Source organism: Lissotriton vulgaris, chromosome 12 (genome assembly GCF_964263255.1).
Source record: "Lissotriton vulgaris chromosome 12, aLisVul1.2, whole genome shotgun sequence".
Classification (NCBI taxonomy): domain Eukaryota; kingdom Metazoa; phylum Chordata; class Amphibia; order Caudata; family Salamandridae; genus Lissotriton; species Lissotriton vulgaris.
In genome coordinates this window covers 70,597,882-70,742,060 of record NC_141700.1, presented here as the reverse complement: position 1 = coordinate 70,742,060, position 144,179 = coordinate 70,597,882, and the positions used below count along the sequence as shown (strand labels likewise).

Genomic DNA, 144,179 nt, shown 5'->3' with positions numbered 1-144,179 from the left:
CTCTTCGTACTTAGGACATCTACACAAAAACAACAAGGTAATGGAAGGAATGCTGAATTAATCTCAGCCACTGGCAATTGCTTGGGCCGCGCCAGTAAATCGTGTTTCATTCACTGAGCCATTCTAGACAGAGAACCTCCTTATGCAAATCAGGCTTGGTCCTGCTGCAGTGGGAAGTCTCCAGACTGACCTGCCATGCTAGGTCCCCTCTATTTTGGAACGCGAGCAATTTTAGGATTGTTTTGACTTACGTAGTTCTCATCGGTGAGGTATAACTTAAGTCCTATGTCACAGTGAGCATGGGGCCCAGATCTGGGTGTACCCTTCAAACTTACTGCGTCTACTGCAAAAAAACAAGGTGATGGAAGTAATGCTGAATTAATCTCAGTCACTGGCAATCTTTCAGACCGCATTCAAGTCCATCATTTTTACCCACTATGCCATTCTAGATAGAGACCCGCCTTATGTAAATCTGTATTGGTTCTGCCCAATAGTAACAACCAGTCTGAGCTGCCAGGCACTCTTCAGGTGGTAACACAAGCAACTCCAGGCCTTTTTAAACTGGCTTTCGACCAAAGTTGCTGACAGGACTCTCAGAGAGCCTGTCAGTGTAGGTCTGCCTCTGTGTTCCTTTGTAGAGCAGTGAGCAAAGATGCTAGCGGGGAAAACTCAGAGGTGGTGGAGGTGGGTGCTTGGCATGAGGCCAGATTTTTTTTTATCTGCGACAGGCAAGAGAGGCTATGTGATGTGTGCCCCAACACATCACATGTCCACACACAATACTCTTCTGCCTCTGCGTAGCAATGAATCTGAGGACATAACATCAAATTATAGATGTGTGACATTGAATGGCAGGCATGTTATTCACCTCAGAGTTCTAAGAGACATCATGGACTCTTTCACTCTTCTTGTCTATTTGGTGGCCGTCAGAACACCTTGGTGAAAAACACCCCTGCTCACTGTTATCCATTTAGTATTGTGTATATTAAGACTGCTAAACCGCTGGTCTCTCATGATTCAGAAACAAAAAATGTTTTAATGTTAAATGCACAGTATTAAATGAGTCTAACTTATGGACTCCTGTGAAAACTTTAATGATTGTTCTAAGTGTAACAGAGTATCAACAAACGTCACTGTCCTTCCCACCACTCTGTGATCTTCCTTGTTTGAGGAGCATATTGCCCCCTCATTACACGTACAATATGAATCTTCTATTTTGTCCAAGTTCTTCCATTGCCAAAAATGGGCCAGAGGCGCATGTTTCAAGGCAAAGTTTCAAAATGGTACGAACAATGGCAGCATTTTCCTAAGCTATTGTGAAAGCTTTCCATCTTTTCCAAAAATCACCTCTGGACAATAACAGAAATCGGAGCATTGTAAATTAACACCTGGGTAAGCGATCTAAAGGTACACAAATGTGTGTCTGTGTAGCGTTGCGCTGAAAGTCAATAACATAAGCAGAACATTTTCTGGAAGCTAATTCAAAATAATTGTGTTAATTGGATCTCAGCTTCTGTTATGAATATACCACCTCCTTAAAGGTGGGACAGTGCTTAATTTGAGCCTTTAGTTTCTGGTGCTCAGCACCGGCACTTAATTGTCAACACCAGCACTTATGACAGTCTGCCACATGGTGGTGCTATTTGTCTACTTTCAAGTTAACACAACAATTGTAAGTCATTCAATAGACATTAAAAGTGACTGATACCTGCTACCCAAACCATTCTTATAGCTTTGGGGCCTGGAATTATCTCAATTATCACAGTTGTAGGACTGTGATGGTTAGTAGTTCTGTTGGTACTGTCATTAGTAGCTCTGTCAGAGACAATGGATTGTGTAAGTTGCAGTAAGGACCCTGGCACTTATTTTTTCTGAACAAATGAAGCACTGAGGTGGGGTAGGAAAAAGCCTGTCCTATACACTAGGCAGTTCCAGATTTCCCATGGACGCTATCAGCATAAAAGAATACTCCCTCTGAGTTTTCATGGACCACTGTGATCCTTGTGTGCTAAAAAATACTTGCACTTTTCCTAACATCCTTTGAGGTGATCTTACGCTTCGCCATCTTCGAAGACACCATGCTTCTTAAAAAGAAGCTTTGGTGTTTGCGGTGAATCGTTTAATTCCATGGGTAGCACTACGGTACATGGGGTAGCTGTTGGTATTGAAAGTATTAAATGTATAACTGATGATCATCCCTTTGCCTGTTGTGACGCCTCTGCTACTGACGATGAGGGACACTGCTTCTGCTGTCGGGTTGTTATTTTTGTTCAGCTGCAGGTGCTGCCAGGAGGAAAGCCAATGATGTTACACCAGTGGAGCAGTTGCTGGCAGTAAGGCGACGGCAGTGATATAAATGACAATAAACTATATGGTATAAGGGCGTTTGACAAGGCTCGGCTTTGCGTACGTGCAGCTTCTTGTGACGCGTTACATATAACTGAAGAGGTCACCATCCGCAGAGAACGAGCCTGCAGCGCTGCTATTCTTGTCGCTAGCTGAAATACATCAGTGAAGACGCAGCCAGCAGTGACATCCTTTCTGCTGTGATCACCGATTCTTAAAGCTGCAAAGGTACCACCAATAATGAGCAAACAGCCTACTTTTGAGAGGGTGTGAATGGCAGCTTGCCAGTTACAGCCGAAAGGCAGGCAGAATCAATTTTTTTTAATGTTTAACAGGAAATTCTGGCACAATAGGTTATGTAACTTTTGTCCATCATGTTGGTATGTTTTCTTGGTCCTGCTCGTGTCTGAGTTTTCGAAGGCTACACAAGTGCAATTTTTAAGTATGAGGCTAAGCTAGTGACTGAGCCTTAGTGGGTCCTTTGGCAACAGAAAAAGTTGCTAGGAAAGACTTCTGATTTGGTGGGTTCAGCTCCACCTTTTTTTTCCTCCTATCTGGAGCAGGACAAGAGGGAGTGTTTTATTTTTATTTATTTATTTTGAAAGTTTTATATAGCGCGAACAAGATCTTTGCAGATATCAGAGCGCTTTACAAAGCCGGGAATACCAACAATAGAGTGAAATTAAACATAATAAGTGGGAAGGGTAGGTACGTGAGGGAGCAAAGTAGTACAGCAAATCAATAAATAAATATTACAGTTAAATGTGTGCATAGATAGTCAGTAGCGTCAATAATACAGGTGAAATACATAGTCATAGAGTTAGAACAGAATAATACAGATAGGTGTAGAGTCTTTCCAGATCCACGCTAATAGGTCAAGTGTATTTGGCCATAAAAATAGCTTTTACTTCTTTCTTAAAAAGTGGGATGGAGGAGATGAGCCTGGTTTCAGGAGGGAGTAAGTTCCAGATCCTGGGTGCCATTCCTGAGAAAGAGCGTTTATAAGTTTTTTTCTTCCGGAATCTTCGAGGTTTTAGCAGAAGATTGTTTGTGCCTCTAGTGTTTCTAGAGCCGCCAGAGATTAACAGCTTCTGAGTGAGGTATCCAGGAGATCTCAGGTGTAGAGCCTTGTGTGTCATGCATGCGATTTTCAAATGTATTCTGGCTTCAAAAGGCAGCCAGTCTAGTGATTTCAAGTCAGGGGAGATATGCGAGTGTTTTTTTGATCCAGTGATGAGTCTCGCTGCAGCGTTTAGAGAGGCTCTTAGGGGTGCAGTAGTGGTTAACGGGAGACCGCAGAGGGCAGTGCTGCCGTATTCAATTCGCGGGATTACTAGTGCTTGTACTGCAGTTTGGAAGTCTTTGGCTGGTAGGAAGGGTTTAAGTTTCCTCAGGGTATTGATTTGGAAGTTCGCTCCCTTAGTAGCCTTGCTGATATGATGCTGCATGTTGAGATTGGAGTCGAGAGTTATGCCTAGGGATTTCCCTGAATCCACTATGGTGGGTTGGACATTGAGTGCAGTTAACTGTTTAAGCCAGGTTTGAGTGGTAGAGATCTTCGCGAGGGGTGAGATCAGCAGGAATTCTGTTTTCAGAGCATTGAGTTTGAGATGATTATCAGCAAGCCAGGATTGGGTGCTTCTGATCGTTGAGTTCAGGAGTAAGATGTCATTGGGGGATTGTAATTTGAGATCTGAAAGAAACACGTTAGTGTTAGATTCCTTACCTTAGAATATCCCCAGGCGTCAGTCTGGATCCGGAAACTTTTGCGTAGCAGTACCCCTGCGCGTCGGTAGGCGTCGTCTGCAGGCGTCCCCTGCGGCTCCGCGTCCGTCGTTGGCGTCGTGCGCCGTGATGACGTCGCTGGAGTATATAGACGCCGCCTCCGCGCGCTGACGTCAGTTCTTCTTTTTTCCGCGCCAGTGGACGCAGATCTGAAGAGCAGTACTCCGGTCTTTGACCAAGTTTTTTCGAATTGTTATCACTTTGTGCCTGTTAGGATGCCTGGGTTCAAGCACTGTGATGACTGTGAGCGCACGATGTCGGTCACTGACCATCACCGCCTCTGTCTCCGGTGTCTGGGCCCCGACCACGATGTGGACTCCTGCGTTGACCGCCGGGCCCTTACCAACAAGGCTAGACGGGAGCGGTCCCGCAAGCTACTGGAGCTCCGGGTGTCGGCCCCACGTCGGGACCGGGAGCGGTCCCGGTCCGGCCGGAGGTCGAGAGAGCGTTAGAGGGAGCGGTCGAGGAGCCGCGCCGAGCGTTCCGGAAGTCGACACCACTCGTCATCCTCGTCAGGTAAGAAGCACAAGAAGTCGGGGCGTCGTCATCGCACCCCCGACTCCCCCTGACGCTCGCGCGTGGCGGCCGGGGGTTCGGGTGACCCCAACCCCGCGGCTCCGCGAGAGTCGCCGGCGCGGCCTGCCCCATACCCTCCGGTCCCTGGGCACGGTGCGACGCCTGAGGAGATAGAGGCGTTCCTCATGGCCATGAGGGCCCTATCTCCTCCGGCGGGTTCCACGGCGCCTACGGGCCCAGTGAACCCGTCCGGGGGCCCTAGCGGTTCAGCTGACCCTACCTCGACGCCGTCGGATGCTCCGACTCCGGCGCCGCCGGCGGCGCCGATCCCGGTGCCGCTAGGGCCTTCGGGGTCGACGCCGGATGGACGTCCATCCAACCCGGCGCCAAACCCATCGGGGTTGCCCCCGGCGCCGCCTCCGCGCGACGCCGGTTCCTCGGTGCCGGCTTCGGGCGGCACTGGGGCCCCGGCGCCGGCTCCGGGCGGCGCCGTCCCCTTACCTTTACCGACGCCGGACGCGGGGCCGGATGGGCGTCGCTCGACGCCGGTCCCGGCGCCGATGGGGCCCATGAACCCCGAGGAGCCGGTCTACATCGTTGACTCCGAATACGGAGAAGATGAAGAGTTCAGTGAAGGTTGGGAGGGGTCCGAGGACCCTCTGTCACGCGAGTGCCAGTATGACCCAGACTGGACAGGTGACTTGGGGGATGCCAGTGGTTTGGACGACTCTCCTAACCCTGGTTTGATCTCTCCTCCAACCGTGGCATCGGTGGAGGGAGCTGCATATTCAGTGGTGCTGATGAGGGCTGCCAAGGCCTTACACCTTGAGCTCCCCGTCGCGGCCGTGAGGCCTAACATCCTCACTGAGGTCTTCGAACCGCAGTCATGCCCACAGGAGCCACTGCTGCCGTTTAATGAAGCCTTGTCAGACGTTCTGTTGGGCACGTGGTCCAGGCCCGCTTCAGGTGCGCCTGTTGATCGGAACGTGGCCAGGCGCCACCGTCCTTGTCCGGACGACCCCAAGTTCCTGTCTACCCACCCCACTCCTGAGAGTCTGGTGATCCAGGCCTCGACCTCCCAGTCCGCATTCCCGTCGGCCCCGCCCGACCGGGAATCGAAGAGGTATGACCAGTTTGGCAAGAAGGTCTTCTCGTCCATTAGTTTGGGCCTGCGGTCTTGCAACACCGCTTGCCTCTTGGGCCGCTACACCCACTCTGTGTGGGATACGGTCGCGGAACTGCTGCCAGAATGCCCCATGGAGGTGCGGGCTAAACTCGGTCAGGCTGTGGCTGAGGGCCGAGATGCAGCGAAATATTCGATACGGTGTGGTCTTGATACGACCGACTCGCTGGGCAGAGCTATGTCAACGACAGTGGCGATTCGTCGCCACGCCTGGCTGAGATCCGCCAACTTCTCGGCTGATGTCCAGAATACACTGATGGACATGCCGTTTGATGGCTGTCACCTGTTCGGTGATAAGGCGGACCACGCGCTGGAACGCTTCAAGGACTCCAGGGTCACGGCCAAGTCCTTGGGTCTCTCGACCCAGCGTCAGCAAACGGGTTCGTTTCGTCCCTTTCGTGGCCAAGGAAGGGGCGCCCCCACACGTGCTGCCAGCCACGCGCCGCAACAATCCTTTCAACGCGGTGGCGGCCGTGGAAACCGCCGTGGCGGCGGTCGGGGACAACGGCGGGGTCAGACCACACCTCCCCCCGCAGCATCTGCCTCAAAATCCTCCTAGTCCGTGCTTTCGGCCCCATGTGTCGCCAGTGGGTGGCAGGGTTCGCCATCACCACGCTCACTGGCGCACGATCACTTCGGACAGGTGGGTGCTGCAAATTGTCCGAAGGGGCTACTCCCTCCCCTTCGAGACCTCTCCTCCAGCCATGCCACCGCAGAACCACCGTGTGTCGGGGGACCACTTGACACTTCTGCAGGAGGAAGTTGCGGCCCTCTTGGCCAAGGGGGCCATCGAGCGCGTTCCTGGGCCAGAAGTAGGGCGTGGTTGTTATTCCCACTACTTTCTGGTGCCCAAGAAGGACAAGGGGGGCCTACGTCCTATCTTGGATCTAAGGAACGTCAACGGCTTCCTCCGGAAGGAGAAGTTCAAGATGTTGACGTTAGCTCAGGTCTTGGCTGCTCTAGACCCACAAGACTGGATGGTAGCGTTGGACTTGCAGGACGCCTATTTTCACATCCCCGTCCTGCCGGCCCACCGGCGTTACCTGCGGTTCACGGTAGGCCTGGAGCACTTTCAGTTTATCGTGCTTCCCTTCGGCCTTACCAGCGCCCCACGGGTGTTCACAAAGGTGATGGCGGTGGTCGCAGCCCATCTGTGCAGGTTAGGGGTTTCAGTCTTCCCCTACCTAGACGACTGGTTGTTGAAGGCGGGCTCGCCCCAGACAGTCGTCCACCACCTTCAGATGACGGCAGACCTCTTGCACGACCTGGGGTTCTCCATCAATGTGCCGAAATCACACCTGTGTCCCTCTCAAAAGCTCCTTTTCATCGGAGCGGTTCTGGACTCGGCGCAGTTTCGGGTTTATCCTCCGGAACGGCGGGTTCGGGATATTCAGGCTTTGATTCCCATCTTTCAGCCGTTATCCCGGGTTTCGGTCAGGTTGACGCTGCGGCTGCTGGGGCTGATGGCTTCCTGCATCCTTCTGGTGCATCACGCCCGGTGGCGGATGCGGGCTCTGCAGTGGGACCTGAAGTTTCAGTGGGCCCAGCATCAGGGCAACTTGTCCGACCACGTCTTGATCTCGGAGGGCACTGCGAGACAACTGCAGTGGTGGCTTACAGACCGCGATTGGGTCAGGGGCAAGTCCCTCTCCCTTCCCCAACCGGAGCGCGTTGTCGTGACGGACGCGTCCCTCCAGGGCTGGGGTGGCCACTTGGGAGAGGCAGAGATCAGAGGCATCTGGTCTCCGGCGGAGTCCCGGCTCCATATCAACCTGTTGGAGCTGCGGGCGATTCGTCTGGCACTGAAGGCATTCCTCCCCTTTGTCAACGGGAGTGTAGTGCAGGTGTTCACCGACAACACCACCGCCATGTGGTACTGCAACAAACAGGGCGGAGTGGGGTCGTGGACCCTTTGCCAGGAGGCTCTGCGCCTCTGGCAATGGCTGGAACGTCAGGGCGTGACTCTGACGGTTCAACACCTGGCAGGTTCTCTGAACGCCAGGGTGGACGAACTCAGCCGTCGGTGCTCGATGGATCACGAATGGCGTCTGAACTCGGACGTGGCGCAAGGCATCTTTCTGCAATGGGGAGAGCCTTGGTTAGATCTATTCGCCACAGAAGAGAACGCGCAATGTCATCAGTTCTGCGCGTTGGAGTTTCCAAGACGGCACTCGCACGGCGACGCCTTTCGGCGCGAGTGGAGTTGCGGTCTGTTATACGCCTTTCCGCCTATACCACTTCTGCCCAGAGTGCTGAAGAAGATCAGGCGCGACCGGGCCCAAGTTATCCTTGTGGCTCCGGACTGGGCTCGAAGATACTGGTATCCCGAGCTACTCAGCATGTCAGTCGGTCCCCCGATCCGCCTGCCCCTTCAGGAGGACCTTCTGTCGCAGCGGCAGGGGACGGTCCTCCACCCGAACCTGTCCAGTCTCCACCTCCATGCTTGGAGATTGAGCGGCGGCAGTTGAGGCCATTTGACTTGCCTCCTGAAGTCTGTGATGTTATTCTGGCAGCCAGGCGTCCCTCCACTAAGTCGGTATACGCCTGTCGGTGGAACAGATTTGTGGCATGGTGCACAGCAAAGGCTGTGGATCCTCTCTCTGCCCCTCTTTCGGAGGTTCTTCTGTTTCTTCTTTCTCTTGCCCAGCAGGGCTGTGCTCTGGGCACTATCAAGGGCTACCTTTCTGCCCTTTCAGCCTTTTTGAGGCTTCCTGATCAGCCTTCTTTGTTCAAATCCCCGATTGTAACTCGGTTCTTAAAAGGCGTCACTCACATGTTTCCACCTGTTCCGTTTGTGATGCCTCAGTGGGATTTGAACCTGGTTCTGACCTTCCTGATGTGTGCTCCCTTTGAGCCCCTTCATTCTTGTCCTCTCCGTCTCCTGACTTTAAAGACGGCTTTCCTGGTTGCCATCACCTCTGCCAGGAGAGTGAGTGAGCTCCAGGCTCTTTCTGTCCATCCTCCTTTTCTGTCCATTCATCCTGATAAGGTGGTTCTGAGGACTAGACCTTCTTTCCTGCCCAAGGTTGTTTCGGCCTTTCACATCGGGCAGTCCATCACCCTCCCTTCCTTCTTCCCGCCTCCGCATCCTTCAAAGGATGAAGAGCGGCTCCACCGTCTGGACCCAAAACGTGCGCTTTCATTCTACATGGATCGCACACGCCAGTTCCGGGTGGATGACCAACTGTTTGTTGGCTACGTGGGTGCGAAGAAGGGACGGGCGGTTTGTAAACGAACCATCTCTCGATGGGTCGTCCTCTGCATCAAAGCGTGCTACTCTTTGGCTCGGAAGGAGCCTCCTGTTGGGCTGAGGGCCCATTCCACTCGGGCCACGGCGGCTACTACTGCCCTGGGCCGGGGAGTCCCCTTGCAGGACATTTGCCAAGCGGCTACGTGGGCCTCGCTGCACACATTTGCGAGGCACTACTGCCTGGACAGTCAAGTCCGGAGGGATGGCTTCTTTGGCCGTTCTGTCCTCCAGGACTTTCTGGTGTAGTATTGTATTGGTTCGCAGACCCACCACCGGGGTTGGTATTGCTGGGGTATGTATTCTAAGGTAAGGAATCTAACACTAACGTGTTTCTTTCAGATGAACAAGTTACTTACCTTCGGTAACGATATATCTGTAAGAAACATTAGTTAGTGTTCGATTCCTTACCGAACCCACCCATCCTCCCCGTTCTGCGAACTGATACCTAGGGTTAAGGTCATCCCTTTCAGGGCCCTAGTTTTACATGGCACCAGTGTTGGTTCTCTCATGGCTCTGCGTCTCCTGGCGCGGAAATGCTGTGTGCAAAGAACTGACGTCAGCGCGCGGAGGCGGCGTCTATATACTCCAGCGACGTCATCACGGCGCACGACGCCAACGACGGACGCGGAGCCGCAGGGGACGCCTGCAGACGACGCCTACCGACGCGCAGGGGTACTGCTACGCAAAAGTTTCCGGATCCAGACTGACGCCTGGGGATATTCTAAGGTAAGGAATCGAACACTAACTAATGTTTCTTACAGATATATCGTTACCGAAGGTAAGTAACTTGTTCATATAGTTGGGTGTCATCTGCGTACATGTGAAAAAGTACATTGGATGCTTGAAGCAAGGTGGTGAGAGGTTCCATAACTAGGTTGAACAAAGTTGGTGATAGGGAGGATCCTTGGGGGACGCCTAACGAAATAGGTATTGGAGAGGACATAACATAAGATAGCAATCTGAGAAATTGATCACTTCCCTTGCTGTGGTGATCTGCAACTTAAAGTACACAACATATTGTTTACCGGTTGGTGTAGTTTTGCAGATTGAAGAATTTTCTTGATTCACATGCTGTGCATTATTCGACTATCTAGTTGTTGGGTCTGGAATTCCCCCCAACATTTTAGTCCTAAAATCTTTGCTTTTTGTTGCTGGTGGACGTCAAAGGACATCCAATTGCTGTGCCCTTGCGACATCTTCATGCTTCCTCCGGAAGCTTCCACCTTCGTTCCCCAACAGATGTTTATTTTATTTTTGACATGTTGTTCCCTCTTTTCATCTTCTTGGCGGAGGTGGATGGGGTCACTTGTGAATCCAGAAAATTCTTCAAGCTACAAAACTTCACAGAGAGGTAAGAAAGGAAAATGCTCCTTACCCGGAATGTATCTGTTCTTGGCATGTAGAGCTGTAGAGTCACATACTATGCATAGATCGCCATTTGGTGTTGGGCCCGGACATTTGCACTTAGTTTTTGTTCAAAGATCCTTTCGGTGATAGTGCGCATAGGCATCAACTCAATTGTTAGATTGTTTTCCCGCAGAGGGTGAGAATGGAGTACGTAAGAGTAGAATAGAGATGTTCATGTGTAATTATCCAAGTAAGATAGTACTGCAACAGATACAGGTAACCGGGGCAGTGGGTGGGCGCATGTCACTCTACAGCTCATTGTACCTGAAGCCACTCCTGGAATGGTCTCATGTGTAGTTGTGTGTTTGTTATTAAGTGGATGCAGGAAGCCATCATCCCTTGCAGCTTCCCCACTGTCCTCACTATCAAGAGCTTGTCCCTTCTGGTATAGCTGGGTTTCCTTCAGCAGTGCTGCTGTTCTCTTCTTGGTGAGGACAATGTTCCTGTTGAATGAATCTATTTTGGCCCCTAAGAACATTTTCTCCTGTTCTAGTTCCGAGGACTTCTCCCAGTGGATGGAGAATCCCCGCTGGTGTAATGTCCCTAGACCTGTTGCACATGCTTTTTACAGATTTTGTTTGAGTTTGCCCTTATTAGCCAGCCATATAGGTAAGGGTACACATGTACGTCTTGTCTTCTTAGGTATGCATCAATTAACAACAAGAGAGAAAGGGAATCTTAGGAGCACTCTTAGTCCCCTGGCTCATATAATCATAACAAAAGAGTGGGAAACATCCTTTACCACGCAACTTTTACCACGCAGTGCCTTTACAACGCAGGTTTTACAACAAAAACCATTACAACGCATTGCACCGGGGGGCGCTCTCGGACAGGGAATAGTTTCAATCTACTATGCTATCTTTGGTATCGCTTTATCAAAACATGTCAAGTAAGGTGTCATACGAATTGGAATACTAACCCCTCGCCAATTCTGGCGACGGGGTTAGCATTCCACCCTTCTAGAGGGACACGACATGTATGTAACTGTGAACCCCGGTTAAAGTTAACTCAAGCCTCAGCATCACAAAATGGATGCTGCCACCACAGACACAAGTCTGACCCCCTGCAGCTGGGAGTCCTTCCAGCGAGGGGAGCTTGGACAAAGGGTTTCCTGTCAGGGGCGGTGCTAGCACCATCCCAGACAGGGTTTTGTGTATCCTGGGTAGGCAGGGCTTTAGAGGAAGGTGACTGCAAGTGGCACCCCGGTGCTCACTATGCATAGGCCGGCTAGATCCAGTTCCAGGGGCACACCAGCCCCTGGCCTGGGGAAAGTCCGGCATGGGAGAGGGGTGTAACCACCCCCCTTCCTGGTCCCACCCAAGGGCAGGACCTAGTCGCGTGCCAGCCCCTTTTCCTAGTATAAAGATAGGAGCGGGCCCCCTTCCAAATTAGATCATCTTTGAATCAAGAAACTACTTTCTACGAAAGGAACTCTCGACTTCTTCTCAAGATTTCTCCCTTGTGACTAAGAAGTAGTCACCCTGCATCCGCAGGCACCATCTAAGAACACTGCGGTTTGCTGCACGTCCTTCCTCTGGAATCCGACTGACCAGCACGAGGAGAACCGGCTTCCCTGGCACCTCTGACCTCTACCTACCTCTACAGCTAAGCTGAGAACCGTAGGTGCGACGAGACCTCGAGGGACCGGCCATCATCAGAACTGTACGACTTCTATCCAGCACGACCGCTGAGGGATCCTCTGGTGAGTGCTTTGGGGTCCGAGAAGCCCCGACCCTGAGCAGCCCCAGCACCAAAGTCCAGCCCCCCCGCATCCACGAGATCTGCGTGGGGCCCTTTTGCTTTTTGCTGCTCACCGCGTTGTCTGGCTACTAGCCCGCTGGCTTGTGGCCTTCCCGACGACGACCGACGACCACAACACTGCTGGTCTGGTTGCTCCAGACTGGTCCATGCTCCCTTCCAAAAGAGGAGCACCCCGGACCCTCCTGGTCCACTCCAGACGCCATTTTAGGTCCACCGCGTGGGCTTGAATTTGCCAATACTTGTTGCCCCAATCCTGGGTCCAGCGACATCGACAGCAGCAACCATCGTGGGACAGCTCGCACCTCCATCCTGGTCGCCGACAACGCCTCCTGGTCCGTGAGACTGCAGAGCCCAGCGTCGCCCACTCACCTGGTCGAGGTGACTCCATCCGGTGCCATCCTGGTGCCCATCTGATCACTGGCTAGTGATTCAGGACTTGGTCCCCTCTGCTTACAGGTGTCTTCCATCTTCGATCCAGGCTTGGATCCACCGAACAATCTTCACTGGTCGCCTGCCAGCAACTTCTTCTTTCAGGCTCCTGGTTCGTCAACGAGGGTTTCCGACGACACTTGAACCCTATGCAGCCGCAGCCCCTGGGCTAGGTAAACCGAGTACTCCGGTGCTCCAGCGTAGAACAACTCTCTAAGTGCCTAGATCCACTTTCGTTTTTGACCTACCTAGTTGGGTTCGCCCGAGAACACTAACTTTGCTTTTACTAGCCTCCATAGACTTTGTCCCGCATCCCGCGTGAGAGTGCACACCCTGCACCCGAGTCCCCTAGGCCTCCTGCTAGCAATCTGAAGGTTCAGTAGGCCAGTCCTAGCGATTCCAAACCCTATGAGATTAGTACTTACCTGCTAGTAATTTTGCATTCCACTTTTGTAGTATATAGTTTTTCGTGCCCCTCGGGCATTTGTGTAAATTGTGCAACTTAAAGTATTTTCGTAAGAGTTTTGTTGTGTGCTTAGTACCCTGTCCTCATAAAGAGTACAGGGCTGTTGTGATCTAAATAAATACACTGTTTATTTTCATAACAACTTGTGTGGTGTCCTTTCACTGGTGTTCAAGGGGTATATGTGATGGTATAACAGCTGGCTTAACACGCCCTCTAGAGTCTAGCCTAAAGACTGCTCTTGTCCATGCTACTAGGATAGCTGGTCTATCGGTTGACTTACAACCAATCATCAATAAGGGTTGTTTGGACTGATACATAGTGATCACTAGAATAGTGAGCACTGCATATCAGGCCAACTTCTCACATTGGTGGAAGCGGTGGGATTTGAGCTTGCTGTTGTTTTACCACACGTATCCTAAGAATATCATTGTGAAAGATCACATAAGTATTTAAGGTAAATATAACTTAGCTTAGAATACTCTGAGTTCTACTGAACCAGCTGTTGTAGTTCAACAGGGCCTAGCACACCCTGACTACAACTCTTAGCAAGGGATCAGTAGGCAAATAGTGTAGGCAGGTGCATCACTTACACCACACTAGAAGCATGTCTAACCACGGAGAGTCTTCAGAGACCCCTCTTGTGGTTGTGGACCCTCCACCGGTCCCTTCCAGATATGCTGCTCTTAGCTTCCAGGAGATGAGACAAATCTGTACATCCAGGAAGCTAAAACAGGGTTCAAACCCTACCATTCCTTTTCTGATTGGTCTCTTAGAGACTTATGATGCCAGGAGGTCTGCCAACACAGATCCTTCTCATCCAGATGGGAATCTGCCCCCCTTAGAGGGACCCTTTAGTAACCCTGACCCCCACCTCCAGGCAGCAGATGATGCAGAGGAGGAGGAGGAAGAGGAGTTATCAGAGGATGAGGCAGACAAGGGACAGGTAGAAGTCAGGAGACTCACCAGGTCCAACTTAAGTAGGCATGAGAATGGATTTGGGGGATCTCCAGGGCCACTCTCAGGCAGACTTAACATTGGGAGTGGACGAGTTAGGTCTCTATCCAGAGGCTCTAACAGATCCATTCGAACCAATGGCTCTCAGACCTCTTCTCATAGAGGGAAGTCATCCCCTAAGAGGAGAGAGCATGAAGCTAAGATGAGGAAAGCCAATCTGAGGATTGAAATGGAAGAACTTGCCCTGCCCAAAGAGAGGCTTGCCTATGCTAGAGAGCAGAAATTGTGTGGGGCAGACCCCACTGGTGGCAGCATTCTCCCAAGAGAAAAAGACAGGAGTTTAGACACTAGACACCTGAGTAAGATAGTGTCCCCCTTTAAACAAGGGGATGATATCCAAAAATGGATAACTGCTTTGGAGAGGGCTTGCACTGTACAGTGTGTCCCCCAGAGTCAGTGGGCAGCTATCCTGTGGCTCTCCTTTGAAGGCAAGGGTAGAGATAAGCTTGTCACTACTAGAGTTGAGGATGCTAACAATTACCAAGTCCTGAAGAATACACTGGTTGATGGGTTTGGTTTAACCACTGAACAGTACAGGTTGATGTTCAGAGACACCCAGAAAACTCAGTCTCAGGATTGGGCTGACTTTGTTGATTGTGCCACTAAGGCTTTTGAAGGCTGGCTACTGGGAAGTAAGGTTACTGATTTCAAAGGATTGTACACTCTAATTATGAGAGAGCAAATCTTAAGTAATTGTCAGAACCAGTTATTACACCAGCACCTGGTAGACTCTGATCTAACCTCTCCACAAGAATTGGGTAAGAGGGCAGACACATGGGTCAGAACCAGGGTCAGGCCTAAGAACCAGAGTGGTGACCAAAAGAAGGAATCAACCAAGCCTCAAGAGAAGGGTGGGAATAAATCTTCTGATCAAACCACAGGGCCCCAAAATTCCTCTGAAAAGGGTGGGTCCCAAACGTCTCCCAAAACCCAAAAGAAACCTTATTCTCATACCTGCAAACAGGTAGGCCATTATAAAAGTGACAGCAGTTGCCCAAAGGCCAACAACAATAAGGAGAACATACCCCCAGGTAATACTCCCAGACCTCCTGTTACCACTAGTGGTAATCCCCAGGTGGTGGGAGTGCCCCCAAGAATGTGGTGGGCATCACTTTGGGAAACCAGGTGGATTATGGCCTAGCCAGATCCCCTGACACAACTCTTGTCTGTGAGACTGGCATGGGGTTTGCCAACTTCACTACTGGTACCCACATTTTGGGAAAGTATAGACAAGAGCCCTTTATCAATGGTCAGAAAGGCATACAGAGACCCCTCTGCTCAACTGACCCCTGGTTTCATTTATCAGGTGACAGACGTTCATGAAGTGAAAAGAAGGCATGGCAGTAGTCGAGCTCAGTTGGGGTAATGTCACAGGGCCCATGAGAGTGGCAGTGGCAGACACCCTATCTGTAGATTGCTTACTGGGGAATGACCTGGAACTCTCAGCATGGGCTGAGGTGGAGCAAGAAAACCACTCCAGGATGATAGGCCTACACAGAAAGGTTAGTGGGGCAGTAATAGCTACAGCCCCAGTCCAAGCACCATTCCTCCCTGAAAAGGTTGGAAGAGCAGTGGTAGCCACTGCCCAGGCTCAGACAGACTTTCCGGAACAGTATAGGAGGGCTGTGACAGTCTCAGCCTACACACAGACTGAGTGCCCTCCTGAAAAGGTTGGCAAGGTTGAAATGGTCTCAGCCTCTACTCAGACAGATAGTGGGGTTGTGAAGCCTGAAACAATGGATCACTCCACCCAAACAGAGAGCATTGAGGAGGAAGAAAAGTCTTCCCCCTCCCAGACACTAGGTGAGAGCCAGCCTCCTCAGGGAACTGACTCTACCCCTAGTGAAGGAACTGCCCCAGAGGTAGTCAGGCCTAGCCTGGCAGAGCCCCCGATGACAGTGGAACCTTCCCAGGTGGGACCCAGACTGGAGCAGGTAACCTGCACCTCTCTACCCTGCCTCAATCAGCCCAGGGCTGTAAAGGTAAGGGAGGCCAGTGGTGGACCCCAAAGGGCCCCCTGTCCAAAAGAACTCCCCAATCAACAGATTAGGATCACTGAAGCTAGTAGACCTAGCCAAGTGAAAATAAAACAGACTCCTGAGGGATCCCCCTTAGAAGTAGTTAGGGACCTCCCACAGCTGGACACTGTTGGGCACAGCCAAACATGGGGCCTAAAAACCCCTAACCCGACCTGTCCCTCCAGTAAGCCAAACAGAGGGACTCAGCTTCCAGCTTTAGGTAGCCAGAGGTTGACCCTGAGAGCTCATAGCAACTCAGACATGGAAAGAAAGGCAGATTTGGTGAGTAGTGATTGGAGGAAGTTGAGCCCAAAAGTAGTGGAGCCTCACTTCAGTACTCCATCCCAGCACCAGCCTTTTTCTTTGCCAAAACACCCCACAGGTAGTGATTCCCTATGGTGGAGACCCTCAGATACCCTTAGGGTGAGGGATTGCTTAGTGGACCATGATAAAGGGGGTAACCATGCCAGTGCATGTACCACCTCATATGGCCACTCAGGTATGTTTCCTCCTGAAGCAGGGCCTCTTCCAAGCATATATTCCTCTCCTTAAAGTTTTTTTTCTTCAAAACGCGATACGTGTCTCTGGTCTTTGAGTAATGAGTAGGATGGAGGTCAAATAGTTGGCATAAAATGCGCGATGTGTTCTTGTCCTTCATGTCGATCTTCCGCTTGCCATGGCGGGGTAGAGCTTAGACTCCATCAGGGCCTGAATACCATCTCCTGTTCTCCCTAAAAATACACGCAACCAAGGCGTGTGGACCCACATCTCGTATCCTAAAGAGGATATGAAACACACAATGGATTTTATGGGCACGGGATCCGTACACAAGCAGGAAACCTACTTTGTGTAAGAGTTTCCGGCTCATTTTGTGTTCGCTGTGTGGCCCTTCACTGGGTAATCATGTGACGAGTGCCAACACCATGTGACACCCAGTGGCACAGAGTGAGGTGGCATGCCTATACCTCATACTAGACTCACCCACACCAATGGCGCGCCTCCTTTCACCCAAGGAGGCAGTGATCAAGCTTCCAGGCACGCTAGCTCCGGCACTCAACAAGGGCTTGCAGGAACATCAGATGCCACATCCACGAACATACGTGAGAACCGTCTGTAGTCAGACTCTAATTCATCTCTTTGGGAAAGAGGTATGTGCACTATCTTCCCAAACCAGGAGATCCAACTGAGGCCTGTTTGGGCGCGCAGGCTTCCTTGATAGTTTTACTGGAGAAACAAGTTCCTTTGTAGCGAACATGCACCACTGCGGTGTTGGGACACATTATCTGGAGCTTATCAGAAGTACAATACAGTAGGAATAGCAAAGAGGAGCAGAGTTGAGATGATGCATGGTGATGCTGCAGCAATGAAAGCCAACAAAGGAACTGAGTGAACAGTTGGTAGCAAAGGTTCTATGTGAGGGGAGAAAAGAGGGTCGGTTTTACTCCAGGTGGGGGTGGTACAGATGCAATTTGAGCAGAATGGGTTTAGATTTTATCTCAAGGGGAACAGGCCTGAACGTTGGGGTCACCACTGCAAATGAGGCGTTTCCGTGGCCGTGAAGCTCGCATGAAAGGATCTTCCAGCGTTAGGTAGTTTTGACCAGGGCTCGAGTCAGGGTACCACGCAGGTGGACGGCGTCCCACCACTTATTTTACCAGGGGGGGGGGGGGGCCTCTGTCCCCCCTGTAAAACAGCTGGACTTCACTCTTTGGCCTCTCTGGCACGAGGAGCTCGGCACCTTTCGTGACGTCACTTCCTGTCGTGACGTCACTTCCGGTGACAGAGTCCCTCCACTTATTTTTTTACGACTTGTGCCCTAGTTAGGTCGAGTTTACTCGAACCTATTGTTGTCAACCCAAAAAATTCCTTTCCTAACAGGCGGATTCGGCAGATTTTGGACAGTGCACGAGAGAGTCACGTAACTCCTCGTGGACGAGTATGCACGAGCCTTCCCCCTGCCAGCAGCCTTTCTTCCTTCACAGCCACCTGTTCCTCTCTCCCCGCCCCCCGCCTTCACTTATTCACGGCCGCAGGCCGTCCTAATTGGGTTTTTTTATTCCAGCCTGGCTACTTCAAAGGGTTCGGGTTCGGCTGCCCCACCCCCTGCAATGCCAAGAGCTTGTTCACTTTCCTTCTCTCGCTCGTTTACTTCCCACCAATGGGTTTGATTCTACGCGTCTTGTCGACTCCAACCTCAATTTCCGCAAGCTGCTGTAATTATGCAGAACGTTGCCAAATGGACAATAGGCGATAACAGGTTTCTTGTAGCCATTCGGCACTGCTAGACATACAATGTGTAGCAATTCTGTCAAACGTCTCTCGTGCTGTGCCAAAGCACATAACAAAAGCTAGCGGGCAATGAGTTGTCGACGATGGCGGCAGGATTAGTATGTGGCTTGGGTTCCTCGCCTTAATCGTCACCCCCAGCCTTCTGGCAATTCAGTGGCTAATCACACAATCGTCCAGTTTAAGAGCAACCCGCGTTTCCTGCTCCTCCCAGCCGACAGCGTTGCAAACAATGCCAAGTTCCTCTTTCCATTTCCGTTTGCAGCATTGCCCAAGGGTGGAGAGAGAGGAGGTGGGAAGAATGGAAGGCACAGGAGGAAAGCAGCGCACGAGGCGGCGGGGTGAGGGGCGTAAGCGGCAAGAGAAGCATAAATATTACTACCATGTTGCGCCTCGGGCACGTAGCTAAGAACACAGTGACGGAATATTCAAGCCCCACACATGAACGATACACGAACACCAAGATACCGGTTAATTAACAGGAGGGTAATGTTATTAGATGAACGAGCTGAGCGCGCCCGATCGGCTCTTTAAGCACAGCACATATTCAAGAATGCCATATATGACAGTAGGCTACAACGTCTGAAATGAGGGGCTTGTAGGACGGAAAGAAAATAAATGTAACCGACTAGATCATAAAAAAAATCTGCAAACCTCTCATCAAAGCGCTTAGGGGAGAGAAGCGGTTATCAAACTCCGAAATGAATACTTCTCTGTTAGGAAGCGCTATATAAAAGTGACAATCCAAAACTGATGGGGGGGAGGGGTGGTTTCTGAGCAGATAGTTCTAAAGTAAACCGACACGTTGCAGTGACACGAGTCACAAGTGAAAACAATACTCTTAAGTGACACCCTGCTGGACAGACACCCATCCACCCGTCGCTCTCCCTCCCCCCACCCCAAACACACACTTAACTACACAATTAACTACACACTAACAGATTACGCTAATTAAATTATCAATGAATAGAACGCAATTTACATTGAAAAAAATTAAAGCAACAATACGTTTGAATACCAACGGGGAAAAAAACATTTTGCAAGCATTGGCCTGCCACCTCACTACAAGGATCCCTGACGTACAGAGAGAGCCGTCATACTCCGTACGCTTCTATCCAATTGAAACGGATGCAGAAAAGACAGTGTCTCCCATCTTATATGTAGTTTACATTCAAGCCGAGAGCATAAAGGAGAATAGGAAAGCATGAAAAAATATCAAATGTTCGATGGATGAGAAAGCACAAGACGTGAATGGAATGGGCTGTCGATGCTACCCCACTGCAGGATGTACATTCAAGTTCATTTCCGACAAGCCCCTGAAAGTCAAATGACGGCTGGTGTTACGAATAAATAAGGCTCTGTTATAGGAAAGTTCATATACCTACTGAATTCTGCACTGTCCTTTGTGGAGACAGAATATCCCCAGAAGCAGGGACACAAAAATCACAATTCTAGGGATGACAAATGTATTCAGAAGCATATGCCTAAAAGAGAAAGAATATTCATAGATGCCAAAGAGCATTATGAGGAGGCAGCATCGTTGTTACCAAAGATGACAGATTTGTGCGGGTCACTAAATCTGCAACAAAACAGATTTCCGACGACACTCCAATAAAAGTTAGCAGTAACCACATTCTTTTGAAAACACACACATCCCTCTGTCACATATAGCTCGGCGTGGATGGCACAATGCTAATCCTTTGTTTAGAAACTTTTCTAGAAATACTGACATTTGAGGTGAGCAGTTTTAAATTGTCGTAGACTGTTTCATATAAAAGAGCTGCTCTCCATCTAAAAACTGGCAAATATCCCGGGTTCCCTGCTTCCTTTTTTGTATAATGTATGCCCCCCTCACACCCATCTCACCCTCACACCCCCTCACCCTTACACCCCCTCACCCTTACACCCCCTCACCTGCACACACCCTCACCCTCACACCCCTCACCCTCCCAACCCTCTCACCCTCACCCACCATCACACCCTCACTCACCCACCCACCCACCTTCACTCACCCTCACCAGCATAGCATAACAAAACATAGCATAGCATAACAAAAAAAGCATAGGAAAACATAGCATAACAAAGCATAACATAACAAAACACAACAAAACATACCATAGCATAACAAAACATTGCATAACAAAACAAAGCATAGCAAAACAAAACATAGAATAGTATAACAAAGCATAGCATAGCACAACAAAACATAGCAAAACACAACAAAGCATAGCATAACAAAACATAGCAAAACAAAACATAGCAAAACAAAACAAACCATAGCATATATAACAAAGCATAGCATAGCATAACAAAACAGAACAAAGCATAGCATAGCATAACCAAACACAATATAGCATAGCAAAACAGCTTAGCATAGCATAACAAAACATAGCATAACTAAACAAAGCATAGCATAATTAAACACAACAAAACATAGCGTAACAAAATATAGCATAGCATAACAAAGCATAGCAGAGCAAAACATAGCATAGCATAACAAAGCATAGCATAGCAAAACATAGCATAGCATAACAAAACATCGCATAACAAAGCATAGTCTAGCAAAACACAACAAAACATAGCATACCATAACAAAACACAACAAAACATAGTATAGCATAACAAAAAAAGCATAGCATAACAAAACAAAGCATAGGATAGCATAACAAAACAAAGCATAGCAAAACAAAACATAGCATAGTATAACAAAGCAAAGCATAACAAAACATAGCATAACAAAACATAGCATAACACAACAAACCATAGCATAACAAACCATAGCATAACAAAACACAACAAAACATAGCATAGCATAACAAAACATAGCATAGCATAACAAAACAACAAAACATAGCATAGCATAGCATAACAAAACAAAGCATAGGATAGCAAAACAAAACATAGCATAGCATAACAAAACATAGCATAACAAAACACAACAAAACAGCATAGCTTAACAAAACAAAACATAGCATGGCTGAACAAAACATAATAGCATAGCAAAACACAGCATAGCATACCAACACAACAAAACATAGCATAGCATAACAAAGCATAGCATAGCAAAACAAAGCATAGCATAATAAAACACAACACAACATAGCATAGCATAACATAGCAAAACATAGCATAACAAAGCATAGCATAACAAAACATAGCATAGCATAACATAGCATAGCATAACAAACATAGCATAGCATAACAAAACAGCATAGCATAACAAAACAAAACATAGGATATCAAAACATAGCATAGCATACAGCATCACTCAGCACCACCCACCACAGCATCACTCAGTGGCACCACAACATCACTGAGCTCCACCACAGCATCAATCTGTGCAACCATTCAACAACAACTGGTTCAAATATGTTATCTCAATGTTTCAAGCTTTATTACAAATGTAACAAAAAGATGTTAATATTTGACATATGTTCTTGGATTTTGTCACAATAAAATGGGGTAGCTTGTTTCTTGGTAGCAGCTGCCAGACAAAATAAATTAAGAACTGCTGTTACTATGAATTACCAAACTTGATACTTGCACAACTTCGTTGGAAACCATTTAAATATGCTGAAACGGATACTTACCATATCTACCAATTGTTTTTAAATTTGTATTTTTTAACAAAAAGCTTTTTCTGTGTTCTTATGAAGGAGTAGCAATCTCTTTTTTTCATATATGTTTAACCGTATCCTAATTAGGTATTATGTACTATGTATTGCTTTTATGGTTTTAATTAACCGAATAAAGTTTTTTGACTGACTGACTGACTGTCACAATAAAATACACTGAACATAATCTTCACAAATGTTATTAACAAAAGTTTAAGCTATTGCCATTATAAATTACAATAACTTTTATGTAAGTATTAATTATTAAAAAAATAAAAAACTATTGTTATTTGTAATATCAATACATGTAAGTCACGTAAATACAACACATATTGCATTACAAATGCTATAGGTGTCACATTTGCGAAAGTTATAACTATTGGCATGGTAAATGACAAAGCTATTAATTTCACTATTTTCAAAAACAAAACCTAAATAAAAAAAATAGTCATTTACAAGACCAATAGCTCAAACTTTCCTAATACGAGACCTATTTCATTGCAAATGCTTGTTTTGACTCTTAGGGCCTCTTTACCCACCCAAGATGGTGCGGGTCGGCTATCAAATCTGGATTGCTTGCGATGTTCAACTTCATCCGTGATCAGGCACGTGTTGAGCTCATCTGGTGGCGCAGGGGAAGGTTTGCAACAGTGCACCCGCTGTACCAAAGTACATGGGTTTATCTGTGGCCTCGTGCTTGTCAGCTAATACGCGTAGTTTGTAGCGCCTCCATTTGGTGTCCGGTTCTTGCCTCAGCCCAGCTAGCCACGCTTTCAGTAGCCAGATGCCCCGCCCCTTCCCTCTTGTAGTACACGCCTACAGCCCCGCACTCCCCTCTCTTTTGCAGCGAACTGTATTTTTATCCCCCACTTCCAGAACTACTTGCCTTGAGCTCACCGGTGCCAGCTGCTAATGCAAATCAGATTGTTTTATTCAGCGCACAAGAAAGTAAAACTGAACAGTTAATCCGCGGGCACAGTAATTTCTTGTGAATATGTCCACATAGAAAGGAGCTCGTTAACTGGACAGTATGGCTAACAACCCCCTCCTGTTCAATGCCAGTCTCTGCCTCCGAGGCCAGCACCCATCCATGCTGCACTCGGCTGCCGTGCCCTCCAGCTGCCCGGTCCGTGTCTCCCTCTGCCACTCCCCCCTGCAGGGCACAGCTGTCTGCCCTCCCGCAGTCCTCGCCAGCGCCTGGCACGTAAACTCTGCCCCCAGCTGCGCGCTCTGTTGTGGGGTTCGCGGGTGTAAAAACAAACGGTCAAAGTGGCCGCTATGTGCACTCCGGGCGTCCAGCTGCCAGAGTCCCTCCAAATGTGCCGGTGTGCCCCTCGTTTTTGCCCTGCCCACCATTCCCGCCCCCTGGAGCTTTCGGACCCGTCTCCAGCGTGACTGAGATATTGTCGTGTGCTCCCCAGTGCCACGCCCACACCCTGGTGTGCCTAGCTGTGCTTTCTACGTGCGTGTGAACACCTGCCCTCCCCTGTACTTCAGTGCCCAGATTCCCAGTGCCTCTAACTACCCTTCAAGCCTCGGTGCCAGGCTGCCCTCCACCGCCCGCGTGGCGGATCCCCTTCCCCGGGGTGCCTCGCTGTACCAGCCCTCCCTCGTGCGCCCCTTCCTTGGGTGCCCAGCCGCCCCTCCCCCTGCAGTTCCTGCCTCGCCTGCCCCTGAGTCACCGCCCTCCCTCCCCCCGGCGGGCAGGAGGCGGGGATCGGGGGCGTGGATGGCAGGGGAGGTCGGGGCGGGGGAAGCTGTGCGCACCAACCGGCTTTTATAGACACAAAAGAGTCTGTTCGGCCTCTGGAGTCCCGGGCAGAGCAGGGGGTGTGGTGGTGGGGCTTGGGTTTCAGAGTGCCACCGGCTGCCACCCACAAGGAGGTCAGCACCGAACCAGGCAGAGCACCCACCAGGGTCACCCTGCGCCCCACCCACCCCCGTGCCACTCCGAGTCACCCTGTGCCAGGCGCCCCACCCACTCCCGTGCCAGGCGGAACTCCCACGGGGTGACTGGACCCCACCCATCCCGCGTGCCCAGAGCAGCAGCACGCGAGGCACCTGCACAAAGAGAGCCTGCGCCCCACCCATCCCCGTGTGCCCCCACAGCATCCCGGGCACCGCAGGCACCTGCCCGGGGAGAGCGCCCATCCCCGCGCCATGTCGGCTTTCGCCTGCCTGGATTACTTCGCCGCCGAGTGCCTGGTGTCCATGTCCAGCGGGGCCGGGCTGCACCGCACACGGGTGCTGGGGGAGCAGGAGTCACGCATCCCGCGGGACCCTCCGGGCCACCACGCGGACCTCCGCGCCCTGGGCCAGCCCCCACAGAGCCAGCCGCCCTGCTCCATGCTGCAGCCCCTGGACCTGCGCGCCCCCGGGCACCCAACGGACCACCACAACCGCGCCCCGGGCCACCGCTCCCCCGAGCCGGGCTCGACGCGTGAGGACCGCGAGGTGCGTGACACGCTGCTGCGCGGGAGCGTGGGGGGCAGCCTGCGGGCGGTGGCCGCCCTGCTACCGGGGGTGCGGCCGGGCTCCGGGATGTCGGAGAGCAGCAGCGCATCCTCCTCGGCCGGCGACCTGGAGAGCGGCTACACCACCCTGTCCGAGGGGCCACCGACGCCAGCTTCCGGAACACCCCTCCCCGGCACCCCGCTACCGGGCACTCCCGCCAAGCGCCACCACTGCCACTTCCAGGGCTGCGACAAGGTGTACGGCAAGTCTTCGCACCTCAAGGCGCACATGCGGACGCACACAGGTGAGAGGGGTGGGGCTGGGCCAGGGCAGCTAAACTAGCCAGGGACTAGTATGGGTACCAGCAGGGCGCTGTCCAGATGACTAGCCAGGGTACTGATAGGCACGATTGTGGCTGGGCAGAGATATCTGGGGCTAAGGTCTGCGCGGGGGGCTGCTCTTGCGCTGTTGATGATGTGTATTTAAGGGGTCCTGCTCAGACTCATGGACCACCTGACCAATTCTCCAGTATCTAACCAGAGCACTGGCGCAGGTCACCAGGACACAGATGCTCAGTGACTGGCTTGGGAGTGCTGTACCGATGCCTAGGTTACTAATCGGGGCACTGCCCCTCAGACATGTGCCATGGGCACGGGTCAACACGTGTGACCGCCGGCAGACCTGCTACTTGGACCGGGGACAGTGCAGTGCGCCTCTGCCGCTGAGCAGGATGCTGAGCCCCCACCCTATAAGGACCAGGTACTGAGGCCCATCCCTCTGGCCAGGGCATGTCACTGACCCTAGTTGAACATGACGCTGATGCCACGTGCAGGGTACTGGTTCTCGGGTTACAGTTCTAGCTGCTGACTCAAATTACTGCGCAGGGGACTGCACAGCCCATTATGCAAATTTCTAGTGTATTTCAAATTCTCATTTAATAGGTGTTGATAATGTGAGTTCTGGAGGGATGAGGACCGAGGAGGCCAGTGAGGGAGCATCAGAGTGAGTTAGCCAGTGAGAGTAAAGGTGGCGAGCTGGGGCCTTGTGAGCAGACAGCTAAGACTGGCCTCTGATGACTACGGCAGACATGATTAAAGACAACTAGCAAGACGACAAGGCAGCTAACGGGGGATTGATGGCCAGACTGCTAGCAAGGGACTAGTGCAGGGCCCGACAGATGCCTAGTGAACTGATGAGACTGCTAGCAAGGGACTAGTGGACTGAAATATGTCTAGTGAACTGATGAGACTGCTAGCAAGGGACTAGTGGACTGAAATATGTCTAGTGAACTGATGAGACTGCTAGCAAGGGACTAGTGGACTGAAATATGTCTAGTGAACTGATGAAACTGCTAGCAAGGGACTAGTGGACTGAAATATGTCTAGTGAACTGATGAGACTGCTAGCAAGGGGCTAGTGGACTAACATGTCTAGTGAACTGATCTGGCTGCTAGCAAGGGACTAGTGGACTAACATGTCTAGTGAACTGATCTGGCTGCTAGCAAGGGACTAGTGGACTAACATGTCTAGTGAACTGATCTGGCTGCTAGCAAGGGACTAGTGGACTAACATATCCAGTGAACTGATCTGGCTGCTAGCAAGGGACTAGTGGACTAACATGTCTAGTGAACTGATCTGGCTGCTAGCAAAGGACTAGTGGACTAACATGTCTAGTGAACTGATGAGACTGCTAGCAAGGGACTAGTGGACTAACATATCTAGTGAACTGATCTGGCTGCTAGCAAGGGACTAGTGGACTAACATATCCAGTGAACTGATCTGGCTGCTAGCAAAGGACTAGTGGACTAACATGTCAAGTGAACTGATCTGGCTGCTAGCAAGGGACTATTGGTAGGGCAAGCCGTCTAGTGAACTGATGCTGAGGCAACTGACAAGATAACAGATCGCCAGGTTACTAAAAAGGGATCCTGTGGCAAATAGCTAACTCAGGGTCTGATTACCAGTCAGCTAGCCTGGAGGTTAAAATCTCTATAACTGTTTCCCGGGCTGCAAACAGGGTTACTAGTCTGCTAACCAGGGAATCTGGCGCCAACATCAAGTCAGGTTAAGAATGACAGGAGACTGATTACCAGGGGAATTAGGATGAGCAGTCTAGTAAGAAAACTGACCGTCACACAATTAGCAAGGTATCAGATTATCAGAAATGTAACCAGGGAAGTGATGGTTAAGTACGAGGACTGATCTCCCTCGAGTTTGAGGAGCCTCCTCTGCTCCTGGTGTGGTTTACAATGTGCTCCAAGAAGGCTTGGCATGGAGCCGCTGGCTGGGTCTACAGACTGGTGAAGACAGGGCAGCAAGCCAATAAAGAGACAGGTAACCAGGGCTCCGGTGATAACACCAGTAACCAGTATTCCAGTAAACGGGCAATAATCCAGGGCTCTGGTGACAACACAACTAACCAGTAAAGAGGCAAACAGTGACAACACAACTAACCAGTGAACTAATAAAGAGGCAAGTAACTATGGCCTCTGTGACAACACAACTAACCAGTAAAGAGGCAAATTGTGACAACACGACTAACCTGTAAACTAATAAAGAGGCAGGTAAACTGGGTTCCGGTGACAACACAGCTAACCAGTAAACCAATAATGAGACAAGTAACCAGGGCTCCAGTGACAACTAACCAGTAATCCAGTAAAGAGGTAAGTAACCAGGGCTCCGGTGACATCACAACTAACCAGTAAAGAGGCAACAGTGATAACACAACTAACCATAACTAATAAAGAGGCAAGTAATCAGGGCTCCGGTGACAACACAACTAACCATAACTAATAAAGAGGCAAGTAACCGGGTCTCCGGTGACAGCACAACTAACCAATAAAGAGGCAAGTAACCAGGGTTCCGGTGACAACACAACTGACCAGTAAATAGACAAGTAACCAAGTCCCGGTGACAACACAACTAACCATAACTAATAAAGAGGCAAGTAACCAGGGCTCCGGTGACAACACAGCTAACCAGTAAACCAATAAAAAGGCAAGTAACCAGGGCTCTGGTGACAACACAACTAACCAGTAAAGAGGCAACAGTGATAACACAACTAACCATAACTAATAAAGAGGCAAGTAACCAGGGCTCTGGTGACAACACAAATAACTAGTAAAGAGGCAACAGTGATAACACAACTAACCATAACTAATAAAGAGGCAAGTAATCAGGGCTCCGGTGACAACACAACTAGCCATAACTAATAAAGAGGCAAGTAACGGGGGCTCCGGTAACAGTGCAACTAACCAGTAAAGAGGCAAGTAACCAGGGTTCCGGTGACAACACAACTGACCAGTAAATAGACAAGTAACCAGGTCCCGGTGACAACACAACTAACCATAACTAATAAATAGGCAAGTGACCAGGGCTCCGGTGACAACACAACTAACCAGTAAACCAGTGAAGAGGCAAGTAACCAGGGCTCTGGTGACAACACAACTAACCAGTAAATAGGCAAGTAACCAGGGCCCCGGTGACAACACAACTAACCTGTAAACCAATAAAAAGGCAAGGAACCGAGGCTCCGGTGACAACACAACTAACCCGTAAACCAGTAAAGAGGCAAGTAACCAGGGCTCTGGTGACAACCCAACTGACCAGTAAATAGACAAGTAACCATAGCCCCGGTGACAACACAACTAACCAGTGAAGAGGCAAGTAACCGGGGCTCTGGTGACAGCACAACTAACCAGTAAAGAGGCAAGTAACCAGGGCTCCGGTGACAACACAACTAACCCGTAAACCAGTAAAGAGGCAAGTAACCAGGGCCCCGGTGACAACACAGCTAACCAGTAAACCAATAAAAAGGCAAGTAACCGGGGCTCCGGTGACAACACAACCAACCCGTAAACCAGTAAAGAGGCAAGTAACCAGGGCTCTGGTGACAACCCAACTGACCAGTAAACCAGTAAATAGACAAGTAATCATAGCCCCAGTGACAACACGACTAACCAGTAAACCAGTGAAGAGGCAAGTAACCAGGGCTCCGGTGACAACACAACTAACCAGTAAATAGGCAAGTAACCAGGGCCCCGGTGACAGCACAACTAACCAGTAAACTAATAAAGAGGCAAGTAACCAGGGCTCCGATGACAACACAACTAACCAGTAAATCAATAAAAAGGCAAGTAACCGGGGCTCTGGTGACAACCTAACTGACCAGTAAATAGACAAGTAACCATAGCCCCAGTGACAACACAACTAGCCAGTAAACCAGTGAAGAGGCAAGTAACCAGGGCTCCGGTGACAACACAACTAGCCAGTAAACCAGTGAAGAGGCAAGTAACCAGGGCTCAGGTGACAACACAACTAACCAGTAAACCAATAAGAGGCAAGTAACCGAGGCTCCGGTGACAACACAACTGACTAGTAAACCAGTAAATAGACAAGTAACCATAGCCCCGGTGACAACACAACTAACCAGTAAACCAGTGAAGAGGCAAGTAACCGGGGCTCCAGTGAGAACACAACTGACCAGTAAACCAGTAAATAGACAAGTAACCATAGCCCCGGTGACAACACAACTAACCAGTAAACCAGTGAATAGGCAAGTAACCAGGGCCCCGGTGACAACACAACTACAAGTAAACCAGTAAAGAGGCAAGTAACCGGGGCTCCAGTGAGAACACAACTAACCAGTAAAGAGGCAAGTAACCGGGGCTCCAGTGAGGACAGAACTAACCAGGGGAAGGAAGCAGCTAGTTAGTGACACAGTTACACGGCAGGTAAGCCACAGGCCAGTAAAGAGGTGAATAACCAGTGGTGAGACAACCAGGGAATTGGAAGGGTGGGAAGCAGGTTCCTATTGCTGGTGACAGATGGCCTGAGAGCGCTCCAGGGCATTTTACCGGCCCAGCAGACAGGTTAATGGCGAGGACCATATAGCGCATTAACTTACTCACAGGAGCCTCATGGCGCCCAGTCCAGACCCTGCCTCCAGGGTTACCAGCCCGCTAGGGGGTTACTTTCCAAGTCGCTTTCTTAGCCCCAGGAGGCGAGTCAAGTAACCAGGTGGTTGTGGCCTTTCACAAAGTGTCCCCGGGGCCCGCCCCCTGGGAGCTGCAGTGTAACTCTCCCCCATGTCGCCCCTCCCCCACAGCCTCGTGGGAAGCCTGACCCGAGCTCGGCAGCATTGTGACTGCCGATCCCACGCCCAGCTCTCTGCAGTTACAGGGGCTCCGCCCCCAACCACTTCCCCCTTCGAGCCAGGCATGTGCAACCCCCCCACTGTTTAAGGCTGTTTTATCGCCTGAACACGTTTCCACGCTCCTAATTTTATTTATATATATATATATATAATTTTTTTTCCGCGCGAGTGCACCGGCGTGCGGCGTCAAGGCGTGCTCTCTTCCTGCACTCCGTGCCCCCCTCTATCCTGCACCCCTCCTGCCAAGTGCGTTTATGGACACTGCGACCTGTTCTCGGAAGAGGCTGGGAAGGGCTTTGTTGTGTCTGCCAGGGCGGGTGTTACTGTAGGCTGAAGGGGGAAAAAAGGCAAAGCCAACAGTGTGAACAAAGACACTCTCTGCCCGTGCTTTTCTTTGAAAAGTCCAGCGGGCCTGGAGGGCGGGGTCCTGGCGATACCTGGAACAGCACGCAGCCAGCAGCGGCGGGGGCGGGGCTCCTTTTCGGGCCAGATGCATGCCTGCACCTCTTGCTTTCGTGGGTTTTTTCCTGGCCGAGAGTCGACAGTTTAGAGCGCCTGGTTGGGGTGAAGGGCGCTATGCAAATCAAGCTGGAAACTGCAATTGTTTGGTGACCTGCTTTGCACTCTTACTGCGGGGCCTCGTCGCCAGGGGAGGGGGGTGTGTGGGTGGGTGTGCCCCTCCAGCGAGGAGAAGCGGCCGAGAGAAGACACAGCGGCCGAGGAAAGCTTTGGCAATCTAGGAAGCCTGATCAGTTAAGGAGCTTTTGACTTGAATTCTGATTTCTTTATTTTATTTCCATCTCTTTCTGTTATTAAGAAATGCACACCATCGATTACAGTCCCCCAGCCTTTAAAAATTCTGAACTGAAAAACACCTTGCTTCTTGTGTTGTGTTCATGTCAAAGATCTCTATTGTTTCTGGCTTCTCGCTGTTTTAGAAAAGTCGCCCTTCCCGCCCGTTATTGTTTTCATGTTTTTGTTTCATTTTCGGAAGGGCTCGAGGTCTGTTCTAGGGATAAACAACAGTTGCTACCTTGTAGCAGGAATTTTTTTGGAGGGCCATTTGGGATGAAGATAAGCTTTTTGAAATTAATCAATCAATCAATCAATCACAGCATTTGTAAAGCGCGCTACTCACCCGGGAGGGTCTCAAGGCGCTGGGGGAGAGGGGTACGTACGTTACTGCTTAAACGGCCAGGTCTTGAGCTGCTTCCTGAAGGAGAAAAGGTCTTGGGTTCGCCGAAGGTGGGTGGGGAGGGAGTTCCAAGTCTTAGCTGCCAGGTAGGAGAAGGATCTTTTTCCGGCGGTGGCTCTGCGGATGCGTGGTACGGTGGCGAGGGCGTGGCTGGTCGATCGTAGCTGGCGGGTGGGCGTGTAGAAGGTCATGCTGTCGTTGAGGTACTTGGGGCCCAGGTCGTGGAGAGCCTTGTGTGCGTAGGTGAGGAGTCTGAACGTGATTCTCTTGCTGACGGGGAGCCAGTGCAGGTCTCTCATGTGTCCGGTGATGTGGCTTTGTCGGGGGATGTCCAGGAGGCGTTCTGGATGCGTTGGAGTCTTTTTTGAAGTTTGGCTGTGGTTCCGGCGTAGAGGGTGTTCCCGTAATCCAGTCGGCTGGTGACGTGTGCCTGGGTAACGGTCTTCCTGGTTTCTGTGGGGATCCATCTGAAGATCTTGCGGAGCATGCGCAGGGTGTTGAAGCATGATGAGGAAACAGCGTTGACTTGTCTAGTCATCGAGAGGGAGGAGTCCAGGATGCGTGCGTGGTCCGTTGGCTTGGGAGCGGTGCCCAGGGCAGGGGGCCACCAGGAGTCGTCCCAGGCAGAGGGTGATGATCCCAGAATGAGGACTTCCGTCTTGTCTGAGTTCAGTTTCAGGCGGCTGTTCTTCATCCAGTCAGCGACGTCTTTCATCCCTTCGTGTAGGCTGGCTCTGGCGGTGGCGGGGTCGTTGGTGAGGGAGAGGATCAGTTGGGTGTCGTCGGCGTAGGAGATGATGTTGAGGTTGTGTTGGCGTGCGATGGCTGCGAGGGGGCTCATGTAGACGTTGAAGAGGGTTGGGCTGAGGAAAGATCCTTGTGGTACGCTGCAGATGGCTTCGGTGGCCTCGGATCTGAACGGGGAGAGGCGGACTCTCTGGGTTCTTCCGGCGAGGAACAAGATGATCCACTCCAGTGCTTTCTCTTGGATTCTGATGTTGCTGAGGCGCTGCACTAGGGTGCGGTGGCAGACAGTGTCGAACGCAGCAGAGAGGTCCAGGAGGATGAGGGCCGCTGTTTCCCCGTGACGATCAGGGCTCTGATGTCGTCGGTGGCTGCGATCAGGGCGGTCTCGGTGCTGTGGTTGGCCCGAAACCGGACTGCGAGGAGTCGAGGGATCTGTTCGTCTCGAGGAAGGTGGCGAGCTGTCTGTTGACGGTCTTCTCGATGACTTTGGCAGGAAAAGGAAGGAGCGAGATGGGACGGTAGTTCTTGAGGTCGGTGGGGTCCGCCGTTGGTTTCTTCAGGAGGGCGCTAAGCTCGGCGTGCTTCCACCTCTCCGGGAAGGTGGCGGTGTGGAAGGAGGTGTTGATAATGTCCCTGAGATGGGGTGCGATGATGGCGTCGGCCTTGTTGAAGACGTGGTGTGGGCAGGGGTCGGTTGGTGAACCGGAGTGGATGGAGTTCATCGTGCGGGTGGTGTCTTCGGTGCTGATCGGGGTCCAGTTGCAGAGGGTGGTAGTGGCGGGCGTTGGTTCGGTGGTAGGGTGCGTGGTCTGTGCGTCGAAGCTGTTGTGTATGTCGGCGATCTTGCAGTGGAAGAACGAGGTGAGTGAGTTGCAGAGGTCTTGCGAGGGAGTGATGTCGTTTTCGGCGCTGGGGTTGGAGAACTCTTTGACGATGCTGAAGAGTTCCTTGCTGTCGTGGGCGTTGTTGTCCAGTCGTTCTTTGAGTGCCGTCTTCTTGGATGGAATAGACGCAAACAATTTACGAATGACATGCAATAAGTCCAATTTCTTTTCATTGGAAGTTGTATAAACATAAAACAAGAGCAATATATGAAATGCAAATAATTTTAGCCATAAAGCAGACAATAACATAAAAAAAGATGAGCGCATAAATACATCGCCTTACCTCCCTTTGCTACTGAAGCAGAGTAATGGTGCTCCTCATTGTTAAATACCCAATAAAGATTCCCTTAAACCAATGAGATATTCCAGCCTAAACAGCGCAGCCCCAATGACCTTCCTGTCAGGTCCCTGTGTGTTTTTGATCCGGATTTACCCTTTTTGGTAAATTGCAGGCAATGGTATGTGAGGATAGCTTGGATCTGTTCCGTGTGTCATATTGCAATATTCTTTCCATTTGGCATGGACACATTATAACAGTTGGTGCCTGAGCAGACAACAGAGCACGTGGAGCATGTGCTGGGCTCTAACCTTGCTCCCTTATAGCACTAGTTAGTGCATGGGTTTAAATAATCCAGGTGTTCTTATGATCCGGTTTGTATATAGTTTAAAATGCTGTTCCACTCCAGGCAGAGTAGAGTAGATGGCCGGGATCCTGTTGGGGCGGCTCAGCCAGTTAATGCTCCTTAAATACAACTGCTAGGATGTCCCGGGTCCAGGCCATGCAAACCCATCTCGTCCTGTTTTCCGCTCTGTAAATCCAGTACCATTAAATGGGGTAATCGTAACATCTGTTACAAATTCAAGGTACTAAGTCCAATTAGTCTTAGTTTGAACATAAGGGTTTTAGCGATGAGAATTCGATAATGTCATGCCAGATCATGCTATCAAACACATCAATTGCTATAGCTCACAAAAAAGCGAAACCGCGATTGGCTAAGCCAATATGTTTGGTTTTGGCAATGCCTGTTTGTATACTGGGAGCTAGCAGACAAAAAGAAACGCTTGCTTCTCTGTAGTATCCATTTTCCATTTGTCAGTGCTTACTTCCCATTGTTGTGACACTGCTTGCTGTTTGTTTATAAACATGACAGCCATCTTGGAACTGTAAAACAATATTAGAACATTGGAATGTTGAGCGCTCCATTGAAGACAATGGAGTACTCTGGGCTTCTAATAGCTGGTAGAAGCCCAGGGCATCAACATTCCAATGTTTGTTCACACCAACAGCTGTGAACAAAGGCCTCGCAGAGCCCGAGGGGATTTCAACTCCCTCGGAAACATTCTGCCCTCTAGGGACGGAGTGTTCTAATAGCCTTAGACCACTCCGTGGCGGGTTCTACTGGCTATTAAAGGCCTGCTCTCTTGTCGAAGACCTGAGCCAAACGCTGGAGCAAGCCTTTAATTACCGGGAAAAGCCCACTACAGTGTGCTCTAAGGCTATAATAATAGAGTATGCAGAACCCCATTCCAGGGTGGCCGCCAAGTTGATAATCAGTTAGCTGAATCAAAATGGGTGTGACATTGTCATAAGCCAGTAGCTGAAGGAGGCTGACTAAAGTTGTTTAAAGTTAATAGTCACAGAATGCAATGTTAGCTATGAATGGGTAGAGGATGTGGCCTAAAGGCTATAGTGGTTGACCTCAAAGCTGGAGAACAGGGTTCGACTCTCAACAGAGACTCTCAACATCCTGTGATTCTGGACAAATCACTTAATCTTCCCATACCTAAAATGAATTTATCTATCTCTAATGCAACTGGTGCTCATGTAAAGCACTCCGATACCTTTGGGTCAAGTTTGTGCTATATAAAATAAAATAAAAAATGATGCAACCACTATACAAGTAACACCTAAACAAAAAAAGAGGAGTACTGATATTTCCAGAGCTCCATTTCTCTGAAGCACAGATGCTGCAATAGTTTCCCCAAACTTATCACAAGCACAAAAGAAGGTGTATAATGCATAAAAGCTAGCATGTCTTAGGGCTCTCCAATACTCCGTTTTTTTCATGATTCGTACTGCCTAGTCAATAAGTTAGTTTGGGAACTGCTCCTGTGGTGTCACGTTCTCTGTCATCATAAAAAACAAGTTACTTACCTTGAGCAATGCCTATCTGCTTGGGAGACTATCTAGCTGCAGATTCTTCACCATAGAACAATCCCCATGCGTCAGATTAGATCCAGACATTTTTCGAAAGCAGTACCTCTGCACACCAGTAAGTGACGTCATTCTGCTCCGCGTGGCATCATCTATGTCGACCACATTGAAAGTGTTGTGTACAGTGCTTATCTAGGTGCCACCCCAGCACGCTGACGTCCGTTCCCTTTTGTGAATTTCTGTACCAGGAGCATGGGGGCTGTGAAAAACACTGACCACTGGTGTGGAAAACTAGGGCCCTGAGAGGGGAAAGCCCTGTCCTTGGAAATCCATTTGCAGAGCGTGGACGATTGGTGGGTTGGTGAGTAATCAGCAGTCCTGCAGAACCGAATTGGTAATGTGCTCATACCAACAGACCCGACTCAAGGTAGGGGGGTTCTTCTTGGCCAATGCGTAGCAGATTTTAATTCAGCGCATGATCCATCGGGAGATGGTGCGCTTCTGCGCGGTCTTTCCATTCTTCACTCCAACATACCCCACGTGGAGTTGGCTGTCCACCTGTAACTCTCTTGAGGGTCAAGGTAGAATGACAATGCTCTTGTTGGGTCCGGTCGGTGAAGTCGCTCCTCTTTAGAGGGATGTGATGGAGTATAAAAAGTAGGCAGGGTAATGGACTGGCCCACACGAGAGGGAGTGATGACGTTTTGGCAGAAAGGAATCTCTAGTTCTTAAAACCAACTTGTCTGGGTAGATGTTCAAGTACAGAGGCTTGGATGACAAAACCTGAAGCTCACTGACCCTCTGGGCAAATGTTATTGCCACCAGGAAGGCCGTGTTGATAGTAAGAAGCACAAGAGGACAGATGTGCAAAAGCTCAAAGGCAGCGCACATTATGAACATCAGGACTAGATTATGGTATGATGTACAAAAGGGGATTTGAAGAGGGGTGGCTTATCAGGCAACCACAGAAAGGTTGATATAGCAGAAAGGTAGCCCTTTAAAATGCCTAAACGAGAGCCCTGCTGAGTAAGGGAAAGGATAAAGAGAAGGGCCTAAGAGAGGGTACAGAAAGAGGACCAACCTGTTTCTCAGCACACCATGCCACAAACTTGCCCCAATGACCGGCGCATACTTTTTTGGTGGATGGACGCCTGGCTGCCAAGATAACATTGCAGACATTGGGTGGAAGGTCGAAAGCAGTCATCTGTTGCCACTCACTCTCCAAGCAAGAAGGCGGAACATTGACAGGTTCAGGATCAGAACCCACCCACCCCCGCGCTGCTGTGACCGAAGATCCTTCCGAGAAGGTTGCCTGATCCAGAGGACCAATTGCCATGCTCAATATATTGGGATACCAAACTCTCCAAACCAAGTCCGGAGCCACAAGGATGACTTGGGTACGGTCGTTCCTGATCTTCTGGAGAACTCTTCGCAGGAGTGGTATGGGTGGAAAGGCATACAGTGGTCCGGAGCTCCACTCGAGACGAAAAGTGTCTCAGAGAGAGAGTCGCCTTGGAAACTACAAGCGTGCAGAACTGCTGACATTGTAAGTTTTTGATGGTTGCGAACAGATCTAACCAAGGCTCTCCCCACTGCTGAAAGAGACCTTACACCACCTCCGAATTTAGATGCCAATTGTGATCCTTCTAGGCATCTTCAACTGAGTTTGTCTGCCCTGTCGTTTAAAGAGCCTGTCAGGTTATAGGAATATGCCCTGATGTCCCAGCCATGTCCAGAGATGCAGGGCCTCTGGACAAAGGGTCCACAATCCCACCCCGCCCGGTTTGTTGCAGTACCACATGGTTGTGGGGTTGTCCATGAACACCTGCACTAGCCTTCACTTGATGGAGGGTAGAAAGGCTTTTAATGCAAGCTGGATTGCCCAGAACTCCAGAGGGTTGATGTGGAGTCCGGGTTCCACTGGAGATCAGATGCCTCTGATCGTCACCTCTCCCATATAGCTGCCCCATCCCAGGATTGATGTATCTGCCATCACTGTCTTACCTGATTGGGGAAGGGAAAGGGGTCTGCAGCTGACCCACTTGTGGTTTGTTAACCACAACTGCAGATCTGTTGTGGTTCTCTTCTGAGATCTAGGCCATTGCTGCATGTGGAGCCATAGGCATTTGACATCCTCGTTGACGTAGGAGAGCAGCAGAAAAGTTTCAGTGGAATGCTGGTGCATTGCATACCTGCCAGCTTACACGGTACCACTGTGTGACGCACAATATCGGCTCCCATCACACGGTCTCCCAGTGAGGAGCAGATATCACACTCAGGCAGTAAAAACGAGCTGAAAACCACTGTAAATAGTGAGTTTTCAGCACTATTTCTGAGGCTTTGAACTTAAGCGTCCAGTAAGGGGTGTGAAAAAACCCCAGTACATTGGCACCAGCTTCAGCAAAGTTTTTCTTTTAGGAGCGGGAAGGAGCTTGGGGGCGGGGCGGGTGGGGGTCAGAAGTGCCTCCTGTGTACTTCTCAGCAGGAGGCCACGCCCCCTCCTCACATGGTGAGATTGTTCTTCGAGTTGGCAGATATTGCATTGGGATATTCAAAAGGTTAGGAATCCGCAGGTAGTTGTATCCATCAAAAACATCAGCATCATAGCCTTAATATCCTAGACTCACCATTTGGGAGTATAGGCCCGAAACTACGCTGTGTCCAGAATAGCTCAGATGAGAGGGATTGTCGGGGAGGGAGTCAGGTGTGACTTTGGCACCTTGAAAGTGAACCCTAGCAACTGTAGGAGATCCGCGGGAAGTCTGGAGATGGAAGACTACAGCTTGGGGCTAGCCTGCTTTCAAGAGCTAGTTGTCGAAATGGGGGATTATTGGCACCCCTGATCTCTGCAGATGAGCTGCAATCACCACTGTCACCTTGGTGAACACCCAAGGGGCGCTGGTAAGGCCAAAAATTAGAACGGCGAACTGGTAATCGTGGCCCATCTTGATGTGGCACGAAGGACAGGAATGTGTAAAAATGCGCCCTGCACGTCCAACGCTACTATCCAGTCTCCCTGGTTCAGTGCACAGAGGACATGAGCGAGCAGGGCTTGTGAATCGGATACAAGATCTGCACAATCAAGCTTTCAGCCTGTTTCTGAACTCAAAAATGGTCACAGCTGCCTGAAATAAGCTCTCTGCTGGCACCATGTCCTTTATCAAATTAAAGATTTTCTGCACTGCTTGTGATGCTTGCAGGAGCAAAATCTGTGATACAAGCACAAGATTGCTTCTTGCTGCTATCCAGAAAGACATCTCGAGTTGCCCAATTTTCAACGGATCACTCTTAAAAACAGCTAAAACTTGGAGGCAGATTTCTCGTCCAAGGATTTTGGAACTCATTGGATGTAAATCAGAGATAAGAACTTGATCATTGGTAGTTCAGAAAATTCCTGAAAAGGGAGGTGTTCAGACTGACCTTTGAATGAAGGTGGGCTTACTGAACTCAACATTTTAAGGGGATTTAGATGGCTGCTAAGATACGTGCCTGCTTCTGCCGTTTGTAGGTCTTGCAGTCCACAGTTTGGAATCTGAGGTATTTCAGCTTTTCAAATTTCTCAGGCCAACAAGTGGAGTATCAATAATTCTGGTTGAGTTGCACCTGTTATGTTCAGTACTGCAAAACATATGAACAATTTTAATATCAATATTACAGATGTGCTAATAGGGAACATTTGAAAGACTAGGAGCTGTATGGTCTTTCAGGTCTTGGAATGCTCTCACTCCATCCTCAATTTTAGAAGCTTATGACAGCCAATCATCAGTCAGCTGCATCAAGCTGGTGTCAGCTGGGATCATAGCAAAGATGCTCCAACAAAGACTCCTCTGTGGTTCATCTTTCTCTCTTACTTTCTTATACCTTTATATGAAACCTCTGATTTCCACTCTCAGATGTTGTAACATCTTGTACAACTTTTATCTTGATGGCACGGAGCTCCTTCTGAGAGTATCCACTCATAAAGATATTGAATTTCAGACCAATGTTCCTGAGGGCATTTCATTGGTAGTGTCGCTTCCGGACCTAAAGTAGACATCAATCTGTTATTAAATCCCTAATTGACCAAACTGTTTCAATTATGCTTTATCTCGCCTAAAGACCTGAACTATAAATCTTCAGTTGTGGAGAGCGCCAAAGCCTTAGTTTTAACCTTCAATCGCACATCAACGCATTTTATCGGGGTTCAGAATTTCAAGTATTTTTCATTGAAGCAAACCTTTTATCTTGGATCCAGATTGCAAGATGATAATCCAGTTCATTGCACTGTTGAGATTGAACTGAGGTAAATCCCTTCTCCTGGGGATTCTCAAACAGCATCGACCTCCCTTCAATCCGTGGTCCACACGAATGCCATACTGCCCACAGCTCGCCTAATTTTGTATCTCTAAAGAGATTCCTCTAAGGAGCATTTTTAGACTAGCGTGCTTCATGTATAAAGCCTTCTTTGTGCACCCGGCGTAGGTATCTTGTCCATAAACAAGTCTTCTTGGGCACTGGTCCTTTGGAGCACTGATAACCTGCTGAAAATCCAGCAACAAACCAAGAAGACTAGATCCCTGAAGCAACCCTTCTCAGAGTGTGGAACTTAACAAACATAAATTTCACTCCAATATGTGTTTCAGTGCACACAGCTGTTGTCCCCTTTCAAGGCATATTCACATAGTTGAAGGACTTTTATGTTCGGACAGTTTCACAGTTGTTTGCCTTTTGTGGTTTCTTACCACAGGGACACACTGCACTTGTATGATTTGTTTCCTTTATATATATACTAGCAGCCCGTCCCGACGTCCGGGTATGAATTGCTGCCGGCCAGTAGTATATTGTTTTGTAGGATTTTGTTTTGATAGCATTTCTTATCTGTGACAGGCCTGTGAAACGCTCCGATTCACAGTGCACTGCTGATGCACTTAAGAGTGCGCATTCAGTAGTGTGTGAACTCAAGTTTCCCTACTTTATTTTTCCTTGCAATATTATATAGCGCAAACACGTATGTCAGTGCTGGCCATCAATGAGAGAGACCTGTGCATTTTTCAAATGGGTGGTGAAAAAATATGAGTATGTTGCTGGAGATGTGGGCCGCCGTGCCACCAATGTACTTACCGGGGGAGGGTAAACACCCATTATTCCGCAACTTTCTTTCCGCATACCATCACTCCCCATACTTTCATTACGAAAGTACCATGACTCCGCAATGCTATTATAACACATGGCATTACATTTTATATGCTTTTACCATGCATACATTTACAACGAAATTCGTTGTAAATGCATGAATGGTAAAAGCATGTTTTTTTTAATGCTTGGATAAGGTAAGTATGGGTATAGGGGTATATGTTTTGGGGTACTGAGGTATATGTTTTGGGGTGTTTAGGTATTTTAAGGGTTCAGATATAGTTTTGGGTTATGGGGTACAGGGGTCGTTTTAGGGTTTAGGGATAGGTATGTGTTTTGGGGTATATGGGTATTTTTAGGGTTATGGGGTAGGTTTGGGTTTTGGGGAATAGTGGTATTTTAAGGGTTCATGGCTAGGTTTGGGTTTTGGGGTACAGGGGTATTTTTAGGGTTCAGGGCTAGGTTTGGGTTTTGGGGTACAGGGGTATTTTAGGGTTCAGGGGTAGGTTTGGGTTTTGGGGTACAGGGGTATTTTAGGGTTCGGGGTAGGTTTGGTTTTTGGGGTACAGTGGTATTTTTAGGGTTCAGGGCTAGGTTTGGGTTTTGGGGTACAGGGATATTTTTAGGGTTCAGGGGTAGGTTTGGGTTTTAAGGTACAGGGGTATTTATAGGGTTTAGGGATAGGTTTGGGTTTTGGGGTTCAGGGTATATTTGTAGGGTTAAGATGGGTTAGTGTTTAAGGGTATTGGGGTATTTTTAGGGTTTAGGGATAGGTTTGGGTTTTGGGGTACAGGGTATATTTGTAGGGTTAAGATTGGTTAGTGTTTAAGGGTATTGGGGTATTTTAAGGAGTAAGGGTGGGTTATGATTATGGGGTGCAGGGGTATTTAATGGGAGCAGGGTGGGATTAGCACACAATATGAGACATGGTATGAAGGGCGGAACGTAACACACGCCCCCAGCATTTGTCACGCCCCCAGCACACGCCCACAGCACAATGCAGACACGCCCACAAGGGACTACTTTGCTGGCACGGTTCTTTTACCTTTTAAATGTATATGGTGGGCATCTGCATAGCCTATGTCCTTCTGCTGCAACTGCCCTTTCCAACGCTGTATTGGGTGTTGTGATTGGTGCTGTGGTTCCTGAGATTACCAGCCTCAAAGGTTTGGGCTCTCTCTTTATTATATTAGTATGGATAAGAACAAATGCTGTACTTCTTGGTACTTGAGGTTAATTCCTTCTTGTTTCGAGCAGGTGTTTAGGGTAAATTAGACAACATCAAAAGGCCGGATCACAATTCTTGTTTCTTGTGTTAATTGCTTGCATGATTTGTTTCTGAAAAAAGTGACATTTGATCAAATTAGTTCCAGGAAAACCACTGTGTTGTGTATTGTTTGCAGATATCCAGTCCACCAGGAGAAATGCGTGATTAGATCGATGTACAATCAAGAAAAAAAACAGACTGAGGAAGAAGTACCCTTAAAAATATAAAACAAAACTTGAGTTTGCTTTAAGGAAGAGTGGCTTCGATTATTGTAACATTGCATTTCATGCAATACCTTTAGTAAATACAGTGGGAAATTATAATATTTTTAAATTGGTTCAATTTATTGACCCCATATTTGTAAGCACGTGCCCATGTCACGCCCAGTGTTACTGGGATGAAAGGTCATGTGTTGTCACTTCCTGTAATGTCATGGCAATGAGACCACTGAGATGTTGCTCCAAGCTGCTCTGAAAAAGTTGAGCTTGCAAATATGTTCCTTTGCTCGCTGCCCTACCTTGGTTTGTTGACTTCTAGGGATTATATATAAAAAGTAGCCCGGGGTAACAGCTACTACCCCTGGCTCACCCTAGCATCCGCCCTTGCTACTCCTGGCCTTGGGATCTAGGCTTGCTTTGTTTTGATAGTTTACACTCCTCGGCCTTAACCCCCAGCAGCACACAGGAGGCAGTTCAGAGGCAATGGTGGGGCAAGGAGTCAAGCCGTGATGTCATCGGTAATCAAACTGCATGTGATGCCACTTCCGCTACCCCTTGCATGTTGGTGAATTGACGCCCTGTGATTAGGGCTTTACCAGCATGTTTTTAAAGAGCACATCTAACTTGAATTAAGACCACGTGCGTTAAGATGGATGCTACCCGCAGCTTAGGCCGTGTCGTCGTAAGTATTTTTGGGGTCCTGGGTAAGGCAGGTTTTGTGGGCCCTTGGTGGGAAAAACTTTGAATGTTAGTACCCATTTTTCGCCAACTCAAGCCCGCGTGACGCCAAATGAACTTTCAGAAATGGGGGTAGAAATACACCTTGCCAGGGGGCCCAAAATCCTTTAGATTCCATGGGGCCTGGGGGTAGAGGTAGCAGAGAGGCGAGAAGGTGACATACAGAAGCAGAGAGAGAAAGTTCATTTTTTCCAAGGGGTCCTTAGAAGGAGGGGGCCTGTGAAATGCCCTCTTTACTCATGCCTTTAAACACCTCTGGACTTGGGGGAGACCTCGCCCTCTGCAGATGAAGCAAGGTTACACAGCTGCACGTGAATCAGCCCGGCCGAAAGAAAACACACTGGGGCGAATTTCCCGTTTCGGAGAATCCCGAGGCTGTTCATTTTTCCTGGAAAGCGTACATGGCTGTTTGGCGCAGTGGGGGAGGGGCGGCGAGGCCGCCAGTGGGTGTGTGCGGGGAGGGGGGGGGGGCTCACAGCTTGGTGTAGGTCAGAGTCCTGGAGAAAGCGCCAGTGTCTGTGCCTGGCTTCCTATTTCTATAGCCGTGTGGGGGGCGGGGGCGCTGCTGCCCTGCTGGCACGGGGGGGGGGGTCGCCTCTCCTCCTTGGGAGCTGGGGGGGGCAGAGTGCGAGGGGCGGGCCCTCCATCTTGCTCAAGCCTTCCAGTTTGGTTTATGATTACCTTTAAGTGAGGGGGTGGTGGTCTGAGGCAGCAGCTGGGACTCGGCGGCATGGTATAGGAGGTGCCCAGAGGTGCCCTGCTCCTACCCCTGGGCACAGTGCGCCCGCAGAGGCTAAACGGAGAGTCAGGGTACCCAAGGCCTACTTCACAAAACACACGCAGAGCGCGGGTACTGAAAGCGCCCCCCCCTGCCGGGCACCAGGTGCGCGCGCAGTGTGGCTGGCACTGCCAGGGGGTGTATATATGGCACGGTGGCTCCTTTCCGAACTTGTGTAACTTGTTCCGATGTTGGCTGTCCTCGTGGTGCCCAGGGACTGGAAATACCTTTCACGTGGCGTGCAGGGGAGGGCATGGGCGGCTCGGGGTTCAGTCTTCATACTCTGCGATTTTGAACAAGGATTCTGACTCTGTTGAACAAGCCTTGGCATAGCCAATAGGTCTCGTCTTTAGGACCTAATGAGGGTTTAGCCATGCAGCACATAATCCTGGGTATTTAAATTGTAGCTTAATTCCTGAATATGTGTATCCATACTAATATAATAAAGAGAGAGCCCAAACCTTTGAGGCTGGTAATCTCAGGAACCACAGCACCAATCACAACACCCAATACAGCGTTGGAAAGGGCAGTTGCAGCAGAAGGACATAGGCTATGCAAGATGCCCACCATATACATTTAAAAGGTAAAAGAACCGTGCCAGCAAAGTAGTCCCTTGTGGGCGTGTCTGCATTGTGCTGTGGGCGTGTGCTGGGGGCGTGACAAATGCTGGGGGCGTGTGTTACGTTCCGCCCTTCATACCATGTCTCATATCGTGTGCTAATCCCACCCTGCTCCCATTAAATACCCCTGCACCCCATAATCATAACCCACCCTTACTCTTTAAAATACCCCAATACCCTTAAACACTAACCCATCTTAACCCTACAAATATACCCTGTACCCCAAAACCCAAACCTATCCCTAAACCCTAACAATACCCCTGTACCCCAAAACCCAAACCTAGCCCTGAACCCTATAAATACCCCTGTACCTCAAAACCCAAACCTATCCCTGTACCCCAAAACCCAAACCTAGCCCTGAACCCTAAAAATACCACTGTTCCCCCAAAACCCAAACCTACCCCTGAACCCTAAAATACCCTGTACCCCAAAACCCAAACCTAGCCCTGAACCCTTAAAATACCCTTGTACCCCAAAACCTAAACCTACCCCTGAACTCTAAAAATACCCATGTACCCCAAAACTAGCCCTGAACCCTAAAATTAACCCTGTATCCCAAAACCCAAACCTACCCTGAACCCTAAAATACCCCTGTACCCCAAAACCCAAACCTAGCCATGAACCCTAAAAATACCCCTGTATCCCAAAACCTAGCCATGAACCCCTAAAATACCACTGTGCCCCAAAACCCAAACCTACCCCTGAACCCTAAAAATACCCATATACCCCCAAACAGCCCTGAACCCTAAAAATACCCTTGTACCCCAAAACACATACCTATCCTAAACCCTAAAACGACCCCTGTACCCCATAACCCAAAACTATATCTGAACCCTTAAAATACCCAAACACCCCAAAACATATTTATTTATTTATTTATTTATGCATTTTTATATAGCGCGGACTTTACCCGAGGGCGTCAGAGCGCTTCACATTAGGAACAGAAATGAAACATAATGAGAAACATTACAAAAGAGCAGATTACAAAAGCATACGTTGCGTTACATAAGGTAATAGTGACAATTGTGAGCAAACAAAAACATGAGGTAGTAAAAATTGTGAGCAACCAAAAATACATGAGGTAGTAAGGGTAATAATGACAATCGTGAGCAAACAAAATACTTGAGGTAATAAAAATTGTGAGCAACCAAAAATACATGAGGTAGTAAAGGTAATAGTGACAATTGTGAGCAAACAAAATACTTGAGGTAGTAAAAATTGTGAACAACAAAAAAATACATGAGGTAGTCAAAAGTGCACAAGAGGAAAAGTGACAAGTGTGCAGTTAAAAGAGAAAACAGAGTATAATTTGAGGTATAATACTGCAATAAGTGCTAAGCACAAGAACAGGCGTTACGTAGGCAAGGTGGCATTTGTGCAAGTATCAAAGGTAAAAACATGTGAGAGGTAGCAACCGTGTGTTATAAGGGCAAAGTGTTATGTGCACGTTACAAAAGGGCACCGAACACAAGTACATGGAGAATACTGCAAAAAGGCAGACACTCCCACCACAGGAAAACACTGGGAAGGCACTCCCATGGTCATGGAAAGTAGAAAATATCAGTAGTGGGAAGTCTTCCTCCGAATAGCAAGAGGACGTGCATTACACCTCAGTACTCCAAAACATATACCCCTATACCCATACTTACCTTATCCAAGCATTAAAAAAAACATGCTTTTACCATTCATGCATTAACAACGAATTTCGTTGTAAATGTATGCATAGTAAAAGCATATAAAATGTAATGCCATGCGTTATAATGGCATTGCGGAGTCATGGTACTTTCGTAATGAAAGTATGCGGAGTGATGGTATGCGGAAAGAAAGTTGCGGAATAATGGGTGTTTACCCTCCCCCGGTAAGTACATTGGTGGCACGGCGGCCCACATCTCCAGCAACATACTCATATTTTTTCACCACCCATTTGAAAAATGCACAGGTCTCTCTCATTGATGGCCAGCACCGACATACACTTTTAGACACACCTCCCGCCACAAGTTCTAGAATAGCAAACTTTAGAGCTGGAGAGCTACGTTCGAATCTCTGAATCAGCTCAACATCCTGTGATTCCAGGCAAATCGCTTTGTCTCCCCATGCCTACCACAAATAAATGTGTTCTTCTGTAATGTAAATTGTGCTCATGCCATGTTGTCGAGTTTGCGCTATATAATATTGCAAGGAAAAATAAAGTAGGGAAACTTGAGTTCACACACTACTGAACGCGCACTCTTAAGTGCATCAGCAGTGCACTGTGAATCGGAGCGTTTCACAGGCCTGTCACAGATAAGAAATGCTATCAAAACGAAATCCTACAAAACAATATACTACTGGCCGGCAGCAATTCATACCCGGACAACGTCGGGACAGGCTGCTAGTGATTATCTGATTGTGTGGAAGCATTGGGAGCATTGTCGGCTACCTTTTAGTGGTGTAAGGGCAGCCGATGAAGGCTTGCAGTGAGGATCGTGTGGAAGTTCGTGGCATTGGGACCAATGGCGGGTACCTTTTAGTGGTGTAGAGTCAGCCGTGGGAAGCTTGCAGAAGTGAGGACCGCGTGGAAGCTCGCGGCATTGTGAGCAGTGTCGGGTACTTTTTTAGTAATGTGGGACAGCCAAGGGTAGCTTGCAGAAATGAAGAATGCGTGGAAGCTTGCGGCATTGGGAGCAGTATCAGGTAGCTTGCAGTGGTGTAGGGACAGCTGAGGGAAGCTTGCAGAAGTGAAGAATGCGTTGAAGTTTGCGGCATTGGGAGCAGTATCAGGTAGCTTGCAGTGGTGTAGGGACAGCTTAGGGAAGCTTGCAGAAGTGAGTAACTTGTGGAAGCTCGCGGCATTGGGAGCAGTGTCGGGTACCTTTTAGTGGTGATGGGGCAGCCAGGGGAAGCTTGCGGAAGTGGGCAACATGTGGAAGCTTGTCGCATTGGGAGCAGTGTCCGGTTGCTTAAAGAGGTGTGGGGACAGCCGAGGAAAGCTTGCAGACACAGAAGTTGAAGCCTCCATCATGGGCCAAGAGTTAAAGTCGCGTCTAAATAGGATAATAGATGGGAAAGCAAGGAAGGGCTTCCATTACATGGCTCATCTACCTAAAAAAGGAACTTTGAAGAAGGGCTGAAGTTCTCATCATGTCCTAGCCAAGGACTATCAGGAAAGGTTGAGGGTTCCCTTTTATGTGTGCATGCAAAGGACAGATTATCCATTCAACCAGAAGGGGGTGGCTTAATCAAAATGCGGGTTCATCCTCAACCCAAAGCACACATCACAAACTAAACTTTCATTAACAAGTTGATCTGATAAATATTTTGTGCCGATATGACCTGGAGGGGCAAACCCCATGAAAAACATATGAAATAGCTGTGTCCTATCTAGTAACGCCCTTCCATCTTCAGCCTTACACTGTCAGAGCGCTCAGTCCTGTGCCATCCACAGCCGAGAAATAGAGTTGAGAGACCTGTGTTAAATTCAGGAGTTTCTGTAAAGCAGAGTCTCTTCTCAAAGCACACGAGCTGGCGCTTCACAAAGTCAGCGAATTTCAAGCTAAGTAGATTCACTGTAAACCAAGCAGATCTTTGAATCTTCTAATTAGTTTGGTTTGAAGTTCTAAATATCTCATTCTGTGTGGTACAAAATAGACCTGTGTTCTTAGCAACATTGTCATCCATTGTTTGGATGATACTGGCTATGTAAAGGCATGTTTTTGATCTTTTATAGAATTTCAGATTGTCCAGAAATTCGCTTTAGATCTGGGGTTTGATAGCAAAGGTATCAAACGGATCTATTCATGGCAGCATAGATAGAAGGGCTTTGATCCAACCCTTTCACTCATTGGCTGGAGACTTTGGGCCTGATTAAGAGTATGGCGGACAGGGTTACTCCGGCAACACATGACAGATAGCCCGTCCGCCATATTACAAGTTCCGTAGGCTATAATGGAATTGTAATTTGGCGGACGGGATATCCGTCATCTTTGTGACAGCGTATTCTTGCCCGCTAAACTCCTCATCTGGCCCATTGTCATTCATGTCTTGGTTCAGTCCAATAGAGTATTTATCTTTCACCTAATGCTACTGGCTGTATTCTTCCACCTCCCTGAACTGCGTGAGGGACTACTTTACAACTATTACCCCAACTAGCCATGTCCTGTCTGTTGACACCCTCCAGTGTGCCTTACTCTAATGTACTAATGCTTCAAACTCATACCTGTTGGCTTTACAAATGCTTGCTTGTGAATGCTATCAACTTTTAGCCTTTCTGTCAATGCATGTCACAGATACACCATTCTTGGCACATGTTTTGTAGCACTTCCTAGGATGAGGTGGGGTTCAGGAAATGTAATATGGGTTCCTCATAGTGGGAATAGTCTTTTGAGTCTGAAAACGGGTCACTTTTTCTCTCAGGGTCACTGTTTGGGCTGAGGATTGTATTAGTAGAAGGGCGGGCACCTGTGTTCTGCCATCTCAAATCAGTCTAGAACAGGTATGTGCAGTTATGTACATATCCTAATAAATGGTTGTCCTTCAGAATGTGACTTACTGATGGGTCTTGTATTGCAGATTTCTAAAATACCATCCCAACTTCTTGCTCGTGCATCCTGTCCTTTCATTTCTCCCGCCCTCACCACTATCCCAGTGTGCCAGCAGGTACACCATTATCCTAACTGTTCTCTAAGAAAAATGATCAGAGCAAACCATGTGGGATCATATGAATAAACAAAGTGGAATCCACTCAGAGTGATAGTGATCCCTAGAGTGATGGGGAACACACAGTGTTGTTTAAATACCCCTCACACACCAACAGGCCCCTTGGTGTCATGCTTCATCATCGGGGCCTTCGCACCCCTCTACGGGATGCGGTGTGCTACGACTCGCGGATACGCAGGAGCACTTGAAGTGAACTATGTGTGGGGGTGTGTGTTTATTACAAAAGTGTGAGTGAGGTGAGGTGAAAAAAGTGAATAGTTAAAAAATACCTGGCACGTGGGAGAAAAATACTTTATTAAATCCCCGGCTGGTATTATTAAAACAAAAGTGCAGGGCGTGGTTTGAATAGATACGTATTAGGGTATCCAGACCACTGTATCAAGATGTCAACATGTTTCGGAGGTCACAGCCCCCTTCTTCAGGACAAGGGTTAATGCACTTACCCTCCCCTTACTCACATGTAAAATGTAAAAGTGTCAATAAAAATTACCACAATGTGTAATGTTCCTAACAATGTTTTATGTTAGTGAGTGTCGTTGCGCCCAATTGGCGTTAGAACCTGTGGAGACAAAATCATAGATAAACATACAAATCTATAATTCACAAGCTACTGGAGAAGAAACAAGCTTCTCTGAAAAAACATCAGGTTGAACCAAAAATAATGGGACCCTGGAAAAGAAAAAACACAAGGACACTACATACAAACATACACACACAACACCAAAATTACTCTCTGCTCAGATGGAAGGAGAGCAAACATGAAGAAAGAAAGGTCTTACTTAAAGTTCCCAACTACAGGACTTCATGAGCCTAAGCGTATATTGGGGGATCCTTCCTTTCTAATCAGAAAACCTATAAAACATCAATGTCAGGGGTTCAGTTGGAAAACTCGGTACTCAATGCACCAATAGTACAGAGAACAACTGCTTCTCTCAGTGGTCTATAACTCACGGTTACTGCAATAGCTAATCGCCTGCCTTCCCTTTTAATATCACCGTCCAAATGTAATGGTGAACAGCTAGGAATTGTGGTCAATCTCAGGGATCATCCTTCAAGACCACAATTTGCAGCGCACCACTGCACAGTTCGGCAACTCTTCACAGTCTGAGGTGATTCAACGGAGGTCTTCTAGTCTCTCATCTAGGCCAACCGCAGAGCAGGCCGAGGTCTGGTCAGTACACTTCTAGATTTCCTTCGTCATCCTGGGGTAAATGGTTGAGACCCAAGAGAAGGAGGGGGCAGAGTCTGCCAGACCTACTTCCTTCAACCTCACCTCGCTCACTCCAGGGGGGAAACAACCTTTACAACGCAACTTTTACACCGCACTACCATTACAACAAAACTTTTACAACGCAACATCCATTACACCGCATGCATTTACAACGCAACCATTACAACGCATGACACTACAACGCACACCACTATAACACATGCCATTACAACGCAGTCATTACAACGCATACCATTACAACGCATAGCATTACAACACATAGTACCCTTACACTATCCAATACTTACCCTACTGTTGCACCCCTGGAGTTGGAATAGTAATTTTTACCCCTACACTATCCAACACTTACCCTACTGTTGCACCCCCTGGAGTTAGAATAGTAATTTTTACCCCTACACTATCCAATACTTACCTTACATGCAATGTAATGTTATGCGTTGTAATGGTATGCGTTGTAAATGTAGTATGCGTTGTAGGGGAATGCGTTGTAAAGGTAGTTTCAAAGAATTCATTGTAATCGCATGCGTTGTAATGGTATGCGTTGTAATGGATGTTGCGGTGTAAAAATTGCGTTGTAAAGGTAGGCGTTGTAAAAGTATGCGTTGTAACGTCATACATCCACTCCAGGGTCGGACTGGGACAGGAAATGGGCCCGGACACCAAATAATAAGTGGGCCCCATTGATATTTGAAAAAGTTGCCCATGTTTGCAGATTGAGGCAGTTTGAATTTGTAAAGACAAGCTGTATGAAGGTTTGGAAAGTACAGAAGCCTGCATGAATTTGAGCTTGCTGTAGGCAATGTTTGTCTTAATACCAAGGAAATCAACAGTAAAAACTGCCCCATCGGTCCATAAAACATGTCCACAAACATAAAAAAAACAGGCACACGTTGACCTGTCAGGCCAGCCCATCGGGCACTGCCTGTTTGCCCAAGAGGCTAGTCCAACCCTGGCTCAGTCTGCCATTCAGTGCTGCCCCTGAGCCAGACCAAGCGCCCTCACAGGGCTCGGCTTCGCACCTTTAGACCTGCTGCTTCGGGTTGTCTCCATACGTTGCTGGCTCCAGGGCGTGCAGTCCTCACTGGTCAGGAATCTGTGTCCATTGAAGCCCCCTAAGGCCTCCATGGCTTTGGATGAACTCATGCGTTCTACATCACAGACAAGTCTGCTGTTCGTGTGATGCCTGAAGCAAAATAGCTTTGAGGCACTTAGAGCTAAGTTAAGTTGAAAGTCAAGTTACATTTGCAAACATTTGATCTAACATACATTGTTAGGAAAGATGAATAGGCGAGAGAGTGAAGAAGGAAATTAGACTCACATGATGACCAGTAGCACAACAGAAGGGGGAGGACAGTATAGGTCAGGTATCAGTTGAAGAGGTAAGACTTAAGATAGTTCCTGAACAAGAGTGGAGTGGTGTTTTCCTAGTCTTCTTACAGTAGCCCGCATACTAAGCAAGTTTGGCACTAAAGTGTTTCTGTGCCTGAAAGCTTTAGAAACAAGGAACATCAGGTAAAGGGTGTGTCAGCTCTTGGACATCCCAATTGTGAGTTAGAGATCACATTTTTTACCATGTTTGGTGGAGACAAGTCAAAGTTTTGTGTGGATATAGTCTTAAGAAATTATCAGCCATGCATGTTTGGAGAATGTATATGCGTGTAGAGTTTTATTAGGATCTGAAAGGTAGTGAAGTACAGCTGCATGCCGTAAGTGTGTAGGTTTACGGAGACACCAGTATCTTGAATGAGCAAATTCAGTGGGCAAATATGTAGGTTTCTCAGATGAACGACCCCTGCCAGCTTCTCCAAAGGGTGTTATTTAGTGAGGAAACCGTTTTAGGACTAAGTCTGGGCAGTGAACTCCGCTCCACCCGCAAGGAAAATCCACCTCCCGTCGAGAATTTTCCTGGTTCGCGATCATCAACATCAAGTTGGCCAGTGTGGAAAATCAACCACCCGGTGAGATTTCTCAACGCAAGCGGTCAGATTTCTCATTGCAAGTGGTTGCTTAAGCTCGCGAGCGCTCGCGTTGAGAAACTGTCCGTTCACGTTGCGAAAGCTGCCACTTGAGTAAAAATCTACTCGAGTGGCAGAAAGGAAGCAACGCTCGCTTGCGCTGTGCACAGTGTAGACAAACACCTGGCACTGAAAATCACAGCTAACAGCATTTATCCAATGCACTCCACCGCTTGCAGAGCTCTGAGTGGCGCAGCAGAGGTTCGCATAGCAAAACCCCGCGAACTCCGCCCAGGCTTCCTTAGGACAAGCCCAGGCAATGTTACCAGATGTGGAATAGAGTACTTCTATGGTCTACCATATCAAAAGCCACCAACAGCTCAAGATGAGTATAGAGAATACATATCTGATGGATGTCGTCCCAGATGTTCAGTGTGTCTACATTGATGTTACATCTTGTGCAAAAACCCAATTGGTATTCAGTGGCCAGCTGTTCCCTGGCTGTGATGAAATTCCGTTTAAAAGCCACACGTCTTTACATCACTTTCTCAAGCCAGGGAAGGTTATAAACTTCATGGGACATAGTTGAAAAGTTTTCCTCGGATCAGATTGCCATTTTTGAGAGTACGTGTGCACTATACAGTTTGTAATATGTCTGGGTGGATTCCTTAGGTAATGGAATCTCATACACAGTGCACTGGTTTGCATTTCAGATTTTTGGATGTATGATGCATGGGTGTCGTACATGCGGGACGTGCAGCTCTGAATTTTATTGATCCACTAGGATCCCTATGAAGCCGAACCCGCATCTGCAACTCCTCCGCTTTACTGTTCCTGACAGGACCTCATGGCGAAATAATAGCAATGTTTCCAACATTTTCCACCTTTGACTTCTTTTCCCAGGTTTTCTATCCCATTGTTTTTCACAGCTTTCATATTTAGTTGGCATTAATATTCTGCACACCAGTGTGTTGTTGGTGTGACTGCCATCATTTATACTTCGCCTCTGGTTGTTCGCCCACTGGGCTTAGAGGTGTTTCTTTTTTTCATTGTTGAATGGAGCAGGGCTTGTTAGCACTGAGCCATAGGCCTCTGGGGCGGTTCAAGGGAGGCTTCTTACAGAAACATGCCCCGACATGTTCAGTCCTAAGTTTGGACAGAAAAGACCCTGAACCTCACGATTAGGATCATTCAAAGAGTGCACTTTCATAAGTCAGAGGAATAGTGCTGTTGTCCTGGAGTCATATATTTCCTAAAAGCCCCTGTACTCGGGGGCGTCTTAACAGCTTTATAGGCCCCCGGGCAAAGCAGTGCACTGGGCCCTGCCTACACTACCACTCAAAGGAATACAAATATTTAACGGAAAATTTGTGTTAGTTTGGTCTACATGGGACCCCTAGGCTCGTGGGGCCCCCGGGAAACTGCCCAGCGTACCCATGCGTTAAGACGGCAAAGCCTGTACGCTGCATTGTGGTTTGAGGGGAGTGCCCAAGAGAGGTTGGCGTGAGAAAGTATAATCTAGGTGCCTTAATCAGTTTTGAAATAAGTAGAAATACATTATTTCTGTACATTTCATGGTTTCTATGACAAAATATGGGTCACTTAAAATAATTTTTTCCTTCAGGGAAAGGGTCCAATTAAAATTAGCACTTCACAGTTTTTAGAGAGAGTTTGCGGAAAACAGGGATGCACCTTTGTATAGGTTTCAAAGCAGGACTAGCTAGCAGCTCTGTTGTAAACAATTTATGTATGACCCTGAGCCCTGCTGGTATGGGGGATTTATAACACCCCACTATAGCTTCAAAAAAAAGAAAAAGGTACATGTAATGCTACCTGCGCCCAAGCAGGGGATTTAACCTGTATACACCAAGGTTAAAATATTTAATTTGGATATGAATTTATTCTTGTGTGAATGGCTTCAGGACATTCGGAGCTGTGCATGGGGGCTGAACTGATGAGTTTTTGCAGGGAAGTATGCTTCCAAACATTTTTGCTAAATTGACACACACACTGAGAAATGTATACATTTTAAAAACTACACTTTCGTGTGAAAATTCCTAAAAAGGTTTTTCTGGAAAATTTCCAAAATATTTTTTCCAGACATTTGGCACTAAACTTACGTTTTTCTGGGATTTTCTTGCGGATTTTTTGGGGCAGTTTTTTGTTGCAAAGTTGAGGAAAGGTAGAAATGGTGCTTTACTATTTGATGTATTACATTGGAAAATTAATATTAACCCTTTAAGAAAATGTGAATTTTACTACTCTATAATGCAGAGCAGGGTCAGTTATTTTGCTGTACTGGAAGGATCTGTAAACATAGGTGTGCCTTTTAATGTCTTGAGTTTGACCTTGGGGCTGTCAACCAGACCTGGCGCTTACAGTGTACATAGTGGTTTTTGAGCCTGCCCCTTCCACACTAGCTTTCTTTTGGGACCAGCCACTTTCAGCCACTTGCTTGAGATTTTGTCAATATCATCTTACCTCCATCCTTTGGTGCATTTCTTTCACACCTCCTGTTATTGGCTATAGGGTTTATCTTCTCCCTCACTGAAGATGCCACCTTTTATTGACTCTAAATCATTAGTTTCCCCCTTCCACTTTTCCATCATGCATCCAGTGCTCATTCCTCCTGCCCTCCACTCTTCCCTTTGTCCTTCCCACCAGTACCTTTTATCCCAGTCTGTCCTTCCTTTTGGCTCTTCGTTTCTCCCAGAAGGTTATCCTTGATACTTACTTTTTTCGCACCATTTAGCCCCTTGGGTGGGTCACACCTTTCTCCTGTTCATTCCTCTCCATTTCCCCCCAGTGTGCTCATTATTTATTTATTTATTTAGCTGAGTTCTATAGAGCATGGTCACCCACGATATTGATGTGATTTACAAGTTAACAATAAATGCGACACGCGGCTTTGCATAGTACTAATAAGTGCGCCAATGATTGACAAATGTTCTGGATAAAAGAGTAAGGGCGTGAGAAAAGTTGAGGGGGTGGTGTTAGCGGAATAGATGGGAGTACAGGTAGTTGGTCTAAGGTGAGAAGTGGCGTTTAGCAGGGGCACAGAGGAGGGTGACACTGAGATGTAGAGCAAGAATTATATGAACGTCATATCCGACAGTTCTGACAGTGAGGTGGTGATAATGTTGCCTCAGGCTACAGAGAACTAGGAGAGGTTTGCCTTAATGATAGCAAGTAGGGTTGAGGGCATTGAGGTTAAACAGTATTCAGGAAGCCATTTTATGAAATAGTTCTAAAAGCATTACAGATGCTCAATGTTTTGACTGTGATTGTTGTTCGAGAGACCTAGGAGGATGCCGTTGAGCGCAGCGAAGAGATATTGTTTGAGAAAATGTCCAAGAAAGTTTTGTTCGGTTTTAATGTGCTAATGCTGTGTTTTCATATGTTTGCGTCTTTGGGCCCGTCCAGCTTGGCAGTGCCAGCTACATGGGGTTTAGCGGGAAATGTTGTTAGTTTACAGTGGGCCAGGGACACTGCAATTAATGAGGCTGGGGAGGGCAAAATTATGTGGCTAGGCTGACTAAAATATGCTGCAAGGAAAGACCAATTATGCAGCCTAATACGGCCCATTTTGTGATTGTATTATTTCATTATTTTCACATTGTTCTACTTCTACTTGTTAACACCTCATAGGCAGCACCTCATTAGTTCCAGTTTTACACATAAATATAGCAATAAGCAACAGGAAGGCGACCAGCCAACCTTTGCAATGGGCCTTACACTGCACAGCAACACGTGCGCTGCATTGTGCTAGAAACTGTTTTTTTGTTATAGCCTGCAGATTATGCAGCAGATGATGGATTACGTGGTAAACCTATAATTATGTGAAAAATGCAGCAACCGCACAATCGTAAAATTCCAGTGGTCCTGCAGTGGGCTTAGAGTCCACCCATTGCTTACCATTGGTTGGCTTGATTGTCACTCTCATTTGCTTGCTTCTTATTTATTAGTGGGCATTCCTCCTTCTTCTTGTGTTTGGCCCGCCACTGGATCACAGATGCATTATTATGTCCTTACACTGCTCCTTTTTTGGGGCACTAAGTGTTTTTTGTATGTTGAAGAACTCCACAAGAGTGCATGTGTTTTCCAGCTGTCTCGCTTGTATTCTGCTCTTTCCATTTCTGCACTGTTCCCTCTCGCCCCCAGTGATGCGCTCGGATTTGTGTTCTCACCCATCCCTTGTTCCTTTCTCTGGTGTGTGCATCTCCCTCTCACTCTTCCGAATGGGGTTAGACCGCCGAGGGGATCTACTTCTACTGCTGCTTCGGTGGCGGACCTTCTCCTTCTTTCGGAACCCTTCAGGACTTCGAGGGGGCGGTTCTTCCTCTTCCGAGTCCGTAGCTGCGAGTGGAGTGTTTTCTCACCAAGAAGGCAAAGGGAGAACAAGGGAATGGTGAGATTTCTATCCAATATCTCGTTTTCAGGGTAAGGGAGTGAGGGAAGTCACTGGTGCTCTACTATACAATGGTGCACTATCGTGAGGGTGTGGGGAGGGTGCACAGGGTAAAGGGTACCGGGCTTTTAGGCTTCCCGTGGTTTTGTACCTAATGTACCTCTAAGATCTACCCAGCCCCGCAATCGGTCACGCACCTGTGCAAGCCACACACCTCCCCTGGGTGAGTGGCTGGGCGGCTCACGGGAACGGTGGACTCCTGGCTTCTCTCCGTCCGTAGCAGACGCTGACTCTGCTTCCTGTAGGTGACTCTCCGTCTCTTCTCCCCCGGCCTCTGATGTTCCACGCCGCTCTCTTCCGCCTCCCGTACTCTCCGCTCCTTCCTCCGATCTCCTGCTTCTCCCGCCGTCTTCTCCTGCTGACTCCGTCTTCTCCTTGAACTCTGTACTCCCAACACTTTCCTCCTCCGACCTCCGGGTGATCAAGCACACCTGTGTCTCGGGGGCAACTCCTTTTGACGGGAACGCGTAGTAGGCTGGCTCCTCCCACTCCGCCTCCTTCCATGAGTTAAAGGGCCAGTCCTCGTCCGCCCTATCAGCAATACACGACTCAACGTCCTGTGGGGAGGGAAGAGAGACAGGGGAGTAGGGTAAAAGTACATTGCGGTCCATGTCCCCGGACTCCCTCCTGGCCTGATGCATTCTGGTAGTTGGAGGCGGAGGTGACGATCCGAATTCTGGGGACCTCCTGTACACCCCGTTACACACCTCCCCCCTAGGATGCTCCCGATCGGGGAGCGGATGTCAAGAGAGGTAGTCCGCGCTCACGTTCTCAGTTCCTTTTCTATGTCTAACAGTGAAGGTGTAGGGCTGTAGGGCCAGGAACCACCGCATCACTCGTGCATTATTTGATTTATTACGTGCCATCCATAAAAGGGGAGCATGGTCAGTGTACAGATCGAACGGGTGTCCCTCCAGATAGTAAGATAGCTTCTCAACTGCCCATCTGACCGCCAAACACTCCTTCTCAATAGTGGCGTATTTCAACTCCCTCGGGAAAAGCTTACGGCTCACGTATACCACTGGGTGCTCTAGTCCATCCTCCCCTTTTTGTGACAATACCGCCCCTATTCCATAATCCGAGGCATCAGTATGTAGAATGAATGGGACCGAGAAATCGGGGGATGTCAATACTGGGGTGGATGTGATAATGCGTTTTAGATGTTGGAAGGCATTGAACATGGAGTCGTTTGGGCGGATGGGGGCACTTGATTTACCTGGATTACGCAGGGCGTCGGTAAGGGGGGCTGCAATGTCGGCAAACAAAGGGATGAACCTACGGTAATAGCCCACTAATCCTAAAAACGCCCTCATCTCTTTTCGTGTGGTCGGAAATGGGGTATCAGCAATGGCCCTCACCTTCTCAATTTGGGGCTCTATCACCCCGTGTCCCAGCATGTACCCAAGGTATTTCACTTTTTGAAAAGCGATCTTCGATTTTTTTTGCGTAGACTCGAAGACCGGCGTTCTCCAATGCTAAAAAGACGCGGTGAATATGCTGCAGGTGTTCTTCCCAGGTTCTACTATGTATCACAATGTCGTCCAGATAGGCTGCTGCTATAGAGGAGACCGGGGCCAGTACGGTGTTCATGAGTCTCTGGAAAGTGGCAGGTGCCCCATGTAACCCAAAAGGGAGGACAGTAAACTCATAGTGTCCTTCGTCGGTACTAAAGGCGGTTTTCTTTTTATCTTCCTCCCTCAAGGGCACCTGCCAATATCCCTTGGTTAGATCCAGGGTCGTGATGTAGCGTGCCTCCCCAAGTTTTTCTATCATTTCGTCGACTCTGGGAATTGGGTATGCATCAAACTCAGAGATGTCATTAAGCGCTCGAAAATCCATACAGAAGCGCCGGCTGCCGTCAGGTTTGGGTATCATTACGATAGGACTTGACCATTGACTCGTAGAAGGTCTGATCACCCCTAGGTCTAGCATGTCTCTCACTTCTTTCCTGATGGCTGCTCTCCGGGCTTCTGGTACCCGGTACGGTTTCATCTGTATGGTTTTTCCGGGAATGGTATTAATGCAATGTTCCGCCATCGTGGTTCTACCTGGTTGATCCGAGAACAGACCTTCATGCGTTTGTAGTAGCTGTAGTAGGTCGTCGCTTTGGGCTTGGGTTAAGTCCTCATTGATGATCAGTTGCTCCCTCGTTGTACGGGTCTCTCTGGAAATAGTTGTTGCCACCTGTACATCTGTTGGGGGCGATCCTAGCCATTTCTTAAGCATATTGATATGGTAGGTTTGTGTCTTCTTAGTGCCGATTTGTAAGGTGTAGGTGGTTTTCCCTATCGTCCCCACCACTTTATAGGGTCCTACCCAGGTGGCCTTAAACTTCTGGGTGGACGAGGGCAGGAGTACTAGAGCCCAATCCCCTTCCTTCATTTGTCTCCACTTTTTACCTTTGTCGTAGGCTTTTTTCTGTCTTCGTTGACTGTCCTCCAGGTGGGTGTAGGCTAAGTCTCTCAACTTTCCCAATTTGGACTTGAGACTATGGGCATATTCCAAGGTGGAAGAGGTTTCTTCTGGAATCTCGTTTTCCCAGGCGTCCTTTGTCATTACCATCAATGATCTGGGCTGTCTTCCATACAAAAGCTCAAAAGAAGATACTCCCATGCTACTTTGCCGTTGCCCCCGTATAACATATAGAGACAGAGGAAGTATTTGATCCCACTCGGTTCCGTTGACTTCCATCATCTTTCTCAAGGTGGTCTTCAGGGTGCGGTTATATCTCTCCACTAACCCGTCCGTTTGGGGGTGGTATACGGAGGTTCTGATTTGATGGACGTCTAGACATTTACATACTTCTTTCATCAGTCGGTATACAAAGGGGGTTCCCTGGTCCGTCAGTATTTCTTTGGGGAACCCCACTCTGCTGAATAATTCAATCATCTTGTCGGCGACTTGCCTGGTAGTAGTGGCTGTTAACGGAAAGGCCTCAGGAAACTTCGTGGCGTAATCCACTATCACCAACACGTACTGGAATCCTTTCTTTGTTTTGGGTAAAGGGCCTATAATGTCCATTCCAACCCTTTCAAAGGGTTTGCCTATGATGGGAAGGGGCTGTAAAGGCACTGCTGGTGGGCGAGTCATATTCTTCATCTGGCACAAGCTGCACTCCTGGCAATATCTGCTAGCGTCTTTGTAGATACCGGGCCAATAGAAATATCGCAATATATTTTGCGTAGTCTTCTCTGCTCCAATGTGCCCGGCCACGAGATGGCTATGTGCAAAGAATAGTATCTGTTCCCTGAAGAAGAGGGGGACCAAGAGTTGCTCTTCTTCTTCCTCTTTCCCCTGTTGGTATAGCAGGTCATTGTGGATTAGAAAACGGGGATACCTTGGTTGGGGATTGTCGACATCCTGGTGAGCCTGTTCCCATGCGTTGAATAGGGATGTGTCGTTGATTTGGGCAAACTTAAAACTTCGGTCCAGTACCCAGGGCTCGGGAGACAAAAGAGCTGGTTTGGGGGACATAGTGTGTACCTCACATTTCTTTAAGCTGTGTCTAAACCACTGTAGGAACCGGGGGTTGTCAGTCCCTATGATTAAATCTTCGGGAAGGGTTGTAAGTACTCCTACCCTTATTGTCTGCTGGGGGCCCTTCGGGGGATGTATGGGGATCTGAGCCAGGGGATAGGTTTTGACATCCCCGTGTACACATCGGATGGCTACCGATTGACGGGGTAAGTATTGAGAAACCGCTACATGCTTGGTTTGTATAACGGACTGCCTACAGCCTGAATCTAGCAGTGCCTGGATGGAGGACCCGTTCACCTGTACACTTACTCTGTAAGTGCTCCCCATCTCCGCGGAGTAGAGAACAGCAGGAGGCAGGTACCCAACTTCCATGGGCTTGTCCGGAGGTCTTTTGGTGGGGCAAAACCTGGCGATATGCCCCCAGTTGCCACATTCAAAACATTGTGGACCTGAAGATGTGGGGGTCTCCGGTTTCCAGACTCTGGGCTTCGGAGGATCCAAAAGGCGGGGTGGAGGGGGACGCCTCTCTGTCTTTACCGGTGGTTTATGGACACGGTCCGGCTCCCACCCTGAGGAGCGGGGTTGGGCCCTTGTGAAGTTGGTGGCCATGTCGACAGCTTCGGTAGTGGTCAAATGGTGGTGCTGTCTGAGCCACCTCTGTGTAGCGAAAGGCAGGGCCTCCAGATATTGTTCCAGATATATTCTATCCATGATTTCTGCCTTAGTGCTCGTGGCAGGGGTTAACCACTTGTCAGCGGCCATTTTGAGTCTCACAAATAGCGTCTTGGGGTTCTCCCCTGGAGCACCACGTTCTTTCCTAAACCTGAGTCTATAGGCTTCGTGGTCCAAACCTAAATGGTCTAAGATAATCTTTTTACTTCAGGATATGGGGTATCCCCATTTGGGTTGGCAACCTGGTATGCTGCTTGGGCTTCGCCAGACAGGAGCGGAGCCAAAAAGAAAGGCCATTTGCTCATGGGCCAACGACAGGCCCGGGCGGCCCTCTCAAAATTGAGCATGAAGGAATCAGGGTCGTCCCCCTGATGGTATTTCTGTAGGGATACCGCTGAGGAGCCATGAGGAATGGGTTGCGCGTCTCTTCCCGCCCCTTGGGTCCCTGGATCCACCCATAACTGGGGGGTTTCTTCTCTCGTGGCTAATGCCTTCTTCAGTATCTCGCGGTCTGCCTTTGCTGAGGTTAACTGTTGCTCTGCCACCCATCCAAGCTTCTCCTGTCCTTTTATTAGCTGCTGTATGAGGGTATCCATCTCTATATCGAGGGTTATGTTGCCCGCATTCTCCACCACTGTTACGCAGGGCGCCGGTAGAGGAGTAGATATGGGCAACAGGCGAGCTCGTGTTAAGGAGGGTTTTATTGCAGCTAACAAGGGATCAGTACAACTCTTCCGAATGGGGTTAGACCGCCGAGGGGATCTACTTCTACTGCTTCTTCGGTGGCGGACCTTCTCCTTCTTTCGGAACCCTTCAGGACTTCGAGGGGGCGGTTCTTCCTCTTCTGAGTCCGTAGCTGCGAGTGGAGTGTTTTCTCACCAAGAAGGCAAAGAGAGAACAAGGGAATGGTGAGATTTCTATCCAATATCTCGTTTTCAGGGTAAGGGAGTGAGGGAAGTCACCGGTGCTCTACTATACAATGGTGCACTATCGTGAGGGTGTGGGGAGGGTGCACAGGGTAAAGGGTACTGGGCTTTTAGGCTTCCCGTGGTTTTGTACCTAATGTACCTCTAAGATCTACCCAGCCCCGCAATCGGTCACGCACCTGTGCAAGTCACGCACCTCACCTGGGGGAGTGGCTGGGCGGCTCACGGGAACGGTGGCCTCCTGGCTTCTCTCCGTCCGTAGCAGACGCCGACTCTGCTTCCTGTAGGTGACTCTCCGTCTCTTCTCCCCCGGCCTCTGATGTTCCACGCCGCTCTCTTCCGCCTCCCGTACTCGCCGCTCCTTCCTCCGATCTCCTGCTTCTCCCGCCGTCTTCTCCTGCCGACTCCGTCTTCTCCTTGAACTCTGTACTCCCAACACTTTCCTCCTCCGACCTCCGGGTGATCAAGCACACCTGTGTCTCGGGGGCAACTCCTTTTGACGGGAACGCGTAGTAGGCTGGCTCCTCCCACTCCGCCTCCTTCCATGAGTTAAAGGGCCAGTCCTCTTCCGCCCTATCAGCAATACACGACTCAACGTCCTGTGGGGAGGGAAGAGAGACAGGGGAGTAGGGTAAAAGTACATTGCGGTCCATGTCCCCGGACTCCCTCCTGGCCTGATGCATTCTGGTAGTTGGAGGCGGAGGTGACGATCCGAATTCTGGGGACCTCCTGTACACCCTGTTACACCCCCATAACACCTCGCTGCCACACCCCTAGTATGGGCCTAAAGGTAGAGAGGTCCTGCACCCAACCCACAGAGTAGCCAATCCCTTCTGTGCTGGGGCTTCGCCTGGGTGCAGCGCAAGTTAGCGGTAGGGCTGGGCTGGGCTGTGGTTAAGGCCATGCTGGCAACCAGCGTGATGCGTTCATACCCCAGGTGTGGCCCTTTGTCCCAGTGTTGCCATAGTGTAATGAACCATGTTGTTTCCATTTTTATGTGATGATACGTGAACTTGAGGCCCCTGCAGTATTTTATATTTTTTGATTGCCGTGGGGGTCCTTTGGGGTCCTGGTCATTGGCCTGAGGGTCCGTATTAAATCACCTTTCCACCATATGCCTTTTCCCCCAATATGATGCTTCGAGCCTGTGCAGGATAGTGGCTGCCAAAACAGAAATGTTTAGGTCTCGCGCCTGCGATTGCAAGGCAAAGCCTTGCTGTCGCAAAGCGAGTCTATTGTGATCGTTTCAGGCGTTTCAGCTTTCAAGGACTACCAATAGGAGACAAGAGACTGGCACGCGCACGCAGCCTGCCGGAATCGGATCAGGTCGCGCACACACAATGGATATGGACGCGCACACACAAACAGACAGGTACACACAGACACACGCACACACACACGCAGACACACGCGCGCGCGCACACACACACACGCAGACATATGCTGACACTCGCGCACACACACAAACATGCACCCCACCACTCACCGGGCTCTTTCTTGTACAGGCTTCGAAAATGCGGGGCTCCCTCAGCTCACGGGAGCCCCGGACACTGCTACAGGCTCCAAAAACGCACGTCTCCCTCAGCTCACAGGAGCCGGACACTGCCACGCGCTCCGAGGCAAAGTTGGGAGCACGCATGCGCAAGGACTGCATGTGTGCGCTTTCGCTTCGGCTAAACCCGTGCTGGGCGTCCACACTGACAAACCGGGTGCTTCTGGTAAGACACTTTTTAGGGCATTATTTTAAATGACTATGTGGACTGTAAAGTACAACCTAGATACAACGCAATGGACACTGTACTAAGGGGGGTGGTTGCACCGCATTGGAGGTGGGAGATGGGAGGGGGACTGAAACTCAGTTCAGCGGGGTGTTAATGCATAGGGGGAGGGAGCACACCTGAATGTTCAAGAAGCAAAGGATTTAAAAACATGGCATAAGCGGGCTAGTGAGGTGCATCAGTGGATCAAAGGGCCATTCCAGTCTTGCTGCTTAAGGGTTACACAACAGTGAGCAATTGCCTTAAGAGAAAGGATGTGTTTAAAAATGCTGCACAGTAATGGCCGTGATGTATGGGCCTTTCTGGAAGTATGTTTTCGTTTTTTTACTGATATACTCCGGATTAACTGCCATCTGCGTGTAGTCGGTGAAGTTTGTATTTATGATGCTTTGTAAAATTGTATCTGGGGGTGGTTCAATTAGCTTTGATATATTTTGTATAATGAGTCTTGTTTTTATGCATCCGTTTTTATTGCATGACTATCTTGTTTTATATCTTTTATGGGTAATTATTTAACCGAATAAAGAAATGTATCTATTTAATGGCCAACGTTCACTTTATTAACAGTATGAGGTGTTGCACGTCTTTTGAACATCAACAACAAGTGTCACAGCTTGGCTGACTGGTATAAAAGAAAAAATAATCTGCATAATCAGATATCTAGTGAACAGAAATAAAACAATCTCTCAAAGCAGTACAATTGCTTTGACTTGCTGCAAGGAGATACTTCACAGACGTATATATTTTGAGAACGGGGCATGCTAAAGTGCTGTCGCACTTGTCCCTGTTAATTCGTGGAAATAGACATATTTCTTCATGCAAAAAAATTCCTCATTCGTGACCAATTATTATGTCCACTTGTTTACTTTTCGAATCGCTGCGAGATGGAACAATTACTCTTTGCTTCCATAAAAGTAATTTTCAGTGATGCTGACTCCATTGAGTCGGTATAGCTCAGGATCTAGCCTTAAAGCATAACAGCTCATAGCTGGGTGTGGGGCAACATGGAGAAACATTCAAAGTTTTTTTTTTTCTAATTCCTGCTGAGACTGAAAATAAAGTGAACTGCCCTGGTGAAGACCCGCAAACAAACAGTTCTTCAAAAATGTTTTAATGAGGTTTACACTTTCCCTTGAATTCCTCCAAAATGCTCCTTCAGAATATCTTATCTCAAGCCATTTCCTTAACTAATTGTGGTTGTGAAGTGTTTTAAAACTATTTTATGATTTTACATTGATAAATGCTTCACTTTTAAGGTTACAATGTTCCTCCTGGAGGCCCTGCGATTATTCAGTCTAGTCTTCTGATGGTACTAGCAATACGATTACTAGCAATCTTTCATTTATACAGCTTCACTGCCAACTTTGCTTAGCGTAAGCAACAGCTAACCATTCACAAACAATGTTTATATACGAATTGCAAATAACATTTTTTTAATGCAAAGCATTGTCATTTACAATGCCAGTAACTCAAACTTTAATGCTGCGAGACCTATTGCATTGTAAATGCTTGTTTTACAATGGCTAGCCAATCAGAGTGCGGCCTATTTGTGAATCCGCACCAGATTATCAAATCCACAATGGACGGGATCAAAAGTTCCATAATCTGAAGGAGTGTTTTTATTTTAGTCACCAGGAGCTGCGTATTAATGCTCCAGCTAGCTGTTCATGCCTAGATAGGAAAGCCTTATAAACATTGTCTTGAAAACTACTAAATGGATTTACATCAAACCAAACAAAGTCACTTCCTTGTGTAAAGTTCTATTTACATGCCCCAATCACCATAATTCCAATCAGCCATTTTTCATGTTTTTTTGTTGTTGTCAGTTGTTGAGTCTGCAGGAAACTATACAAAAATAGTTAATTTGATGTAGGTTTGGAATGGCACATTTCCTGCAGATCCATTGGGGCCTTGGGGTTACTAAGGGGTCAAAAGGGGTCATTCCCTTTTAACTCCCATAGGAATCTTTGTCCTTCTCTACAGAAAACACAGAGCTTGAAATGAATGTAGAACATGACTCAAAGAAGAGCCTGTGATTGGTTTGATGTAAGATGTGGGAGGATTTGGTAGTCGCTGGCAGGGGATGCCACATCTTTTTGGGGAACAGTGACCCATGGCAAGCGAAATGCCACTACCAGTACTTACTATAACCTCCAACCACAGACATGGGAGGTCCACTAAAAATAAAATCTATGCAGCTTAGCTCCATTTTGAGAACACACAGAGGGTAATGATGTATCTCCCCTCTTAGATGAAGGTGTCCCCCTCTATCCTGCCAGCACAAAGATATATGGGGTGGCACTTTCAGCGCTCCCGGCACACAAAGCGCCTTGTCGCGGATCTGGCCCAGCTATTTCCAGCTGCTGTTTTATTGTATCCTAGTTTGGGCCTGGGTCCCTGCCTCTTGTTAGACCTCCCAGATTGTCCCAATTCACAAAAAATGGTCCAAAGAGGATCCGAGAAACTATAAGCTCATCAGCCTTATTGACACGTCCCAGAAACTTTTCTGTCATTTCATTCTGGGACATCTCCTTGACTGGGCCATGGACAAGTCTGCTCTTTCAGAAATACAGGCAGGATTTTGGAACGGGGTCAGCACAGTGGCTCAAATCCTCCGTTTCGTGCCCTGTACTGAAAAACGGTAATGTTAGACAAGGACCACTTGTAGATGGTCTTTGCTGATTGGAAGACAGCCTTTGACTCCATCTCTAGGGCTAAGTTGTGGGAAGTTTTGGAAAAGATGGGTGTCCCCACCAATATTTTGTCTGTTCTTATTAGATTGCATGAACACAATACAGCTGCAGTAAGGTATGGCAACACCGGCGAGCTCACAGACCCCTTTAACATCGAAACCCCAATACTGTACACCCGTTATATTAATGATTTAGTGCACACACTTGACTTCCCTGTAAATGACGCCCCCAAACTTGGCCCCCGTAAAATTGTGACTCTCCTTTTTGCAGATGACACGCTTTTAATTTCCGAAACCCTACGAGGTTTGCAGGCTACTTGATCGTTTTTTATTAATATTTTGCAGTGACCGCAGCCTTGAACTTAATATTAACAGAACAAAATTCATGGCTTTTAACACTTACAAATCTGTTAGTGCAAATATTTTGGTGCAGGGTGTCGTTCTAGTAAAAGTGCAGGAGTTTGTGTATCCGTGGCTTTGTTTAAATAATAAAATGAGATGGTCCACGCAAATTGGGAAATGTATTCTAAAACTCATACAAGAAACTGGTGTTGTAGCCAAATTGCGTAAGCGGGCACATGCTTGCTCACTTCAACCAGTGGCGGAGATATATAATATTAAAGCAAAGAGTGCAGCCATGTATGGTGTAGAATTGTGGGGTCATGCCAAGTGTGATGATCTTGGCAAAACAGTAAATAGGTTTGTGAGAAGCATCCTCAACCTTCCGCAGAGTGCAACACACCTCCTTCAACTCCTGAACTTGGGTATTGTCCCAATAAACCAACTTATTATGTTTCGTCCCATTATGTACTGGCATAGACTTAGGTCTATATACGAACCAGAATCCTATAGAGCTACGATCATAGTACTCTTAAAATCCCTGGGCTGTGAGAAGATTGCTTTTTTTGCTTATATTAAGGCCATGGTGTATGATGTAGGCCTACCTTATTTGTGGAATATCCCAGATATTGTATTGTAATTACATTTATATAGCTCTTACTACCCCATACGAGGCGTCTTAAGTGCTTTTTCGGCAAGTAGCACGCTACTCCGGAACCCGTTAAGGATTAGTGGCGAATTAGTATAGTGAAATATGAAAGTAATTTGAGTGGTGAACATGTTAGTCAGTTATTTGGACTGAGAAGGATAGTGGAGAGATAATAAAGAGAAAAAGGTTTGCATTCATATAGGACTTACTACCCCTGATGGGGTATTGAATCGCTTTTTTCGGCGAGTAGCACGCAACTCCATAACCCATAAAGTATTCGTGTTGAATTAGTATAGTGAAATACGAAAGTAATTTGAGTGGTGGATTTGTTAGTCCATTATGTGGATTGAAAATGGTAGCGGAGGGATAGAAGAGGGAAAAAGGTTTGCATTTATATAGAGCTTGCTACCCCTGATGAGGTGTTTAAGTGCTTTTTCAGCGTACAGCAGTCTACTCTGGACCCCATAAAGGATTAGTGGTAAATTAGTATAGTGAAATATAAAATTAATTTGGGTGGTGGGATGTTAGTCTGTTATTTGGATTGAAAAGGATAGAAGAGGGAAGGATTTAGCAAAACGAGTCCCTCACTCCCTGGTTAAAGAATAACTAAAGGAGCATTTATTGTTGAGGAAATGTAAATATTTTAAAGCGGGAATTCTAACTGATTACTTTTCAGACATTAAGCTCACTCCTGCTTATGACTTATTCCTTGATATCCTTCCAGGTCCCATCCCATTGTAACATTTTTAGGTCTCGCCTATTAATCCCGCAAGGGATAGTAGACGAAAGTATAGTGGGCAAACCAAGGTCTGAAACCATTGCGGATTTCGGGCAGTTCATGTGGTGCACTCGTGCGGAAAGCGCGTCCACATCAAAGCCATCAGCCTCCCTCCCACAGGCATCTGTTGCTTCCCCAGCGTGCACAGTGCGCGCTCGACCTCACTTCTCCTCCCCCCTAATTACATCCCGCTTTCACTTTCACGGCCTCGAGGCCGTGAGCTTCACTTCAAAGGGACCGCCAATGCTTGTTGTGATTCTTATCGTAACAGAACAGGCATCTGGTATTTTTAAACATACAAGATGTGGACTCTTTCTGATTCTTTCGTTACCAGAACGGGCTTGTTACACTACATGTTCTTTCTCCCCTTCATTATTAAATCGCCCACAACACGGTCTAATTGAGTTGTCAGTATCCTACAAACATCACTTTTATTCATTCCAAAAAGTATGTTAACTTTCTATAAGCGGCACACGGATGTGCATGTATTCCCGTGTCCTGAGTTTAACCAGTAACTCGCCAGTATCATCTACACTAACTTTTGACCTTCCCGGTTTTTAATGCCAGAGATAACAGTATTTAGCTGCTGTCACAGGCCACGCACACCTTCGGCGTGCTGGCCGTGACGTAACTCAACTCAAGTATTTCACCAGCTGGTTGACAGTTCTATTCAACACTGAAGCCGAGCACTGGTGACCCGATAGCTCCAATACAGGTAAGCAAATTCTCTCACGTTTGCATACTTTACATGCGCAGAGGGTTTACATCCCTGTGTGCATTTTCTAATATTATCCACTCTAAAAGACGGATTAGGAAGCGAGCTCCCATGGCAGCGGCGAATCTCCCTTTTTTAAAACTCAATGCTTCCGTCTCCATAGTTTAAAAGCACGAAGGGTTCTTTTCCCTTGTGCAAGTGCCGGCATTTCCAATTCACCAAGACGGACTAGAAAGCAAGTTCTCAGGCACTAGCCAATCTCTTTGCACACACTCAGTGCTTTTATCCCCATGTGCTCTGGCCATTGCCATTCTACAAGCAGAGTAACCGTGATGCGCATTCTCATAGAGTGGTTTGTAACCCCTTTGCGATTTCCAACTGGACTGGCGCCTACTCTTACAAGCACAGAATGCCTCTACCCTAACGTGCTTGTTTTGCCTATTTATAATCTACAAGCGCTTTCCCATAGATCCATTTCTCAGCATAGATTTTTGAGAGTTTTGCTTTATTTACATCAACAGTTTTTCAGCACCACCACAGCATCACTCAGCACCACTCAGCGCCATCCCAGCATCACTCAGCGCCACCCCAGCATCACTCAGTGCCACCCCAGCATCACTCAGCGCCACCCCAGCCGCCACCCCAGCATCACTCAGCGCCACCACAGCATCACTCAGCGCCACCACAGCATCACTCAGCGCCACCACAGCATCACTCAGCGCCACCACAGCATCACTCAGCGCCACCACAGCATCACTCAGCGCTACCCCAGCATCACTTAGCACCACCACATTATCACTCAGCACCACCACAGCACCACTCAGCACCACCACCGCATCACTCAGCACCACCACCGCATCACTCAGCCCCACCACAGCACCACTCACCACCACCACAGCACCACTCACCACCACCACATTATCACTCAGCACCACCACATTACCACTCAGCACCACCATAGCACCACTCAGCACCACCACAGCACCACTCAGCACCACCACAGCATCACTCAGCACCACTCAGCATCACTCAGCACAACCACAGCATCACTCAGCACAACCACAGCACCACTCAGTACCACCACAGCACCACTCAGCACCACCACAGCCTCACAAAGCACCACTCAGCACCACCACAGCAGCACCCCAGCATCACTCAGCGCAACCCCAGCATCACTCAGCACCACCACAGCATCACTCAGCCCCACCACAGCATCACTCACCACCGCCACAGCACCACTCACCACCACCACATTATCACTCAGCACCACCACATTATCACTCAGCACCACCATAGCACCACTCAGCACCACCACAGCACCACTCAGCACCACCACAGCACCACTCAGCACCACCCAGCATCACTCAGCACAACCACAGCATCACTCAGCACAACCACAGCACCACTCAGCACCACCACAGCACCACTCAGCACCACCACAGCATCACAAAGCACCACTCAGCACCACCACAGCAGCACCCCAGCATCACTCAGCGCAACCCCAGCATCACTCAGCACCACCACAGCATCACTCAGCGCCACCACAACATCACTCCGCGCCATCACAGCATCAATCTGTGCAACCATTCAACAACAAGTGGTTCAAATATTTCCTCTCAATGTTTCAAGCTTTATTACAAATGTCACAAAAAGATGTTAATATTTCACTTCTGTTCTTGGATTTTCATCACAATAAAATACACTGAACATAATCTTCGCAAAAATTATTTACAAAAGTTTAAGCTATTGCCATTATAAATTACAATCACTTTTATTTAAGTATTAATTATTTACAAAAATTAAAAGCCATTATTTGTAATATCAATACATCTAAGTCACGTAAATACAAAACATGTTGCATTACAAATGCTATAGGTGTCACATTTGCGAAAGTTATAACTATTGGCATTGTAAATGACAAAGCTATTAATTTAGCTATTTTCAAAACCAACACATAAATAAAAAAATTGTCATTTACAAGACCAATAGCTCAAACTTTCATAATGCGAGACCTATTTCATTGCAAATGCTTGTTTTAAATGGATGTACGGAGTTCTGCCGTTAAATGGCTTCTGTATAAAAGGGGATGTGCAATACCGTAGCTCTAACAAGTGTCCTTCGTGTACCTCCACGGAGGAAACTCCCCATCATTCTGCCTATTTCTGCCCTGCGTATAATTGACCATGCAAACTATGGATTAGGCCAGTATGTAAACTTTTGGGTTTCCGTCACTATGAGCACTACTCACTTTAAGTTCAGATACGAGAGAGGTAATCGTTGGGATGATGACATTTTGCATGCCGCTTGGTTCATCCATATGCGCAATGTAAAAGCGCTGAAGCACTGATGCCTCAAAAGCACACTTTTCTTTTCTGTATCCACACTGAAAGTTGCTACAATCTTGGTGGGGGTTCTCTTTTAATTTTTATGTATTTTATTTGAAATATTTCAAGAAGAAATTTCTAATTCACATATCAAATGTAAAAAAATTTGGATTGCATGACATTGATCAATTGAAGCTTGCAAAGTTGCAGTAATGGCATGTGAAAAGAGGGCCTTTATTTTAAAAAATGGAAAAGAAAGCCACCTACTTTCAGAAAAAATAGTTATCTCGTGTTGAAAAAGGTGGAGTGAGGTGAAGAAGAAACACACATTAGCAAAGCCAATAGGTACCGCATTTGGGAACCAGTAGCTCTTAACACTGGCCATTTACTGTGGCATACCCCTACTCCCTACTATACACGCCCTCAGGCCTGGTGCATTGGGGTCTGATTGCCCATTGTTGGTTGGATGTAGGGAACTGTTGCATGTGGTTTATGATCCCAAAAATAACTTACTGAAAAAGCAAAGGCTACACTGATCTTATGGGTAACTTTTTTTATTTCTCTTATTTTCTCATGTGTAAGTAGCTACCAACAAAAAAAGCATTGGCAAAGCAAGAGCTCTTGCCTTTGGGGTCTAGTGGTTCTGCCAATTATTTTAGGCATGCTCCAAGTAAAGTACTAACCCAGATTTGGACTGCAGCAGCATGGACAGGGAACTCGAACAGCTCAATGTCATCAAATCGTCAAATCCAGGGAGAAAAGTTCCCTGCTCTAATTTCATTGCTGCTCACTGATGGGATAGATTACTGTGCAGACGCTCTGCCAGTCAGGAACTTAGCACACTGCAGCAACCCCTGCATTAGGCACTGTGCTTCCCATGATAACTACTTGATCTATATTCACATTATCGGCATCAACATATTGTGGTTAAGCTGCTCTGTGATGAACAGTTTGAGGGGCTCGGCAAATTCACGGGCAAAGAATGCTTCAGCTGAGCAGCCAATCTAATTTTTAACCTACACAAATATTATGCCTAAAAGCTATTTCCCAAATGAAAGGGTGCAAACAAAGACATCTGCAGCCGATGGCACAGACTCACTAGGTGTGACAACGGGTGGAACCATGGGTTCCTGCTTGTTCCAGTGGGTGTGATGAGGCTGCTCCTGTGTCCTCGAGTTTTAAAGGAAGGGTGGTGTCGGAAGGGGGTTTGTGCTGGTGCTGTAGCCCGTCCAGCTTTTGCCCTTTGCCTGAATTCCGTGTGATTTGCGTGCTCTGCTTCTTGAAAGTGTGAGTAGCCAGCTATCTGTTGCTGCAAGACAGCATTACAGCCGACAACCTATGCTGCCACTGTCAGTAATACTATACCTTCTGGGCGGAGCCTTGTGCTATGCGCGGCCATGACAGAGTTAGGCGAACTAAGCAGACTTCCGAACAGACATCTGTTTTAAAAAATCTGTATTCCCACTGCCAGTAACACCAGTCTTACAGCCTGGTTCAGTAGGAACGGAAGTCAGTCACAATTAGTTGTACGGCATTAACATAAACAAGGCAGAGGTTTGGGTGGTGCAGAGGCAACACCGGGAGGTTGGGGGGATGAATGTGAGAGCAATATGGGGTTGGGTGGGGGAATGGATACGAAAGCAACGTGGAGAGGTCCGGAGGGACGTGAAAGCAACATGAAGAGCGCGGGAGCAGGGTAGGCAGTTGGGGAAGCGCACAATTCAACGCAACAGGAAAGAGGCAGGTAAAAGAGAGCAGCGCAGGTGGCGAGATGTGCATGAGGAACACAGCGCAAAAACAAATGAACTCTCCTTCAGTTCTCCATAGGGAGGTAGTGGCGAAACATCCAAAGCTACCGAACTGGAACTGGGTTCCAGTTGCTGCATTGGCTCTCCCGTGCCTACCATAAACAAAGCTTGTACACACACTTCACAAAGCGTTTGAAAAAATAATAGATTTACCTTAAGTGTGATAACAAGCATGTGTTGGCAAAGCATCTTAATTTACAAAATCGGGTCAACGATGGTGCTGCACTGGGGCAGGAACGAAATAGCAGAGCGAGTGAAAGAAAAAAAGAGTTCCAGTAAAACAACACATAAAGATGACAGAGTAAACATATGGGAAGTTTGGCACTGCTCCTTGTGAGGGTGTAAATGACACTGCCACTGGATTCAAGCCATCCTGGCTGATGAGGGGTGAAACCCCGAAACAGGTCCTGGGATGCTTGTTTCCGGTCCAGGGAGGGCCTGGCTTGGCAGTTTGGGCTGGACTGTTCCCATGAGGCACAGGGTCAAGACTGATTTGCATATTGCCAGGTCTAAACTAGGGAGGCATGGTGGGCAAAAGAATGATGGATTTAACCAGATCTCTTGACTGGAAGTGAATGTTTTGATTTGTTCTGCATTCCGTCCATCAATTGTGTGTCTTTTGCAAATGACAACAGGGCGGGACAAAGAAAAAGGATTAACCTGTAGTGAGCAATCTTTTTTGAAGGACAATCCAATTATCAATAAAAATCCAATGGAAGTGCTGTAAGCGCACACACTAAATACATCATGTCTCTAAGAGACAGCGCATGCGCGTTGCTTAGGCTCAAACTGAAAAGGAAGGCAATAAACACGTAAAGGCACAGGTCTTACTTATCAATATCATGCAGACTGCATGCATCACTGCAGCCAGTTATAGAAGCATGCATCGTACATATTTTGTCTCCACACCACACCCACCCACGACCACCAAACACAATGAATGCATCACTGGGCTCATTGCATAGTCACTCACCTTTCCGTCTAGCGAGTGATGCTCTATACCAAGTCCCAGTGCACAAAGATCTTATGGTTAGCTTGGTTATAAAAAAAGTCTCTAAAAAAACTCAGTTCAAGTGGAGCTTGTTGCAAATTGAAACTGAAAAACTACGTAAATTTGATTAGGACCATAATCCATGTTGCACAGCAGACATGCAATCCATAACTTGCACACCAGATGCAGTGCTTTTGAAATCATAATATTTATCCCAAGAAGTTACTGCACCTAAAATGATAATTTAGTTAAGTAAAAAGTACCCAAAATAAAAATAACACTACATTCGTAGTTGTCTCTTTCCTAGGATAATATATGTAACTTGATCTGTAAGATTATTCACAACATTTGTATATGTATCGGTCACATCCAGAGCATTGCGTGTTATGCTTTGCATAGCTGTTGTGTGATTTGTGGGTTGCAGCCCTAACCATAATGTGGAATTTCAACGGCTTGTCGGTTTTCAGTAGGTACCATGACTCCACTTTATTTGTGTTTTTTCCAGTGAATATAAATATATGCTGTGTGCATTTAAAGATGGGATTTCTTCTTCTTCCATTTGCATTTGTAACATAACCCGTCTATCCATCTGAACATAAACAGTTGTTACTAAAAATGGCTCATTAGATTTTCACTACGCTGTCATGTTCTGGGTTGTAAGTCTAAAGCAAGAGTACCCTTTGGTTTGTTTTATCAAATTTTAAAATGTAGAGGCTTTTCTAACCACAAAGAGAAATTCAAGTTTGAAGCCAGAGAGAAGTGGGATCTTACCAGACATCAAACAGGCTCCTGGCTAGATGCTACTTTTTTTTTTTTTTACATTTACCTATGTCTTATCCATATTTATTTGTTGGTCATATTATTCGTGTTCATGCACTTTTAATTTGTTTTTCATGAATAAATGATGCTGTACCTAGTGCAGGTTCACATTTATTTGAGGAATAATTGTGTACTTGTAGTTTGATGCCCTTCTACTTTTAGCACTATATGCAGCCACATATAATGTAAAAACACCCATGAGAATATGAGCATTATAGCACAAACAAGTGCATATATGAAGTTATAGTTTTCATCAATTTCTTCCACTTTCCATGCTGTCACCGCAGACGTATTGGCCTGGAACGCTTGAGTGGCAGAATTTGGAGCTTTGGAAAAGAAGTCCAATTTTCTGTATTTTTTCTGTTCTTAAAAATAACTCCATACAGAAAAATAGTGTTTTCTGTCTTTAGTAATCTGTAAAAATCATTCAAAACTGAAAATGGGGAATCTTAATTATTATAAAAGTATCCGGCACATAAAGGACTACTGCTATTTACAGCTCCGGTGGTAAATTGGAAGCTGCCTTGTGTGTTTAATACATTTACTACACTTGGCCGACTGGTTGCTATCTTAAATGCCTGGTGTGGTGCATATAAGAACATGGTCCTCACCCGACAAAGATCGTTCTTTCCATGGAGGATATTCTCAGTGGAATAACTAACGTGGATGAAACTAATGCGAATGCCAAAATGTTTAAAATCTCTTCGTCCACCAAAGTATTTTTTCTTGCAGAGTTTTATATAGTGCGAACTTGACCCGAATAGGGTATCAGAGCACTTTATATAGCACCAGTTGCATTACATGAGGGCACATTCATGTTTGTTAGGCACGTGGAGATTACGTGATTTGCCCAGAATCACAGGATGTTCAGCGTCATTGCCGAGACTCGAACCCAGTTCCCCAGATTTGAGGTCAGTCACCGTAGCCATTAGGCCAATTCCTCTCCCCAGATCTGAGCTGTCTGGTTTTAAGAAATTGAACTATCCCATGCAAATTCTGTATAGTTAGAAGGATTTATGTAAAAAAAAGAATGTTAAACCTGACATGGAATAAAATATTACCTCAAAATTCAGAAATGGTACTACCTTTTTAGGTCTCGCCTGTCGATGCGCATGCGCATCGAGCTTGCGAGACTATGGGGGCTTATCCACTCTTTATCCAACTTTCAAGGAATCGTGGCGATTCCTTGCAGTGCACGAGACATTTTAGACTAATGCGCATGCGCAAACAGCTTAAAAGCGCGTGCACAAGCCTGCATTGCCTTCTCTCTCTCTGACAGCCTCCCCCAGCTCCGCCTCTTCACTTTTTGATTGCACGGATGTTAGGCCGTGCCTCCCCTACTCTACTCCCCCCTCCTTCTCCACTCCCCCTCACGACGCACCTCCGGATCCGCCCCCTCCCCATTTTGTCTACCACCGTGAAACTGTTTGGCACACGAAAGTCTTACCATTACCACGACATATTTCCTTTCAGCTCTAACTTCGGCTAATGTATTTTAGTGGACAATGAAACATACTTATTTGTTACGAAACATTTGTACAGCCTTCCACATGTCTTCCACAACCCACTAACGCCCGAACCACCCCCCTCTGTCCCCGTACACAACCATGCTCGCATTTCAACTCCCCCTCACGACGCACCTCCGGATCCGCCCCCTCCCCATTTTGTCTACCACCGTGAAACTGTTTGGCACACGAAAGTCTTACCATTACCACGACATATTTCCTTTCAGCTCTAACTTCGGCTAATGTATTTTAGTGGACAATGAAACATACTTATTTGTTACGAAACATTTGTACAGCCTTCCACATGTCTTCCACAACCCACTAACGCCCGAACCACCCCCCTCTGTCCCCGTACACAACCATGCTCGCATTTCAACTCCCCCTCACGACGCACCTCCGGATCCGCCCCCTCCCCATTTTGTCTACCACCGTGAAACTGTTTGGCACACGAAAGTCTTACCATTACCACGACATATTTCCTTTCAGCTCTAACTTCGGCTAATGTATTTTAGTGGACAATGAAACATACTTATTTGTTACGAAACATTTGTACAGCCTTCCACATGTCTTCCACAACCCACTAACGCCCGAACCACCCCCCTCTGTCCCCGTACACAACCATGCTCGCATTTCAACTCCCCCTCACGACGCACCTCCGGATCCGCCCCCTCCCCATTTTGTGTACCCCCGTCAAACTGTTTGGCACACGAAAGTATTACCATTATCACGACTTTTTTATTCCTTTCAGAAAACATTTCACTCTTCAACTCTAACTTCGGCAAATGTATTTTAGTGGACAATGAAACATACTTATTTGTTACCAAACATTTGTACATCCTTCCACATGTCTTCCACAACCCACTAACGCCCGAACCCCCCCCCTCTGTCCCCGTACACAGCCATGCTCGCATTTCAACTCCCCCTCTCCAGACGCACCTCCGGATCGTACCCCCGTCAAACTGTTTGGCACACGAAAGTATTACCATTATCACGACTTTTTTATTCCTTTCAGAAAACATTTCCCTCTTCAACTCTAACTTCGGCAAATGTATTTTAGTGGACAATGAAACATACTTATTTGTTACCAAACATTTGTACATCCTTCCACATGTCTTCCACAACCCACTAACGCCCGAACCCCCCCCCTCTGTCCCCGTACACAGCCATGCTCGCATTTCAACTCCCCCTCTCCAGACGCACCTCCGGATCGTACCCCCGTCAAACTGTTTGGCACACGAAAGTATTACCATTATCACGACTTTTTTATTCCTTTCAGAAAACATTTCCCTCTTCAACTCTAACTTCGGCAAATGTATTTTAGTGGACAATGAAACATACTTATTTGTTACCAAACATTTGTACATCCTTCCACATGTCTTCCACAACCCACTAACGCCCGAACCCCCCCCCTCTGTCCCCGTACACAGCCATGCTCGCATTTCAACTCCCCCTCTCCAGACGCACCTCCGGATCCGCCCCCTCCCCATTTTGTCTCCCCACGTGAAACTGTTTGGCACACGAAAGTATATACTTTAAACAGAAATCGTCTACACCACGAGATAATGACATACGCTTTAAAAGTTACATCGGCTTGTACATTGACAAATCTGCAGTACTACCACTGAAATCGTCTACACCACGAAATAAAGCGTGCTACGTTAAAAATACCGATTGTATCTCTAGCATTGCACCTAAAATAAAACATTTTAGTCCCATTTACATGAACACAAAGTCAGGCCACAGACTGCAAGGCTTTCGTCACGAAAACTACAGGATGCTAGACTACTTTAAGCGCCGTCGCCAAGATTGTAATCACTTGTGAAGTTCCTTTGGGGATGTGCTAATTTAGAACAGCAGGATGCGACGCGGGTGTTAGCTCGATAACAACACCAACCCCCCCCCCCCCCCCCACCCCCCCAAAAAAAAAACGACTGAAAGGAAATACTTACACTACAAACGTAAAACTTTTTTGCGAAACGTAAGCAATGTCACTGTACGCAAATATTAACACTAGAAACGTGTAGTTATTTTAACAATACTTATTTACTTTACATAACCATGATTATTTTTGGACAAGTTTCCTCGACTGCGTGGTATGTAAATTCGTCTTATTCTACGTTTACGCTTTTACAGACTAAATTTTTTTATGTTTCCTCACTGAAACATTTCCGATTTTGCCTTCTTTTGTATAATCACCACTGTATTTTAACGTTCCCACACACACATTAATGTTGGCATGATATAACAAAAAACAAGACAACTTTGATGGCAAATACATCAGCTCTAAACATTTCGCCACACTTGTCTCTAGATTTATTTATTGCCATAAACAATATGTACCATCTTCTAAATTCCCCACTCTATTTTAACGTTCCCACACACACATCAACCACTCACCCTCAACCACTCACCCTCAACCACTCACCCTCAACCACTCACCCTCAACCACTCACCCTCAACCACTCACCCTCAACCACTCACCCTCAACCACTCACCCTCAACCACTCACCCTCAACCAATCACCCTCACCCTCAACCCTCACCTACCCTCACCCTCACCCTCAACACTCACCTACCCTCACCCACCCGCAACCCCTCACCCTCACTCAACACCTCAGCCTCGCCCTCATTCGCCCTAACCCTCAACGTCTCATGCTATTTTTAAGGGTAACTTGGCGCTGACAGTTCCAGTCGAATGACAGTAAGGTAGAAAAATTCTATAGTCACTCACCCTGAACGCCTCACCCAACATCTCACCTTGACTCACCATCAACATCTCACCCTCACTCACCCTGAAAACATCAGCCTCAATTCCTCACCTCAACCCCTCACCCTCAAGCATTCACCCTCACTCACCCTCCCTCACCCTCACTCACCCTCCCTCACCCACGTTCCAGTCGAATGACAGTAAGGTAGAAAAATTCTATAGTCACTCACCCTCAACGCCTCACCCAACATCTCACCTTGACTCACCATCAACATCTCACCCTCACTCACCCTGAAAACATCAGCCTCAATTCCTCACCTCAACCCCTCACCCTCAAGCATTCACCCTCACTCACCCTCCCTCACCCTCACTCACCCTCCCTCACCCACAACCCCTCACCCACCCTCAACCCCTCACCCTCACTCAACACCTCAGCCTTGCCCTCACTCGCCCTCACCCTCAACCCCTCACCCTCAATCACTCACCCTCAACCACTCACCCTCAACCACTCACCCTCAACCACTCACCCTCAACCACTCACCCTCAACCACTCACCCTCAACCACTCACCCTCAAACAGTCACCCTCAAACATTCACCCTCAACAACTCACCCTCAACAACTCACCCTCAGCAACTCACCCTCACCCACTCACCCGCACCCAGTCGCCCTCACCATCAACCCCTCATGCTATTTTTAAGGGTAACTTACAGACTAAAGATTTTCTATGTTGCCTCACTGAAACATTTGCGATTTTGCATTTTTGGGATAATCACCACTGTATTTTAACGTTCCCACACACACATTAATGTAGGCATGCTATAACAAAAAAAAAACCCCAACTTTAATGGCAAGTACATCAGCTCAAAACATTTCGCCACACCTGTCTCTAGATTTATTTATTGGCATAAGAAAAATATGTACCATCTTCTAAATCCCCCACTCTATTTTAACGGTACCACACACACATCAACCACTCACCCTCAACCATTCACCCTCAACCATTCACCCTCAACCACTCACCCTCAACCACTCACCCTCAACCACTCACCCTCAACCACTCACCCTCAAACAGTCACCCTCAAACACTCCCCCTCAAACACTCACCCTCAACCACTCACCCTCAACCACTCACCCTCAACAACTCACCCTCAACCACTGTCCCTCAACATCTCACCCTCACTCACCCTCAACACCTCACCCTCAACCCCTCACCCCCAACCCTCACCCGCAACCCCTCACCTTGCACCCCTCCCCCACACCTCACCCTCAACCCCTCACCCCCAACCCTCACCCGCAACCCCTCACCTTGCACCCCTCCCCCTCACTCACCCTCCATCACCCTCAACCCCTCACCTACATCAACACTTCACCCTCAACACCTCACTCACCCTCAACCCCTCCCACTCACCCTCACTCACCCTCACCCTCACTCACCCTCAACACCTCACCATCACTGACATTCAACCCCTCACCCTCACTAACTCTCAATGACTCAATCACCCTTACCCTCACTCGCATTCAATATCTCACCCACACTAACACTGAACGCCTCACTCACCCTCACTTTTACCCTCACTCACACTCAACAGTTCAACCTCACCCTCACTCACATTCACCCTCTCCCTCAACTCCTTATGCCATTTGTAAAGCGTAACTTGGATCAGACAGTTACAGTCAAATTACATTAAGGTTGAAATTGGCGTCTGTAAACTTTATTGATTTTTATCAAAACTCCTCCACTCACCCTCAACCACTCACCCTCAACCACTCACCCTCAACAACTCACCCTCAACCACTCACCCTCAACCAATCACCCTCACCCTCAACCCTCACCTACCCTCACCCTCAACACTCACCTACCCTCACCCACCCTCAACCCCTCACCCTCACTCAACACCTCAGCATCGCCCTCACTCCCCCTCACCCTCAACGTCTCATGCTATTTTTAAGGGTAACTTGGCGCTGACAGTTCAAGTCGAATGACAGTAAGGTAGAAAAATTCTATAGTCACTCACCCTCAACGCCTCACCCAACATCTCACCTTGAATCACCATCAACATCTCACCCTCACTCACCCTCAAAACATCAGCCTCAATTCCTCACCTCAACCCCTCACCCTCAACCACTCACCCTCAACCACTCACCCTCAACCACTCACCCTCAAACAGTCACCCTCAAACAGTCACCCTCAAACACTCACCCTCAATCACTCACCCTCAAACAGTCACCCTCAAACACTCACCCTCAACCACTCACCCTCAACCTCACCCTCACTCACCCTCAACCTCACTCACCCTCACTCACCCTCAACCCCTCACCCTCAACCCCTCACCCTCAACCCCTCACCCTCAACCCCTCACCCTCAACCCCTCACCCTCAACCCCTCACCCTCAACCCCTCACCCTCGACCCCTCACCCTCAACCCCTCACCCTCAACCCCTCACCCTCACTCACCCTCACTCACCCTCACTCACCCTCACTCACCCTCACTCACCCTCACCCCCTCACCCTCGACCACTCACCCTCAACCACTCACCCTCACCCACTCACCGTCAACCACTCACCGTCAACCACTCACCGTCAACCACTCACCGTCAACCACTCACCCTCACCCACTCACCCTCACCCACTCACCCTCACCCACTCACCCTCACCCTCACCCACTCACCCTCACCCACTCACCCTCACCCACTCACCCTCACCCACTTACTCTCAACCACTTGCCCTCAACAACTCTCCCTCAAACACTCGCCCTCAACCACTCGCCCTCAACCACTCACCCTCAACCACTCACCCTCAACCACTCACCCTCAACCACTCACCCTCAACCACTCATCCTCAACCGCTCACCCTCAACCGCTCACCCTCAACCGCTCACCCTCAACTGCTCACCCTCAACCACTCACCCTCAACAACTCACCCTCAACCACTCACCCTCAACAACTCAACCAACACATCACTCTCACTCACCATCAACATCTCACTCTCAAACATCTCACCCTCAACACCTCACCCTCAACGACTCACCCTCAAGCACTCACCCTCATCACCTCACCCTCACTCACCCTCACCCTCACTCAGACTCAACTATTCACCATGACTCACCCACAACACATCACCCTCACTCAACATCAACACCTAACCCTCAACAACTCAATCACCCTCACTCACTACAAATCCTCACTCACCCTCAAACACCCTCACTCTACATCATGAATTCAACCACACCATCACATGCCCCAACATCACAAACCACCCACCCTTACACACGCACACTCACACACTCACACATCCACATACACCCACACACATTCTGAATAAGACTCACACCCTCACCCTAACACACAATCACTCACCCTCACCCTCACACAATCATCCACTCACCCTCAATCACCCTCAACGTCATTCACCATCAATCACCCGCACTCACCCACAAAACATCACCCTCAAATTCACTCACCCTCACACTCATTCACCCTCAACACCTCACCCTCATTCAGCCTCAGCCCATCACCCTCAACACCTCACCCTTACTCACCCACAGCCTCAAAAAGTCAACCACAATCAGACTCCCTCACTCACCCTCAGGCCCTCACCCTCATCACCTCACCCTCACTCACCCTCATCCTCACTGACCCTCAACTACTCACCCTGACTCAACCACAACAGATCACCCTCACTCAACATCAACACATCACCCTCATCAACTCAATCACCCTCGCTCACTAACGCTCACCCACCCTCACCCTTAGTGAGCCTCAACACCTCACCCTCACTCACCCTCAACGCTTTACCCTCAATTACACTCAGGCATCCTCAACGAGCCCCACCTTCACACACCTTCACATCCTCAACATCACACATACTCACTCACCCTCACACACTCACACACCCTCAATCAACTTCATAACCTCTACCACACACTCACATGCCCACACGCTCACACAACCCCACCCTCACACACATCCACACTCACACACTCACACAATCTAACACATCCTCGCACACCCACTCACATTCTCAATAAGACTCAGAGCCTCACCCTCGCCAACAATCACTCACCCTCACCCTCACACAGTCACCATCACACCATCATCCCCTCACACTCAACACCTCACCCACACTCACCATCAACACACTATCACACTACAACGACACAAAAACTTACCACCACAGCACCACTAATCACCACCACAGCATGACTCAGCAGACAAAGGTCATACAATAAAAACTTGAACGCTTTTAACAGTCACACACAACAACAGCTATCAATGGGAACTTTCACCAGGCATACACACATAACAGTCATCAGTACTGCTGTAGTAGGTATAAATGACACTGTTGTTGTGTAAACAACACATGTGGTAGTGCAGGGTGATGCGGAGTTGTTGCTCAATGGTACTGTGGGGGTGCAGAAAGATAAAGTGGTATTGCTGCGCGTTGCATTCGTGGACATCAGTGATGGCGTTGTTGGGAGAAGTGCAACTGTTGTGGTGCTGAGATATGCTGTGCTGGTAATTATTAAACACCAACACAGCACCAATCATCACTAGCACAGAAAAACACTTCACAACAACAGCATTACTAAGCACCACACTAACATCACTCAGCAACACACCAACATCACTCTGCCCCACCACAACAGCATCATTCAACAACAACACACTATCACACTACAACTACACACAAACACAATTACCACAACAGCACCACTCATCACCACTACAGCATTACTCAGCAGACAAACTTCATAATAAACAAAAATAGATTCTTTGAAGAAGCACACACACACACACATCAATGGACTCTATCACAAGGTGTATATACACAAGTCATCATTACAGCTGTAGTATGTATGAATGGCACTGTTCGAGAGCTAAATGGGGCTGTGGTGGGGCAGAGTGATGCTGTATTGTTGCTCAATGGTACTGTGGGGGTGCAGAATGATAAAGTGGAATTGCTAGGTGTTGCATTTGTGGACATCAGTGATGCCATTGTTGGGAGAAGTGCAACTGTTGTGGTGCTGAGATATGCTGTGCTGGTAATTATTAAACACCAACACAGCACCACTCATCACTAGCACAGAACAACACATCACAACAACAGCATTACTAAGCACCACACTAACATCACTCAGCAACACACCAACATCACTCTAGACCAACAAAACAGTATCATTCAACAAAAAAACACTATCACACTACAACCACACACAAACATTTAACACCAAAGCACCACTCATTACCACTACAGCATTACTCAACAGGCAAATGTCATACAATAAAAACATGTGCTCTTTTAACAGGCACATACACCAATAGATAGCAATGCCCACTTTCACCAGGCGTACACACACATCAGTCAGCAGTGCATCCTTTCAACATGCATACATGCACACAAACATGCATCAGTCCACGCTTTCAACAGTCACACACACCACCAGCCAGAAGTGCACGCTTTAGTACATTTTTTTTTACCTTCAACACACAATTACAGCAAAAAAAGCATGCTTTGCAGATGTACGGTACTGCAGTACTATATCTAAATGAGACTAGGGGTGTACTAAATACGGCTGTAGTGGGCAAAAGTGATAATGTGATGTTGCGCAATGGTACTGTGGGGGTGCCAAATGTTAATAATGTGCTATTGCTCGGTGCTGCAGAAATGGACTTCAGGGATACCTTGGACGAGACAAATACTAAATACAAGCTAAGAGCGAACAAAAAACACGTACGGCAAAACCTAACTCAATCCATGGCAACAAATACACCGAAATGGCAGACATTATGAAAATGCACAAAAACACTCTAATGCAAGAACAAAGTCAGAAAGTTAATGCGAGCACAAAAACATAAAACTATAATTACATTAGATTTACAATAAGAAAATGCATAAAAACAAGTATCAAAGTCACAAAGACACTCTTTCATAATTTGCAAATTTAATTGTCATTACCTGTCAATCGGAGAAGCTCATTGCCTGAAATAAAGAAAATATAAAAAAAGAAAAAACACAAATAGAACATAAAATTTGCATACATAAGAAATTTCACTACAACAAGACACACACACAATAAAATGCATCACGGTGAAAAAATTCACATACGGTTTAAAAAACACACAACTAAGCAAAGTCAGACGAATATAAAACATCATAGTGCTAACTCACTACATCACCCTCACTCACCCTCAAAACCTCACCCTCATTGACCCTCATACCCTCACCCTCAACAAATCACCCTCACTAACTTCACCCTCAACACCTCACCCACAAATCCACACCCTCACTCACCCTCACCATCACTCACCCTCACTCAACATCAAGCCCTCACCCTCAGTCACACACACTCACCCTCGCAATCTTACCCGCAATCACGCACCACTTCAATCAACGTCAACAACTCACCCTCAATAACACTCAACACCTCACCCTCACTAACCCACAACACCTTACCCTCACCCTCACTCACCATCAACACTTCACACACATCTACACTCACTAACACCCTCAAATTCAATCACGCTCACTCACCCTTAACACCACACCCTCTTTCACACTCACCCACACTCACCTGAATGACCACTAAAAAAAACCTGCACATGCTCCAACACTCACACAACACCACCCTCACACACACACGGCCTCACAAAGAATTACACTTCCGCACACACCCACACACATTCTCTAAAAGTCTCACTAACTCACACTCGCACACCATCATTCACCCTCACCATCACACCATCATCCCGTAACACTAACTCACCCTTAACATCAACACCTCATCCACAACTACTCATTCAACACTCATCCTCAATCACCCTCAACTCCTCACCCATCTGCATCATTCACCCACTCTGCAGCATTCACCCACTCTGCTGCATTCACCCACGCAGAAATTTTACGAATGTTACCCCTTTTTCTTATACATAACAAAATTTCAGAACGGAAAACAATGGGGTCGAACGAGTACTGCTGCAGATACGTTAGACACAAACAAAAAAACACATAATTGACCTAAAAGGATGCAAGGATGTTAATGAGTCTTCGGGCCAACAATTATATCTAATTCGTACGATATTACAACTATAATACACAAAGGAAACAATTATAAATATGTGTCAGTAAGGGAGGACGAGGATGTACAAAGACACCAGTGAAACAGGCAACTTTTTCGCCGGACAATAAACAATCACTATTCATCCGGAGAATGGGACGGATTATAGACATTAGTCAACATTTACACCAACAAAAACCGGACGCATACAACAATAGCACTTCTTCACACGGAATTCCATGAAAGAAAAATAAAATATGACGACAAAAAAACACATTCCGAAACTGTCAAATTTTTTGCAGGGAAACAAACTAGAAAGAAAAATCCGGAAAATGGGACACATTCAATACAATAGTCTACAGTTACACAAAAATAGATACGCATATCACAAAAGCATTTATCCTGACAGAATTTGGTCGAATAGAAGAAACATATTACGAACTTAGAACTATTTAGTCGCAAAAACCTAACGAATAACACATTGCTTCACTGTACATGTCGTTCATACATTGCTAAAAATACGACAGTCAGCAAATACACAAACTTTCAATTCATACTTCAACTACGTCACTAACAAATTATCCGGCTACTTCAGCATCACATACATAGATAATGCAAAAACCACTTACATCAATATATTAAAACACATTTAGCACTTTCAATTAAACAAACACCTTTTGAACGTCAAATTACCAAATAAGGCAAAAAAATACATTCCATTACTGTTTAACAAAACATATCAAATAAATAATGCAAACACAACTTACATCAATATATTATCAAACACATTTAGCACGTGAAAATTAAACAAACACCTTTTGTACGTCTAATTACCGCAAAAAAAACATTAATACTTTACATTACAGTTTAACAATACATATGCTTTACATATCGCAAATACAAAACAGAAGTTTACGTTACATTACAAACATTTCCAAATATTACGAGCGAAATAAATACATTTCGAAAGTAATTAACTTTAACATACTATATAGACTACTGTACATTACATTTAAAAAAACTTAGAATTACATTCTTACCTGTCAAACGACGCAGCAACACCACAGGAACAAGAACACGCCTTCCGCGCACCAACATTCTCGATCTATGGGGAATTCCACAGTTAACGTATGCAAATCGGAACGCTACGTCAAAAACGTCGCGCTCCGATTGGCTAAAAAAAAACGTAAACACAAAACACACACAAGTCAAAAAAAAACTAGACCGCTAAACAGAGCAGACGTCGACGTGACGCAATACGTCGGCCATTTTAACATAAAAATAAAAAAGGGACTCCACATACACGTTAACACAAAATAACACACTTACTACAATACATACACACGTACATTACATACTACTATACACATTAGACAGAAGTCATACAAAGGGGACATGTGACACATTTTATTACTAAACAGCACATTACTTTGTTACGATTTACATAGACACACACTCATAACATCACCTTCACACAAAAAAAAAATCACACTCTTTCACACCCCCGCAATAACGCTAACACAACATCTCCCTCATACACCCTCACACACCTTCACCCTCACACACACTTACTCACACTCACACTCACACACTCACACCTCCTCACCCTCACACACCCACTCAATCCCAATTACTGAAATTCACACTCACACAACCTCACCCTCACACACCGTCAAACACCTTCAGACACACTCTAAAAAACAACTCCACACACACCCTCAATAACGCTCACACACACACACCCCCTCAGCCTCAAAAATTTTACCCTCACACAAACACGCTCCCCTAAAAAAAAGCACAACACTATCACACTCACAACACTTGAAACACTATCACGCAAACAACTTCACTCATCCACACCCCCTCACACCCCTTAACACTCACCCCCTCACACTCATCCCCTCTACATCAGCACTCACACACTAAAACTCACTCCCTCAACACCCCACCCTCACCCCCCACACACCCCCTCATTCACCCTCATTCACCCTAACACACACTCACATTCTCACACACACTCTCACACACACCTCACACACCCCATCACTCACGCTCTCACACAACACCTCACACACTCCCTCACTTACACTCTCAAACACTCCCTCACTCACCCGCTCACCCCCGCTCAGTCTCACCCTCACTCTCCCTTACACTCCCTTACCCCCTCAACATCACTCACTATGCCTACCCTCCCATCACACTCACACTCACCCCCTCACCCTCAAATCCCTCATACTAACAGCCCTCATACACAACAACCTTAACACTCACACCACTCACACACACACTCTCACACACCCCCCTCACCCACCCGAAACATCTCACCCTCACTAAGACTCAAACACTCACCATCACTCACCCTCAAACTCTCACCCTCATCCTCACCCTCACTCATCCTCACACTTATCTCCCTACCACTCACCCTCACCCTCACTCACCCTCAACACATCACCCTCACTCACCCTCACCCTCACTCACCCTCTACGCCTCGCCCTCAACACCTCACCTTCAACACCTCACCCTCAACACCTCACTCACAATCACTCTCGAACATCCACACTCAACAACTATCAACAACACTCACCCTCAACAGCTCACCCTCAACACCTCACCATCAACACCTCACCCTCAACACCTCACTCACACTCACTCTCAATAATCCGCACTCAACAACTAGCAGCAACACTCATCCTCAACAGCTCAACCTCAACACCTCACCCTCAACACCTCACAGTCAACACACCACCCTCACTCACTCACGCTCAATGCCTCACACTCAAAAAATCAACCTCATTCACCCACCCTCAACACCTCAACATCACTCACTCACCCTCAACACCTTACCCTCACTCACTCACCCTCACTCACCTTCAACGCCTCCCCTTCAACTGCACACCCTCACTCACACTCAGTCACCCTCAACCCCTCACTCACACTCAACACCTCACCCTCAACACCTCAGCCACCCTCACCCTGAATTACCCTCAACACCTCACCCGCAACTACTCACTCACCCTCACTCTCACTCATCCTCACTCAACAACACACAACTTCACTCACCCTCAACGCCTCAACAAACACCTCAAATTCAATGACCATCAACATCTCACCCTCCCTCACTCACCCACAAAACATCAGCCTCAACACCTCACCCTCAATCACTCACCCTCAAACATTCACCCACAATCACCCTCCCTCACCCTCAATTCCTCACCCACACCCTCAACACTTCACCCTAAACACCTCACTCATCCTCAACGCCTCACAGTCCCCCTCACTCACCCTCACCCTCACTCACCCTCAACACCTCACCATCTATAACACTCAACACATCACCCTCACTAACTCTCAATACCACAATCACCCTTCCCCTCACTCACCCTCAACACCTCACACCCTCACCCTCAAATCCTCACCCTCAACACCTCTAACTCACTCACTCTCAACACCTCACCGTCACTCACTCACCCTCAACACCTCACCCTCACTCACTCACACTCAATAACACGCAAGACCTCACCCTCAACACCTCATCCTCAACACCTCACCATCAACACCTCACCCTCAACACCTCACCCACAACACCTCACCCTCACTCACTATGACTCACCCTCACCCTCACTCATCCTCACTCACAATAACTCACACTCACTCACCCTCAATCACCCTCACTCACCCTCGACCCTACACTCACCCTCACTCATCCTCACTCATCCTCAACACCTCACCCTCACCCTCATCCACACTCAACACCTCACCCTAAATGACAATAACACTCTCTCATCCTCACCCACACTCACTCTCACTCACACTCACCCTCAACAACTCACTCACCCTCAACACCTCACTCACACTCAACTCCTCACTCACCCCCACCCTCACTCACCCTCAACCACTCACCCTCACACAGTGCTATAGGTCTCGCAGGATTTTTAGTTAAAGCTTTTACATTTGCTTATTGATTTTTGGATTTGTAATTCTTTTGCATTGCCTAAAAAAAAAAAAAAAAAAAAAATTTACAACAAAAAAACTATTAACAATTCTAAAAGCACTAACTCTAATGCTGCGAGACCTATTGCATTTCTAATGCTTGTTTTATTGAATGTACAATATGTAGTCCTCTTTATTCCAAAACAAATGCCTGACCTGAAATAGAAATATATCATTTTTTCATTAGGTTTCGCCTATTATCATTCGCTTGCGAATGTAATAGGCGAAAATTCAAGGGCTCGATCGACTGGTCAAACCACTGCGGTTTCTTCGCAGTGCATGTGAGTCACGTGACCACAAAAGCGGGTCACGTGACCACACAAGCACGCGCATCTCCCTAATCCGCCTGCCACACTTCTCCTCCCCTCGCTCGCATTCCCGCCCCCCCACCAGGCTCTCCAGTCCCCATCCGGCTTCCCTCCGCGCATCTGCCTGCCACACTTCTCCTCCCCTCGCTCGCATTGCCGCCCCCCCACCAGGCTCTCCCGCCCCCATCCGGCTTCCCTTGTACCCTCTTAAGCCTTACATCACAGACAAAACCCTCTGTTCTAAATGGACGGCAGGATCACAACACAAACGTCTGAAGTGCTTCAGTTCGGAGTTAAGTTCTGTATTTCATGTTAGGCTTCTAGATGCAGCCACAGCCTGACCGATCCTGTTAGAGCTCTATTCTCCCAGCACATTGACACCAACATTTCATGCTTCTGCACATTCTCACAAGCATCAATACTCCCCAGCAAGCCCTTGCGCACACAATCACTACATCATCCCGTTTCCTTACAGACAGCCACCACCACCAAATCCATTATATAAAGTTACCCCATAGATCTATGCCAGTCCAGAAGGTAGAATGACACCATCAATTGTACAGCTACGACCCTTTCACCACGAGGCATTCAAATCTTGTTTTTTTTCCAGTGCCATTGTTTTCGAAAATAAGCAAACCCTTTGTCAAAGGGCGGCTCCGGTGAATGCCTTAGCTCCACTTCTGCTGCCGGCTCTTGTCTGGAGCACTTGTCTCCTTTATGTTTTCACTGTTTCCCCCTTGTTATTTATAGTGATGATTTCCGTGTTTTTCTAAGCAATCCTATCGCTGTTGCAATTTGCACATTCCATCATGGCGCCTACACTTGAGTCCTTTGTCTATGCTGACTGCACCATAACCGGATATAGTTTTCCGGGACAGCCTACCACTGCCAGTACGCCGATTATGGTGACCTGGATGAGAGCGTTTGATATCGAGCATTTTTTGCCAAAAGTAAGCGAAAGATTCATCATTGCACCATCCTATGTACTAACTTTACTTGCATGATATTTTTAAAATAATGGGAGCACTTTTCAGTCTACTATTTTGAATAGCGGTACCTCTCTGTGAGGTATTAAACACAGCGCGCCTCCTGAACTACTGCTGAACACGATTTTCGTAACGTTTTTTATGTCTCATTTGGAGTCAGTGTGGACACTGGGCTTTACTATTTACATTTACTTTACAATTAATACACCTTCTCATTCGGTCTTTCTCACCCGCCTCTCATTTTATATACCCGACACTAAGTCGGTCACATTTTCATCCGTGATTCGAGCTTTTGCATGTATTTATTTAACTACTTTCGTTAAGTAGTCTTCAGGTATCGACTATAGCCATATATTTTTGTATCGTTTCACAGAATACCCCTGATGAAGAACCTAGTGTCCGAAATGCATTGGGGGACTCGTTATCTTGAATAGAGAAGTGATGCACCGTTTGAACATGTTTTGAAACACTCTTTATGGATTGACAAGGATTTATATTATGACTTCATGTGGAGCAACATGAAATAAAAGAACCACATTGTTAACATCATTTTCTTTGGATTCAACTTACTCAACTTTTTGATACAACGCCTGAAGTAGCGTTCCTCTTGGTTGTGCCCAGGGAGTTGGCACCTAACCTAGGTACCGCTGCCCGAGTTCATATTTCCACACCTCTATCCCAGGAGCACACCACAACAGATCTACCTCGAATACCTGCGGAGTATGAACCCTTTACTTTATTTGTTATTCAAAGAGTGGAAAGATATAGAACAGACAAGCACTGGCGTTGCCAATAGGTTTCGCATTTGGAAAGTTGGAGCTATTAGTTTTGTAAATGACATTTTATATATCGTTATTGGCATTGTCAATAACAATATATAAATATAAAATGTCATTTACAAAACCAGTAGCTCCAACTTTCCAAATGCGAACCCTATTGGCAACGCCAGTGCTTGTTTTGTGTGCAGCGACCCTACACAAAATTTTGAAGATCCCCTTTCAACGTCAGAGCTTCTTCCTGTAGCCTCACCCCTTTATGTACAATTTTTTTTTAGATGAGTGTTTGTTAATTACACACACACACACACATATGTGTGTATTATTTTAAAAAATTATATTACTCAACATACTTAATCCTAGTTTTTATCAATGGCTACCATCATCGAGTCGCGGGGCCTCCAAGGTGACGCCATATGCTGACGACACACAGCTTTTACTTTTACTTCCGGCAATTTTACAGAGACATCGCAAATTTGTTTACAGGATGCGTTGGCTAACTGGATGAATGCCAGTTGTCTAAAACTTAATTTTGACAAGACTGAGGTGCTGTTTTCTGGAGCAGAGGATTGTATCGATCCCCACAGTTGTGGGCCTGCGGAACTAGGTCACGCTGACCCCCACAGTGAGAAATCTAGGTGTCCAATCTTACCTTCCACCCACAAATTTCTTTGTTCTCATCAACTTGCTTTTTCCTGCTCAAATCCTAAAAAAAAAAGAGCCTTCCTTTGGTACCAGACGCTCTCTGAAGACTATCCGGCATGCCTCAGTAGCCTCCAGACGGAACTATGCCAACACTCTTATCCTGGGCCCTTGTCGCAGATAGCAGATATTTCAGAACTCTGCAACTAGGCTGATTCTGAAGATTCTGGCTCGACATGTAATTTCACCGTACTTGATGGAACGAAATTAGCAACCTATGACTAAAGAGATACATTTCAAGCCTTTGGTTGTTGCCCAAAGAGTCTTCTATCAGGCAGGCCTTGTATTCACGAGAGAGAGAGGATGAGGCAATATCTCAACAGAACTCTGCGTTCAGCCAACCTGCTTCTACTGCATGTTCCAAAAGTCTACAAAGTCAGAAGAGGCGGCTGTTCCTTTTCTGTGCTAGCAGCCAGACTTTGAAACACCCTTCCACTTACAGAAGGCCTTTTTAAACAATGATGAACACCCATCGCTTCAACCCTTAACATGGCACTCTTATCATGGTACTGGGATACCTCTTCGAAGGCAGCTGTAGTACATTATAAATTTATTTCAGTTATTTATCTTAAAAAATCCTATTACTGTTTTCAAGCAGCATTGTTTCATGTTTCCACCCTTTTCTACGCAACATTTCTTTGTTTTTTTTCGCTTTGAAAAGGTGGTGAGTCGCTCAATGCACAGGTGTTGTTGCTGAGGGCATAATTTGTTATCCTCTTCCACTTAGTATTCTCCATGGATCAGCCGAGTAGTTGCTAATAGAGGGGGAGGATATAGGCAGACAGAACTGCATATGAAGAGAAGACGACATAGGTCATAAGAATGTTGTGGAATACAGTAATCTTCTGGTTACTTGGATGTTTCTAATATTTGTGAGAAAAAGAAATGTCACCATTGCACCATCTTGCCAAGGCCAGACATAGTGACTTTATGAATGCTTGTTCCAAAATTGTGTGTGGTTTTAACCGGGAGGTTTTGTTTCCCATGGGTCAGTCCATGAATTCAGACTGATTGAAGGTATGCATATAGAACCAACATTGTGACGTGCTAGGGGAGCAAAATGCACACTTTGGAAGTGTTGGATTGAGGTGCGGGGACACACATACAAAAGGACTAACCCTTGCTGAGTCTTAGGTTCATCATTCTGGTATTGATTAAACTTTATATATAGCAGGCACCTGCCAACTTAAACAGTTGCCATCTTTGTACGGATGTCGCCCCAGGCCTATCCTGGTTTTCTCTCCCACTGCCAGGTTGCTTTAAATATATTAATCAATGAGATACTTATAAAGTACACACTCGCCCAGAGGTTTGTTGATGCTATGACTGAATTGTAAAGAGGAGTGTAGGCTACTGAAACAAATGCATTTTCACTGCTTGGCAAAAAGATTGGGTTAGAGCGAGGTAAGGAGGCCAATGCAAAGTTTAGGAACTACGACGGCAAAGGCTCAGCCTGTTAGCCATGCACGTCTAAAACGGGGAACCTTGGCTGTAAGATGGAGAGTAGATGGGAGTGTGCATGAGGATTGGCGCCTTTATCCCTTTCGGCGCTGCGCGAATTCTGCCGCTGTGCGGGAGAATTAATAAGTGGGCGGAATTCAGACGGCCCCCGGCTGTCCTCAGCATACGCCCACCATGACGTCGGACAGCCAGGGTCCGTCCTGAGCACCGAAGAGGCTAAACTACAGCCTAAGAAGCGAGGCCACCAGAGTCTTAAGGGGTCCTACTCGTCATTGGCATCTTTCACTCTCCCACTCTCTTAGTTTCCCTTCTCTCGCTGCTTTTCTGCACCACAGTCACTGTGCATCTTTTCTTTTTCATTACCTGAGCTTTTTTGTTCTTAGTTTAGTCTTTTTAGGTCTGGCACATTCTTCAAACAGGCCTCTTGTTAACAATAGACATAAAATGGCATTTGGGTCTGCTCTTTAAACAGACCCCCAGGATATTGCGGCATGGATTAGCAAATTTAGCGTCATAAATATGGAAATGTAGCGGCATTTTAGCGGCCCTTTATTTTACTCATAATCATTCATTTTCAGCCTTAAATCAATGGAAACTGTTTTAGCAGAGTATTCCACTTTGAATAGGCAACCTGGAATATGGAACAGAGGAAGCAGTCCACAGGTGAATGCTCCTTAACCACTGCCTCCCCTTCCACACACCCACCAGGCATTTCCGCTCTGCCCAACTGGCTCTGGCCCCCATCCCACAGGTCCACAAGACCACATCTGGAGGAAGGTACTTCTGCTACCTTGCTGCGAGGGCTTGGAACTCCCTGACTCAACATCCCAGCCAATCAGCGTCTCTGCCTCAATTCAGGAAGAATCCCAAGACCTTGCTTTTCGACTGAGCCGCAGATCCACTCCACCCAATCAGTAACTTGAGACCCTAATGGGTGAGTAGTCGTGCTTTACAATTGACAATTGATGCTGTCTGCAGTTTTGCAGCATCAACCAGACCAGGGATTGAGCTGGGTTTGTTACGTGTGGACAAAGGACATCACACCTCCTCAGTTTCTTACAGTTATTGTAGGCAAAGTTCGCTCCTGTACCTGCATCAAGCCCCTGGCTCTGCCTTGGTGCTGTTTGACTGAGGATCCCAAGATGCATTGTAAGTCATGCTTTTTCCAGAGAATAAAACGTCCCCTACAAGTGTCGCTCCTAGTTTTTGCTTGGGATGCAAGGTATAGAGCAGTTACTCCTCATGCAGCTCATTTTCGGCTAATATAGGGTATAGAACTTGCAAATCTGGGGCCATCCCTGACCCGCAGCTCATTACAAACCCCATTCATCAAATTCGAGCGGACTACAGCAACAATGGGCCACGGCACTGTTTCGGTCAAGGGTCAGCTGAACCCTCCCTGCCCTTCATGGAGATCTCTATTCCCAGTGTCTACATAAATCAGTGCACACACATGCAACAGGACAAAGCACTCATATAGGCACAGCACCTAAACGTCTACGGCGCGGTACCTCTTGTGGTACAGAACTAGCCATAGAACCGGGGCATGGCAAAGATGAGTAGCTTCCCTCTGCTCCACGGAAACCAGAGGTGTATCATTAACATCTTGTACAGCTATTTTGGCACCATTCCACACCTCCTCCTCCCCACCCCATGAACACACACTCCGACCTATTCCGTCCCACCAAAGACAGCTGCCAACATTACACTATTCTGAAACTTTGTTTTCGCTATTCGTGACTGTTCACTTTAAGCCCTGAGCCCCGCCCCTGGTTTTGCATGCAGCGTCGCCGCATACTCTTCCAAAAAACTACTTTGTTTTCGTTATTAGGCAGAGTCACCTTCCTAACAGCAGCAGGCACTCACAAGACTCTTGCAAGTCTCATGCCAGTGTATATTGCCACACTATGCACTGCAATGCCAGCCCCCGCCAGTCTAAGCAGGTTGCACTGTCCATATACAATAGGCAGCAGGAATCCAATCACTGTAAGTGCAACGCTTCACTAACATGCAAAATCCTTAAGTGGAGTGAAACGGTTACCTTGTGCTATACAAGTCTTCGAAATGTCCCAGACAAAAACTGTTTGATCTAATTAGGAAGCCTCCTAAAATCATGTCCGTCTCTCTGCATTATGAGAATCTGTCACCACAAACGTAGCAGAAAACCGAACTGCATTCACACACTTCATACTTTCTGGTTCACTATAATAAACCGGGCAGTGGATCAGATGCTGCCTCCACCTCACAGAAGTGATTTCGCGGGCACTTTCGTAAAAATCGCTGTATTTTTACAAATGTGCCGATTTCGCGGCAAACCACGAAATCCTGGAGGGTCTGTCACAGGACAGGGTTTCGACAGTGCACCTTTCAAATGGACCGGATGGCCAAAGCTTAGTGGGCTTCGCATCCACTCATGCAACCATTGTGTTTCTTTACCAGACTCTTTCAGCCATTGCCTTGAAACAGTCAATCACATCTTGGCCAGTCGATTGGAGTAACACTATCTCACCTAATATTATTGGCTGTTTGGGTGTATTCTTACGCCTTCACTTTAAACTGCATGAGGGACTACATAAGAACCGCAGCCCTGTCTCTCTGCTCCTGCTGGTCTCTTCTGTCGGTCTCCCGCTTTGCCATATTGCTACTGCCTGTCCCTCATCTCCCCTTGTCGTCCATCTTTCTTTCAGTCGTCAGCCCTCCTCACCCCTCCCTCCTCTGCCTCTGAGCCAGTTTGGCAAACCTTGGTATCACCGAGTCTCTCTATCCTTGTACCTTTTCCAGCAGCCTCGGGCTCTGCTCGTTCCTTCCACCCCTTGTTGTCTCACATAATTACTCTCTGCAGAGTCTGAGAAACTCCCATGCGCTGCATTTGCATAAGTAGAGGCAAGCCTGCCAGTGCCACCCGTGCCTCCCTCCCCCTACAGTGAGCATAAGAAGCCATTGTTCCTCTGACTCCCAAAAACAATGCCATATTTCGTTACCATAGAAACCGATCATTTCATATAAAGTGACATCAGAAATATTGTGCCGGGCCCACAGCCTGCCACTTTCCTTACCCGTGGCAGCTCTTAAGAGATCAGATGTACTTTTTCTAACTTTGCCAAGTCTGTCCCCATAGAAGACCCCTTACTGATAGTCGAAGGGTTCTCTTTGGTCCAGTAGATTTGTTAAAGGAAAGTCTAGGGGTTGCATCATCGTGCCCTGTCATCCTGTGGTGGGTTAACTCGGGTGGCCCATTTCAGCAGCAACAATATTAGTGTTGTTCAAAAGAACTTGCATTTAAAGCAAAACTCGCCCTCCTGAAGATATTTTTGGTGGGACATTCTGGTGTGGCCCGGCACCTCCTTTAGTATTTCAGAAGAGCGCTGGGCAGACTCTGCATGGCACTATGTCCTTTCGTAAGCTGATGATGTGTTTCTCACCTGTGGATGCCTATATTACTCACTAACATCCCCTTCCTGGAGGTGTAACCTGAAGTCCCTTCCAGCTGTGTGGCTCCAGCGAGGTCACGCCGTATGACTTGAAACCAGAACGTCTTCTTGTCTAGTCCATATTAAACTATAGTCCTCTTTCTAAAGACACCATGAATATTTCAAATGCTCCACAAGTAAGCTTGATTTCTTTTGCTCAGTCGCCTGATGGCTGATGGTGCGCAGTGTGAGCCCGTCCTGGCAGACGTAAAGCAGTCCCTGAGTAGTTTGATCATAGCTGATTGTTTGGGGCTTTTTTGGAAAATAATCTGAACCATAATCAGTGTAATTAAGACTATGCAGTGGGGGAGGGGCACTTGTCATTGGGATGGTGAGATCAGTCATTGTGAAAAGTGAATTCTGGAGCCACCAGGATGGGAGAGTTCACTGGCCACCATCAAGGAAAAGCCTACCACATCTCCAAGACTTTTGATCACATTTGTATCAGCACAACCAGCTACTTCTGGAATTAAGTATCCTGGAGCTAAAGGGGAACCGAGTAAGCAGAGATGCCTCTCAAGCGAACACTGTAGTGAGATCCCTCCAGAGTAGAAATGGAAAGAAATGTATTCCAGAACAGGAAAGTTGTGAGATTTTTCCTGGAAGCTTCCAGGTTAGATTGGGAACGGAGAGAATTTCAGAGTTTAGCATTGGTAACTGACAAAGAGCCACCGATTACTAGATGGAAGGTATCCAGCAAATATACTGGTGAAGTAAGACTGATGGAGTTTTTTTGTACAGAATCTTATGGCATAAGCATGGTTCTTTAAATTGATATCTCGTATGGATTGTTAGGCAGTGCAGTTACTCTCTAAAAAGTTAGGCCATGGTCTATCAAGATACCCAGGTTTTGAGCCCTGGCAGCAGGGATGGGGCCATGCAAAAGAATCTGGCCTCTATTCTTGGGAGCAAGAGACAGTGAGTGCGAAGGCCAAGCAACATTTTTTCTTTATTAAGGATAAGGGAATTGGGCATCATCCAAGTGGATACCCCTTTCAAGTAATTTCTGCAGATTTTGGTTGTCTCTTTGGAGTATTGCTCTAATCTAATTATAAATTGAGTATCATCTGAATATGAATGTCAGATGAAACCAAATGATTCAAGAACCTTGGCAAGTGAAGAACATGTAGGAACCTTTTGAGACAAACTGAACTAACCAAAGAAATAGGGAAAAATGTAACAAGTAAATGTTAGGCGACTAGATGGTCAGAGAGAGGCAGGAAAAGGCCCCCACAGGGTCATCAACACACCTCAGCCCAAAGCCACACAACCATTTAGCAATAGGATTTCTATAATTGTTTTTTGTCTTAACACGCTTCACCTAACTTCAAGACAGTATGCACAGATCCTGGCTAAAAATTAAACATGCAAGTTTTGTAGCCAACTACTAGGCTGCGTGGGAGATTATTTTGGAAATTTAGTTAGTTACTGTTGTTTTGCTGTCTGGCATGTCTTGGCTTGTTGCTGTAAGTTGCTGACTTTACAGCTATTTGGTGTGTGAACATTCAAGTACGGGGCCTACGAACAGGGCCACCGGAATTATGCGGCATAGGAGGACCAAATTAAAGGGCAGGGTTGACTGAATTATGCAGCAAGAAAAACCCAGTAATGCGGCGTAACGCAACACATTTTGTGATAGTCTTTTTTATACCTGTTAATACTGTCAGGGCAAAGGTTTCACCTCATTAGTACCAGCTAGTGTAGCACCCAAATACAGCAATAAGCAACAGAAGGTGACAAGTCAATATTTGTACAGGGCCTTCCACTGCGCAGCAGCACATGTCTTCGTTCTTAGTAACGTTTGATCCATATGAGCTACTTTTGGTAAATTCTTCAGATTATGCAGCAGATGGTGAATTATGTGGCAAATGCAGCAAATCCATGATTATGTAGAAAACACAGCAGCCACAAAATTGATGATTCAAGCTAAATTCCTTCCTACTTTGACATATGGCAGTGAAGTCATTTGTGGCCAAGACACAGCCTTACTACATACAATCACCTCAAAAACAATCAGATTTCTCTCCCATTTAACCAAAAGTACATCACAAGCCCAGATAGCCCAGATACTTTTGGAATTTGGGGTAATTAAAGAAACAATTACCAGAAAGCAGGCCTAAACTAAATGTTGTTGTAGGCATAAGTGGTCAACAGACAACCCTTTAAACAAAGCCTGAAGAGCAGGTGTAGCGAATGTCCAGGTGTACCGGCATGACTGTATTTCGACTCTGCCATACAAACTTTTGGAATACAAACACTCCGGGACCTAACAACCTCCCACACTGCTTCCAAAAAGTCCATCAACTGTATTGAGAAGAAGGTATGTGTAGTTTAGAATAAGGTGGCCTTATCAGAAAGATCACATGCCTGGATGCTACTAAACAACTATAAAACTATTAAGCAACAGAAATACATTGAGTCTGGTTACTGTGGTGTTTCTAAAGCAAAGATTTATGACCTACCCTTTTGGATTTCTGCCCTCTGTTCTGCACAACCCCTCTGGCTTCAAGAATTAGGGCCTGATTACGATCTTGACGGATGGGGTTACTTCATCACAAACATGGCGGATATTCCGTCTGCTGTATTACAAGTTCTATACGGTACAACGGAATTATAATTTGGTGGACGGGATTGTGACGGAGTAACCCTGTCTGCCAAGATTGTAATCAGGCCCTTAGAATCAACCGGCTGCCGTTTATGTGGGTCTACTAAAGATGACTATATCCTTAGCCGGACGGCGGTTTAGCAGAGTGGGTGGGCCTGCGTCAGCCAACGGACGTACGCAGCACTACCGAGGTAGTGCGCGCGGCAGCCGTTGGCCGATAGAAGCATCGAAGGAGTTATTCATCAACTCTGCAATTGCTCTGGACCTTTTTTAACTGATAGAAGTGGGCTTTTGGAGTGCCTCTTAACTAGCGAGGCATCCGCCAATGCAGACAAGCAGTCCTTGCTTGTTTTAACCCTGTGGACACAATCCTGAACTGTAGGTTTTCAAACATTTTTATTACGGGTTGGCTCAAAATTAAAGAGACTGTGGCGTTTTATGTTAAATTGAAGAGGCCAAGCGTACTTGTGAGTAACTGTCGCTACCATGCCACAAGTCAGAAGAATCTTTTATCCATGTATGGTGTTTTATTAACTTTTTAAAACTTTTGTAAAGGGGTGTGAAACTGTATGCAATGATTTTAATTAATTGCGCATAGTAAAATTTGATGTAATTCCAGTTGCCCTGGATATTGTGTCTTACTTTAATGCAAAGCCACTTAAGTTTCTCAAAACCCTTTCTCTGTAAAGGGTGGCTCTGTGCCCAGACTGTTCCGTGGACTGACGCACGAGCGAGGGCATTGTTGCATCAAGGCTCTGCTCTTCCAGGCCTTTGAAGATGTTTACATGGTTTCTGTGAATGCTGCCACCGAGGCAGTAGGCACACTGTCTGGAAAAGATGGCTGGGTGGGGCCTGCAAGCCCCTTTCATCTGGTGGTAAACATTGTGGTGCCGTGGTGCCAGTTATCTGCAATGACTCAGTGTCCCAACAAAGCCCAGCATCAGGTCTCAACAATGCATCAAATCCATGTATTTTTTTGTTATTTTTATACATGGCGTCAGACCCAGAGGCGTTCTGAGGCTTGGTCAAATTGGACACTTGGTCAGGGCCCCCACCTCTAAGGGGCCCCAGGGGAAGGTGATCATTTTCTCTCTCTCTCTCCCCAGTCTATTTCGCTATCTTAACCTCCCCACAGCCATCTTCAGGGGGTTTGTGGCCCAGGTTGTGTAATCTAGTTTCTAAAATTCAAACAAATACTGTAATAATTGTGGATATTGTGTGAACTTCAACTAGCATAAAATAGAAAATACAGTTTACAGTCAATATGGTTCTGAAAAGGGGTTCCCAAAATATGTCAAGCCTGAGGCCCCATAAGTCCTCAAGGTGACACTGATCAGACTGAAAGGTTCAATGGGTGCCCAAGACAAAAATCCGAGATCTCAATCAATCAATCAATCATAACACTTGTATAGCGCACTACTCACCCGGAAGGGTCTCAAGGCGCTAGGGGGAAGGGGTCCGCTACTGCTCGAACAGCCAGGTCTTGAGTTGTCTCCTGAAGGTGAGGTGGTCCTGGGTCAGTCGAAGGTGGGTGGGGAGGGAGTTCCATGTCTTGGCCGCCAGGTAGGAGAAGGATCTGCCTCCGGCGGGGGCTCTTCGGATGCGTGGTACGGCGGCGAGGGCGAGGCTAGTAGACCGTAGCTGGCGGGTGGGCGTGTAGAAGGTCAGGCGGTCGTTGAGGTACTTGGGGCCCAGGTCGTGGAGAGACTTGTGTGCGTGGGTGAGGAGCCTGAACATGATCCTCTTGTTGACAGGGAGCCAGTGCAGGTCCCTCAGGTGGCCGGAGATGTGGCTGCATCGGGGGATGTCCAGGATGAGTCGGGCGGAGGCGTTCTGGATGCGTTGGAGTCTTTTCTGTAGCTTGGCTGTGAGATCTGAATTCTCTTTTAAACATAATACTTTTAGGAGCTTTCAGTCAGCCTTCTTCCCCCATTGGGGTTGTTATTGTGTCAGTCACATTGTGTTCCACACTCTATAGTGTGCAGCTTAGGGCACTAGGTGAGCCACTTCAGCCATTGACTAACTTCACTGTGAGTTGCAATATTCTGCCTTTTCACAAGGAGCACGTTCACACATAAAGTACTTTTCCTCAGTCCCAGGGCCTACTATGGCAATGTGTGCTTTTTGTGTGACCAAAATATTTTTTGCTTTTAACTACTGCTGTTTTAAAAAAAAAAAAGATTAAAGGCATGGCAGCCTTCCTAACAATAACGCTTTGCAAAAACCGTGACAAAACCCACAAAATTGACAAAACTAAACAGCTGGCAGCCAATGCAAGACCTGTTGGCTTTGCTGGTGCCTCCCAACAATTTGGTGAGCCCAGGGTCGGCCTGTAGATAGATTTCTTGTCTCCACTGGAACTGTGCCTCTAGATTATGAGTTCTATTCAATCCAAAAAGTTAATTTGACATATAATGGGGGGCTTCCCACTCTCAACAATTGTAGGTGACCCAAGTGACTAGTTTGTTATGCTGGGTGGAAACTATGGGCCTTATTTATAGGTTTACAGATAGGATAATCTGTCAAAACGTGGCCAATATCCTGTCCTCTGTATTACAAGTGCCTTAGACTATAATTAGGGCTCCCTGCTTTCCGTTTTTACAGATTAATACAGACAGAAAACAATGTGTTTTTTGTCTGCATATATTTTTTTAAGTGGATAAATACAGAAAATTGTGCTCTTTTTAAGTGACTATCCATGCTGTCTTTGATGAATGATAGGCCAGCAGCTGAGCATATAGACAGCATAGGAAATTAAAAAACAGGGTGAAATGTATTTAAATAACGGCATATGTCAACATACATTTATGTTATAATGCTAGTATTTAGCAGTGGATGTATTGTTATGTAATGTTTGACAGCTTAAATAGCTAAAACACGACAGACATCAAAGTATGAGTGTGCGTCGAACAGTTAAATATGGAAATTTACAGTTTTACAACTTCACATTTATGCAAGACAAAATAAATATCAATAAATACAGATAAAATGGCCAGAACATTAATACGGATAAATACAGATGGAAATGTTAAAAAAATAAATACCATAAAACCGTGAGCCCTAACTATAATGCGCTTGAAATAGTGCAGCCGGGACAGCCACCATTTCTTGAAACCCTTTGTACAAGTCCAGCGTAGCTCTAAAGCGTTGCCTCGAATGCTTAAATGAAAATGGCGGGCACGTAATGAAGCGAGGTGTAAAGGAATCAGACTGGCCGCATTATCTGCTCCCCACCCTTTCCTACTGCTTATCGCTAATGAGTCTCTGGGGAGTCCGCATCCACACGTCTTAATCCGCCCTTTGTTGCGCGCTGTGCGCTCTTCGCTGCTTCCTGTTTGATTATTCATAGACTACTGCCTCTTTGGTAACAGAATATGCCTTTTAAATTCATAAACCCTTATTGACTATTTAATTGATCAAAAAACTTTTGTTTTAGCTGTCATGTTGAAATTGAGAATTATATTGTTTAGTGACAGAAAACAATGCTTATTGGTTATATTTTCAAGTGAGACCCTGTCTTCATGCTTGCTTTTTCAATGTTTTTATATTTGTTCGGTAACACCCGTCTTGTAAGTAGTTCACGAGCCAAGGTATTTAGTTTCTTGCATTTTTTCTTCTTTGAAACTAGATCTTTTGCTTTGTAGTTACTACTTCCCCTTTTCACTTCCTTGCTAGCCTTGTTTTCACCGACCCTACATTCGTGCCTTGTTAAATCCTCTTTCCTGGTTGTTGTACCGTGCTTTTTGTCCCCATCTCTGCCATGTGTTCAGCACCCCTTTCTAAGACTCATTCGTTGTCTTCTGAGTGTCCTACTGCTCCTACTCTGTCTCTTTATCTTTACACCCAACTCTTTTTCCGATTTAAATTACATTGCTCAGGCCATTCATGTTCAGCCCTAGACCCAAGAGATTTCTGCACCACTGCTTCGCTATCCTGAGTATTCAGGCTTTCTGGCGCTAACTCACCAGCAGAAGAAAAAAAAAACATTAAAATACCAATGAAAAACTATGTACAAACCACTAGGTTTTCATTTTTTGGGATGTAATTTTACAAAATGTGCCGCTTTGTCCTTCCTGTAACTTATGTTTTCCTTTCATGTTCCAGTGGTGGTGGTGAGTGAGCTAGGCCTGGCTCAGAAGTGGCACTCCTAGAAGTGAACATTAGGGGTGGTGGCACGCTTTGGGCCACTCATAAAACTGGTGGGGCCATCTACAAATATATATATATATATATAATGCTTAAAACGTATGTGTATATATATATATATATATAATTTTTTTAATGTTTTATTTCAATTTGAATACCAACAAAAGGTATGGTACATACAAACATTGTAGTCAGTACACATCCCGACTGTTGCTAGTAAATTGTAGGATCGCTGATGCAGAGATCACTGATGTAACAAAGTATCATAACCAGTTCAGAAGATGCTGCTATCAAATCTGATTCATGCTCTTCGCTAGCAATTTATTTTTTACAATAATACTATCCGAGCTTACAAGGATCAGACAACAAATAGGTTAGGACCCATCCCAGGTCTGACATTGTGCCTAGTGCTAATACACACAGTGTCAGTTGCAGCCGGCATGACTCGCGTGTGGGGGGGGGTCGCGCAGGGAATAATTTAATTTAAAAAAAAAAATTAACTTAACATCTCCTCCGGTCCCACGTTGCATCTCCTCTCTCAGGCAGCCTCCCTCACCTAAGCCAACCACAAAGCAGCAATGGCAGCGTTATGATTGGCTAGGATGCCAACCCCACAGGTGGCCATTTTATCTATGAAGGCTGCATGCAGCCTACATAGAGAAAATGCAGAGTGTGTATGACTGGTTTGGTCGGCCCTGGGGCCAACTAAACAGTAAGCGCCCACATCAGTGGGCATGTCACTCCTCCCCTGTCTGGAGCAGGACCGCCCACCCGCCCCAAACAGGCATACCCTTCTGCTTTCTCGCACTGCAAGAAAGCAGTGGGGTGACGCTCCTCCGCCCAAGTGGAGGAGCCACCTCTTATCAGCATTACAATGACCAGGATGCTATGGGACTATGCTATTGTTCATTCCCTGTTGGTGATAGCATCTCGTAGCTCAAGGTCTCCAGCCCATTCGCTTGGGTGTGTGGCCGACTACCTGTGAGGTCGGCTACTCAGTGACATCTCATCCTCTGCCCGCATTGTATCCAGCAGCCCCACCCAAGCCTGTGAAAACTCCAGGGATCCTATGCCTTTTTTGGCCTTCCTGAAGAGAATTACACTATGGTACTCTTCCCACAAGACAAGCACCCTCTTCCACCTCTCCACCGGTGGGCCCATGCTGATTTCCATGTAAGCATTATTTGTTGTTTGGCCAGGATCCTGAACCTTGAGGTGAGTGTTTTCTTGGCCGAGGGTGGGCATAATCCCAACAGATACATTGTAGGGGACAGTGCTATACTTCGATCTGTGGTGTCATTAAGAAAGGCAATAACTGCTGCCCAGTATTCGGTGCCCAAACCATGTGGTACATCTCTGCCCCCTAGTACCTCTCCTTGGCCATGTAGCCTAGACAAGCGGGAGGAATTAGATTATCTTGCCAGGCACAAGGTACGCCCTGTGAAGGAAGTAGAAATTGATTAATTTAATTCACTTCCACATCTTTTCCCCAATCCGCCTCTGAGTACCCCGTATCTTCTGCCTAGGTGCCTTTAAGTGTATTAAAGATAGTATTTATATCTGCTCTCAAAGCACAACAGAGTCTGAGTTGGCCTTATACTTACTCGCCCATGGCGGAGCCTATAATATTAATTTATAATTCGTCTGGCACTCCTGACTCTTCTTTTACTGTTAATTCACAGGTTTATTTATGTGCTACTCACTCCTTCAGTGCTTTGTCTAAGGGCACTTTTTCTTCAATGAATACAAATAGAGAAAATGGAAATTCCATTTGCAGGTGGAGGTGTGCACAAAGTTAACATGACCACAGTGGTCTCATATTGATCCTTTCATTATTTGTATCAAAAAAACCTCTTGATAACTTCCAGTTTAAGATTTTTCATCATTATTTTTTATTTTCTTCATTCCCCCAAATCAGTATGAATTAATTCATTCATTCATGACGATTTTTTGCTTAAACATTTAACTTCTACCCAATGCATTTCGGGTCGAGGATGACCCTTCCTCGGGGGTTTAAAGACCGGGAACAGAGCGTCTTCGTGAACGACTCAGTCGTTCACGGAGCCTATAATATGGCATCCCAGATGTGTCTTAGATTCTCCAACCCCCCTCCCCACCAGTTAAGGGCCCTGAATAAATAGTTATTCGCACAAGATATAGGGTAGCAAATAAATCACCCAGTTTCTCAGTCCCTAGTCCTGTCCACTCAAGTAGTCTCCTGCAGTTGCCCTTACGCAGGAGTACAGTCAAGTATTTCAATAGGATATTAAGGGGTATGGGGCCCTCTGTACGTGTTCTCTACAGTCTTGTATATATTCAGAGGAGTGTGAAATTTGAGCAATTTCTTTTGTGTATTTAGGCGAAATTTCAGTAAAATTACGCGAAATGCAAATATTTAGTGTCACGTTTTAGTTCAAAATGTGTACTCGCTTCAATTTAAATTGTGCAAAAAAAGCAAAAGTGTCGGGAACTGCTGCCGGTCACGTTCTTTCGTTTTTGTGCATTGCATTTTTACTGCATATGACAAATAAATGGCATGGCGCTAAGTGTCGCCATGGCGCAGTTGTGGGAATTTCACGTAACAATTATAATGCGAAATTCCTAGTTAAGCGAATTACGCTTGCATAACTTTTATTTCACCCAGTCCTACATACACTCCCTAAATAAAATATTTTAAGCAATAAACAATTCTTTGCAGTGAAAGGGGGTTGGGAAAATGAATGTGTGTGGTAAGGTCCAGTCTGTGTTTTTTCCTGTTTCGCCACCTGGCACATTGAACAACTGTGCTGGTGGGGCACAAAAAGGGGCAGGTCCAATTGCTGGGGCACGGGCCCCATCTGGAAACGTCAGTGTGGCTCGTGCAGAAGCTCTGACTCGTGCCTACACAAAAGTCATACCACCACTTTTGAATAAAAGTCACTCAGTGCAGCGTTTTTATCTAAATCTCGTGTACTCAACCAAAATACAACGGCTGAAAGACAGCTTTTCTTTTCGACTGTTTCATTATTTAAAGGGTCTTTCTCATACTGCTAAATAGCAGGTGTTGCGTCATGTGCACGTCGCATCTTTCAGCCGCTCGTGCTTTGACTCGTCGAGCCAAGCCTGGCTCTGCAGTCTCTCCCGCCTCTAGCCGACCGTTGAGACGTTCAGAGCTCTCCCTTTTTCAAACCTACGCACTTTTAAAAGCACAACCAGTCGTGCCGTTACAGTGGTCGCCTTCACTGCATAACTCGCGTCTTTGACGCACGCGGGCTGCTACCCTTGTTCCAGGGACACCTGGCCACCTGCCCGGCTTGCACAATCCTGGCAGGGGTGAGAGGCGGGCCCGGGCCGACTCCGAGTCAGCCCCCTCCTGGTTCCGCCCCTGCCTCTGCAGGGCACAGGGAGTCGCCGTTGCGCGCGCGGTGGCGTGCGAGCCCCGGGTATTTATAGCCGCTCGCGCAGGCGGGCTGCAGTGGGGCAGTGCCAGCTGCCACGCACGTGCGCAGCGTTCCTTTGTTGAGCACAGGTTTGACTCTGTTCCTCTCGGTTCCAGTTTCCATCCCACATCACCTCGGCACAGACATTTTAGCCTGTGTGTTGCCTGTTTTTTTTTTCTTTGAGCTGTCCTGGATTTTTTTTTGCTATGCCCCTCTGAACCCCCCCCCCCCCCCCCCCCCCTTTTGGGCTATTACTTCGCCACATCAATTGGGAGTGGAGCAGGTGTATTTTTCTCCGCCTCTAATCTAGGGTGAGGACTGGAATAGGTGTCTCCGTGCAAATCAAATATTTAGGGCATAAATTGACCGAGTAGGTTGCACCGTGCAGTGTGTGCAGGAGTAATGTGCAACACACCAGTAGATTCTGTGACATCATGTCATTCTTTTGTCATTTTAATATATAGCAAGTCTTTATGGGTAAAGGTCTCAACTCGTTATTACAGCTTTGACACCTAAAGAAGTGAACAGTGACCAATTCCCGTTGTAAATGATTTCCTACAGCCTCGCCCCACATACAGCACTAATATGAAAATTGTAATTGGTTTAAGCTAGAAACAAAGGGCTTTATTACGATCTTGGCGGATAGGATAATCCGTCGCAAACATGGCGGAGATCCCGTTTCCCGTATTACAAGTTCCATAATATATAATGAAATGGCAATTTGGCAGATGGCATATCCTTTTATGGCGGATAACGTTTGTGACGGAGTAACCTTGTCCGCCAAGATGGTAATCAGGCCCAAGATATTTGTCTTTTTGTTGAAATGAGCACATTTTGTGGCATATTGTAAATTATGGGTAAGTGGTACATCTATAATTATGCAAAAAACAATGTGACTGCATAATACCATAATTCCATTGCCCATGGACCCAGGGCTGCAATGCATCTGAGCTGATGTGTATCATCGTTCAAGCAGGGAGCTGACGGGTACCTACTCCCTAGAGTCCAGTATAGTTGGGTTGATTTTCCTGTTGCAGCAGCCCATTTTAGCTGAGATTTATTTTGCAATAGTACAGTACATTCCCTTCTATAATTACCTTGTTTGTGTAGCAATTTCAGCATCTGAATATGGTTTAATTATTTCTTAAGCAGCAGAAGTTTACTTTGGTTTAATTCATTTATTTGTAGCAGTAGACCGTGCCAGACCAAGGCACTGATTTACTGATTCAATAATAGGTTTTCACCTGTCTTCCAAGTTACCAGTGGTTTTTAGGTCGGGCCTATCGGAGAATGCAATCTGTCTCTTTGCAAAAGACCTATTGTGGCTGTGCCAATAACTTAAAGTGGCTTACAATCCGCCAATTGCTTACTATTGGTTGGATGAATTCTCACTCTACTTTGCTTGCTTATTTAATATCTTTGGCTGTCCCAGCTTGTCTGACTTGTGTTTTTCTGACCCCTGGAGCATGACTTCTTTACCGTCTTGGTAAATTTGGCTGGATTCAATCCTTACCAATGCTAATTTTTGAGGGAATACTTTTTTAGACTCTTATAAGACTGCGTATGCGCCGTGTCTTTCTAGACATTGTTATCTTAAATTGGACTTTCTGAATTGGGCTTGTCACGCATTTGATTATTATTTTAGCTGTATGGCTTTTCTTCCTTTTCTTGTGTTTGTCTCGCCCCTGGAGCATGGGTGCATTACTATGTCCTTCAAATGCTTGTGCTAATTTTTTCGTTTTTTGTTTAAGCACTCTGGGAGTACATGTGTTTCCCAGCTGTTTCCCTCGTGAGCTTGTTGCACTCACTCGCCAATGTGCTTTTCCCCGCTATACCCCAGTGTTGCCTTCTTGCCTATGTGCTTTCTCATCACCTGCTAGACGTTACTGTCTTTGGATCATTTGATCCCACCACCTATGGGGGTTTTATTTACCTCCTTTATTTTCTATGGGTGGGTGTTTCAGTACCAGGGATTCGCAATCTGCAGTGCTGAATTTATTACAGGTTTTTTTGTAGTAACTTACAGTCAAAGTTTGTGAATACTGCATAGTAAAGTTACTCAAAAGTGTACTGTATTTCTGTCTGAGTTGGCCAAGCAGGGAAAAAAACGATGCGCCGACCGGCTAGGAGCAAACACCCAGTGTATTGGACCTTGGTTCATTGGTTTTGTAAAACAACAACCATTTTGGGGTGTTGTCTTTTGAAAACCAAAAAAAGCCACCCCATTCACCTTGGCAGGGCAGGCATGTTGTAGTTTTCCCAAAAGTGCATTTGCCGTCTAGGCTGAACTGTTTTGTAAATTTGGAGCTTAGGGTGTGGCTATTGCAGACTCTGAGCTGGCCCTTCGGTTTAGTAGCATGCCTACCAAACCTTAACTGAAGCTCCAGTCTGTTCCACTATTTGAATCAATACTGTGGTAATGAATATTGTTTACAGTTACATGGGTATTTTAAACATTAACTATGTTTGCATTTTTTTCCCTTGTATTGCAAAATTTGCAGTATTGTTATCTAATCTGTTGGAATGAAAACAAATACTTTGTACATTTTCTTATGTTTTTTTTCCTTTTCCCTTTTGTAGGAGAAAGGCCTTTCCCATGCACATGGCCTGAATGCAGCAAGAAGTTTGCCCGATCTGATGAGCTTGCCCGCCATCACCGTACCCACACGGGGGAGAAGAAGTTTGGCTGCCCGCTCTGTGAGAAGCGTTTCATGCGCAGCGACCACTTGATGAAGCATGCCCGCCGACACCCCACTTTTCACCCGGCCATGCTGAAGCGGCAGGGCTGCCGGAGTGCCTCACCCTGCAGCTCTTTAACCTCTGGCCCTTGCAGCTTGGCTGGAAGCCCCATTACCAGCCCTGCGCCGAGCCCAGCGAAGTTCCAGTAGAGTAGTAAGAAAGCCATAGGGGACTTTTGAGTGCTTCCCTTCCCCACTTCCCACAATGAAGCTTCACCATCTGAAAAGACTAAGAAACCATAGAGACTCGAATGGTGTGAGCTCTCCTGCCAGCTTTACAATAGGATATTCTCTGGACAATTTTAGAAAATTAAGATGTTATTAGTGCTTTATTTTTGGTGATTGATGTTTTTAAGAGACTTTGGTTAAAGGGATGGGGTGGTCTCGCAGGGTGGAGGAGAAACGTATCCACAGAGTGCCTGCCTTGAAGTGGTGTTTTTGTAGAGCAGGTGAGCCTGAGGCCCTTCTTCGCTCTGCATATGATCTCTGAGCCTGACACAATATACGACGGTTCGCAAGACACCACCGGTACTATGGGCTGCCAGTTTGGTGGAGTAAGGGCATTCTTTTTTAAATAATCCTTCATCCTGGGAGACTCCTACTTGCTTCTGAAGAAGATGTCTTTCCCCCTTGCTGGTGTCTATTTAATGCAGTGTGAAATGAATGCTTGGTTGTTTCCTCTAATTTATTCCTGAAGACTGTCCAATACTTTTAGATGCCGCCTTAGATACTCCAGTCCAGGGTTCTTGCCTCTCGATGACACCTCTTCCTTGCAGGTGTTGGCCGTAGGGTATGGCCCAGCAAATGGACTCTTCTCTTGTGTTTCTCACATTGAGAATCTGCCGTAATGTTGCCGTTGTGCAGCTGCAGTCCCCATCAAGCGGTGACTGCGCCACTGTTGGGAGCTTCCCACTTATGCTACCCATGCACCCCACAGTCCCATTTCTCATGTAGTGTTTGCGTTGCGCATTCCGTTATTTACTTTGTAAAATAGGCTTGCTGTACAGCGTGCATGTCTGACCCTCCCATTCCTGTGTAAAGTCTACATTTCTTAAAATACAGGCTTTTCCTTTGTTCTGCTAAAATATTTAAACTGTGTAGCAACATTCAACGGCCCCTTACGTTGGTTAAATGGGGCCATGAGAAGGTTGACTTGGCAAACAGTGCGAGAGCCTAGTGTTTGCTGTGTGAACACGTAATGTTGGAGTCTAAGGACAGTAACAACCATGTTGGATGGCTTTGAAATCTCCCTTCTCTTCCTCTGAGTTGCATGACAGTAGTAGACTAATAGCTTTTGCCAATGAGCAGGCTAGACTCGCTCCTAATAATTCAAGGGTAAGACAGCATAAGTTCCACCTGCACAGAGGAAAGTCTTTGAAAAGCTCCTTTGGGTTATTGCCCTAGTTGTCCATGCTTTTCATGCCAATTTACAGAATAGAGCTGGGTGGATCAAGGAGGCTTGTTTAATGTTCTCAAGAAGAATCAGCATTTTGTAAATTGTGGGCTTAAAGCTCTCGTGGAGGAAACTCAATGGCTCAGCCTACGCATTTGCAAACATATTGTCCCAATATAGTATGTTTAATAATAATTGGCAGCGATGTAGGACGTAGGGGAAGAATGACACATTATTCCATGTTCCTGACAGACTTATGCTGTTTCTAACTTACTTTTACATTCAAGCTGCTTTTACATGCGATGAAGTGGGTGTTTAACGCATCCATTTTCCCCATATAGTGATGCTTCTGGCCTTAATGCATGGTCTGAATTGGACTTTGTCTCTTGGAGGCAGTATAATGCCTTGCGGTGAGTCCTTTAAAAATATATATTTATTTGGTAAAACTATGCACATTTGTTTAAAAACTAAGTTATTTCAGGGAGTAGTGGTGCAGGCTTCGTTGCAAGTATATCTTACACTTGACAGATTTTAGGGAGGCTCAACCACACACTGTGTTTACAAAATAAAGATGTACTCTACCGATTGATAGGTTTGCATCTTGTAGAAGTCAGTCAGAATTATTCTCTAATGTTCTCAATATTTGGGTAAAAACCCTGGCTTAAAGGAAGACGAGCTCATTCCATCTGGAAATCATGGACGCGCCAGATGCAAAGGACTCAAAGCTACTTCCTGCGTTTCAAAACACTGGATCCCATGTTAAATGTAAATATGTTCCGGAGTCCACCAGAGAAAAACAGGATTGCTGAACTGGCGTTGAAGCTTTGAATTGCATGTTCCTTGAGCGTAGAAAAACAGTGAGAATTTGTATGTCTACTGCAATAATTCCTGGCCTAAGATTTATCTATTGTATACACTTTTGTTAGGCCAATTTAAAAATGTGTTAGATTTTTCCCTGGCACATATACTTCCTTAACGTTGATACAGATATTTAGATGGTAACCAGTTCTCACATCTATGGGTCGTTTACGATCCCGTTCGGAAGGCTTTAAAATAGGATTCAGGTTTGCAGAATCCAATTCAGAACCCTTATTACCGACCTAATCGTACACATTTGCTAACGACCAATTTCGATGCCTGGAAAGCGTTAGGGCTGTCCGAATCGGTTCAGAAAGGCATCCGGATAGGTCGAATATTTTGGCACCGAATCTTACAGCTCACTGGACTTGTTTTCCGAATCGGTTTTTCCAGAACAAATCACCTGCCGGAATCTGTCTTTGGGGTCCTGTAGCAGGCCACTCTTCACCAGGGGACCTCCAAATGGGGCCCATGGGGTATTCAAGAGACCCCCTTTCCAACCATGCACAGTGTGGCCGGCAACATGGGGTGTCTTCCACCGTGAGCAAGGTTTTCCCCAGCCACCCCTTTCTTCAATGGAAGCCTGTGTCTGTGTTTGAAACACAGGCTCCCATTGAAGTCAATGGGAGTCAGACCGAATCGTATCCGGAAGCATCGGGATACATCCAAATCACTCGGTCGAACTCCCCCGATCGGAGTCGTCTGGAAAGCATTTCGGGACCGATTCGGTAGGAATACTTTCCGGGCAAGATCGTAATCGGCTCCCTAATATTTAGTTATGTGGCTTGGTTAAAAAAAAGATTAATTTTCATTGAAGTGGAAATGATGCCAGGCTTGTGTTTTTCCTTCATTGTCTCTTTTATAACCGACCTCCAATGTTGGGGAGGCGGGTGACAGCCAAAAGGGATCTAAGGTTGTGTCTGCCATGGTGGAAGCATGTCTACTCCATTCCTTCAATTTGTCTTCCACATAAATCTGTTCACTACATGTACCCTGTAGTTATTGATCACTTGAATTTAAAACTTTCAGGACAACTTTATATGGGTTAGATCCAGTGTTATTCATGTTTTATGTCTTACTATTCTCACACACCATTCCTTATTTTATACTAATCTGCTTAGGCTATCCCTCCTTCTACACTTTTTAACAGCGATAGGAGTGATTATATCAAATAGGTTAAAACCCAAAACCACCTCCAATGTATTTCTTCATCTGCTCGACAGAACCACATGTTTTTAGGCATTTCAGTTGCAAACCTTTTTAATGGCTAGAATACCACCTTTTGATGGCAGCTTCAGGGAATTTAAACCAGGAAGTCCATTGGTTAGTCTCAATGTACAGTTTTTAAAATCCAGATCTCATATGTCACCTCCCCCTTCATGTCAATTTCCTACTAATTAATAAAACATAAAACTGGCTTTGTGGTTCCACATCACCATATGAACCATTTTCAACGTGGGTAATGTTGTTGACATGCTTTTTCTTTGTCAAAACAAGGATTTGCGGATGTCTAGCCATTTTCACATTTTCCCGCAGTGCGTGATTTCATGGCCAGCTTTTGTTGGTTGACCAGTTGAGTATTTTTGCCAGCTATGTTAAGGCAGTCTCTCTTTTCCAATCAAGACTCCCTGCTTAAAGAAAGATTCCTCAATTTGTGACAAGAATGACTAAGTTGCAGTTTTACATTTTCGTGTCCTTGTACAAAGCATTGGAGCAGTAACGTCACTTTGGTAAATCTATTTAATCTTATCCTGGTTGACACACTGAAAGACCAACTAGCCTACCTCTGGTATGCTGGCAGCTTATTGGTGGCTGCTCTTACTGCTGTTACAAAAATTGTTCTGCTTTTGGTAGGATTTAATCACTTAATTGGTCATAAGTTTGTCTCCTTGATTTGTGTTGGTGTTTTGGGGGAATTTGAATTTCAATTGTGTATTTCTCCTTTGCCTCTTGCGTGCCTGGCAAAAGCAGTGTTAGGAATAAGGCCTTAAAGCAATGTGGTACTCGCCATAAGAAAGTTTTGGTTTAATCATGACGCTAAATCACTATATCCCTCTCAGTTAACATCCAGGGGATGCAAGTGCTGGTTGTGGTCCCCTTCCCCGAAGCCAGCTGAAGACCACAAAGAGCAACTATAAAAGAAAAGTAGGTTCTTTTAGGGTCCGGTTTTCTCTTCTGCCGGCTGTTAACTACAGGATGATCTGCCTAGCTGTGATTTCTATAGGACATGGTTCTGCTCTTGGTCATCTCTGATGATCACGGTTTTGCCAAAAAAGCAATTAATGTTCCAGTCACAGGAATTTTTACTATTCTATGCACAAATACTTTATTCAGTTCTCCTTTCAAGGGCCACCTTTTTGCATCAGATCAGGAACAGATTTCTTAATATTGAGGTGGGTGGTGTGGGGTCCAGAGCAGACTAGTCTGTTCCTCCGCAGGTGCCAGAACAGTCAGCCGCTGCAGGTTTGCTTCTTCAACTCTTAAGACTTTCGGTATTCCCATGGGTAAGTTAGTATGGCATAGGTGTCACCAAAAGTCCTAAACAACAGACCTGTGCTCAGTGCTTGTAGACCGCCACATTAATGTCTATACAAACTACATGACATGGAATTGTTGAGTGGTGCGTGGGCTAACATCAGATGTGGTGAAACATCTCTCAAACATTTCTTCATACTTTTCATTAGATCTCCGCATTTGTTTCTGCATCCCCGTCTCTGATGGGTCCTCCTTCAATGGGTGGGAAACTGTACCAGAGAAGCTAATTTTACTTCGAAGAAGCCATAGAGCAGCCTAATCTTCATAGCTGCAGTTCACAACTAAACCAGCCGTCTTACCACTTGTAGAAGTGGGATACATTACTACTCTTCCTCCATGATCCTTCAGTAGTTCAAGAGCTCCAAAGATAGGGGCACAGACGGATTCACCTTCTCTGCATCCACACACATCCAAGTGTGTTCCAGTCATGTACCTCTGGGGAGTTCCAGCAGTCGCCTTTGAAATCTTGCATCCCCCTGAAAGCTGTATCAGCAGAAAGCAAGTGCTTAATCGCATCACAATGCCTGATTCAATCAATCAATCAATCAGTGACACTTATAAAGCGCGCTACATACCCGTGGGGTCTCAAGGCGCTGGGGGGGGGGGGAGCCGCTACTGCTCGAACAGCCAGGTCTTCAGCTTCTTCCTGAAGGAGAGGTGGTCTTGGGTCAGGCGCAGGTCGGTCGGGAGGGAGTTCCAGGTCTTGGCGGCCAGGTGGGAGAAGGACCTTCCTCCTGTAGTCGCTCTTCGGATGCGGGGGACGGCGGCGAGGGCGTGGTTGGCTGATCGGAGGTGGCGTTTGGGAGCGTAGAAGTTGACTCGGCTGTTGAGGTAGCTCGGGCCTTGGTCGTGTAGGGCTTTGTGTGCGTGGGTGAGGAGGCGGAAGGTGATTCTTTTGTTGACGGGGAGCCAGTGAAGGTCTCGCAGATGTCCGGAGATGTGGCTGGTTCGTGGGATGTCGAGGATGAGTCTGGCTGAGGCGTTCTGGATCCGCTGGAGTCTCTTCTGGAGCTTGGCGGTGGTCCCGGCGTAGAGGGCGTTGCCGTAGTCCAGTCGGCTGGTGACGAGGGCCTGGGTGACGGTCTTCCTGGTCTCGGTGGGGATCCACCAGAAGATCTTCCGTAGCATGCGTAGGATGTTGAAGCATGCCGAGGAGACGTTGTTGACTTGCCTGGTCATGGAGAGGGAGGAGTCCAGGATGAAGCCCAGGTTGCGTGCATGGTCTGTCGGTTTGGGTGCGGTGCCCAGGGCGGGAGGCCACCAGGAGTCGTCCCAGGCGGAGGGAGAGGGGCCCAGGATGAGGACCTCCGTCTTGTCCGAGTTCAGTTTCAGGCGGCTGGTCGTCATCCACTCGGCTACCTCTTTCATCCCTTCGTGCAGGTTGGCTCTGGCGGCGGCGGGGTCGTTGGTCAGGGAGAGGATCAGCTGGGTGTCGTCGGCGTAGGAGATTATGCTGAGGTTGTGTTTGCGTACGATGGCCGCGAGGGGGCTCATGTAGACGTTGAAGAGGGTGGGGCTCAGAGATGATCCTTGGGGGACGCCGCAGATGACTTCGGTGGCCTCTGACTTGTACGGTGGTAGGCGGACTCTCTGTGTTCTCCCGTCGAGGAAGGAGGTGATCCACTCCAGCGCCTTGTCCTGGATTCCGACGTTGCTGAGGCGCTGCACTAGGGTGCGGTGGCAGACCGTGTCGAATGCCGCGGAGAGGTCTAGGAGGATGAGGGCCGCTGTTTCTCCATTGTCCATCAGGGCTCGGATGTCGTCGGTGGCGGCGATGAGGGCGGTCTCGGTGCTGTGGTTGGCTCGGAAGCCGGACTGTGAGGGGTCGAGGGATCCGTTCGTCTCGAGGAAAGCGGCCATCTGCTTGTTGACGGTCTTCTCGATGACTTTGGCTGGAAACGGGAGGAGCGAGATGGGGCGGTAGTTCTTGAGGTCGGTGGGGTCCGCTGTTGGTTTCTTGAGTAGGGCGCTGAGTTCGGCGTGTTTCCAGCTCTCGGGGAAGATGGTGGTGTCGAGGGATGTGTTGATGATGTCTCGCAGGTGGGGTGCGATGACAGCGTCGGCTTTGTTGAAGACGTGGTGAGGGCAGGGGTCGGTCGGTGATCCGGAGTGGATGGAGTTCATCGTGCGGATGGTGTCTTCGGTGCTGATCGGGGTCCAGGCGTGGAGGGTGGTGGTGGGGGGTGGTTGTTCGGTTATGGTGTGCGTTGGTTGGTTGTTGAAGCTGTTGTGTATGTCCGCGATCTTGTTGTGGAAGTATGAAGCCAGGGAGTTGCAGAGGTCTTGCGATGGGGTGATGTCGTTGTTTCCTGCGCTGGGGTTGGAAAGCTCTTTGACGATGTTGAAGAGTTCCTTGCAGTTGTGTGCGTTGTTGTCCAACCGGTCCTTGAATGCTGTTTTCTTGGCGGCGCGGATCAGCTGGTGGTGTTTCCGGGTGGCAAGTTTGAAGGAGGTCCTGTTGTCCGGTGTCGGTTCCCTTCTCCAGACTTTCTCGAGGGCTCAGCAGTTCTTCTTGGAGCTCTTGAGTTCGTCGGTGAACCATGGGGCTTTCTTGCTGCCGGGTCTGCTGGGCGGGGTCCTCAGTGGGGCGAGTTCGTCCGCGCAGTTGCTGATCCACTTCGTGAGGTTGTCGGCGGCCTGGCTGGGGTTCGCTGAGCTGGCAGGAGGGTGCTGGCTCAGGGAGGTGGCGAGCTGGTCTGCTGTGATCTTGTTCCAGCTTCTGCGGGCGGTCTGTTGCTGGTGGTGGTGGGTCGTTGTTTTCTTGAAGGTGAAGTGGACGCAGCTGTGGTCCGTCCATTGAAGCTCTGTGGTGTGGCTGAAGTTGATGTCCTTGCTGGATGAGAAGACAGCGTCGAGTGTGTGTCCGGCGAGGTGGGTGGGGGTGGACACCAGTTGCTTGAGTCCCAGGTTGGTGAGGTTGTCGAGCAGGGTGCTGGTGTTGCGGTCGTTGTTGTTCTCCAGATGGAAGTTGAGGTCTCCCAGGAGGATGTAGTCAGCGGAGGGGAGGGCATGTGGGCTGACGAAGTCGGCGATGTCCTCGCTGAATTGTGTGCGTGGTCCAGGGGGTCGGTAGATCAGGGTGCCTCTGAGGGTGGTGTTCGGGTTGGTGTGGATCTGGAAATGCAGGTGTTCGGCGGTGGTCAGGGAGTTGTCGGTGCTGGTCGTGAGACGGATGGTGCTCCTGTGGATGATGGCGATGCCTCCTCCCATCTGGTTGGCGTTTCGGTCCCTCCGGACGATCTTGTAGCCCTCTGGGATGGCGATGGTGTTTGTGGTGTCTCAGGTTCTCTTATTAGGTCTTAAAGAGGAAAATGTATCCGCTGGACTGAATTGCAGCATCTATATATCATGTAGATCATGTAGCTGAAACAGGCATTAAGTTACGTTTTAAGAGTGTCTCTGCTTCTGTAGGCCTATTAAAAAGAAGGCCTGTTAGTAGCACCCTGTCCATTACATTCCACCCTGCTGAGTTTTTCTTCACAAAAGCATGCTCCAGCCACCACCTTGCTGCACAATCATGTGTTAAAAAAATAGTGTACCATGACCATTCTCATCATTTAGCTAAAACAATTGGGAAGGAAGACTTTAGCACGTTTAACCGGATACTATGCATTTCATTAATGTATGGCATTGACTTGGCATTGCCTTCTCTGATACCCTAAATCATTGGCTTAGAAAGGGGCTGTGTTCTTGGCAGGGTCAGTTATCGAATGAGGCTATGGATTGACATGGGCGGTCAATTCTAGGAATCCTTACCAAAGTGCTCTGACTTCCATAGTCATCAGTCCAGCACTTGATAACAAATGGTGTTTGTGGTGGGCGAACCATTAGCATGTTGAGATTTTGACATTTTGGTTCAGGAAGGCTTAAGGAGAGCAGTGATAGCAGGTCCAGCATGTTTTGGCGGGCCACTTGGCACTTACTTGTCTTTGTTCCAAACACATACCCTCAATGTTTGGGAAGGGGTGACTTTCTTTGCCCAAAAATAAAATTAGGGACATTTCTGAACTTTGCATCCAGGACCACTGCGACGGTCTGTCACAGGAAAGACATCAGTGAAAATTACTTCACCTTCAGGAGGGCCAACATTCCCCCAGTCTCCAAATGAGGCAGGGGGTGGTAAGGGGGTGGATATGACTTCATCTCTGAATGAGAACCTAGATCATAAATTCATGAAATGCGTCTTTAACGGAAAAACACGGAACAGGTGCATTTGTGTTGTGCTTATCACTGCATTATTATTAAATGTTCATTGGTTCTGCTTTTTACCCAGCCAGTAGGAGCAGGGACCAAAAACTGTGTCAGAAAAGCATCTTAAGAGGGAAAAACAGTGTGCAGCTGGTTCTGCACATTGGAACTTTGGCCAGTAGTTCCATCCACTCGCTCTCAAGAATAACATGCACTTTGTCTGATTCCTTGGCTTTCTGAAACCCTTGTGGACTGGGGTCTGCTTCAGTGTTCTTGAGGCTCTTTTTATGTTCTTGAGTCTTTCTTTCTTTTTCATTGCGAGGACTGTCTGTCCCGTGCAGCATTTTCAAAAAGTACCTCCATCTTTTCTGTGAAGCTACCTTGTGCTTCCTCATTCCATTAGCTCTGTGATGACCTCTCGCTGCAGTTTAGCTTTAAAGCTATGTCTGGTATGCAGCAAAATGTTTTTCTACAGCTCACCGATGGAAATTGTTTGGAACCGTCTGTTTGTGTACTTTTTTGTGCTGTAATTGAACTCTGTTGCATTCTGGGCCACGTTCAGCAGGCAAAAGAGGTTATATGGACCCATCCCATTGAGGCCCATTCGTTTAGATATAGGCCACAACAGTGGACATTTGAGTTTAGTTGGCATACTCCATCTCTAATATTGGGGCATTTCAGAAGTCAGTCATGATCTCTCTGGTTGCAGTTATTCTGGGGATGAAATTGCCTCATCAGAGTTCTTAAATACATTGACACTAGATGAGTGGTCCAAATCGGAGTCTGTGAAGGGTACTTGAGAGGCATCCACTGCTGCCTATTCTATAAAGCCCACTATGTCAATGCATGTTCAGGACTGAAGAAGTGATTGGTTTCCTTGCGGTGATCACTATACTATGATCCTGCTGCTGATCTTACTTTTCTAAGAGTGACGAGGGTAGATCAGCCTCTTCTGTACAGAAAAAATGCAAAAAAACGGGGATAAAACATTTTCTTTGTGGCTGTGAACACGGCTGCACAAATCAAGAATAAAGAAGCTTACAGACCAAGCAGACTACATCATCTTCCCACCAACTAAGTCTGCATACATCATTGTTATGAATCTGGCTGATGCACTCGGGTCTGTTTCTTTGCCTCCAAAACAAAATCCAAAAGTCCCCAGATAGCCCTTGAGATGAGGCTACAATTCTGGAAAACAGTCTATCTTAGTCACCATCATAGCCGGGTAAAGCTTCAAGCATTCTCCATTTCTGTAGCATATGTAGTTGTGCTATTTACGCATTCATTGTTTTCATGAAGGTTCTCGAGGATTTTCATCTAAATAGACATAAGGAAGTCCTCCGTCTTCTTAATGGTCATCCTTCTTCAATGATTTTCACTGAAAGTATGAAAGGAATAACAAGTTCTTCATTTCTCTTTAGTGATGTGTGACGAAAGCCCCAGACAGGTATGTAAGTCGTTTTGCACTACCTGCTGTTAGATATCCTAAAGGTTTCTTAATCAGACCACACATTGACAGAAAAAAGCAACATCTGGATTTCTGTAAGTGTTCGCAGGTAAATGCATGATGTTCAAGTGGTTACTGCTGCTCGACACATGTAAACACCTGGATATGGAAGCCTCCTCCTGGGGTGATGCACTGCTCGGTCAAGCTTAACTAAGCATTCTCTCTAGCGCTTGCTTGAACCAGTGTGGTCTTTGTATCCCAGAGTTCTCTACTTGGGAATCCCTTCCTGTCCCACTTCTCTTCTTTGGTAGGAGGAGAGAGTTGGCTATAAATGTAAGGAAGGTTTAATTTCTTTTGTTACCGGGGACTTGAAGTCCACAGACCAATGTCTATTACCAGTGTCTCCCCACAAATCACCATGTCTATAGCAGGTACCTTTCCAGTCCCCAAACCTTTTAAAGATCTTGGGACCGAAAATGCTTTTTAGATTACAAATGGGGCGGGAATGTGCTAGCTGCGCAGGTTTTGAGTGGCACTGTCCCGCCTCTCCACACAGGGGTGGCAGCTGCCACTGGTTTGTAATCACGGAGTACATAGGGACAGAAATGACACGATACAGCTATGATCACCTGAAAAGAACCTCGTGTTTTGCTTGTGCATGGATGACTATTGTCAAGCCCTGCAAATGCTATCTGAAGAGATCTGATTTGATGAGCATTATGACAAGTCCTCACCTGCGACGCGCCCAAGTGGTTTTTTCACTTTGCGATGTGCTGTTGCCGGGATTTACGGCAGACCACAAATTTTAAAGCGTAACTTAAGTATTTTGCACTAAAAGGAAGGATAGTTTTGTTGCTACATCTCCCTTCAGGTACTGGTTCTCTGCCAGTTTAATGATAACGATATATTCATACTTTAACACACAAGGTACGTAAGTATGTGTGTTCTTATATAGCGCTCGATTTTACCCTTGGGCATCTCGGCGCTTGCCTTGGGAACCCGTCCTGGTTTTTCCCTGTGAGATCACCCGTGCTGGGCATCCCCAAGGTGAAAGCCAGGCATCCCGCCGCAGGGGGGGGGGGGGGCGTTGTGGAGATTAAGCAAGCTTGTTGCCCAGAGCTGCATAGTGTGAACTCGTGCTTAGAGTGGGCACCGAAGCGAGAATTATCGTGGGTTCAGTACCCTGCCGCGTCGGGAATCGAACCCTGGTCCCGGGTCTGACCTCAGCTTCAGGGTATGCCTCCTCTAACCAGTGAGCCACTCTTCTCCATTCTCTATTGTTTTTCAATATGTCTACAGCCTTACAGAATAGTGATTCAGGTACATGAAAATTTAAATTGGACTCACTGTCAGCTTTGTTGTGCAATTTAGCAAAACTTGTGGACGAGCTCTTGATGACCGTTATGGTTGTGCTTGGAAGCATTGAATACTCTTGTTTTCCCATGATACACATTGCAGGAAAATAAAGGGGAAGAGTAGTTTTGTGTAATAACAATTGTGGATCAGTTGGACTGGATTGCTTTTTAAAAAGGCTGTATTAAGGAAACTACCTAGCTGCAACTGCATTAGTGGCTTCACTAATGGAGCTGTATCAGTCATGCAACCTTGTACGTAGCCGCATTCAACAGCATAGGCTAAATTGCTGCATGAAAAAGGTGCAGCTGCTTTAAAGACTTCCATGCTGCAGCTCCTTGAAGTCGTACATCCGCACTATAGGTTTCTCTGCTGCAGCGGCATTAAATATGCACTCTTGGATGCAGCCGCATTCAACAGCATAGGCTATATTGCTGCATGAAAAAGGTGCAGCTGCATTAAAGACTTCGATGCTGCAGCTCCTTGAAGTCGTACATCCGCACTATAGGTTTCTCTGCTGCAGCTGCATTAAATATGCACTCTTGGATGCAGCCGCATTCAACAGCATAGGCTATATTGCTGCATAAAAAAGGTGCAGCTGCATTAAAGACTTCGATGCTGCAGCTCCTTGAAGTCGTACATCCGCACTATAGGTTTCTCTGCTGCAGCTGCATTAAATATGCACTCTTGGATGCAGCCGCATTCAACAGCATAGGCTATATTGCTGCATGAAAAAGGTGCAGCTGCATTAAAGACTTCGATGCTGCAGCTGCCTTGTGTGGTACACCTGCGCTACAGGCTTTTCTTCTGCAGCTGCATTATTTTGCACTTAACTGCATTAAATAGGGCACCTGCTGCACAAAACAGGCTACCCAGCTGCAGTAACAGTCTGCATTATTTTCCCTGCTTCATTAAGTAGATTGACCGGATGTAGTTGCATTAAAGAGGGACCACACCTGATCCCCATGCATTCCCTTTATGGCTCCCCATTTTCCTGAATCGTTTAAATCGGCTATAAAAAAAAAGATTGCACTTTTTTCAGTTTCATAAAATTGGGAGATAATTATAAAGTGTAGTATATTCGTAAACATTTTACATTTAAGAAATGGCTAAACCATAATATTTAAAACATGTTAATCTGTTCCCTTGAACTTTATCTGAGTATGTCACTCAGGTGAATGTTCTGATATAACGTGGCTAGTACACAGCAGAATCTATCTCAGAGAAATGCAGGCCTTTCTATCCTTTGAATGGCCAAAATGCGTAGGCAGAACTCCAGTACAGCTTTGAGAAACTGTGGCTTCAGGACAAGTTAGAGTGGCCGTCTGCTGAGTGGTGTCACGAAATGTCTCAAAACCCCAGCAGACAGGACATCCGCACACAAGTAACATTCCAGATCCCTCTTGTTGGAGACTCAGGTCTAGGGAAAGATTCCAGTGGAGGGCGCTACATTTTTTTAAGGTTCAACACTGACCAGCTACCAACATAAGAGCTCTTATTGGTGTCTTTGTCTTGCTGAGGTTTGGCAAAGCTCCCTTAGGCTTAAGTGCTATTCAACCGCCCCACCCAAAAAGGGGCTATCAAAGCACTTGTAAGATTCTGTTGCTGTAGTTGTTTTTGCCAACAGAGTGTATCTTTGTCCAAGGAGGAGGTAGTGCCAGGAGGGGGAAAAGTAGAAATGATACCTCATATATGCTCGCACTTAACCTGCCAAGTTAGGGTTAGGTGTGCCACTCCTTACACAGAGGAAAGGGTTCTTTGGTCAGCCATGGCCAACCAGATGATGCTCGGGCGAAAGTTGGATACACCCATGGAACACTTCCTATTCTCATACCCATTAACCCCTGACCAGCGCTTCGCAGGAAAAGTTCCAGAGAGACAAGTAATGGACAAAATGGACATTTTACAAATGCACTTTTTGGACGTTAGCAGAAGGAAATGAGTAGAGCAACATAGGTGATATCTGAATGTAATTAGTACAGGTGGTTGTGCTCTAGTGCATACCTTCTGGTGGATCTTTAAGCTAATAGGAGTTGGGCAAATTGTGTTCCTAAAGCTGAAAGATTCTTTCAATGTATCTGGAAAGTGAATAACATTTAAAGTCTTCTACTTAGTATTAGTCATTGATTTCTGATAGCACCTAGTTACACAAGGTGGTCAACGCAGGGTACATTCTCAGAACTTAGCTTCTTCAAAGCTATGCACAGGGATCGTTCAGCAGGAACACTGTATTCGTACAAGTCGCTTTCCAAAATATCAACTGTAAAAAGATCAGGCAGTGCTCCGACAGTTTCTTCTTGTGGTGCATCGCATGCCTGCTGGAGTAACGGCAATTGATAAAAATACATAGCTTTTCTGCGTCAGTGGCTGGAGTCCATGTTCCTATTTGCAGAGACTTCCTGATGGCAATATTCTTGTTTGTTCACTTCTCGGAAGAGTCGCGGCCCTCCTACACCTTAAGCAAATCTGACCGAACCACGGTAGTGTGGAAACTTGAGAGCAAATTCATGTATATGAATGATATTAATATTATGACGGATGCCTTGCAAGGCACGTAGTAAGTGACCTTTCTTTCGGGTGTGTGTGTGTAACAATGCGATTGTGATTTTTAATGTGGTCACACTGAAAATGGCATAGGCAACATCGCACTCTCACACAAAACTGGTGCCTTTTCCACTTTCCACAGGAAAGATGTTCCCCACCTGGAACATTTAATGAATTGTAAGTACAAACACAGTTTATTAACAAAAAATAATAACTCGTTATATGATGTACACTAAATAGGTTCTTCAGTACACTAAATAGGTTTTTCAGTATACACTACTACATACTTGGAGAACCCTTATAGTAGCCTCCCCTGTCTCCTTTCTTTGACTTTCATCCACCCACCTTCTGTGCAAACAACTTCCATTAACTTTCTTCTCATATATGTGTGCATGTATATTTCCCAAATACTAACTGACAAATTGTTCACAAAGAGAGCAACTTTTTGAAAAATGTCATTATGAGAACCTAGAGTGTTTGTTAGCGATAATAGAGTATTAGTGTACTGACGCATAAGGCCATTTTGATTTAGCTTGGTGGTGTTTCCCCTGCGTACTCTTTAGTATAGGAATTTTTCACTTGTGCCACGCCTACTTTCATATTCCAACTGGTGATGTATTTAATGTTTCGGGTGACTGTTGACCAGTGACCTCTCTTGGTGTAAATTCTTATTTTTAGTATCAGAGCCACTTTTCAACATGGTCACCAAACTGGATAAAAGCCATGCAACATATTAGACAAAATTGTTAGAAAAGCACAGCGGAAAGAGCAATATAGGGTGAGAGCGTTAGGTGTTGGAAGTGTTCCGGGGTAAGGATGCTAGTAGATGGTTGTGCTTCTTTCTCCGTGATGTCTTCTATGACATTTCTCGAACTCTACAGTGAGAGGCACTGCCATATAGTATTGGTAACTCGGACAATTGTTGCACAGAGTGAAGGAGTTTCCGCGGTGGAATACATTTCTGCATCCTGGTACTCCTCTGCACCGTTGTGCACAGAACTCTAGCTTAATTGAGAAACCCTCCAACCCAGCCTCTTTTAGAAGGTGTGATAAAAATGCTTTCCAGGTTTTATGCAATAGCCACTTTACAGATGAGTGAAATCCACAGAAAACTACCTAGAGGCGGAGGTTCAGTCAGTGCCCCTGCTGATACTGCTAATACCACTGCTGTTCACATTGTACGGGCATCGGTGTTTTCAGTGGTCTTTTCACTAGACTAACTTATCATACGGGTCACCCAGTTTATTGACCCTGCCTTTCCCACTCTCCCCTTTGGTGAAGAAGCAGAAGGGAGTGTGGTAGAGGAAGGGCCTGATACTGTTCGTAGTGCTTTACAGAAGCAACAGCCGTGAAACTGTTTCTCTTCACTTTATCATGAAATATATATATATTTAAGCAGTGGTTTTCACAAGTGTTTCACATCTCAATTTATAATTGTATGTTTGTGGTTTGAATTTTTGTTTGTTGCGTTTTTTGAGGAGGGAAGGAAACCGTGTTTCTGCAAAATTGATATCATGAATTTCCTTGTAACCTCTTGCTTACCTTGTAAAATATATATTTTTTAAACAGACTGCCACCGTGTCGTCTTTCGTGGAGGGGAAAGAGGTACTTTTAGTATGCACTTAAAAATGTCTTCATGAAATAAAAACATAGAACGTTGACGTTTCTCACAGATTTTCTTCTAATATGGATTTAAGATATTGGATATGTCTTCATCCAAATTTTAAAAGTTTGGAACTTAAAGATATGTTTGGTGCGGATCTATACATTTGACACAAAATTAGACGCTAATGTAATCTTTTGTTGCTCTGCCCACACACTGATCCATTGAATGTCCTGTTCTTTAATTCTGTGCTTGAAGCATGTGTCGTCATCAATCACATGCCGCACATTATCCATCCATCTGGTGTTGGGTTTATGATATTACAAGTTGTTCACCTCAGGATATAAGTTTTAGTTTTTAGAGTTGTGATGAAGGAGTCGAAATGCACAATGCATCAGTAGGCAGACTCCACATTAGATTATTATATTCTTCCATCGTATTTGGAGTTAAAGTTGGCTGATCCATCAAAACTGCATTGCGACCAGAAAAAAAAAAATGTTTTGCTCCGCAACATAGCACGTGGTAACAAACAACCTGAACAACTTTCATTGTGCGTTTGACTTGGAAAATAAATCCGAATTAATGAATGGTGAATCCTTTATAGTCTCCATCCTAGTCTTATGAGAATGCCTTCTTGGTATTTGAGAATGGAAAAAACACGATTTCAATGTTGTCTGTGATGTTATATGAAATTTACACCATTTGTAATCTGTGCCTTCCTCAAGTTCATAATTTAGAAAGTGGTGTGTTGCTATTTCAAGTGCAAACAAATTACCTATAATGTAAATGTACAGGAATTTATATAGCGCATATCACCAACTGGTCTCTAAGCGCTTGCTTAGGGAACCCGTCCTGGTATTCCCCTGTGAGATAACCCCGGCAGGGTATCCGCAAGGTGAAAGCCAGGCATCCCGCCACGAGGGGCCGTTGTGGAGATTAAGCAAGCTATTGCCCAGAGTCGCAGAGTGTGAACCCGTGAATCGAGTAGGCACCAGAGCGAGAATTGTCGAGTCCGTGGACATTTTAGGAGTCAAGACCCCACCGAGCCAGGAATTGAACCCTGGTCCCAGGCTGACCTCTGCTTCCAGGTCTGCCTCCTCTAACCAGTGAGCCACACTTCTCCACAGTGATTGTGATCATGGGTGGGTATATTATGCTACCATGTCGTCACAAGATCCAGACTACTTAGGAGGCTTATGCGGATGCTGATGTCGACAAGGAGTCCTATTGTCCTGCAGGGGTAACAAACTGGTGAAGGATCCACCGTTTTTGGATGGTGATGGATATGACAAATAAATCTTATTCAGGTCAAAAGATAACTGCAGAGGTGGCCTGTCCAATCACAGTCTCATGTTTAGGTGACAGCCCAAACATGCATCCCAGGACACTGGAGGAATCCTTCCATTCCAGACCAAGTAGAGTGGCTTACTGAACCGATGAGGGTAGCCACTTGTGCATGCGTGATTTATAGAGTCCATATCTTTGCAAATATGGGCTCTTTCCTGCAACAACTTTTCGGCCCAAAATAAAGTGAAAGAATTGTATGATTGTCGTGTGTCTTTCAACAGAAAGCTATGTATGCTCTAATCTTGCATATGGGATCCAAGTGTTGACATTAAATCCATTTGTGTTGATTTCCTATTTCTTATCTTCCATTGGGGTCTTCTATTTCAAAGCTGAATGGTGAGATATACCACTTTTGTATAAGATTATTATGATACAACACACTACCCTCATATCCTGCCCTACTTTGTATCTATGTTGTCACTGTTGAACTACCATTTTGAACAATAATTTTCTGTTCGGCTGTTTGTCTTGCTAAATGTTTCCTTCACAATACCATGCGTTTTGTTTTAACATCTTAATTCAGCTATTCCAGGTACATTGAACGGGAAATAAGTTGATGAAAGCCTCCTTCGTGTACCTGTGCACTTCATAATTTTGATGTATTATTTACACAACTAGCGTTTCCCGTGTATTTTTACCAGTGCAGTAATCATTGCTCACTTTTCTATAACAAGAATTGTTGCAAAAAATGTAGAAAATAGTGACACACTACCGTAGGTTAAACACAACCGGCACTGAGCGGTGCTCAGAACACACACCACAATGGAAGACTGAAACAGAAAAATACCTTCGACCCTGAAGGAAGATCTGACTCGATAGGCTGTATCATTAGGCGATGCTTCAGAGCAGACTGAGCCTCAACACCGAAAAGAGGCCAAGGACAATTTGCAGAAGGCTACTATACTGTGCTGTAATAAAAAGAAAAATCAGCATTACAACATAGTGTAACCCTCGTCATAGAGCAAGAAGAAAATGTCATGCGTCGTGAAACGTTGTTTTATACAGAGAGAACAATCCAGTATTTACCAATGTTGAAAACGGTTCTAAAGATTTGAATAAAGAATTAACGTGATAAAGAGACGATGCGTAACACCTAGAGTAGAGCCTAAAGACAAGGCTCTACTAAGATCTGCCTTATTTTATTTATTTGTAGTTTTATAAAGCGTGTACAAGACCCAGAGTCAACAGAGCACTTTACAAAGCAGTCAATGAGCTTAGTAAATAGTAATGAGTATTACATTGAGTAGTAGGGGCTATAAGTAATAAACCAGAGGTAAGATCAGCAGGTTTCTAGCGATCAGGAAAGTGGTTAGAACCATGCGGTTAAATATCAGGTCAGGGAACGTTGCCGGTGGTTTAGTAGGTATCTGATGGCTAGTAAATGTTTTACGCTCTTTTTGAACATATCTGGAGCAGGATCTTGTAGATTTCCAGTGGGATATAATCCCATATGCTGGGAACATTTACCCCCACTCCCCAATAATAATAAGTAGAGGAAGTTCTGGGTTTTTCAAATCTTGACGGTTTAAGGAGCAAAGTGTCTGTGATTCTGAGGGAGCGAGTGCTTCCAGATTGGACTGATTTTTGTGCAAGATATTTTGGTGTTCCGCATTGCAGGGTTTTGTGTATGATACAAGCAAGTTTAATTAGGCTTTGTGTTTCAATTGGGACCCAGTTTAGTGAGATCAGTGATGGGGTCAAAATGTCTACTTCCTGAGACCAGTCAAGCTGTGGAGTTGAATGTGGAATTCATATCCTTAGTCCAGCCTGGAGATGCCTAGAGCTTATACTGTGGTTTTAAAGTTTGGTTCTGGAATGATTGTTTGGATTGTTTTTAGGAGTTTGAGCAGGTATTGGGCATCTCTAGTATAGATGTTTATGTGAGCTTGCAGATTCAGGTTCTTGTCGAGAGTGATTCTGAGTGATTTGGTGCAGTCAATTATTTTTAGGTTTCAGTTCAGAATGATGAGAAAATCCAGACTGGCTTCTACCGGGGACAGGCTGTGGGGAGGAATTCTTTCATTAGTGTGTTTAGGTTTAGGTGGCTGGGGATAGCCCTGAGTTCACATAATTTAAGGATTATCCACAAGTAGTATCTCGTCAGGTGAGGATACTTTCAGGTTAAGTTATAGGTCATCAGCATAAATATGGTAGGAGAGTTTAGATTGCTTGAGAAAAGTGGTAAGGGGTTCAATGTAGAGTTTGAAGTAGGTGGGGTGGAGTATGGATCATTGTGGGACACTGGATTATGGTTGAAGAAGTAGATGGCGAGTTGGTCACTTTGATTAATTGAGAGCGATATCGAGGTAGAGGAGGAATCAGTTTAGGATAGTGCAGCTTATTCACATTCTTTGAGAGTGTGAAGCAAGAAGTTGTGGTTGACTGTATCTCATGCCGCTGACTGGAACGCACAAGTCTCCTTTGTGGAGGAGACAAACCGCAATATCAACAATTATTAGCATGGCTCTTTCAGAGCTGCAGGCGGTCTAAAGTCCGATTGAGGGCTTTTGAGTAAATCATGGTTTTCAACAAATGTATCATTAAAGACAGGGAGAAATGAATGAGGTGATGGTCAGACCTGTCGATAGGTTGTACAGAGTCCATAGAGAAGTTCTCTATCTTGGTAATCGCAAGGTTGAGTGTGGGTCCCTTATTTATGCGTCGGTTCATTGCAGAATTGAGAACGGTTATAGTTAAGAAAGTGTTCAGCTGAGTTACCTGAGGATCTAATTGTTCCAGGGCAAGTTGAAATCCACCACAGTGATGATGATCTGTGAAACGGGCTGTGATTGAGATGAACTCTATTAATTCTTCGATGAAGATTTGATTATCGTCTGGGGGTGGTAGATGACATAAATCCCATGGGGTTTAGAATAAGTGCCCTGAAGCTCAACATCCAGGCACTCAAATGAAGAGTAATTCTGAGACATCTGAGTTGAATACTTTTCTGTGGATGGGAGCGACTTTGCCACCTGGTCAGATGTCTTGGTCCTGGCATGGGATGCTGAACTCGGGGGCGACCAGTAGGAAAATAGGAAAGGATAAGGGCCTTGTTTCTGAGGAAAATAATTCCTGATGGATACATCTGCCTGTGGATTCCCCATCTTATGAATATCCCCTGCGCCAGCATTCCGCAGAAACTTTTTTCCTAGTTCTGCACACCGACGAGGACGTCACAGTGCCAGGGCTCCGCTCGCAACTGCATGATGTCACCGGAGCCATAAGAGAGCCTCATCGGCGTGATGACGTCCGCTCCCTTTTTTCAGCTCTGTCGACATGTAACGGTTTTCTGGCTCTCTCCATATTGCTTATGTCTGAGTCGTAGGTTAGGAAAGACTCCATAATATCAGTGCAGTCTTTTGTAGCAGAATAGCCCTTGTGAAGGACGTACTTCAGGTTTGTGAATGTCTGCTCAGTGGAGATAGAGTGGGCTAAACGAACATTCATTAGGTTTCTGTGGTTGGGCCAAGACAATGTCTGTGGAGGGATTCGTTTCCTAAACCTTTCAGTTACATGGATGTTGGATGAGCTTGAGGTAGGGAAAGATCAGCTCTCCGTCTTTTAGGATTTAAGTGAACTGTCAATGTTTGCATGGTCTTTTAGAGCTTTTTTTTGTGAAATGATTTGTTGCAGTTAGGTACAGATGGCCATTGTGGGGACGCATCATTGGAGTTTAGGGAGAAGTGAGCCGTTCTCTTTTTGTGGAAGTGGCCAGATTTGCAAACTTAGGGGGTCATTATGATGACGGGCGGACTTAGTCGTACCGGGACCGCCCGCCATAAGGGCGGGGGTTCCGATCAGGGCATTAGGATGCGCCCGCCACACAGGCGGACGCATCCTGTATATGTACCATTGCGGCGGGTGGAGCAGAAATCTCCGCCCGACGCAATGGTAAAAGTACAAGTTGTGCTTTTCTAAGTGCGACATGACAGCCACTGCGCGGTGCCTGCCATGTTGCACTTAGAAATGCGGGGGGGTACCATAGGTACCCCCCATGTGCACCCCCCAAGCCACGGACTCCCAGGGGGCCCGCAAGGAGCCCCCGCAGAGAGTCTCCGCATGCCTTTCCGTGGCGGCATTGCCGCCACGGAAAAGCATCAGCAAAAGCCCATTGTAATATGGCGGGCGGTGTCTAACAGACACCGCCTCCATATTAATCATTTTCCGCCCCGTCCGCAAGGCGACCGGGGCGGAAAACAGGCAGGCGAGTCCCCTCCGCCATCCTAATATGGCGGGGGGGATTGGGCAATAGATGTCGGGCGGATTTCCTCCGCCAGGCTGGCGGTGGCCACCGCCAGCCTGGCGGAGGAAATCTGCCCGACATCGTAATGGACCCCTTAGTGTTGGTGAGCAGTGAATCCAGTTTGGTCCAGATGCTCTCCATGGTAGACTGGGTGTGGAATGAGTTAGGAGCCTGAGCGGAGTACGTTGACCAGGTTCACATATCCGGCCGGATTCCGTGGTTATACATACAGCTCAGAAATGACCATTTAACCAAGGGGCAATGTAGGGCCACTCCTTAAATGCATTGTCTCTATGGGTAAATGAGAAGCAATGGGTGCAACTATATGACTGGCTACTGCAAGCACTCCTCAGCCTGTGTGACGTTTCCAGTGTAAGGAGGTATAAGAGCTACTCCAACACACTGTTCAAAGATGTTGAAGAAGAAGAGAAGACATAGTACCTTGGGGGGGGGGCAGTCATTTCTAATATCAGCACACAGTGCTTTCTAGATGTGGCGCACGCAGCAATGCTCAGGTTATCAGTAGTATCATTTTACGTCTCTATGTCTGGCTAATAATTTATGGATTCTGCCCTGAGGGACAGTAAGACTTATTGGATTTATAATTCAGTGGAACCCTTTTATTTGGGCCACATGTGAAGGGGACTCATGGAAAAATTAGGAACACCAATATGGCCAAATCCATAGTGATTGTAACTACGCCAAGTATGCTTCTTCAACAAGACAGCTTGTCAATGTACATAGTCATTTTGTAAACATGGACAGCAGCGCCATACAAAACCGGTCCTACCATAGAGGAAACTTTCTAGGGCACAATAAGGGTTGTGGTTGAGGCACCAATTCTCAGGGGTCTTTTTGTGCCCTCCCCTGCTCACAGTTCAATGTCATTTGTACTGCACAAACTCTGCCATGGTTAGGGTATTGCGACACTTGGGAGTCCAGATGGGCTTTACCAGCTTTCCGTGGTTCTCATCATAAACGGATGTTTGATGTGATTTTTGTTGTGATCTCAAGATGATGTTGTTTGTGGTGGAGCATGTGGCAAATGCAGCAACACCCATCTAGAGTGCCTTCTATTTTCAGTACACAAATATCAAACATTACCACATGAAATATAAACATTCAGTGTGTACACCCCTCTTGAATGATATATCAGTGGCCCTCGGTTTTGCTGTATGATCAAAGAGTAAACCTATTAGTCCTTGACTGGCAAGGAAACCTGCATATCGAAGGGTCATTTCCCAAATAAATATCAGATAAATATTCTCTCATCGTGTCTCTAGAACAGGCTGAGAGGTAAGTAGCAAAGATTCCTGGAAAATAGTAGCCCATGATATGAAGATGAGGATGCTTCGGACAAGGCAAATCAGTTCTTTCATATGTGGGGCGGACGAGGACACGGGGAGGTAAGCCACGTTATAGATGACACCAAAGGCCTGATTCAGAGAAAGTTGCTGGTTGGAATTCCTCCAGAAACAGCCAGATGTTCATCTATGTCTCCTGCTCCACTGCACGTGGAGGATCATGTCCCACTCTCATAACTTCCTGCATCCGTCTGACCTGGAATAGTGAAAGCAATGCCTGGTGCTGACAAGCCAGCCTCCTAACCTAGGGTGATGGGTCCACCACTGTGTTACGTGGTCTTAGCTTCATAAAAGACCGCCATGGAAAACTTGGCTGTCTACACGCATGGCTACCAAAGAACCCATAAAATGCTGATCATCTCCCCAGACCCCCAGCATGTTAAGGGAATTTGATATGTTCACATTGACCATATACACAACTTTGTGAGTCCATTCCTGCCTTAGCACTGGGATGCTCCTGGGTAGCTATGCGCCTCACAAATGCTGTTTTAATTTCATTCCCAGTGCCAACAAATGGTGAGAAAATTCGGCTGTCCGCCGTGGGCATGGTGGAATGTCCACCAGGAATATCCCAACTGTTGCTCCATCCAAATCAAAGATAGCCACTTTGGACGAGAAAAAACCTGCGACATGGCTAAAGTCTTTAAATGTGGTCCTTTCACCTCTGTTAATGTTGAGGTGGAATTTGAGGGCCTTACTCCAGGATGGAATCTTGTGTTTTCTTATGCAACAGAAAGAGGTTGGAGCAAGCCTCGACTCATTCCAGCCATCCTATCTCTGCAAAATATTAGGCACAACTTTCTGGCTGTACTCGTAGAGCAGGGCGTCGCCTGAAGTTATTGAGTTCTGTTCTGGGGATAACATCTGGAGCATGAATAATAATTTGTAACTTTAAATAGCAAATTAAAGCAACTGACGTAGACAGGCCAAAGTAAGCATCCACCAGGCTTGTATAAACACCCCACGCAGAGACTGGCATTTAAAGAGCTCTCAAGTTACCCAAATCCATGCGTGAGTAGCTAATCCAGTCCAGGTTTTTGTTGAATAATTGTTGTGTCTTACTCATTTGCAGCCCTTCTCCTTTTCTGTGTCTGCACACCTGAAATTACCTTGTAACAAGACCACACCCAGCCCCTGTCCCATAATCACATGGCAACCATTTAGAATAGATCAGAAAAGTCACAAAATCTTGTTCAATATAAAGAAACCAGAACCCATTTAAAAAAAATGTTGATTGACAAGGGCTTTTTCTCGCAGCAATGCAATAAAGTTGTGCTAAAACCATAACAAAACAAACATTGACAAAGCCAAAAGGATGACAGCCAACACCAGACCTGTTTTTTTGCCAATGCATTTTGTTCCTAGTGCTTAATACTGATAGCCAACATGTTTCTTCGTAGCCAACCAGTCTTTGTGGATAAGGGAGCTGAGGCTCAGGGGGATAAAGCGGCTTGCCCAGGATCACATCACCATGTGGAGGCGGGATAGGTAGCAAATTAATTGGGAGAGCCGAGCCATGGGTTAGCTCTGGCTCTAAGAGACTGTGCATGAGCCGAGTTTTGAAAGTGGGCTTGGTAAAATAAAGCGTTTGCCTAGAATCGCAGTTTGATTAAGCAGGGATTGATCACCCATTTTCAAGACTGAGGCTCTGCAGTCCAGCCACTAGATGGGTATCGCTGTCTGACATCAAAGGTTAATCCCTTAGCCCTCATTTCTTGGTGGATAGGATTGCAGCATAGGTGACAGGCAAAATCCACATTTTATTTTTGGAAGTTTTACATAGTACTTACTCACTTTGCCCTAAGACGTCAGAGCGTTTCACAAAAAGCACACACTACTTTACACTTTTTGTTTTCGACATCAATGAGATTTGCCAGGATTTTAATCTGGTCCCCATGTTATATGGTCGGCAGCTGTAGTCACTATGCACATCACCGCCCATGAAAGCTCGGCTCTTTCAGGGCCCGAGGTTTCAAGAGGATCTTGAGCCAGAGCCAGGCTTCTGGCTCGAGCTGCCTGTGGCTCGCCCACCTCTAAAACCACGTCTGGTATAGAAGCCATGTTTAGACAAGCCTGACTCTCCCGCCCTTGAGCTGCCAACATAACCACTACAATAAAAGGTTTCAACATTTTGCCTAAGATCACACAGAGCTTCATGGCCAATGATATTGTATTGTAATTGCATTTACATATCGCTTACTACCCCTGGCAAGGCGTTGAAGCGCTTTTTCAGGGAGTAGCACGCTACTCCGTAACCCATAAAGGATTAGTGGTGAATAAGTATAGTGAAATATGAAAGTAATTTGAGTGGTGGATAGGTTAGTCAGTTATTTGGATTCAGAAGGATAGTGGAGGGATAGAAGAGGGAAAAAGGTTTGCATTTATATAGCGCTTGCCACCCCTGATGGGGGGTTGAAGCTCAATGATGAAGTTTGTCACAGAACTCACAAGAGTTTGCCTCTAACCAGTGCCTTTCCAAGCTAGGCGTGCCGAGATGAAAAGACACACTGCACAGCCGTGGTGTCAGGAAGAGAGCAGGGCCTCTTTGTGTTATAAATAACCGTGAAGACGTTGCAACACGGCTTCCGTTCTCGTGAGTCTGCGAACAAACTGCCAGCAAGTGATGTGTACGGAGGAGGTCCAGGTGAATCTGGGGAGGGGAGGGGAGGGACCGGTGTTATTTGGACAAGACATTCGCCCACCGGCTCTTTTCAGTTCAAACAACCAATGTAACTTCATTCACGCTTTTAGCTAACTCATAAATTGAGGTTCTCGGATCCCATGTCACGGAGGACGCAGTGCTCCACTCCTGGGCTTTCGTTTACTAACCTAATGCATTGTGGGAGTTGTAGTTCTGATTCTTTTCAGCTGATGCTAGTGAACTAACACACAAATAAACAATGATTAGTGGTATAAAAGCAAGGTCTAGAGCAAAATGTCCACGGTGACGTGGAGCCATTTAAGGTGCAATCTAGTGACCTTACTCTAAATGCGTCCTAGGCTATCATTTCTAAATGTAATATAATTACATTCACTCTCAACTGGACCGCCACCGTAAGGCATAGCTACCAAGCCTCCTAGGTCTGTGCTCCACTACCTGCTCCAGTCTAGGGTTTCTTCTTTGCATTCTGGAAGTTGTTGTCCTGGTTTTATAATGGACTACAACAAATCTACAAGTGCTAGAAAGTAAAAAAAAACCCTGGTTACCAGATGACGTTGCCACCCAAAAAAATTGAGGTTCTAGTACTGGGTTTTCATTTGAAGCACAAATGCATTCTGGAAGTTGCAGTCCTCTTGTATTGCTGCTTTACTGCACCACCTATTGAATGAACACACCTGAATGCGATGGCTTGGTAACACTGGTTGGTTGTGTTGCACCCATGGTGACATGAAGCAATCCAGTGACCGTACTCTGCATGCATGATCCAATATTCTCACTGAGCGCCCGCATGATCCAATATTCTCACTGAGCGCCGGCCACCCATATGTACGGTAAAGCTTGAACAAAAAAGTGCTGCAAACTCATGTCGTAAGAACCGGACTGGAGCAGCTCATCACGCATAGACCAGGCACACTTGGCAGGGCTGCTTGTATGAGTATCGCATCCAGTCCAGGTTTTTTCTTTGCATTTTGGGACTTGTTGACCCGTTTTTCCTTTTGTGAAATCAGAACTGCAAGTCCCATAATGCCAAGAAAAGCCTGGATTGGATGAGCTACTCATGGACGGACCTAGAAAATTTGATTGCTCAAGCTTTAGTCCACTTAGACACTAGACCTAGGGTGACAACCGCACTCTACGTCACTACTGTCACTATTTCCAGGCCTGAATTTTCACCTACAAGTCATTATTATGAGGTTTGTTTTCCTAATTTATTTAATGGAAGGAAACCAAGTCTAAAACATCCATAAAAGCGATAGGTTATCAGACGAAAGTCCAGCATTGGAAACAGCATCTTTAACCCCTCCCATGGTCGTGACGGAACGATTCCGTCACGAGCCTCGGGTGGGCTGTGCTGGTGACGGAACGGTTCCGTCACGGCCCGCTCGCCGCGCCTGCGCGGCGCGAATTCCGCGCCTGCGCTGACGTTCTGAAGAGCGGGCGGGGCCGTGACGGAGCGGTTCCGTAACGAGCACGGGACCGCCGCGCGGCCCCGCCTCCCCCTTAGCGCTGCGGCGGAATAGCTGCCGCAGCGAAGGGGTTAATGACCTGGAGCAAGCTGGTCACGCTAACTAAACCTTGCTTGCCAGTACATTTAATACCTAACACAGGTGCAAACCTAAAACTTTTTGGAATTCTCAAAATATTTCTAGTTTACACCTGGCAACTTTCAGCAGTTACAACTTTCCTGGTGTAATCCTGGAAAGGGTTTTGGAGTTCCGTTTTTTTGAAGTGTATATATATATATATATATATATATATATATATATATATATATATATATATTGTAGAATATCATGAGAAAAAAATGTTCAAGTGCCAATGCTGCAGGTGTTTGTGTTAAACCACTGGGAACATTGAGCCCTGTTCAACTCCAGTGAGTTTACCACATGGCCCTGTGACCTGAAGACGTTGTTTCCTGTGCTGGGCTTTCATTTATCACTCTAGTGCACTCTCAGGGTTTCAGTCTTAGTATTTTACCTGAAAACAATGCTCTGTTTAAGGAACGCCTAGGAAGGTTGTGTCCTCATGACAGAGTAACAGAGCCTTTTATTTGAATAGCAAGCACCCTGAGGGCAGCACGTCCCGGCAATGCAAATTTGCAACTTTTCAAACATTTGTAGGTCTAGGCTCTAACCGGCGCACATGTGCTGTCTCGAACAGAGACATGCTGTATCTACTGTTATGGACTTCAGCCCACCCATAGGCTTGCCATTTGCTGGCACCATCGTCGCTCCATTTTGCGTGATCCCCATTTGCCAAGGGCATGCATACGTCATGCCTCTCCCGGTGTTTAGACCTCCCCAAGAGCGCTGGCCAACAACCACTAAACATGCACAGCAGCCTTTTTCCTGCATTGATTTGGGACTACTTTTTTTCAAATGGGTGAGCGTGCGTGCATCTGGCAGGACTCGGAGCGCAATGTATGTATGCCAATTTACTTTTGAGCAGGACTGTTCCTGTGCTTGTTTTATCTGTTTGTTTTCTGCCTTGGCAAGAGTATCTCACTTAGAGGGGCTTGGTCAGTCTCTTAAAGAGTCGGGGAAAGAAAAGCTGCACCTACGAGTCACCCCATACCTGGGGATTTTGTTCATCTTGCCATCTTGTTTTCCACTTGTGGTGGAGGTTCCCCTTACTCTGGAAGGGACGGCAGATGGAGGCCCATGTTTGGGGGTGTATGCCTTTCAAGGGGTTGTCGGCCAGGACTTGTGATAGTTTCCGGGACATGCAACCCCTCTTCCCGCTTTGAGCCCTCTGGGAGCCGGAGAAGGCCACTGCTCTCAGTGAATGCACAAGCCGTACTCATGCTGTCCACACATGGCTCTCTCTGGCTTCGAGCTCCACCAGAAGGCTGATTCCCCAGAGAAGCGCTTTGTCATTGTGCCCATGAATCCAGTGCACCACCTGAAGTGTCAAGACCCGCCGCCACTTTACCAGGGGCCCACCACTTAACCCTATGTCTTGCAGCCCTTCCCTGTTTGTTTGTTTGTTTGTGTTTCAATTTATATAGCGCCTTCTACCCAGAGGTCTTGTAGCGCTGTATTCATACCGCTGTGGAACCCTTCCTGGCTTTCCTGTGAGATGTCCACTCCTGGGCACCCCCAAGTTGAAGCCAGGCATCCAAGCGCTGCTGGGGACGTTGTGGAGATTAAGCAAGCTATTGCCCAGAGTCACAAAGTGGGACCCTTGATTAGACTAGGCACTGAGGTGAGAATTATCAGGTCCGGGGAGATTGAGTCCAAGAGCCGCCGAGGCGGGAATTGAACCCTGGTCCCGGGCTAGACCTCTGCAACAGGGTCTGCCGCTCTAACCATTGAGCCATGCTTCTCCCCTGCGATGAGCCCCTACCAACTAGACACTGTGCTGCTAATGGTGCCCACGCCCCGCCGCCCAAAGACTACATGCTCTTGTCTCTCGTCAATACCATGCTCTGTAACTTTTACTGCCTGGGCTTCGCCGCTCTCATCTTCTTCATCAAGATGAGTCTGGCTGTGGCAAGTGCGAAATCTCTCGTCGTCCGGTCACTTGCCAGCTCTTTGCTTCACCCATTCGGTTTTCATCAGAGTCATCATAGTCTCAGTTCATTACTCCACGTTACTTTTTTACTATCCTTTATTCTTTCACACTCACTTTCTCTCCTGGGCTCTCTCACTCTTACTCTCTCACTTCACGTTACTTTCTTACTCCCATACTACTTGCTATTGTCTCACTCTCACTTTCTCTCTGGCTTTCCATTATTTTCTTCCTGTTATGTTCTTACTCTCCTTTACTTTCTTGCTATCCCTTATTTCCTCTTATCTTCTCACTCTTGTTTTCTTTCCACTCGTTTTCTCAACTCTTATTAGTCCGAAACCTGTATTTCCATCTGATTTTCTCCCACTCTTGCTGTGGCAGATGAACAGCCTATGAAGCCACTGCGATCATAGACTGGGAAACGCTGGACCGCACCCAGCCTTTGTCCACTGCAAAGGCTCCAGGAACACTCCACATGTGCCTGGATGGATTTTGGTCTGCTGTATAAAATAAAGGCAAGCATATTTTTGTATTCTTGGGTACATTGATGATGTTCATGAATCTGACAGCCGGTCAACATTTTGGAATCATTCGCCAAGGTTGTAAGTGGTGAGTTACTATACCGTGCAGTGGTGTTTCAAAGTATGTACAGGTGAAGGCTGAAAAAGGGGTTGTTTTACGAAACATGGAAGAGGCAGCAACTGCATCTTGGAACAAATGCAAAAAGGACAGATGATGAATTAATCAAACATTCACTCCCAGACACAAATCTGGGTTGAATCCATATTTTTTTTGCATACTCTGCCAATCCAGTTTAGATGCAGCCATATGCAAATCAGTCTTGACCCTGTTACCCATGGGAACATCCCAGTCCGAACTGCCAGACCAGGTCTTCCCTGGACCGGAAACAAGCATCCTAGGACCGGTTTTGGGTAACACCCCTCATCAGCCTGGATAGCTTGAATCTGGTGGCATAGTGAGCACGGGTCCGACATCTGGGCATACCCTTCCCACTTGGGGCAACAAATGCAAAAAGAGTAGATGATGGACAAAATGCTCAATTAGTCAAACATTCACCCCCAGTCACAGATCTGTGTTAAATCGATTGTTTTTGCTTTGTTTTGGAACAGCATGGCTGGAAGCCATGAGCTCACTGTCCCAGGACATCCCCCAGTAACCCAGTTTCGTATACTGCTTCAACCGCACCTCTGTGGTCTAAAAGCGAAGTAAATAATAGCATATTGCATCAAAGTGCAGCCTTCTCTTACTACCGACATATCCCACACATCAGAGCACCCTCAGCATTAATAAAGATAACGTGTGTTTATATAGCACGTCAAACTACACGTTTGTTCTCTAAGTGCTATAAATAACAGGACATTACAGTATTGCCCTTACCGCCCACAACTTGTCTAGAGCCCCAGTAATAGTAAAGGTACATTGTTTTATTTAGCCCTTTAAGCCTCATTACCTAAGTTCCTAACAATTGCAGACAGCCAGCCCATCGCCTAACACAACCTGCTCCTACTGCCCACATATTGTTGAGATTCCCCAGTAAAAATGGCGATACCTTGTTCCCCTACATAGCGCTTCATACTGCACTCTGTTGCTTCTCACTGCTGTAAATATCAAAGCACATAAATGAGGACAGCAGCTCTTGACACCAGGACACAGCAATCTTGTCATGCTACTCCGCAAGTCTTCTGGCAGCAGTGTGGCTGCAGTCGAACTTGCACAGTGGGATTTGCAACTCCACTGTAAAACTAATGGCTGAGGGTGTGGGGCACATTCTTCAGGGCAGTGCAGCTTTTTAGCATGCCCACTGTTTTAAATTATTCAATTTTACTTGAAAGTCACCAATTTTATGATTACCCCCATTTGTTGGGTTTGGTGCATTTAAACGACTTGTTTTGTATGGGAAACCACGCATAACCCAAATGCGACAGGATTCTCTGTGGAATGTCTTTCACTTTCAGACAGTTGTGGATTTTAGCTGGCAATGCTTTTGCATTTTGGGACTTGTAGTCCCCCTTTCTCATTATAAGTAAGGGTTTCTAAAAATTCCAGCATGTAAAGCTTTGATGGCAAAAATCTGAGACTGTTTTGAACATACCATTATCAGTAAATGCTTTATAAATGGCTATTAGGACCATATCCATTGGACAGATACTTTCGACTTTCTTACAATGCACTTAGTTTTCTTGCATTTAAAGCTTGGAAAGGTTGAAAACATAGCCCCGCCCCTGGTTCCGCCCCTAGGCCCCACCCCAAACTCCAACCTTCAGTCTACCACTTCTTTTGGTGAGTACATGCACTTTTTTTCTCCATTTAAAGCAGTGACTGTAACCAGTCCATGCCGCGTCGGGGCACTGGAGCTACCCGTAAAGACATTGTGCGCTCCTCATCCCATCGACGTCCATTTTTAAAATTCGGACCAACGAATCACAGTAAAATCAGAATGTGGAATATTCATGTTTTCATTGACGAGATCACATGGTATAGAGTAATCAGAGTTCCCGTGGCAGTCACGGTTTGTCATAATCTGTCACAACATATTCCACTACATTTCATGTTTGTGAGTGCTGTCGTGTACGTCCTTCCGCGCCCTGTCAATGTGAAATTACAGTCCTTCTTCTATGTTGTGGAAGAGACCCCGTTTTTGGTTTTCAAAATCGGGTCACCCTAACTTTGTATCTTAAATGATTCTGAGGGCAAACAAGACTGCCTACTAAAGACCGGTCTCTCTCAAGGATACTCAGCAATCAGAGACATTAACAGGGCCGGACTGGCCGTAGCCGGCGCCGGGCAATCCCCCGGTGCGCCGCACGGGTGGGGGGGCCGGTTTTGGGCCCCTGGGGGCCGTTTTTGTTACAGGGCCGATTTTGCAGCATATCGGCCGAGCACTTTGCCAGGGCCGGTTTTGGTTCCCAGTCCGGCCCTGGACATTAACCGCTTCCGTGCGGCGCGAATTCCCCGCCCATGCTGACTCCGCCTTGCGCGGGCGGAGTCATGACGGAACGGTTCCGTCATCAGCACAGCTCAACCGACGCTGATGACGGAACCGTTCCGTCATCAGCATTGAAGGGGTTAACTGCCCTGTTTGGGGCTCAGCAGTGTGATGTAGTAAACAGGCGTTAAGAGTATATTTTTATATTCTCCATTTGCCTCTACATTCTCATTGTTGTTGAAGGTTTACCAGCACGCATTTTGATTACATGTGATTCTGTAATCACTCTGCCATGATCACTTTAAAGCGATATGTTGTCGACAAACATGTGGTCTGCGCTATATAAATTCCCACAATAAAAAAGTAATGGGAAGTAGTGCTTAAATGTGTGGGGGGAGGTATCTGACTTTTTCGTACAGGGCAATACATGCTCCGGAGACAGAGCAGTTTCAATGGATGTATTTGGGCACGAAGGCCAGAGGACCTGGTGGCTGCAGCTTAGAGGCACAGCGGCCGCTTTGCTTCCTTTAGACCCTTCACTACTTCCAGGAGCGGCGCCTCATTGCTTTCTCACAGTGCGAGAAGCAGAAACATAAAATGGTAATAACTACCTTTTTTTTTTTTTTGCTCCTCGCACTACGAGAAAGCAGAAGTGTTTGGTTGCGGGTGGGCGGGGCTGCTCTTGAACCACTCTGGGTCCATCCACTGGAGCCGACCAAACCAGTCATGCGTATTCTGCCCTTCTCCACGCAGGCTGCAATGCAGCATACATGGAGAACATGGCTGGGCCATTAGTGCCTGGCTGGGCGGCGTCCCGACCAATCACAACGCTGCTTTCAGCGTTGTGATTTGCTTAGGGGTGGGAGCGGGCTGCCTGATTCCTGTTCCTATAACACCCCCCCCACCCGCGAGTCATGCCAGCCGAGACTGACTACTTTGGTGGGATGTCAGGAACCCTTTTCAATGTCTGTGGCTTAACACGGCTACTCGATACCTGCAGAATTTTGAATAAACACATTTAAACTAAAAGAAGGAATTCAAATACCACAGAGACAATCTTGTGTCCTGCTCTATAGCTACATTGTCAGTTTTAGCCAAGCAAATGGGAAAGGATAAATACAGGTATTCCCTGCCCTGCCACGAATAAACAAACACTGGCAAAGCCTGACGGAGTCAACCTATGGCTAAAAACATTCACATTAACAACATCAAAAGCTCATAGCGCTGCTATTGCCGAGACCTATGGGCTTTGTCAATGCTTGTTTTATTATATAGGGAATTTTAACTTTGCCATACATACTTCAGGACTGGAGTTAGAAGAGTAAATGTACCTCCCAGCGTCTAGAAATCTCTCTGCTGCCCTGAGGGCAGTAGTGGCCTCCATAGGGTGGATTTGGGGTGGTTGCAGGTGAGGCAGATGAAACATCTATAACTGCACGGCGCCCCCATGTGCCTCAACACGGGCCAACAGCCACTGTCTGGCTGGAAAACCAGATACTGCCCCCTCAGTCTAGAAACAGGGATTGTCCTGTTTACATTTCATGTTTTACTTACTTTTGTATTTCTTAAGAGTGTTTGCTTTTTTTCAGGATGTTGTTTTTCATGCAGCACACCATATTCCTGTGAAAAGAGTCACCTCTATGTATCTGTGACAGTTCAGGCTGTGGGTAGGGTGTTGCTTAGGAGCTGTGCAGTTTGGGCAAAGTCAGTGCACATTTCTGCCAGTGCCTGTCACTGGGTCATAAAGAGGCTCAGAATTGGTGCTCATCCCATCCTTGGCCTCTCTCTTAAGAACACACAGAGTAAAGAATAGATTCAGTGCAGAGGTGTATGAAGGAGGGACACAGCTGATGAAATGTTGACAAGGCAAAAGTAAGTGAGGTGCTTAGAGCTGAGTGAGTGCAATGTGCAGGTGGGGGCCAGTGGTAAAGTGAAGGAGCTGCAAGGGTGTAGGTGTACGGGACAGTGAAAAGAGGGCACAGAAGAGGAAAGAGATTAGGTGAGCAATATGCAAATGGAGGGTTTCAGAAGTTTTTTCTTTTAGTTCTTATACTTTTGTTTGTTCCATTATAGAACCAGAATTAAAAGCCCCTGGTTGCAAAGAAATTTAGCATTGGCAAAGCTTATGTGAGATATTTTGGCTTTCTCAGTGCTTCTTGTAGACATATTGCAAAGAAACAACAGACAGCGAGAGGCAGGCGAGGGGACAGCCACACGAGGGATGGAGAGGCAACAGTGGGAGGAGGGCGAGGTGAGGGAGAAAGACTGCAGACACATGCAACACTAGAAGAATGCATTTAAAAACTTTTTTTTTTAAAGCACTTGCCTGTGGCCATTGGAAGGACACTGGCCAAAGACAGGACACTATACTCGGTCTATGCTCCACGGCAGGGACAAAAAGGTAGCCCCAGGAGGAAGTCGGAGACGAGGAGGAGGCGCTGACCAATAAGAAGCAAGGAAACAAGCATGACGTCGAAGTAAACCAATGGTAAATATGGGTAAGTAATGGGCGAGCTGCAAGCCTGTTTTAAGATTTTGTTTGTTAACAATAGATTTTGCTTATAGTGCATACGTGTTGTTCAGGAAAAACCTTAAAACCTTGAT

At 46.7% G+C, this 144,179-nt stretch overlaps 1 protein-coding gene across 1 annotated transcript; it reads left to right on the top strand.

Moving 5' to 3' along the window:
• The first annotated feature begins 24,084 nt into the window (after positions 1-24,084).
• KLF16 (KLF transcription factor 16) lies at positions 24,085-113,019 on the top strand. The gene is made up of 2 exons (XM_086947167.1): positions 24,085-24,833; positions 109,424-113,019. Exons 1-2 carry the CDS (start codon positions 24,236-24,238, stop codon positions 109,729-109,731), a joined length of 906 nt encoding a protein of 301 aa, XP_086803293.1. The 5' UTR covers positions 24,085-24,235; the 3' UTR covers positions 109,732-113,019.
• Positions 113,020-144,179: the final 31,160 nt, after the last annotated feature.

Coding starts and splice junctions, on each gene's coding strand:
- KLF16 (XM_086947167.1), top strand. CDS start 24,236: ATGTCGGCTTTCGCCTGCCTGGATTACTTCGCCGCCGAGTGCCTGGTG. Junction 24,834..109,423: donor GCACATGCGGACGCACACAG/GTGAGAGGGGTG, acceptor TCCCTTTTGTAG/GAGAAAGGCCTTTCCCATGC.